At 42.4% G+C, this 144179-nt stretch overlaps 3 protein-coding genes and 1 pseudogene across 4 annotated transcripts; 1 reads left to right on the top strand and 3 right to left on the bottom strand.

Annotated features, from left to right (window-relative positions):
* Nucleotides 1-29537: 29537 nt before the first annotated feature.
* Nucleotides 29538-32517, bottom strand: LOC308150050 (annotated as a pseudogene). The gene is made up of 2 exons: nt 32086-32517; nt 29538-30261 (listed from the first exon to the last, which is right to left on the bottom strand). The product of its transcript is annotated as an uncharacterized misc_RNA (transcript).
* A 14042-nt stretch (nt 32518-46559) lies between these two features.
* LOC308150049 (chromobox protein homolog 3-like) lies at nt 46560-49999 on the bottom strand (the record flags this gene model as incomplete). The annotated part of the gene is made up of 4 exons (XM_080522919.1): nt 46560-46686; nt 49080-49174; nt 49603-49768; nt 49869-49999. The coding sequence occupies 4 exons, from the start codon at nt 49997-49999 to the stop codon at nt 46560-46562; spliced, it is 519 nt and encodes a 172-aa protein (XP_080379045.1).
* A 5156-nt stretch (nt 50000-55155) lies between these two features.
* On the bottom strand, nt 55156-70442 carry LOC308150048 (chromobox protein homolog 3-like; the record flags this gene model as incomplete). Its single annotated transcript, XM_080522918.1, has 4 exons — nt 55156-55282; nt 69482-69576; nt 70004-70169; nt 70270-70442. 4 exons carry the CDS (start codon nt 70440-70442, stop codon nt 55156-55158), a joined length of 561 nt encoding a protein of 186 aa, XP_080379044.1.
* Nucleotides 70443-85951: 15509 nt separating this feature from the next.
* LOC308150047 (pancreatic secretory granule membrane major glycoprotein GP2-like) lies at nt 85952-101256 on the top strand (the record flags this gene model as incomplete). The annotated part of the gene is made up of 10 exons (XM_080522917.1): nt 85952-86071; nt 86160-86400; nt 93678-94487; nt 94603-94689; nt 95209-95405; nt 98762-98913; nt 99063-99308; nt 100263-100422; nt 101007-101082; nt 101237-101256. The coding sequence occupies 10 exons, from the start codon at nt 85952-85954 to the stop codon at nt 101254-101256; spliced, it is 2109 nt and encodes a 702-aa protein (XP_080379043.1).
* Nucleotides 101257-144179: the final 42923 nt, after the last annotated feature.

Genomic DNA, 144179 nt, shown 5'->3' with positions numbered 1-144179 from the left:
CCCCGCTGCTCCACCCATGAAGAACGTAACGGCACCGTGTGGTACCAGGTGGATCCCAGGGAGGGCAGCTGTGGAAACACACCGGAGGTGCGAATAGAAAACACCCCTAACTGCAGAAACCCTCAGTAGAGGCACAAGACATTATAGAGTTATTTTGGGGTGTAGGCCTATTGGTGTAACTCATTTTGTGCCCAAAAAAATAATATATTTTGATGCTTCATTTTGTAGGCAATCAAAGTATTGTTGCTAGGTAAATACCCAATAATACACTTGGCACTCTAGGTGGTGAGTGTTCCAGATGTATTTCTCAGTTAGTGAATTAAAACAAACTGCCTTCAAAGGATGCTTTGATAACTTATGTATATGATTTTAAGATTATAATCATCTTTCTTTTCTCTTTTTTCTCTTTTTCATCCCCCCAGACAAACGGTACCCACGTGATTTATTCCAACAGTTTATTTGTTTACCCCTTCCCTTCAAGAGATGTCTCCTTCTCTGAGCCAGTTAGCTTCCCTTTCTCCTGTGTGTTTCCACTCGATGCCAAGACCAGCCTGGCCATCCAAGCATCGCTACCGTGAGTTAACTCACTGTCACTTCATTGTTAAATCAGTGGGGGGGAAAATGCATTGCTGATAGAAATCTATAAAATGATTGTAGTTTAAAGACCATAATTACATGTATGAGTGGATATGACTAGAGCTTTTTCTTTGCTTGACCCCTGGCAGAAAGGGAGAGGTCATTGGTATTGGCGCCAGGGTTAGAACCTCCATGTCTCTGTACCGCAACGCAAACTACACACAACCTTTCCCAGCGGGCCCAGTCACCCTGCCAGTGGGCAGCACCCTGCATGTGGGCGTGTCTGCAGAGGATACGTTTGAGCAGTTTGTGGTGGTTCTGGAGGACTGCTACGCCACTCACTCCCCCAACCCTGATGACCTAAGTCAAAGTGGGCGGAGCTTAAGTCAAAGTGGGCGGAGCTTGTGTCAAAGTGGGCGGCGCTTGTGTCAAAGTGGGCGGAGCTTATGTCAAAGTGGGCGGAGCTTAAGTCAAAGTGGGCGGAGCTTGTGTCAAAGTGGGCGGAGCTGAAGTCAAAGTGGGCGGAGCTTGTGTCAAAGTGGGCGGAGCTTGTGTCAAAGTGGGCGGAGCTTGTGTCAAAGTGGGCGGAGCTTAAGTCAAAATGGGCGGAGCTTGTGTCAAAGTGGGCGGAGCTTAAGGCAAAATGGGCGGAGCTTGTGTCAAAGTGGGCGGAGCTTGTGTCAAAGTGGGCGGAGCTTAAGTCAAAATGGGCGGAGCTTGTGTCAAAGTGGGCGGAGCTTGTGTCAAAGTGGGCGGAGCTTGTGTCAAAGTGGGCGGAGCTTAAGTCAAAGTGGGCGGAGCTTGTGTCAAAGTGGGCGGAGCTTAAGTCAAAGTGGGCGGAGCTTAAGTCAAAGTGGGCGGAGCTTGTGTCAAAGTGGGCGGAGCTTAAGTCAAAGTGGGCGGAGCTGGTGTCAAAGTTGGCGGAGCTTAACTCAAAGTGGGCGGAGCTTAAGTCAAAGTGGGCGGAGCTTAAGTCAAAGTGGGCGGAGCTTGTGTCAAAGTGGGCGGTGCTTGTGGCAAAGTGGGCGGAGCTTAAGTCAAAGTGGGCGGAGCTTGTGTCAAAGTGGGCGGAGCTTAAGTCAAAGTGGGCGGAGCTTGTGTCAAAGTGGGCGGAGCTTGTGTCAAAGTGGGCGGAGCTTGTGTCAAAGTGGGCGGAGCTTACGTCAAAGTGGGCGGAGCTTAAGTCAAAGTGGGCGGAGCTTGTGTCAAAGTGGGCGGAGCTTGTGTCAAAGTGGGCGGAGCTTAAGTCAAAGTGGGCGGAGCTTGTGTCAAAGTGGGCGGAGCTTAAGTCAAAGAGGGCGGAGCTTGTGTCAAAGTGGGCGGAGCTTGTGTCAAAGTGGGCGGAGCTTAAGTCAAAGTGGGCGGAGCTTGTGTCAAAGTGGGCGGAGCTTGTGTCAAAGTGGGCGGAGCTTGTGTCAAAGTGGGCGGAGCTTGTGTCAAAGTGGGCGGAGCTTAAGTCAAAGTGAACAATAAAAAGAAAAATATGAGTGGGACTGCCCCACTCAGAAAAAAGCTGCTGGGAGAAAAGACTTCCTGAATCTCTCCGTGGAGCGTCTCTGTCAAATAAGGCTTCCACCAAAGGTGCTCTGCTGCTGCTTTATAAAACAATGTAGGGGGTGGGCCTCCCGACTTACTATAAACACAGTCCTCCTCTGAACTCTGACCTCAAGGGCGTCAAGTTCCAAACCAATGGTGGAGGCTGCAGGACCAAGGCTAAGAACCAGGAAACCAGCCTCTGGAATCATCAACCTTCCTCACCCAAGATAAAAAACACTACATTCTTTAGGCAGGAATGCAGAGACATATTTAGCTTGGCAAACCCCAGAGGAGCGGGCCATCAGAGCTGGCAATCTGCCAGAGGTGCTAGTCTAGCGCCGGGCTGGAGGCAGGCTGGGTAACTAGCAGCTGTTTAGACATTATAACACATTAGGGAAATCTATCCATAGATTAGCCTACTACACTGTGTGTACGTGTATACACTTCGATAGACAAAGCGTTTATGAATGTTGTTGATGATTGGCATACATCTTATGCATTAAATGGTTATGAGGTCATAATAATGTAGTCACGCAATACACTGGTCAAGAGATTGCGTCATAATGAAGGGTTACCATGACCCTTTTTACAGCCTACGTCACCAGAAATCTGCGTGGAGTGCGCGCGTATCTGCGATGCAGTAAACTAGTGGTCACCAACCCGTCGATCGCGATCGACTGGTAGATCTTTGAGACTTTCCCTGTAGATCTTTGATTGATAATTTTTTTTTTTTTTTTTTTTAAATAAATACACAAAGAGCCTATGTTTTGCACGCGCCTCTCTCTCTAGCAAACTGTTGTGTCGCAAATGCTGCATGAAAGTGACCAATCAGATAAGAGAATAGTACTGCTTCGTGACTCGCAAAAAAAACATTTGTCAAAATGGTTTTCCAGGATTCTACAACAAAGGTGGATTTCTTCACTCTTTTGCACTTAAAGGAGAAAACGAGGGGTGTGGATATTTACAATGAGTTAAAAAAATATGTTGGTGAAAATGACATACCCATTCATAAACTAGTGGCGATTACTACTGACGGGGCCCCAGCAATGCGCGGTGCGCGCAATGGATTTATTGGACTGTGTCGTAATCAGAGGCGGATTTAGGATTGTAGGAGATCCGGGGCTTAGCCCAGAGGGAGAATTTAATGTGCGCTCGGAGCACGCCGGAAAAATGTGCTCTTTTTTTTTGCCGAAAACTCCATGTTTACTAGCTGTAACATTAACGTTACATCATTCTTTTTCACTTGTTACTCAGTCAACCAGAGTGCAGATATCAAAGACTATCAGCCTGTTATTCACTTTATTTGTACAAGTATTATCCTTTGTTTGATTTCTTACCATGTACCGTAACAGTACCTTGCTATGTTTCATTTTCATTATAACATAACGTTATGTTATGATAGCCAGCTAGCATTAGCAAACCGGAAAAGTAGTGTCAGTGAGTCAGTCACCTTTCTAATAAGATTCACAAACCTGAAACATCATCTATGTCATCACTGCTGGTGATGTCATTGTTGTCAGCTGCTGAAACTGCTGCTGCAACAGTTCTTGGCGCTTGTTTTGTTGAAAACAACTTTGGGATATCCATCCTTACAATTTTGCAAGTCAGGCACTGATTGAGATCACTTCTTCTTCAGGGCAGGGCAGGCTACGCAGTACGCAGGCTAATGTCGCGCAGCTGCTGCCTCTCTGTTGGACTCCGGTACTGCACGTTACTCACAAGAGTTTTTTTGTTTTGTTTTGTTTTGAAAAGTAAAACATTCGGGGCTTTTCAGAAAACATCCGGGGCTTGAGCCCAAGTAGCCACCCCCTAGCGCCGCCCCTGGTCGTAATGACCCTGATTTTCCCTCCTTCGTCAATTATCACTGTGTGATCCATCAGCAGGCCTTGGCTGGTAAGGTGTTGGACTTTTCCCATGTAATGACACTGGTGGTGAAACTAGTCAACTCGATTCGAGCGAAAGCGCTTCAGCACCGCTTATTCAAAGCGTTATTGGACGAGCTCGACGCTGCTTACGGAGACCTGCTTCTCCATGCTGATGTGCGGTGGTTGAGTGCTGTACACATCCACTGTACTATACTGCACAGATAGTCAAATGTCATTTTCACAGATGAAAATAATCAAATCAAAGTACAGGAGCCGCCTTACTGACAGACACCTCACAGACTGTCTCAGACTGGCAGTCAGTAGCTATGAGCCAAACTACAAAGCACTTGTAGACAGTATCCAGTCACAACCATCACACTGACTTGAGTGAGTAACATGACTGTTTCGATGTGAAAAGTAATGCTGCATAAGATGACTGCACTTAGCACTGACTGAGACACAAGTACACATTACAGTTCTACTTTATAAAATGCTATACTTGTAAATATGTTTGTCAATGTTAATAATATGAGAAAGTACACATTAGTTTTACTTTTGTTTTGATGTGAAAAGTGATGCTGCATAAGATGACTGCACTTAGCACTGACTGAGAAAGTACACATTACAGTTCTACTTTATAAAATGCTAATTGTAAATATGTTTGTCAATGTTAATAAGTAAGAATAATAATTAAGTCAGTCAAGTGTCAAAATGTCAAGAATGTCAGCTAACGTTACTATGAACAAAATGATTTTATCATACATTCCTCCATTCCATCATTCCATGCCTTTATTTTTTTGTGTTGTAATGAAATGACATAATCAAACTTTGAATTGAATTTCAGTTATGTACAATTCTTAAAGCAAGACAGCTGCCTGATATGCTTGATACAGTCTTTTTTTTTTTTTGCATCAATTTTAATGTTGGACCAATGCATTGCATCTAATTAAAATACAGGCAAATAAACGTCATTAAGTTTAAAGTACTATCTTGGCTGTCTTTTTCTCTCAACGCTTCAATAGGTAGATCTTGCCTTCACCAAGGCCGAGGTCAGGGATCTTGGGCTTAAAAAGGTTGGTGACCACTGCTGAGTAAACAGAGGGAGCGCGATTTCATCCATTTACACAGAGCTCAACTTTCAATACAATTGCTGCTGCATGGCTGCAGCGTGAACCAAGTCTGAAATGTGAAAACGATGGAATCAAACATATTGACTTATCCCATATAAGTTACACGTCTTAATTTAATTAATAACACCCAGAGCTGGAACTGAATGACAGATTCACTCAAACTATGAGTGACGGACTCAGCGCAGTCTCAAAACAATATGGCCCGTGGCTGCCACGCTTGTTGTGAAGGAAAAGCTCCACTGTAGGCTGGATAGCTACATTATATTACATTGCTTGTCGCTTTTATTGTAACCTGAACAAACTATACAAGCAACAGGATAAATAGCATAACGTTTACTCCCCCTGCCATGCAGGTACAATTGGCGGTGAGGATTCTTCATCGTTTCATGTAACACAGCATGTTTTGATGATGTATCATTCATTTCATTAAAGAAAACACGACATTTTATACCACCATTGGTTTAAAATTGCAATGTACTCTGCCCCCGTGTTACAGTGTGTATTTTACCGTGGGAAGAGTGCACATCTTATCAGACTGCAGCCCGCTGTTGAGACAACACACAGCAAGCAGTCTTCCCCCACAACCTCCTTCAAAACTGTACTTGACTTGAAACGACAGGCCATCCCTTGATCTCCTTGATGCACCATTAAAAACATCCTGTAAAAGTTCTCAAACCCTGAGCTCCACTGTTAATGTTAATGTAACCAGGGACGGCTGGTATCAATGGGGCTAGCAGGGCTAATAGTCCAGTCAATCTGTGGTTTAACCCAGGGGAAATTGCAATAGTAATCATTCAAGTTTTTTTGTGATCCCTAGGGACAACCAAATAACATATTAAAAGTCTTAGTCTTAATATTTATTGGATCAAGGTAAATTCAGGGGTCGAAAATGTGGGTTTTTGTGCCAGGCGCAACACAGACAGTTCATAGGATAAAACATTTAACTAATAGATATCACCATGAAACTTCACCAGTTAATCACTTACATTAAGACTAACATTTTTTGTATTACAAGTTTTCTGAAATATTATGTTTAAATATGCAAATTAGGCATTATCTAATGAAATATGTGCTAATTTGCATAACATTCAAAATCAGAAATCTGAACATTGGATAAAGCCAGGTTAAACATTCTTGTTTCATCTTGTTGTCATATTAGAGTCAAGGTCCTCTATAACATTTTGCCATGTTTTTAGGAGTAAATGTTACATTAAATCAGGCTATGAATGATATATTAACAAACCCCTCTATAGCAGACCTCGGAATGTAGATAGGAATACAACTGGAAAGTTTGGTGTATGTAAGTGCTACTGAAGTGGAGATTTCTGGCTCAGAGTATGAGAAAAAACTATTTTTGAGAAAACGGCCATTACCCCCTTGGGGGTACCCTTAACCCAAAATTATATAGTTTTATTTTATTTTATTTTATAGTTTTATTTTATTTTATTCAAACAAAGTCAATCAAATTAGTTTATAACACATTTATTATCATTGACATTTCTGAACATACAGAAATGTTAATGTTTTTCCATGAAAACCATGTTGCATATCATATACAGATTAAACCCTTAAATGAGAAATGAACCATATAAACCTATAAACCTATTAAAAACAGTTTTTAGACCAAGCTTGAAATATGCCTTTACTGTAGGCCTACATGTAACCTTTTTGAAAAATGCTGGCCTGTACTCTGAATGAGTCGCTTTCTCTAACCAGACACAGAGATTCCCCTTTCCCAACCCCAAAGAGTCTGGATGTTGTATCACAGCCAAGCATGGCATGCGCAAATAAGATGTTGTTGCAAACAACCTGTAACTTGATGATCAATATGGACAACTTCTTCTTTGTTCAGTTTGACTGTGGATTTGGAATCCATGGTGACTGCATGTGCTTTCCTCTTGAAGGTATATTCTGTCACCTTTTTCCCTACCATGTCATTTAAGACCCTTCTACCAACCTCTTTTGAATGGTCCACATTCACCGCATTATGGGCTGTCACACCAGTGATTAGGTGCTGAAGGTGTTCATACCCGGCAAACGGATTTTGTGACTCCAACAATTGAAGTATTTTGATAGTGTCAGCGTTGTCTTGTGCCTGTCTTGATGCAGAAAGGTCCTTGTGCTGTTCACTAGTTTCATAGTTTACCCCTGTCACTTCTTTCATTGCATTGTTGATTTCAGATGTTGCAGGGTTGGAAAGAACCCAGACCAAACGTTGTGTTTCAGACATACTCCTTCCCTGTGTCAGTCCTCCGGTTGTTTTCATACTTCGCATGAGGGCTTGTTCTATTACAAGGTCGGGGGATAGTCCGGCCCAGTATTCGTTTGATCAACGAACAACTTGCAGACCATCTTCCTGAAATCGTTTGTAAACTTGGGGATGTGTGTCTTCTAGTTGGTGCATTTTCTGGAGGTATATGGTCAATGATTTTACATACAAGTTATGTCCGGAGGCAGCCATGAATGGCATCATGTCTGTCAGGGTATCAAGGTGCTGATCCCAATTTCCAGTTCTCTCCGATCCAATGAATGCACGGACTAGGTCGATCATCTCCATGTACTGTAGCCACAGTGCTGCTGCCGGTCATCTACCATGTTTGTCTTCTCTGCCCCCAAACGCTGAGCTATGATCTGGAGTAGTGCACTTGCATTTGTCCCGGTTGCGGTGGCAGCCATAACACTGTCATACAGATCTGAGGCTTCTGCTAGTTCCTCTGGTACTTTGGCATGGTCTGTGGATTCTCCATCTGGCTGATCAGAAACTGTGTCCTCGCTGTCATCAGCAACGGTACCATCTTGAGTCAACTCTGACACATCCTCTGAGTCCACAGCATAGTTTGCTTTGTTTGGGACAGGCAGTTTGACATGAAAAGTTTTCGCTGCCAGTAGGGTGTTCAGTGCTCCATCAACCAGGAAATTACCTCGTATGGCCCTGGCAACTGCTTTTCCTTCGAGCATTTTGGGCACCGTATTTGGTGTGTACACTAGGCCCCCAGACTTCTGTACATATGGAACAATGTTAATGCGTCCGACATCTGTTAGGTCCTTTGCTGTCAACTTGATACGTGGAATGATGGAAGCTTGTTCAATTCTGCGGGTGATGCATACAATAATTCCCATGCCATAGAACGTTCCATGGCCATCAATTGTTCAGATATTATGGTCAGCATTATCAGCAACATATTGCATGAAGTGCCCAGGTGTGAATCCATGTACCTCAAGTTTCTCAGCTACTGCAGCACTTCAGCCAAACCCAAGGTGATACAGACTGTCAACTAGACATTTTGATTTTGAGAAATGTCTAACATCTGTGTTTGAACTACTTACCAATGACAGACTGGGAGTGGTGTTTTCATTGTGTATTTTTATTGAAATTACATCAATGATGCATCAAGTTGTGTTTACAGTGATATATTGTGGGGGACCAATAATATCTTTCACAGAATGGGGGTGGGGCGTGACACATGATAAGGAACATTTGTGACGCAAGCCAGTCTAGGGATAAACTAGTCACAGAAAATTAAAGTGAAACTTATTGTGTCAACAATATTTGGTTTTCTTTTTTTCCCCTCATAACACTCAACTTTACGTTTTAAAGTAACCACTCAATATAGGCCTAATAAAGTTTAACGATCACTAAATACTTATAATGTGTGGATTGACTTCACTGTTCTCCTCTGCCTTAGGCTACTGGTAAGGGAGACTTGACTTGTAAACATAAGGCCAATGCACACGGCGGCGATTTTGTCGCACCGCCGAATTCAATTCCATTGTTTTGAATGAGACAATGCACACGGCGTGCGATGCGATTTTGTCGCACGACAACATTCGATTCTCCATTCACACCCACACACTTCGGTGGTGTGAATTGAGAATCAAATGTTGTCGTGCGACAAAATCGCACGCCGTGTGCATTGGCCTATACTCTCTTTTTTGTTCGTGTTCAAAAGCAAGAACTGTGTGATCATCTAATTATGTGTAGTTATGTGTTTTTAGCATGTTGATGTTCTCTCAGCATGTTGTGATGTTATAAAAATGCAGTTAGATGTTCGTAGCTATGTGCCATTCTTAGCCGCTAGCTGTTAGCAGCGTTTGTTGTGACTTTTCTCCCATTCTGTGTTTGAGGTGTACCAACATTCAAATACTTGTGTCGTCTTCAATTTCTGTCCGATTTCAATGTATGACACATCATTTGAAAGCTTACAATCTGTAGTTTCAGAATATGTAAAAAACGGAGAGTTTATGTAGGCAACTGATTGATGAAAACATTGTCTGGCGTCACATTTGGCAAATAAGTGGGTGTTGGGGTAGTTGTACCCCTAATACAGGTATAAGACTTAAGAATATCCTCTGAAAAAGTGTTTTATTGGAAAGATTGACCCGCAAAACATAGGAAAAGACACCAAATATGTTGGATAGGTATACATAGGCCCTCCAATATTAACACCATTTTACCCAGATGGCGTCACTCTAAAACATTGTTTAACCTCTTTTGACCTTGAAAAAAGTATGATCCAATAAATTAATCAAGTAAGACTTTTAATATATGATGCAGGAGGGTATTAGGAACAATAAAAACTATGAAACATTACTATTGCAATTTCTCCTGGGTTGGGCCTTTTTTTTAGTTAGATTGACTGGACTATAAGCCCCCCTATCCTTTACAATAAAGATGAGAAAGTTATTAAATTAAAGAAATATTAATATATAATAATTGTTCAACATTAGAACTGATTGATTTTGGTGGAACCTAGTGCAGCAACAGCACCGAATAGTCACACAAAAAAACGCAGGATATCTAAATGGGCTGATTTCTTTTTTTACAGCCCAAACTCCTAGAATCATCTTCCAATCATTGTTGTCACATCGTGATTGACAGGTGTCTTGGCACCGCCTTGATTTCCCGTCAACCTTTAGGCTAAATGAGAGAGAGAGAAGTGAAGTGAAGTGAAGCAGCAATGGCGGGTATTAGCATGCTAAACGAGGTGGATTATTTACGTTCTCATCCATTTTCGTTAATGTCTTCGGAGGATAAAATTGGAAGATTGGCAGATCGTCCAAACGATGTTCAAATAACACAAAAGGACAAAGGACAAAACCGTACATTTAGTGTTTCTTGGTTTCAACGAAAGGACTGGCTAACGGCACGTGTGGCTAAGAATTAACTTGTTTGTTTCCCGTGCTTACTTTTTGAAACAAAACGTATATTTCATTGAAGATACATTTACTGATGATAGAATTTGAAGATTTCCTAGTGAGTGCTGTGTCCTGGATTCGTCTGTCCGTCTGCTGGGTCCTTTGGAGTAAGAACCAGAAGTGAAAGACAAAGATTTAATTAATTCTACAGAACCGAGCCGAGCCTGTCCCGTAGCGGTGTCCCGAGGTGTGGACATAACGTTTGTCATGGTTTCGACACAAAGGGAGCGTGGAGCCCCAGTCTGAACCCTGAAGACTGAACGCATCAAAGACACTTGAGGACACAAATCAGGCATCCTACCCTCAACACACACACACACACACACACACACACACACACACACACACACACACACACACACACACACACACACACACACACACACACACACACACACACACACACACACACCTGCAGCCCAGCTACCAGCTACCTTGAGCTACTGTCGTTTTCATAAGAATTAACTTACTTTTTGGGGGTGACACGGCTTGGACCCAGCAAGGTATTGTGGATTTAAAAAAATGTATCTGACAAAATCAAGAAACACGAATGCAGCACAAGTCACATTGGAAACAGTGTAAAGCTGTCAATGTTGGGGAAAGTGAACACTGCCTGTCAACTAGATGACGGCCACCGCATGGCGCATCTTTACAGAGACACAACGAGCAGGTCAAGAAAAACAGCCATTCGCTATCACGGATTGTGGACTGTATTACATTCTGAGGGGCTCCGATGAATCTCCAACTTCAAATAAGGTAGGCCCAAGCACATAGGCTTGTTAAAGGACCAATTGAGTTGGCTATAGGCCCTGGGCCTAATGGAGTTATTAGTCCCCCCACTCAGTATCACCACCTGCCGCCACTGAATGTAACTTTATACTGTTTTAAAACATACTCTGACACGTGCTGGCACGCGTGATCAAAACGTGTTGTGTTACGAAGGTCCAGATGCACATAGGGTGACCAGGTCCCAACAACCCAAATGTGGGACAAGGAGTATGTTTGTGTGGGACAATGTGGGACACCCTCTCAACAGGCCCCGACCGAACTTTAGGTGCCCCTGGTACTACACCCCCCCCCCCCGCCACCCCCCCGGCCGAGTTGAGAGATATGTCTATTTTTTTAAATGCATTTCCATTCTGTTTCCTATTCTGTTTGGTTTATTCAGTAGCATCCAATAGACTATGCAGATAAAAACTTAACAAATAGGTTATATAACAAATATATTTTATTTGAATGTGAACTCACAAAACAGTAACTCTATGGAGCAGAAAGTGAAGTGCAGTATCAATTTAGTATCTTAGTAAAGAAAAGTAAACTAAGGCTAACCAAAGCAGCAGGCATTATTCACTTCAAGTCTTTATAAATGCATCTTCCTAAGCCAAATTCAACTAGTGTATTTCCTGTAAAAGTAGGCACAAAATACAACTACAAAAACTGGCAAAAAAACTAAATGTAATAATAAATAACATAAAACTCCTTTCAGTTGTGTCCATCACAGCAACAGCTGCAGACACAGGCAAGCCCACACAGGCTATCCACTCCGAGCACCATGGAAGGCACCTGGTTGAAATATTTTCTGTTTTGTCCATCACAAATCTCTTTAGTTTTCTCCATCACAGCAACAGCAGGTGGGCCCCCCCACACAGGCTATCTATGCACTCCAGCACCATGGAAAGCACCTGGTGTGAAACAGAAACACAAGAATAGCAGCACCGTATTAAAATCTAACACCACATTGGCCAGCAATATCATACTATATTCAAAAATATCCTACTCTTAGTCTAGCCTATATTCTAAACAGTTTAGTAAGTTTATCTTACCTTAGATGCTCTTCTTGCCGTGGTACTTTTTGTTTGAGCGTGCAGCTTCCAATAAGGCCTTCTCCTTGAGTGCATAGGTATAGAATTCCTTACAACTGTATCCCAAGTTGGTCTTGATTTGAATTTCAGACTTGATAAGCTCCACAGAGCACCGGTTCCGCTGGTCAGTCCACGCTGCCGTCATGAGGGAAAACACTCTCTCTACCGAAGCATTAGTGATGGGGATGCTTAAGAGAAAGGATGCCACAGCAGTCAGATTTGGTGTGTTTGTGCCTTTAAGCAAGGTGGACCACTTCTCCACAACAGGAGCTTCTCTCTCCACTACGTCCTGCTGGCGTGGCAAAATCACACAGTATTCATCATACAGTTCATCCATGTCTAGTTTCCCCCTTATCTGTAGGACCTCCACTGCATCACAGAGATGGGAGAATGTGAACTTGCTCTTCAGAGCCAAGCTTGCAACATTCTTCTGGTAGTTGTTGTCTGTGAAGTCATACCACTTCTCAAGGTAGTTGAGAGCAGCCTGGTAGAACCTGGAAAGATCATGTTTGATTGCTGCTGCCTTTTTGTCTGGAAACTGTTGGAGCATAGCACTGGTCTCCATTCCAAAGAAGGAATCAATCTGTCGTTGTTGGAGCTTTGTCTTGAGAGTAAGCATCATGTCATATAGCTCACAGACGGTCCCGTCCTCTCTCTCCAACAGCAGCACAACTTCATGGAAGATCTTCAGCACATTATTGAGGAAGGACAGGTAGACCTGTAGCTCAAGGGGTATCCCATCACCATCCTCATCATTTTTGAACAGCTGCCACAGTGACTTTGGGCACTGATCCTCTCCCAGTGACAAGAAGTAACTCTTGATAGCTGTCCAGCTGTCATGTAGCCTCTTGACAGCAGGCCACAGACTCAACCATCTTGTGGATACGTGTCTCCGCACAACCTGATATTCTTCTTCCAAAAAAGTGCACACTGCTTTCAATTCTGCTGTACGTTTTGCAGATGATGAAAAGTGACTGAGTGTTTTGTTCACTACAGACTCAATGTCAATGTTCAACCTGTCTCCAGCATGCTTTGCACTGTTGTGCACTATGTGGGCCATACAGTTAGCCTTTATGATGCAACTGTTGTCTGCTTTTAGCTTCTGGAAAACAGAATTGTTTTTCCCATAATTTACACTTGCATTGTCGGCAGTGTATGCTGAAATCATGTCAGATTGCAGGCCCTTTTCTTGTAGCTTGCTTGTAATCTGGCGGTGTATGGCAGCAGCTGACTCATCACTATCCTCATAGAAGTCAAGGATCTTACTTTTCAAACCCAACTCTGGGGTCCAATATCTCAGAGACAGTGGGAAGAGTTTTGTCGTGCCATGATTTGAAGCATCTGAAGCCACCGAAAAAAATGGTGTGTGGGGCTGGGCTATTTTGTAACTTGGAAGTTGTTGAACCACTAGTGGTGTCTTTAATTCTGTCAAACAACTCTCCACAGAGGCAGGGGCAAGCACATCTGTTACTATGGACGCTGCTTTAGTACGACCACATGACATTTTCTTTGCTATCTCAGAGTCTGGAAAAATGGTCGGAGCTAGCTTGTTAACACAGTCAATTGACCGGTATGATTGGGAGTGTTGCACTGTATGGTAAACATTGGTTATTTCTGCTGCTGTTACCTTATCAGAGTGGCCATCATTTTTCGGTTTGAGTAGGAATGTCTCCATAGAGTTGGATGTCTCTTTTTGAGCGACACGTTTCTTGTGAGAATCGCATTCTCTGTGTCTTTTGATGTCGTATTCACCGCCATGTGAAATTGAAAAAGAACTCTTGCAAAGATTGCAAAAAACTCTCTGAGAGTCGCCCTGCACTGGCTTCACCCACGTATAAGTGTTTTCCCAGTCTTTGTTGTAGGTGCATCTTCTTTTCTTGCTGACTGTGGTTTGAGTTTCCTCCATTTTCTAGAACCTGCTGCATTTGACTCGCGTTCGTTGTTGTTTGGGGGGGACTTACTTTCATTGGTTAACCTGGCTGCACTTGACCCCAGCACCTGACGTGTGCTACAGTTTGATTGACAGCAAACACAGCCCTGTGACGATAGCCTTCCCTGCTTTCTCCACAGCCATTGGATAAATCCTTTTTTTTTTTTTTTTGCCCAATAATAATTAAATATGCGGGACATCGTCCCAATTTGCGGGACGCACTAAAAGTCGTGAAAATGCTGTGCAGTCCCGCACAAAGCGGGACATCTGGTCACCCTAGATGCACATCGATTAGTTAGTTTGATTAAGCTCATTTTTAGTAATTAATAATGAATAAGAAATTACTTTGTTCCCGCCCAGCTAGGTTTCCCCCCCCTTTTTTCTCTCTTCGTTTATTGTTTTCTTGCCATTTGCCTAAAACACAAGTTGTGTGTCCAAGTAATGATGCCGTAGTTCAGTTGGCGGCTTTTGATGTATGATGTGTGTGTGTGTGTGTGTGTGTGTGTGTGTGTGTGTGTGTGTGTGTGCGCGCGCGCGCGTGTGCGCGAGGGTCGATATACGTTGAGATGTGAGTGAACTGAAGTTGAATGTTTGGAGACCAGAGCCGGGGTATTATTGAGTTGTGTAAAGTGTGAGTAATAGTGAAAATAGTAACCAACGTTATTATACGTGGTTATTATAAGACATAGTTTGGACTGTCAGCTGCCTTGCGTGCAGCGAAGAGACGGGGAGGCGTTAGCTAGCTACTAGTGATGGCGAGATGAAGCTTCATGAACTGTTGAAGCTTTCCATCCAATTGCGTCACACATGGGCCGAAGCTTCGTGTTGCTTTATTTGCTCTACTGCGCCATCAAGTGGACAATAAATGTATAGCAGGCAGAGTGATAATGACACCGTGGCTTTGGTGTGTGAAGCTTTGAATTGAATAAATGTGCTTGTGTTACTAGGAACAACAACATTTTATTCATTCAGGATATCTGACCTATTTATATATATTAATTTGTATTTATGCTTGTGTACTACGTATATCTAGGTTGTATTAAATGTACAGTTTGTTATTTCTTAACCCCTGTGCCCCTCCCCCAGTTATTTAGCCAAGTGTCCACCTATCTAAATTATATAATATTATTATACATAGAGGTATGCCAGTAGCTTTCCATCTCCCTTTCTAATTAGTTTATAGGTTTAGCAGTCATAATATTTAGTGTAGAGTCAAAATAATTATACAGTCCTTTCAACTTAATAGGCTAGGTGCACGATCTCACTACTTCCTGAAAGGCAACTGGTATGAACATATCCTGTCTCACTCTATTGGTTTAATTGATTAATCAGCTGTGCGGTAAACCGTTGGAACACAGTGCACAGCTGATTAATCAATTAAACCAATAGAGTGAGACAGGATATGTTCATACCAGTTGCCTTTCAGGAAGTAGTGAGATCGTGCACCTGTCCAGATGCACATCGATTAGTTAGTTTGATTAAGCTCATTTTTAGTAATTAATAATGAATAAGAAATTACTTAGTAATTAATAATGAATAAGAAATTGTACTTTGCCCAGCTAGGTTTCCCCCCCTTTTTTCTCTCTTCGTTTATTGTTTTCTTGCCATTTGCCTAAAACACATGTTGTGTGTCCAAGTAATGATGCCGTAGTTCAGTTGGCGGCTTTTGATGTGTGTGTGTGTGTGTGTGTGTGTGTGTGTGTGTGTGTGTGTGCGCGTGCGGGTCGATATACGTTGAGATGTGAGTGAACTGAAGTTGAATGTTTGGAGACCAGAGCCGGGGTATTATTGAGTTGTGTAAAGTGTGAGTAATAGTAAACCGTTGGAACACACAGTGCACAGCTGATTAATCAATTAAACCAATAGAGTGAGACAGGATATGTTCATACCAGTTGCCTTTCAGGAAGTAGTGAGATCGTGCACCTAGCCTATTTAATTTAGTTATTGTAGCGTGAGCCGTTACACGTTGCATGCTGGGGAAATTAGGCAACTAGCGAAGGCGAGCAATGAGGTAACACGTAGGTGACGCGGTCTGGTGTAATGTGCAACCAGAAGGCAATGTCATTTTTCAGTTTTTTTGCATGTGCTTAAACTACAGATTGTAAGCTTTCAAATGATGTGTCATACATTGAAATCGGAGAACAATTTAACACGACAGGCGTATTTGAATGTTGGTACACTGGTGACTACCACCACAGCTACGAACAGCTAGCGGCTAACAAAACACATCGCTACGAACGTCTAAACTGTATTTTAATAACATCACAACATGCAGAGAACATCGACATGCAAAAAACACATAACTACACAACTAGATGAACACACAGTTCTTGCTTTTGAACACGAGCTAAAACGAAACTATGTTGTCAAGTCTAGTGAATCCAATCCACAAATTATAAGTAGGCTATTTAGTGATCGTTAAACTGTTGTTTATTACTTAAAAATGTCAAGTTGGTGTTATGAAAAACGAAAACTAGATATTGTTGACACAATAAAGTTTCGAGCCTTGGATTCAGTGTTTGAATGCATTACTTGAAGTAGGGCTGTTACGATTATTCGACGTCGTCGACGTCACCGACTACGTCAATACGTCGGTTAGCGTAATATGCGTCGGTTAGTCGCAAATAAAAAAAAAGTTTTTTTTTTTTTTTTTTTTTTTTACCTTTATTTTACCAGGCGAGACAATTAAGTGTATGAGTGAAAATGGATAGCTACTAGCTAATGTTACACAAGCAATGTAGCTCACCACAGTTCGTATGTCTTGTCTTCTGGTGTTAGTAACGTTAGCTATGTAGCTGGCTAGCTACGGTAGCCTATTGTCATTGTGGTGCGAGCACCTACTGTACGTTATCTAGCTCGTAGCTCGCATGCTACGTTAGCATCAATTTAGCTAATCATAACATAGCAGCGAGAGTAACGTTAGCTAGCTATGTGTTGTGGTGATGGACAGACTTCTAAATGGCCATGTTGGCATTCAAGTTGGCTAAACATAGCAGTGAGGTGGAGACAAAAAAGTTTTTTTTTTTTTTTTTTTTTTTTACAGTACAAAAATTATCGTTAGACTTATCGATAAATTAGTCGTTAGACTAATCGAATAATCGATAAAATAATCGCTAGATTAATCGTTAGAAAAATAGTCGTTTGGGACAGCACTATGAATGTTTGAATACATTACTTGACAGGGCTCTACGCTAACCTTTTTCACTAGGAGCACATTGTGCTCCTAAATGAAAAATGTTAGGGGCACACAAAGAAATTTAGGAGCACAGTGAAAAATGTAATTATAACACATTTTTATTAGTGATTTTGCCATTTTTGCACCAAAATCACACATTGGCCCATGCCTACAGCCCTACTAGACGCAGAGTTGATGGCATTGTATTATGGTAACTAGCTGTGTCAAGTTCTCCTGGTTAGCAGCATGTTCATTCATTCATCCATGTCATGCCTGTCAGCTAGCAGCTAGCAGCCCAGCCAGGCTTTAGGGCTAGGTCTGTCAGCTAGCAGCCCAGCCAGGCCATGCAGAGGTCTGTCTCCATGCTGCCCACCTCCCTGCTGCTGGGTCAGGCTACATCAGTCACACACGGTGGCCAGACAACTCCACATCTAGGGGTATTAAACTACCCCACATCCAGATGACCAGTCCCCAGCCCCATGCTGCCCGGGGTGGTGACATGTGGAGGTGGCCAGCCCAGCACGGTGCCTCTGCGGCGGCTAGCTGTTAGCACACCACCATCCCCGGGGGTCCCACCTCTCTGCCACACTCAAGTACAACATGTTGCATTTTCATGCCATTAGGCAACTTGCTTCCTAGGGTTTCCTAGGATTAGAGATGCATTTGGACTTCTGGAGTACCTCCACTACTTTCAATGGGTTCTGAAGGTCTGAGAGCTTTCTACTTTCTACCCTGGGTAGTTAACCCTGGTTGTAACCGTGGGTTCAAATCTGGAGTGTGTGGGACCAAATCTGTAGATGTGGTGAGCTAATGAAGCTAATGAAGCTTGAGATGAGAAAAGGGCGCTTGTCTCTTTAAGGCCCAAAAGGGAGTTAGCGATTAGCGATGTTAGCTTAGCGCCAGTTTAACAGAAGTAACTTCACTTTTAACATGACTTCCCGTGGTCGTAGCGGGCTGGCTGACGGCTTAAAATGTGGCCACACGGTTCGCGCAGATTTATTTTTAGAATTAAAAAAAAAAAAAAAAAAAAAAAATCTGTACTCGCACGTGTGCTCGTGAATTTATTTCTCTAGTCGCACAGATGTATTTTTAGTCGCAAATGCGAGTGAAATGGTCGCACTGTAGAGCCCTGCTTGAGAAGTTACAAAGCCACTTTACCTAACTAGTTTGCAGTGTAGCTTTATGTTCATTCCATTCGACGTTCACACAAATGTGGCTGTGTTGTACCATTAGATAGTAGGGATGCTCCGATCTGGATTTTTGGGGCCGATACCGATCACCGATTTTTTTCCTCAAGATCAACCGATACCGATACCGAATTTTTTTTAAATACATAACTGTAGGCCTACTGACTGGATAGCCTACATATTTTTTGCTTTTTAGACAAAAGTTTTGATCCATTAGGCACCAAGCAAACGCAGACCCATTTTTATGGCATAGTAAAAGTCTGGCCTATCACCCAGTTAGGGCCTGAAGCCCAAGTCAGTCGATATGGCTGTATAAAAGACATCATAAACGTGGCCTTCATGGTTTACATACTGTTACGTCCTCCTATGTTTTCTGTTCAGTTATCTGTCTTCCCCAGGGAAAAAAAAAAAAAAAAAAGATCGGTTTTTGCGATCGGCCATTTTTGCCGATCACCGATCGAGTCATTTGGAGTGAAATCGGCCGATTTAAATCGGTGGCCGATAAATCGGAGCATCCCTATTAGATAGTAGGGCTGGGCAAACGCTAAAAATTTCTTTTTCGATAATCGCAAGAATTAACGATCAATTATCGATTAATCAATAAGCTTTTTTTTCATAAAAACAAAAAAACAAAAACTAGGGCAGAAATAACTAACATGTTTTCCTTGGGGAAAAACTTTATTTGTGTTGCTATTGCACACATTCATTCATTCACATTCAAACTAGACACTACAGTCAGATAACAATCCTCAATAAGTAACTCGCCATAGGAGCAGTAAAAAAAACAGTTACTCACAAATAGGAGGATGACTGAAAATGTTAGTGTCCTTAAGAGCGTCCATCTTAACTTAAATTTAAACTCCAGCGAGAGACTGTAGGCGGCAGGCCTACTGGTTCTTGTTCAGAAAGATGATCATGTTAACATGTTCAGGGGTGAGCGACGAACACAATCTGGTGACAGTTAGGCCAGCCGCAGAAAACACTCGCTCCGAGGGCACCGAGGTTGCGGGGATGCAGAGGTAGGTCCGCGCTAATTTGGCCAACCGAGGAAACCTTCTTTCGTTTAATTTCCACCAGTCAGTTGGGTCGCAGTTCAGGCCCGCAGAAGGCTCCCTCAGAAAGGTGCAAACTTCGGTGGACAAACTAATTTCGGTGGACAAACTAATTTCCATTATTATTATAAAAAAAAAATATATATATATATTAACGATTATCGAGCAAAATATTTTGTGATCGACCAAGATCCTTATCGATCAATTGTCGATCATTGATGCCCACCGCTATTAGATAGTCATTCTATTTTCTATTTCTATTATTTCAAAAACAACCGCTTCCTGCCTAATTTTCCCATAATGCATTGCATCGTGCTTGCTGCTTACATCAGAGGCACAAGCTCTATTGATGTTACAACCTTTATAGTGTGTTTGTGTGTTTTCTGTTTGTTTCTTGTGTTTTCTCCCAGGTGATTGTCCTTCCTCCCTGCCTATCACCATGGTGACGGCCTGATTGGGCACACCTGTGCTCAATCCTCAATCGAGGGTGGAGGTGGAGGATAAAAGGCTGCTAGTGGGCCGTTCCACAACTTGAACAGGAAATGATGGAGGGACTGAACAGATGGGGACTGACCAGAGAAGGTTTGGAGTAGGGCTGCACGATTTGGGGGAAAAAATCTAATTGCGATTATTCTGACAGATATTGCGATTGCGATTTAATTTTGTGATTACATTATTTTTAAAGAGGTTTTTGTAAAGTGCGGCCATATCTCCGGCTAGGAAGGTCGTATCAACGTGCAGTTTGTTTGTATGTCTTCAGGGGACTTAGGAGCACAAATTGGCTCCCATCTCTAGCAGCCCCACAGCCCGAGTTACGAGTGAAAGAACTACATGAAACTTACGTTGGGTTGCTTTAAGTCAAGCTTCAGTTTAATTCACAGTGATTCACAGTGATTCACAGTGTAATAGATTTAAAACATGTGATGGGGCATTACTAACCTGACTCTGATGGTTTGTTTCACACAACCATCTAGGAAAGCTTCATTGGAAGCTGTTTGGAAAAGGCTAGGTACTTTAAAAAATACAGGTGATTGGATAAATCTGTCTATCATGGGCAAATTTCAGAGAGCATTACCACATGATACCATCAAACTGTTAACTGCTCTAATTCTAATGCAAGGATGAGAACTTAAAAGATATTAATTGGAACAACACATTTTTTAATGTTTTTTTTAAACAGCTGTGATTTTGTTTCTCTCAACAAGTGTCCACATGTTTTAACAATTCCAATATGAAAATAAATTAAGACCTTTCTACAAACAAGGTTATTCAATTATGGCTCAGGAGCAGTATCTAAATATTGCACATACTGCAATCAAGTTAAATAAAGTGATAATAAAAATGTCCAGTAAAGAATAATAGGTCCTTTCTGTAAACATTGAAATAGACAAAGCAGGAAAGTATACCGTTTGCAGGCAACTCTTCAACTCAAAGTCGTAATGTATGAAGTGCACGGTGAGACTGAGATACGGCTCGGTCGTCCTGCCCGACAGATCGGTTGTTGCATAGTACTCGACATTTTTCAGCTCCGTCTCAAGTATCTTCCTACATTCCGCATACGTTTCCGGGATGGCCACATGACTAAAGTACATGCGGGAGGGAACCGCATATCTTTTATCCAGCGTTTGGATGAGTTTTTTTAAACCCTTCGTTGCTCACAGTGTTAATAGACACCATGTCTTTAGCGAGGTAGTGCGTGATGGAATTGGTTATTTCACGGTGCCTTCGTGAGCCCTTTTCATACGGCGTAACAGACGCAAACGACTCTAAAACACTAGGTTGCTTAACGTTAGACTGGGCTACGGGACTTTCACTTAATTCTCAGTTTCTGACCGTACACTCGTCATAGAGCTGCCTGTGGTACTTTTTCAAGTGCTGATACAGGTTTGCGGTGTTCGATTTAAAATCGATTAATCGTGCAGCCCTAGTTTGGAGGGCGTATTGGAGTGTGGTGGGAGTGGACAGGCCAGGAAGTGTCTGGTCAGATTTCTCAAGAGAACTGGCCTGATAGGGAGACTGTGACGAAATGGACAATGTAGGAATTGGATAAATCCAGAAGATGGCAGTAGTGCAACGCGAAGGATGCAAGCTGCCGTTAAAGCTCTAATCTGTTACTGTGTGTTTGTTGCTAGTTAGAACTAAGCTTCAGCTATAGTGCGCTACTGTGGGTTGCTTGCTAAGTTAGCTTAAGCTTAAACTACTGCTATTGTTTGGTTTAGTGCAGTGGTTCTCAACCTTTTTTGGGCCAGCGCCCCCCTGTCCATTATCCAGGTCTCTTACCCCATCAAAAAAAGTAGGCTTATTTTCTTCCCTGAATATTAATGTTGACTAATATTCTGTGTTATATCACAGAACAACAATAACACAGCAGCGATTTCACACATGTCCGGTGCAGAACAAACAGTAGGCTACAAAACTGTATATTACAACTAACATTGTTTGTTTTTTAAGTGTGCTGGTGTTGCATTTCGCCAAATTGCTGTTTTATGATGCTAATATTTATTCATTTTTGATTGGACTTTGGGGGGGTGGGGGGGGGGGGGTGGTGGTGTCACAATATGGCGGCAAACGCTAGGGGGCTATTATTAAAATATTTTATTTAGTATTCTATGGTATTATTTTCATAAACTGACCACTTAGTTCGAATTTCTCATATCAAAACATAACAAAGTTACAAAGTTCAGAGCTCTGCGCTCTGGGAGCGCTCAGAGATGGGTGCTCTGACTGAAAACACGGTTTTGTCCGAGCGAACTGACCGTTCGTGCATTTACGAACGTACCCGTAATAACACTGCTGACAGCTGATCAATCGCAAGCAGAGTAGTGGTTTCCTATAGCAGGGCTCGACAGTGCGACTGTTTTGGTCGCATTTGCGAGTGAATATATTTCTGTGCGACTTGGAAATACATTCAATCGCACCAGTGCGACTAACTGCTGAACTACTGTCATGCGCAGTCAAACCTATGTGTATAAGCGATGAGGGAATGAAAACAGTGAACAGAAACGCGTGTCGCAGAAATGCTTCACGCGAGTCCTATATGCTTAAAATGCGCATAATGGGTATATGGGATACAGCTCTCATAGTTCGTAGCGCTGTTTTTTGTTAGCCGCTAGCTGCTAGCAGCGGTTGCTTCCGGTTTCATTACAAAGAGGTTAACCCTATATGTGCCTGATGTCTAACATTCAAATGACTCTAACTTCATCTTTTTTCGGATTTCAATGTATGACACATCATTTGAAAGTTTATGATCCGTAGTTCCAATCCACAACACGTCACATTTGAAAGTGTTTCTGTAATTCTTTTACATTTGAAAGTGTTTTGTTTATATATATTTATATTATACAATTTACCAGTCATATTCTGGAATGTGTCTAAATGTTAAAGTTCCATAAGTATAAGCAAAATAAAGTAACAGTTTGTAAATAAATAGTAGCATTTGAAACAAACAAAAAAAACGAACCGTGAACCGTGACCCAAAAACCGAGGTTCATACCGAACCGTGGGCCAACTGAAATTAAGATTCTTACTTCCCCTTTACATTGTGTGAGTCTCCATTTTTATTACGGCCAAGAGCCGGTTATGATCATTTTGATATGTTATGATTATGATAATTTGTTGTCGTTGTTGACGAAAATTGCGCAATTTTCATTGTGCTACTGAAATTCTTGGTGTGCTACTAAATTTTTCAACATGGTAGCACAGTGCTACCTGGGGAAAAGGTAAGCGTCAAGCCCTGCCTATAGCAACAAAAGACGCTGACAGCTGTTCGGAGTGCTTATGTGTTCGTTTCCAGGACATCAGAGGAGCAACATATCACAAAAAAGCGATCGTATATTTTAGTTTGTAAACATTAAGACATCGTAATGCTAACCTCAGAATGGCACTAGGGATAACATCCACAACAACACTTAACAGTAATACATTTATGTAATATACTGTAATGAACCTGCGAGGGGAGGGGACATTCGTAGCTGATTTCTCTAGGTTCGATTATTGGTAAGCGACAGAACTTTCCGGACTGGTTACAATACGATCGTTTTTTTGAGATAGGTTGTTCCTGCTGTGATGTTCTGGTATGGTGGTATGGTATAAGGCAGGGGTGCCCACACTTTTTTTAATCAAGATCTACTTTTCAAGTAGCCAGTCTGCCACGATCTACCAGTCTAGTTTAAACATCGCAAACATACACGCACGTACTACAAACACACACACACACACACAGTTCCCAGCCTGCATAGTACAATACACTTTCTCTCTCTGTCACACAGCCACACAGGAGAAGACCATCACAAACCCTTCCTCTTTGCTATTCTCACTCACACACACCCACACACACACACACACACACACACACACACACACACACACACACACACACAGACACACAGACACACACATAATTGTTTTTATCACATGATGGGGACTCATGACTAGGAGGTGAATGATGGGGACGTTACTTTCTAAATGTTCTAGAGACATGGTTTAAACTGCTAAAAATTGCTTTTGATTTTACAATCATAAAAATCACTTGAAATATCTAGTTTTAATAACTTTTTATTGCAGACCTGACTTTTCATATCCTGGTGGGGTCTTGTCAGACAAACCAGCCTCAGGGGTACCTATGATGTCATCACTATTTGCACAACACTGTTTGGTACTACAAGCTCTACACTAAGCTCTATTACAGGCATCTTGCAATATCTGGAAATACTGGATTACAGGGGTCACACTTCTATTATAACAACACAGAGTTCAGAAGGAAGAACATTCATTCATTAACGACAATGTAATACAAAAAATATACAACTCAACTCTTTAATTAACATAACGAGGGTCGGAAAAAAAAAGTCATACAATTGTATAGGGGTATCCTTAAAAAATAGCATTCTACAAGAAAACAACAGTTATTTTTTGTGTTTTCCCCAAAAAGTGAATTTTTCAGATAGGAAACATAACCGTAACCTTCCTCGGCCCTCGATAACATTAACAGTGCAACGCCACATTAACGTGTCATAGACAGGCGTTGGATAGCTGTTATTCTGTTCTTTACATAGAATTTGACTGCTTCCCAACTTCTTTCTCTCAGTGCCCCTGGAGATAACGCAATACAGTCGACACATTCTCTTTTTCCCGGTACCCGGCCAGATCTGATGCATTCCAACAGCTTTTTTTCTACAGCCTGAATCTCCTCCTGTGTCCACTTTCTTCTCTTGGCATTATCTGGACCAAATAAACATTATTGCTATTAAGTGTCAACATGAGGAAATCTTCTGTCAAAATCAAATAAGCATAAGTTGGTCAGCACCCTGTTTTGAAATGACTGACGTGACATACGTCTGTATGTCCAAATATGTACATGGATACCGGGTGGTACGTCCAAAGTAAGGATGTTTTAGTTTGTAATGACTTAAGAGGTCAGACCTACTTGAAACAGAGGTGGAACACGTCTTGCACTGCCACATTCACACTGCCGTTCACTGCAAAGGGAGGAGAAAAAACGTGTTGGAACATACACTGAATTTATACTACATTACATTACATACACTGCAATTTGAATAGCATGCAGGGTTTTTCCTGGCTCAAAATGAGGCGGAGGTGGTACCAGTGGTGTTTGACATCGGGGGGGCCCATGAAGCAGGGCTGTCTGGGGGTCCTTAAACGACCGTCAAACACTTAATTTCTTGCATTCTGGTGAATTGATATGCACCAATTTGTGCCCTTTCTGCATCAATTTATGGTGGAAATGTCATTGTTTATGTAAAGGAAAACACAATATTCAGGCACCAGATGACCATTCAAAATATAATGCAATATAAGGCTCTCAGGCATTCTGTACTTTCAAATATGTATTCTCCTTGAGCAGTCAACATCAACTATCAGCTATTTCGGTAGCAAAAACGAAAGCTAACTTATTTGCGAAACAGCGCCCCCGCCACCACGTCGGCGCAGTGCCGCAATTGCAGTTAGAAATGACAGAAATACACCGAGTGCAACGTAGAGCTGGAGGCGGCTAGATACGGAGGCGGCCGCCTCATAATTCTCTACGCAGGAAAAACCCTGCATGTTTTTAGATGAAAGGTGCTATAAAAATAAAAATAAAAATTAATTTGATACATAAAATAGAATAATAGAAGAACATTTTTAAAATACTCACAGAGCCTTTGGCACACCCTCTGGCACAAGCAACACATTTGGATCTGTGAAGATATACAATTAATCACATGATTACTTTAAGGGACAATAAGCGGCCACTGATTTCTGGCAGAATTTTTCTTGAATAATTATTTATCATTAACTTAATTATTATCATTACCATACACTTTATACACACTGCACTCACCATATTTCTTCGCTACTGTATTGCACTGTACTGCATTGAACGGTTTTCATTATCAGGATATCTAGTATTTTGTTGTTATTGCTGAAAGGTCTTGCTGAAGCAAGCATTTGTATACTTTCACCAAAATTCCAGAGCATAAAGTTAGCTAGCAGGAACTTATAGCAAACTACACATTGGCTAGTAACTTGCTAGCAGCTAGATAACGTTATCCTAAGCCTAGCATCACTTTACCATGCCGTTAGCACGTGGCACGTTCTTTTCTTATGTCTGTCTTACATGTAACGATGAATTGAAAATCAAGGACCCCAATTGAAATAAGCCAGTGGCTTTCTTGGGTTTTTATCCTTTTAGTTGACCTTGTATGTAATATGTACTTTCATGTACCTACTTCTGCAAACCTTCTAATAAAGTTTTCAATCAATCAATCAAGCCTCCTCTGGCTAACATTAGTAGTTAGCTAACTAGCAGCCGGAATAGCTAACTAACGTTACACATTGGCTATTCTAGCAACTGGAATTACCCAGAACAACTGACGATGCAGCTAACAGTGACAATGTTTTCACATTAAGACCCTTGTTAACCCTGTAACTAGTCAATACAGTATTACTCCATTTAGTTTATCCTAGCCTGCAGCTACAACATCATATTTTTGTACAAATACAAACCTACCTACCTCCTCTCATCGAAGTTCTTATGATATCCTCGATATTGAAAGATGAACCTGTAAACAATGTTTCATTAAAACAGATATCACATCGACATGCTACTTACAATATGGCGCTCCTTCTCTTTGCTCCTTCTCCTTGCTTGCTCCAAGTGGTGGTGTGAAATTGCGCGCTGCATGTGCCTCAATATGCACCTGCGAGGTGAATTCAAGGTCCCAGTGGGCAGTGCGTGCGCCCACATGACATTGGGGGAGGGGCAAACTATCTAAATTAATATTATGTTCTATCATCATGATCATTATTTGTTGATTACACATCTACCGAGATTATAATAATCAAGCTACATTTAAACATGTTTAAAGGAGAACCTTAAACAATTCATGTAGTATCATTTAAATTATTATTTGGAGATTGAACAGACTGCCAGTTCCCTTATTTTCAGTGTGCGACTTTTGTGGCCATAGGTTACATGCAAATTAAACCTGGTCAACTTTATCAAAAGATACTGATATATGGAGATCTTTCTTGGTCAGGTGGCCGGAAATGATATATTGATAACTCAGAGAGAAGGTTGAATCGTAATCATTGTATTAGGCAGATCTGGGTTGCATTCTCTTGTACAGATGTTTCCAAGGCAGCATGCTCTGTTAAGTCCAAGCTTCAAGCATGGCTACGACATAGGAGATGTCGAGCTTGGCTGCGACTAGGGGTGGGACGATTAGAAAATGTCATGTCACGATTATCGTGGGCAAAATAATCGCGATCCACGATATTATCGCGAGAATGAAAAAAAAAAAAAAAAAAACTTTTTTTAGAATGCCAATAAAACACACTGTAATCACTTTAACTTAGATTTTGTTGTATTTTTATTGAATCATGTTAATAACATTAACATCATTTTAAAAACATCTTGACAAAAATAAAAATCTTTAATAAAATCTTAAATAAGGTAATGATAAATTATAAGGTATCACTGCATAAATAAAGGAAAAAAATACTGTCAAACAAAACTTGAACACTGACACTTTTCTGTCATCAAACTGAGTGCTAGCCTTGTGGCTTAGAGACGTGAAAGCTTCAAGATAGGTTAAAGTGCAAAAATGTCAACATGTTCACTTTTTCTGCCTTTAGCTGTGCTCGGAGAGGTGTGAGTATGTGCCCACTGGCACTAAACACTCTCTCTGAAGGAACACTAGTTGCAGGTATGCATAGAAGCCTGCGTGCAACCCTGGAAAGGTGAGGCAATGGACACGGGGCCGATGCAGCCATGGTGAGAAGGCTAGCATACGTTAGTGACTGACTGACAAGGCTGACTTGACAGTCACGTTACCCATGCAGGCTGAACAATCGCGCGAGACAAATTTCTGTGAGGATATTCGCGCGCGGCTCATGTGAGAAATCTCAATTATATTACCATTTATTTATAACATACGATTATTACATCCTCCCTCTCGCCAGTTTGGGGCAACATAGACTTCTCCCCTGGTGCCACGGATAGGGGTTTCAAGCGGTGGGACAGCAAAGGGATGGTTACTATCGGACATTTATATGATACGGAAATACTACTTTCATTTGACCAATTATGTAAGAAATATGACCTACCACGAAATGAGTTTTTCAGATACCTTCAGATACGAAGTTTTTTAAATAGCCAAAAAGACACTGGCCTCTGTCACCAACCCTCTCCGCTGGAGGAGATAGTCTCTGCTGGAAAGACGAGAGGCATTCTGGGGCTTGGGTATAGAGCACTTTCGAAATATGATAAAGGCAAACCTGCATTTACGCCCAAAGACTGGAATAATGACCTGAACATTAATACTGATGCAGCAACTTGGTCACTAATATGGCAATCGGCAAACGACATCTCAATCTGTAATAGGACGAAGGAAACGCAATTTAGACTACTACAACGTTTGCAGATTACTCCCCAACTTAGACATAAAATGGATCATAACAAATCGGAAATGTGTACAAAGTGTATTACCGAGGTTGGGAGCTTTGTTCATTGTGTTTGGACTTGTAGATATATAGATGATTACTGGAAAGGTATAGTGGATAAAATTCATCTAATTCTAGATGTTACATTGGATAAGGACCCCATGTGTCTATTGTTTGGGTTGCCAGACAAACAACTTAAAAGTATGCATTCCAAAAGACTTCTGTGTATCCTCACTTTTTGTGCAAGGAAAAATGTACTGCATAACAAAGTGCAAAACTAGTTTTCTACTATTAATGGGACAATAACCTCCCCCACGGATACTAGTTGTTGTTGTTATGTCCTGTTGTGTACATGTCTCTTTGAAACTCAATACAAAAATTAACAACAACAACAAAAAACACACATAGGTCACATACATTAATACATACAATAAAAACAGACAGATCAAATCATGATACAGGTGATGGTACTCCTGCTGGGCATTGCTGCCTGACGCACCTCCAACAGTGCCTTTAGAACAGGTGTGCTGTGACACCTCACTGAACACCTATGTGGGCCTAACTGGGTCATCAGCTGGGGACCACCAGTCAGACAAAGCAGTGTTTATAAAATGTAGTGCCTATTTAAAAAGTCCAGTCATTTAAAAAAAAAAAAAAAAAAAAAAACGATTATGACGATTATTCAACTAATTAAAATTCTCCACGATAAAGTTATCGCGGGTGTTTTTATCGCGATTAACGATAAACACGATAATCGTCCCATCCCTAGCTGCGACATAAGGGATGCCGAGCTTGGCTACGGCTGGTGCCGAGCCAAGTACTGATGTTTGTTACAGCTTATATACCGTTCTCAGAGAGGGAATAGCTTTACCTCATAACTTACAATACTGACATTAGTTCCCATACATGGTTCTATCCTGTGTTCATGCTGTTCTACCCTGTTGACCACTGGGTAAGGCTCCTATTCTGGGAATCTGGGACATTGGGGTGGTGGGGACATTGGGTGGGGTGGTGCTGGACACCTAAACTCCAGTGTGTTCATTTCCTGTTCTATTAAAAAGGTTCAGTCTCTGTTCCTCTCCTCCTCAGCGGTAACACAGGTAGCTGATGATGAGCTTGGGGATGTCCAGTTGACCTATGACCTCCACGGCTCTGGTACCCAGCATCCTTCTCAGCGCCACTCTGCTCAGGTGCTGCAGACTCAGGGGGTTACTCTCATAGTGCAGTAGACAGCGGGCTGACGGGGACCCTGGCAGGGCCAGGTCGCTGGGCCTCCTCTCCTGCTGGTCTCTGGCGTACACGTTGGCCCCGAACTCCACCAGCATCCTGATCATGTCCACGCTCTGGGCCCCGGCTGCATGGTGCAGGGGGGGTCACGTGCAGCCTGGCTGCATTCACCAGCGCACCTGCGTCCAGCAGCACCTTGACAAAGCTGGTGTGTTGGCGGGAGCAGGCGACGTGCAGGGGGGTGCCGTAGTACATGTCATAGGCCTCCAGACTGGCCCCCCGAGACACCATCAGCCTCACACACGCACTGTTACCCTTCATGCAGGCCTCGTGCAGGGCGGAGGCTGTGCAGGAGGTGAGGGTGGGGTTGACCGCGGCCCCGTGGTCCAGCAGCAGGGTCACACACTCCAGGCTGCCCGCAGAGCAGGCCTCACACAGGGCCGTGCCCCCGTACACGTTACGGCTGTCCACCTGAGCCCCTGCCTCCAGCAGCAGTCTAACACAGTGCGTCTGGCCCCTGCCGCAGGCCTCGTGCAGGGGGGTGACAGAGTCCACCCCCACCATGTTGACCGAGTCCCCCCCCTGGATCGAGGCCCCCCCCAACAGCCACGCGCATCATTCGACTGATGCTCACGAGACGTTGCTAAGGGACGTGTATGTATTCAATGTACAGGATATATAATTAGGCAATTCTGCTTGAGCTCTTAAATCTGCGTGCTACTCCATAGTTCGTTAAGCCGGAAGTCCTTTAGTCTTGTGTTTTGAGTCACTTTAAGTTAATTGTTTCACTGTTCATTACTTGGCTAGCTACCTAACTTGCTATATAGTCTTTATTAATACTTATCCGCTCTCTCCTTTTTATAGGGAGTAGTTTTCAGTTTAAGTGTTTCACAGAAACAGCCCTGCTACCCCCTCACCATACCCCCCCAGGCCCCAGAGGGCCCAGACCCAGCCCTGCTACCCCCTCACCATACCCCCCCCAGGCCCCAGACCCAGCCGTGCTACCCCCTCCATACCCCCCCCAGGCCCCAGAGGCCCCAGACCCAGCCGTGCTACCCCCTCCATACCCCCCCCAGGCCCCAGACCCAGCCCTGCTACCCCCTCCATACCCCCCCCAGGCCCCAGACCCAGCCCTGCTACCCCCTCCATACCCCCCCCCCCCCAGGCCCCAGACCCAGCCCTGTAGGGGGAGCTCTGGTCCAGCCCCCTCCCTCTCCAACCACGCCTGAGAACCTCCCTGCCACGGGGAGACACCTCGCCTCTCCTCTCAGTCTCTCCTTCAGTTCTTTCAGAAAGCCTTAAAAGAGCCATGTGTGATGTTTATGGTACAGACCAGCAGGTGGCAGTCAAGGGTCAATTTTGTTACTTCAACATACAGTGCCCTCCACAATTATTGGCACCAATCTTTTCTTGGTAAAGATGAGAAAAATGGGTTCCTTTTTCTCCTTGTTCCTTGTTCCTTTTGGTGAATCAGCTTAAGCGCTCTCGGTTTTTATTCTACAGAATTAGGATATTTATCTAATTGTTGCCATTACAAAGTTCAAATAAATCCACCAAAAGTTGGTAATTTACATTAGAACATTAACATGAATATTATGCTGTTGTCAATAAAGACGTTATCGAAGCGTATCAACTTGTGGTTATGGACGTATTCTACTGTGTGCGTAAATTCAATGTGGTACATAGACCAGTAGACGATTTCGAGTTCGTAATAATAAATACATTTAAAAAAAAAAAAAAAAATACTTTACCCATAATCTACCCTAATCTTGTTTTATTTATATTCTCCCGTTGCCTCTGGTTCTTGTCCCCCCCGGTTTATCATATTGTTACTCACCATGTCCTCTAGATTCTATATGGGGTTGTAACAAGTGGGGGCTCATCTGGGATGGGTGGACAAAGGAGTCGTGTTTGTTAGGATAAATTACGTTTATTGGTTAAAGGATTTTGTTAGTGTTGACCTTGTCTCCGGTGGCTATCGTGGTGAGTATTGCTGTCTGGATGTCCGTGGTCTAGCCTTCAATAAGCATTGTGCAACTTCCTCTGTCAGATTAGGTGGGTGTCCAGCTAGACTGTATCAGTTTTTCCTTCGGGCACCCTGTTATTATTTTGCCTTTGTTATTTTCGGAGCGAATCCTGGGTGGGGATAGAGTTCCCTGTTGGGGGCAGGCGTTTCAGGGTCTTCGGGCCACTGAAGTTTAGCCTTTAAAGTCGCCTCGTGCCCGGCAAACTCCAGAAGACAGGTAGTAATAGTTTTGGGCTAGGTAGGACAGGGGAAGTTGTTTTCGGAAGGCTGGGCTTGTGTTTACATGTCATGTGTGTGGTATCCGGCATCAATGGTCATCTCGTTGCTACCGGTGGATAAGGTCAGGAAGTGAATGAATGAATTGTGATAACTAAGCGGACCTCAGTGTGGAGAAGAAGACGCTCAAAGGTCTCGTCATTTTCCTGACACAGCTGTCTGAACAATCTGGTATTCAGGGCGTGGGCTTTTATTTTGTTTATTGCCTTGACTGTAACATTGAGAGACTCATGGAGAGGTGGACTTTTAGATTTGGCCACAAGGTTGTGGCGGTGCAAGACACAGTGGACTGTGAGGACATGCGGGACCTGCTCCTTCAGCAGAGCAGTGAAGCCACGGTACCTGCCAACCATGGACGGGGCACCGTCAGTGGCACATGCAAGGATGTTCTTGATTGGGATTGACTTCTCCTGTAGATATGCATCCAGTGCATTAAAAATGGTCTGGCCCTTGGTGTCTGTTTCCAGATATTTGGAAAATAAAAATTCCTCAGCCATCTCCTGACTGTTGGAGGCACTATAGCGGACATAGGCCATCAACAGAGCATTATTGTCAGCAGTGGTTGTCTCATCCAGCTGAAGACTGAATGGAGTTTCCCGCAGGATGGCACACAGCCTCTGTATCGGCGCCCATCTCATCAACCCTGCGTGCTACGGTGTCATTGCTGAGTGGGATGGATTTCAGCACCTGTGTGGGATCACGCTCCATCACAGTAGATATTACCTCTTTGATGGCAGGGAGTACCAACTTCTCTCCAATTGTGAACGGCTGCCCACATTTGGCTATCAGCAGGGAGATATTATAGGATGCTATTAGCCCGCTGTCAGTCTGGGTGGTCTTCCTAGCGAAGAGACTGCTGATGGTGCTCCTACCATGTTTCTCTTTGAGGGCCTGGAAGAATGGACGCTGCTTATCTGCCTTGTCCGGGTGTATCTTGTTAAGGTGCTCCTTTAGACGTGAGGGTTTCATTGCCTCATTGGAAAATACTTGTTCACACAGTAAACACATTGGGAGTTGGTCATTGGTAGGAGACGGTATGAAGCCATAGCTAAGATACTCAATAGAGTACTGTCTGCATTTGACCTTTTTCGCGGCCATTTTGATGATATAATATGATTTTAGTTGTTTTATAATGCTATGCTGGGAGCGCTCAGAAATGGGTGCTCTGACTGAAAAGACAGTTTGTCCAACTGACCGTGCGTGCATTTACGAACGTACCAGTAATAACACTGCTGACAGCTGACCAATCGCAAGCAGAGTAGTGCTTATGCGTTCGTTTCCAGGACATCACAAGAGATCACTAAAAAGCGATCGTATATTTTTGTTTGTAAACGTTAAGACGAACACATCGCAATGCTAACCTCAGAATGGCACTAGGGATAACTTCCACAACAGCACTTAATAGTAATACATTTATGTAATATACTGTGATGAACGTGGGGAGGGGACATTCGTAGCTGATTGCTCGGTTATATTCTTGGTAAACGACAGGGCCCTTTCCCGACTGGGTCATTACAATATTATCGCTTTTTTGTGATAGGTTGCTCCTGCTGTGATGTTCTGGTATCTTGGTATGGTATTAGCACTCATTTTAACTAAATTAAATAAGCTGTATTGAAAGGAAGCGAACGCATAAGCGCAGAGGGTAGTGTGCATAATATGCGGGGAGTGAGTATTTGTCTGCGTCACAGAGCCCGGCCAAGTTCAGAGCACTGCGCTCTGGGAGCGCTCAGAGACGGGTGTTCTGACTGAAAAGACGGTTTGTCCGAGCGAACATTTACGAACGTAATAACATTGCTGACAGCTGTTTTTCATGAGAAAAATACTTTATGCGTCACCGCCCCCCAAGAACACCTCAACGCCCCCCCTTAAAAAATATTTGCTCCAGCGCCCCCCGATGTTGTCTGAACGCCCCCGTTGAGAAACGATGATATAACCTGTATAACCCATGTTTGGTGCTGAATTCAGTCTATTGAGTTCTATACGTTTACCTCAGCCTGACACATCTCCTCTGTGCTCTGTCAATCTGATTCTGCAATTAATGGGAATTGTGTGATATTCTGTGCATTTATTTCACCTGTATAGTTATTAGAAGTATAGCTATAACTCAGGCTGTCTACCTGGCCAAATGTGATCACATAGGCCTACTGTGGAACTATTTAGTGGGGAAATCTGCATGGTAACGGTGATGTAGGCCTACTTACTGTCAAACTAGTTTCTGCATGCCGATGAACAACATATGGTTTTAAAAAATCCAAATGTGTTAAGATCCAGGACTGCCTTGGAGTTGGATTTTTGTCTCCACTCCCACTTGGCTTTGGCTTCAATAGTTTGCCATACTGGGTGCGAAGAGAAGCTGCTCTCATTTGCACCTCATTGGCTGAAATAAAATAAACAGCTAACGTTAGCTAGCTACTACTTAAAAAAACATTAGCCTACTAAACAGATCAAGAAAGACGGCTAACGTTAGCTGCTGTCTATTGATTTAATTTCATGTATTTCATGTTTCAATGTATGTCAATGTTGACTAGCTGTGCGTGGTTCACGTGAATCTAGCTAGCCAAAGGAAGTCATTGAGACCAACAGAGATTGCAATCAAAACTCAACGTACCAGGTAGCTCAAGGGCAGATGAAATCTCTTTCCAACTGTTCTCCCTCATCCCTCTGTCATGATAGGAAGCGGAGGAGACGTCAAACAGACACCCGTGTTCCCTCCAAAGCTCTACCAATCTTTCTTCCAGTGGCTGGGACCACTGAACACGAGCAGTAGGGTTTCTTTGTGATGATTTTGAGCGGATGTATGTGCAGAATCGTGTCGTAGGACCAGCCACACTTCACGAGCCACGACGAAAATTTCTGACCTGCCAGAAATTTGTCGGCAGGTCGTAGCCTCGTCTTTAGAACGTAGGAGCAATTAGTCGTTGATCGCTGACTCTCTCACACCGTGCGACTTACGACGTCCCGATTTGGCCTTAAGACGCTAGGATGTCTCTACGACTACGCAACGTAGTCTGCGACAACAAATTCGTGGCGAAATCGTGGACAAATCGCACAGTCTATGCCCGGCTTAACAGTGGGATGTATACACCCTCATCCTCTAGAGTTTTAATGTCCTTTAAAAGAGGCTCAAATACTTTTTCATAACCATACTCTTTTCTATCGCCACGCTTCACTAGCAGCGCCAGGTAAATAGATGACAAAGACGAGTGGGACCCAGGTGGTAGGTTACCAAGTATCCAATAAACTGCACAAAGATCGTGTTTCTTCCTAGACGTGCCTAGAGGGTTACATGTCTCAAAATCATCCACATAAAGGCATAGTGATATTCTTAACTCGTCATTGTTTAAAAAGCTGTTGTTTTGAAAAAGAAAACCGTCTTGAGGGGCCTTATATTCATACAACGGATCACAGTGTTTCCTCCACTGTTGGCAGGGTATACTTTTCCCTAAGATGGTGCCACAAGCTCCATCTTACTAATAGCAGGTCTCCCCAGCAATGCAGTGTGCAGGTGTCGAGTGACATACACATCCTCCCACACCTCTTTCTCTCCTCTCCTCAGCAACAGCCCGGCGACGCCCACAACATCTAGTGGCCTCCTCCCAGGTCCCATCAGTGGCTTAGTTGACTTCCGGAGGGTAGGTGGATCCTTGTCTCTGTAGATCTCTTGAAAAACAGTGTGAGGCATCACTGTAACATCAGCACCGGTGTCTATTTTGAATGGCACACGTCTGTCATCGATGTTTATGTTGACCATCCACGGCTCACTGACTTACACACACGCTTGTAATGCCCCATCTTCCCACATGAATGACATTTCACCTCATTAGCAGGGCAATCGCGCTGTGAATGGGACAGAGAGCTGCCGCATTTATGGCACTGGACATTTTTCCCCTTTGAGTATTGGGCACTGTGTGGCTTGGCTGGGTAGCTGTTAGCCTGTTGAGGTTTGTTTTTAGCATATGTCTTGCTACTGCTCTTAAACACTCTGTCTACACATTTAGCATCACTTGCCTCTGTCCTGGTGTCCCCTCGCAGAGAAGATTGCTGTCTTTTCACCTCTTCACTCTGCCTCGCCATGTTTATTGCCTTTTCCAGGGTCAAGTCCGGGTCCAGCTGCATGCGTTCGGACTAGGGCTGCACGATTTGGGGAAAAAATCGAATTGCGATTATTTGGACAGATATCGCGATTGCGATTAATTTGCGATTATTTATTTTTTAAATAGCAAAAAAAAAAAAAAAAAAAAAAAAAGGGAGTTCTTGTAAAGTGTGGCCATATCTCCGGCTAGGAAGGTCGTATCAACGTGCAGTTTGTTTGTACGTCTTCAGGGGACTTAGAGGCTCCCTCCTCTAGCACCCCCACAGCCCGAGCTACGAGTGAAAGAACTAAACTTACATTGGGTTGCTTTAAAGTTGGGTTGCTTTAAAATCAAGCTTCAGATTAAAACATGTGATGGAGCATTACTTTTTTTTTTTTCCAAGTATTTTTATTCAAAAGTTACACAGTACAATATGATTAAACATTTTACATTTTTTTTTTTTTTTACCATACATTTCTGCCCACCCCCCCACCCCCCCCACCCAACCCCGAACATTTCCTGCAGGGCCCTAAAGTTACATTGGCATAGTAATAACATAAAAAAAAGGAAAAAGAAAATAGATTAAAATAAAAGTTCACATTAGACAATGATAATGTTGTTGTATCACAGCTGCAACCAGGTAACTACCAAGACAGTACATATAGGATCTACAGAGACATAGACAGGTCATCGCAACATTACATGGACCAACACTAGAGAAGTGACATGTCAGAAGCCTGCATCCCTTAGGTTGGAACTTCAGGGAGAGTCTTAAGACCATCAAAATATGCCAACACAGAGCCCCATGTAGAATAAAATTTGCTTGTGGAACCTCTAATTGTGTATTTAATTTTTTCTAATTTAAGATATAGCATTAGGTCTCTCAGCCATGCTGAAACTGTGGGCGGTTTCGGTGATTTCCAATCAAGCAGTATTCTCCTCCGAGCCAATAGGGAAGCAAAAGACACGCTATTCTTTTGGATGTTAGTCAGTCGGTCGTTCTCTGAGACCCCGAAGATGGCAGTCAGGGCATTTGGTCGTACATCAATACCCAGTGCCTCGGACATAATTTTAAAGAAATTTGACCAATATCCAGTCAGTTGAGGACAGGTCCAAAACATATGGGTAAGGTCTGCTGGGGCATTGTGACACCGATCACAAATATCGTTAAGCTCAGGGAATATTTTGGATAGTCTGTGTTTACTGAAATGGACACGATGAAGAACTTTAAATTGTATAAGTCCAAGTCGGGCACAAGAGGTGCTCCTATTCACCCTGTCTAATGCATTGTTCCATGTTTCATCTGCTATTTGTTGACCAAGTTCTTCCTCCCAGCTTGTTCTAATCTTATGAATTGACTCTCCTTTAAGGGACATTATGATGTCGTAGAGTCTCGATATATGACCTTTTTGACTGGTGGGAGTATCGAGGATTGTGTCAAGTACAGATAATGGAGGCATGTTAGGGAAGGACGGGCATTGACTTTGGATGAAATGACGGATCTGGAAATAGCGAAAGAGGTTCGAGTTAGGTAGATGGAATTTATTTGAGAGGTCACGAAAGTTTGCAAATATGCCATCTATGTATAGGTCTCCAAATTTTACAAGGCCCACCTGTCGCCAAAGAGAAAAAGTTACATCTTGCGTTGCTGGAATAAAGAGGTGGTTGTGACATATTGGACTCTGGATTGAAAAGCTTTGAAGTTTGAAATGTGCTCTAAACTGGGACCATATTCGGAGAGTAGAGACAACAACTGCACTGTTGGTGTATTTAGAGGGAGATAATGGCATCTTAGATGTGACCAGGGCGTGAAGAGAGGACGAGGAACAAGACTTTGCCTCCATCAGGCACCAGCCCGCATTTGAAGAGTGAGTCCAGTGGACGACTTTCTGTATGTTAGCGGCCCAATAGTAGAAAAGAAGGTTTGGAAGGGCTAGGCCCCCCACCTGTCTATGCCTTTGAAGTATTTCTTTGCGGACCCTCGGAGATTTACCACCCCAAATAAAATATGATATAAGCCTGTCTATAGAATTAAAGAAGGATTTTGGAAGAAACACGGGTAGACATTGGAATAAATATAAGAATCTGGGTAGGGCATTCATTTTGACCGAATTTACTCTGCCTGCCAAGGACAAGTGGAGAGCATCCCATCTCTGAAGGTCAGATTTAAGTTTGTTTACGAGAGGTTCGAAATTATGTTTGTAGAGGCCTGTGAAGTCCCGGGTAATATTAACTCCTAAGTATTTAAAACCAACTTTGGATGTTTGAAAGGGCAAGCTGCTCTGGGGGATCTGAAGCGCCAAGGCGTTTAACAGGAAGCATTCGCTTTTAGAGAAGTTCAGCTTATATCCAGAGAAGAGGCCAAAACTGGAGAGTAGCTTCGTGATGTCAGGCATACATGACACAGGGTCGGACATATATAATAACAGGTCATCCGCATATAAAGATAGCTTGTGTTCCGAGCCCCATCTCTGTATCCCATGCATAAAGGCTGCAGATTTGAGTGCTATTGAGAGGGGTTCAAGTGCCAAGACAAACAACAAAGGGCTCAACGGACAACCTTGCCGTGTTCCCCTTGACAAGGGAAAGTACTGAGAGCGGGTCCCATTTGTGACCACCGATGCCCTAGGGGAGGAGTAAAGCAACTTAATCCAGGAGATATATTTGGGCCCAAAACCAAATCTTTGTAAAACTTCAAACAAATATGTCCACTCGACCCTGTCGAATGCCTTCTCAGCATCCAGTGAGACAACTACTTCTGGTATAGTATCAGACGCAGGGGAGTGTATCACGCCTTAGAGACGACGAATATTCGAATAGGAGTGGCGGCCTTTGATAAAACCAGATTGGTCTGTCGATATTATATCAGGTAGGATGGGGTCTAATCGGGTAGCCAGAGCCTTCGCTAGTATCTTGGCATCCACATTTAAAAGTGAGATAGGCCTGTAGGAACCACAGTTAGAAGCAACCTTTCCTGGTTTAAGCAGAAGTGTAATAGATGCCTCTGTAAGTGTTTGTGGTAAGGTTCCTCTGTCCATGGAGTCCTTAAACATGTCTAGAAGCAAAGGGGCCAATTTAGTGGTGAATTTTTTGTAAAATTCGATTGGATAGCCATCCGGGCCTGGAGCTTTCCCACTCTGCATTCCCCTAATTGATTCAATTATTTCCTGCATTTCCACGGGTCTATCTGAAATTTCTTTCTGAGAGCGATTCATTTGGGGAATATTTAATTTATCAAAAAACTTCAGCATAGGTGAACTGTCAGAAGGTGTTTCAGAGGTATATAACTTTGAGTAAAAAGTTTTGAAAGTGTCATTAATTGCAGTTGGATTAACTATGTGTTCGTTTGAAGTATTTATAATCTCTGATATATATTGAGTGGCAGACCTGCATTTGAGTTGATGGGCCAGAAGTCGTCCTGCCTTTTCTCCATGTTCGAATACTAAACCTCGTGAACGAAGTAATAGTCTCTCAGCCTGATCAGTAGCAGACAAATTATACTGTGTTTGAAGACCCAGTCTTTCTTTGTATATCTCTGGTGAAGGGGATATAAAATATTGTCTGTCCAGTTCAGATATGGAGTTCAGGAGGTTAATCTGTTCATTTTGTTTTGCCTTCTTTAACTGGGCCGAGTATGCTATGATCTCACCTCTAATGACAGCTTTTAGTGTTTCCCATAATAAAGATGGGGATGTTGAATCATTTTTGTTTGTTTCAAGAAAATTGTCAATTGTCACAGAGATTGTCGAACAGAAATATTTGTCTGCAAGTAAGGCTGTATTTAATCTCCATGGTGGCCGTTCTCTTCGGTTAAGAGAGAAGGAGAGATCCATCAAGACAGGAGAGTGATCGGATTCAACTATGGTTGAATATTTAATTTTCCCTATTGAGGGGAGAAGTGATTTGTCTATAAAAAAATAATCGATCCTGGAGTATGTGTGGTGTACATGAGAGAAGAATGAAAACTCTTTGCTTTGAGGAAAGCTGTATCGCCAGGGGTCCACACATCCTATCTGGGATATAAAAGTGTTCAAAGCTGCAGCCATTTTTGAAGGGGACCTAGATTTAGGGTGAGACCTGTCTAAGCTTGGGTTGATGGCACAGTTAAAGTCACCTCCCAGGATTAATGTTTGTGACTGCACATTAGGCATGGACGAAATAAGCCTTTTGATAAAATGTTCATCATCCCAATTTGGAGCATATACATTTGCAAGCAAAACTCGTGTGTGAAAGAGGGAGCCAGAAACCATAATAAATCGACCTTGTGGATCAGAAATGATATCTGTTGGAGTGAATTGTATTTTTTTGTTAATTAAGATTGCTACTCCTCTCGCCTTAGCACTAAAATTAGAATGGAATACTTGCCCCACCCAAGATTTCCTAAGTCTATTGTGATCCTTGACTACCAGGTGTGTTTCTTGCAAAAAAGCTATATCAATTTTATGATGCTTAAGATGGTTAAAAATTCTAGTTCTTTTAACTGGTCCATTAAGGCCTTTTACATTCCAGGAAGCAAAGCTCACTGGTGATCCAATATCCGTCACTGTGCTATTTGGTATATTAGCCATTTAGCATATTTGGTACCGTATACAGGACTTGGAAGGATATAGGCTGTATACCGCATTGAAGGTAAAAGTGCAAAAAATTATGAGAAATAATAAACGTTAACCAATGATAACCCCATAGGACCCTGCACCCCCTACCCATTGAACTAAATCCCGATGACCCCCCTCCCACCCCCACCCCTCCCATCCCGAAAAACACCCATGTTCCTATGCTCGCCTTCTGAACACTGACGAGCTGCAGGACCTTAAACTTCTCTTGTCTCTCCCGGTAGGACATCCTACCTACAAAAACCTACAAAAACCTCCCTCTTCTAAGAGGTTCCCGACATAAGTATATCAATTGAAACATGTAGGCTAGTAACGTATATGAAGTGTAACAATACACAGCAATTAAACACACAGTTTAACCTAAACAAAGCATAAACATATTTGTATTATTAACATGACCAACTTGGCAAAGGGCATTGTTAACTATGGTAAACATAAGACCGTGGGCAATAGAACAAAAAACAAATCGAATCACATCACCGTACTCCTCCGTGTGTGCTTTGCTGCCCTCTGGTGTTGAGCAGCCGAACGTCAGCACAAAGTCTGCAATTCGACTCCCCCGTGTCTGCTATGCTGCCCTCTGGTGTTGAGCAGCTGAACGTCAGTACAAAGTTTGTAATTCGACTCCTCCGTGTATATGCTATGCTGCCCTCTGGTGTTGCGCAGCAGTTTGTAACAACAGTTCTTGACATTAAACTTTAAACTAGTCTTCTCCAGCTGTTGCAGTGTTGATGCGGCGATCATAGAACTCTTTAGCCTCTTCGGGTGTCTGGAATTCGAATGTTTTGTTCTGAAAGGTGACGCGGAGTCTGGCCGGGTGGAGCAGACTGAACTGAATCTTCTTGTGATAAAGAGCTGATTTGATGTCGTTAAATGCTGCTCGTTTCTTGGAAAGGGCTGCGCTCAAGTCAGGGTAACATCTGATGGTTCTGTCGTGGTAGCGCAATTCGTGCTGCCTGGCCCAACGCAGCGCGCGTTCCTTCTCCTGATAGCGAAGGAAACACACCACGAACGGCCGTGGCGGAGCACCCTCCCTGGGTTTGGGACGGAGGGAGCGGTGCGCTCTCTCCAGCTCCGGTGGTTTCTCAAATACTTCCCTTCCCATAACCTCCACCAACATCTCAGATATGAATTGGATCGGGTCCTGGCCGTGTTCGCTGCCCTCAGGTATGTTAACAATGCGTAGATTAACCCGGCGAGATCTATTCTCAAGGTCTTCAATTTTATCCATAAGGGACGTGTTGGCTGTTTGTAGTGTCTCCACTATTTTCTCCGTGGCATTGACCCGTTCGAAGTTTTCACCTGTTATGGCTTCCATCGAGACCAAGCGGCTTTGGAATGAGTTAACAGTGGTTCGCAGGGAATCGACAGAGTCTTGTAATGGTTTCACAGAGTCTCTGATCAGAGTGGACATATCTTCATAAAGGCTGGCACGTTGTTTTGCCAATTCCGAAATTAACTTCGTCATAGAGAGCGTGTCTTCATTGTCCTCCTCCGCCTGGCTAGCATTGGTTGTAGATGCAGCAGCCATTGTTGCTAGTTTGCTGCTCAGAGATCTAGTTTTTGTCGCTGTATCTGGTTGTTTTCCTTTACAAATCGGCATTTCTTGTTTGAAACTGAACTATATCTTTATGCCCACAATTCGGGAGTGCTTCGTAATAGATTAGCTACAAGTACAAGTTAGAATAGAAGTGAATTGTCGGGAGCTCCTCTTTCCACCGTCTTCCTTCTACATAGCCAAACCGGAAGCCGTGATGGAGCATTACTAACCTGACTCAGGTGGTTTGTTTCACACAACCATCTAGGAAAGCTTAATTGGAAGCTGTTTGGAAAAGGGCAGGTACTTTCAAAAAATACTTGGCAGGTGATTGGATGAATCTGTCTATCACCTATTTTCAGAGAGCATTACCACATGATACCATCAAACTATTAACTGCTCTAATTCTAATGCAAGGATGAGAACTTAAAAGATATGAATTGTATATCTCATCTAGACAGGTGGCTACTTTCTAAGATGATCCAGCTATTAAAATGATCATTTGGGGATACACTGTGACTATAACTGAAAGGACCACATCTAGATGACTCGGTCAACAGTCGAACTGATGAATGATAGAATGGTGGTCTCTGACTATGGAGCACAGACACACGTCACCTTGACTTAGGAATCTGTGACATACTTCAGCCCAAGGCTAGGCTAGGCTAACCTCTGCGTCTTTAAAGCCGGCTGGTATGAACGAATGGTATGAGGTTATGCATACAGGACACATTCATGTTTGACAACAGAACAGTTAACTTCCATGTATCCATAAGCCTGCTATACTATATAAACACCAACCCGCAGGTTGCTGAGACTGTCAACTCTGTGTCTGTACTTTAACGCCGGGTTAGCATGAGTAGCTAAGCTAAGCTACCGTCTCGAAGACTACAAGTTAGCTAAGCTAAGTTTAAGGCTGGACTAACAGCACCGACATGCACTTGGCTGGTACAGTTAGTATAGTGAAATTGTACACTTACCTGTCGCAATTATAACATACTAACGTTTATCATACGTCCAGTAAGCCAAGTGGTGTCTAATTGTCTCCGTTACGTTAGCCCAAAGTCTCATAATAATTGGACTGACTGTCGTGACACAACCTATGCCTGCGTTCGTAAATTCGCTCTGAGAGCGCCGGGTTCAAAGTCATAAAGAGACCAAGTAATTTGATTGGACAAGAGGCATTCCATGAGTGCTGATCAAATTTCCAAAAGAGGTTTTAATCTCAATGTGACTTCCTGGTCAAATAAAGGTTTTAAAAAAAAAAAAAAAAAAATCGCAGGCAAATCGCAGGCTTTGCGATTAGCTAATCGCATCATTTCAAAACGCGATTTCGATTTAAAATCGATTAATCGTGCAGCCCTAGTTCGGACAGCCGCTTATCCATCAGTCCAACGACAAGCCTGTCACGAATCAGCTCGTCATGTAGCACTCCATATGTACAATGCTCCGCCAGCGCATATAGTGTCGTCACAAATGAGTCCACCGTCTCGCATTCTCCCTGCTTGCGCATGTTAAATTTGGCACGCTCGTAGATAACGTTCTTCTTGACTACGAAGAAACCCTGTAATCCATCGCGCACCCCTTGGTAAGTACGTCTTAGAGCATCAGTCAGATTTAGTCCACGTAAAATATCATCCGCCTAATCTCCCATACAATATATTAGCGTGTTGACTTGATTCTCTTCAGTGCTAACCGTCAGGTTACTTGCCAGACGAAATCTTTCAAACCTGCGTATCCATTTGGCCCACTCTTGCGGCTTTGAAAAGTCGAAGGACTCCGGAGGCTGGATGCTGAACGTAGCACTTGAAACTGGCGCCGCTCTCTGGACTGCAGCTGCTCCCGCGTTAGCATTATCAACCATCTTTTCTTCCTCCCTTCTCACCGTCACGAGCTCAAATGACACTGTCGGCCGACCTAACTCTTAACACTCACTTACAGGACTGCTGACACCATGTCGTGTTATTCTATTACAAATACGCGTGAGTCCTTCTGTATTTAAATGTAAGTGTCTTTATTGTAACTCGCTCCGTGAGCTCTGTCAATACCAGTCTCTCCCTGTCTTGTTGTCCCCCGCCCACCTGACCTGATGTCACAACGGTGGCCTGTACAGAATTACAATAATACCACATAATGGACTAACTAGCCAAGCTATGGGTGGCTAGCGACACCGTGTGCAAATACAATACCAATTGGTATTATTAAAGGGGAGGAATAATCAACAAGAAAAGCATTTCCGAACTTTTTTTGAGGGGTTTATATACAGAGAGAGAGAGAGAGAGAGAGAGAGAGAGAAGAGAGAGAGAGAGAGAGAAGAGAGAGAGAGAGAGAGAGAGAGAGAGAGAGAGAGAGAGAGAGAGAGAGAGAGAGAGAGAGAGAGAGAGAGAGAGAGAGAGAGAGAGAGAGAGAGAGAGAGAGAGAGAGAGAGAGAGAGAGAGAGAGAGAGAGAGAGAGAGAGAGAGAGAGAGAGAGAGAGAGAGAGAGAGAGAGAGAGAGAGAGGAGAGAGAGAGAGAGAGAGAGAGAGAGAGAGAGAGAGAGAGAGAGAGAGAGAGAGAGAGAGAGAGAGAGCACTAGCCAAGAGGATGTTGAAGTAGATTTATTTTAACCATCTGAAAGCATTATTAAAAACACTTATTTCCAATGCTAATGTCTATACTTGTTTTGTATTTGAGGGTATATTCATGCATTCAGACACTTGGACCCGATGGATCCAGATGTTTTTTTAGTGCCTTTGTTATTTAGTTATGACAGCAGGTGTGATCACTCAACTTGGAGAAAACAGGACACTTCGCATGAAGTCATTTCAGAATTTTTGGGCACCCTGAGACAATAACATACTCAATAACATACGTACAGTGCCTTCGGAAAGTATTCAGACCACTTCACTTTTTCCACATTTTGTTGTTATAGACATCACCTGGTATGACTAAATGACTCCTATGCAAATCAGACACTATAAAAGCAAAAATATGAATTCCAAAAATACCTGAACTATTATCCTTGCATTAAGATGGACTCAATTCAACTTAGAGATATTTGTTGATCGTCATAGCGAAGGGTCTGAACACTTATGTACATGAGGTATTTCTGTATTTTAAAACATGTTTTCACTGTGTCCTTCTGGGGTATTGTGTGTGGATTGATGGCAAATAATTGTTTAATTCAATCCATTTTAAATTGACTCTATAACACAACAAAATGTGTAAAAAGTGAAGGCGTCTGCATACTTTCCAAAGGCACGGCATATAACATACTTTGATTTAAATATTACTTTGCAAGAATCCTTTGGTAATATACCTAAAGCCCCTAGAAGACATGTAGTTACTACAAAATTAGCTAAGGAATTTCTAAAAGGACATTTTGGTGCTTAATGGAATAAGAAGCTAAGTGCCCCATTTACTCCCATTCCATCTCTGAATTGAGCGATCACCCTTCACTAGATACAGCTAAATAAAAGGTAAGCACTCAAATCTGGGGTCAGTCATCAACATGGGAGATGCATATAAAACAAATGTCAAGCCAAATAGTGACCCTTTCCTTTGATGGTAAAATACCGTAAAATCAAAAGGTGACATTCCGTACTTTTGCTAAAACCTAAATTGCTAGAGTAGGCCATGATCAGACCAAAATGTACTTTTTAGAGGAACTTTCCAAAGACAAACAGAGGGCACTTTATTATGTCATGCTCCTTTCCTGACATGGGACTCCTGAGCCAACAGGTAATCCACTTGTTGACTGTTGGCACTGATCAGCAGAAAGTCTTCCTTCATATGAAAGGTGGCAAAAGAAGCGTTGCAGTATGTAGTCACCAATGTAACTAGAGAGGTCAGGGTCCATGTCACTTTCATAGTGAAAACACACAAGAGACCAGACAGAGAGGGTAAAATGAAGCATATAAACCTTTATTTTAAACATATTTTAGTCCGGAGGCAGGAACAGGGCCACGGGGACATTTGTCAGGTGGGGTGTGTCACTAACCCGGCTCAGAGTAAGTGACAAAATAGGGAGACAAGTCGAGGGTAAAGGTAAATTATTCTTTTATTAACAACTAAAGACTATAAATAATGAAGAAATGTGATGTGATAGTCAGTTTATCAGTTGTGTAGGGTGTGGGTGAGTGATCTGTAATGTGGAATGTTGTAAGGTGTAAACTAAAGAACAAAAGGTTTGCCACTAACAAAGGAGTAAAACAAAGGATATCCTGTATGGAGAGAGAGAGAGAGAGACTGATCCCCCACGCACACCCTAAATAGGCACAGGTGTGCTACATCAGCCAATCAGGCCTCCTCTCCCCACTGCCATCCTGCAACACAATCAGACCAAGACAGCAGGGAGGAGACCGTAACAGGTGCTACTGTGACTCATCCTCAGGACAGGGGAACCAGGTGAGCCTCTCCTCATAGAAGGCTATGACCACCTGAGGACAGCGAGTGTTTGCCTCACGGGCCGGAACCAGATCAGCCTCGTCTGAGCTCTTCCTGTAGAGCAGAGGGAGAAAAAGAATAGCTCAGGACTCATACTAATTATAGACCTTTAGTAGCAAGTTTGATAAACTTCCATCATGTCAGTCATGCTCTCATTTCCATGGCAACCCAAACCTTACAAACTAGCAAGGACAGAAGCGTATTTATTTAAGACATTTCTGAAAATGTCCCTAATAAAAAGGCAGATTCACATAAGTGTAAACAAAAGTTGGAAGTGCATTATGAAAAGTACGGTAGTAAGGAGGACTTCAAAAGGCAGGGATGTATTATAGACCTTTTCTTTATAACAAGTAGGGGTGTAACGGATCACCTAACTCACGGATCGGATCGTGTCACGGATTTTGAGTCACGGATCGGATCATTTTTCGGATCAACACAAAACATATATTTTTTTTAATAAAAACAACATTTTCCTTGAATTCTGTAAAAACACCACTTTTAATGTGTGAAACAAAAAAACAACATTCAAGATGTCAAAACTGATATATATATATCACATATATATATAACATCTATATATAACAACATATATATAACATCACTGCTGCAAAGTAACAGAGTACTTTTTTTGTGTGTTTACACAATCACCCAGGCTGCTTAGCGGGTGATATGACGTGATATAATTGGGACAGAGATGAGTGAATGAATGTTGTTGTCAACTCAGTACACATGCAGAGAGTGAGAATAAAGCGCACATGATTGTTTTTCTACCGGTTACATTTGAATGAATGAATGGTCTTTATTGTCATTGCTACAGTACAGGTACCAAACAACGAAATTTAGGAGGGGTGGCTCCCCTGGTGTTAGGAAAGAAAAAAAAACGATTTTGCTATTGATCCGCGGTACACATGCGTTCCGAACCGTGGAGGGCGATCCGAACGGATCACGGATTATCCGTGATCCGTTACACCCCTAATAACAAGCACAACCATTTTCCATGTCGCATTTTCCCCCTTCGATGGCATGAAGCTATAGCTATGGCACTTCTTGAACCAAAACACGCAATCTAATCCGAACAGTTGTTATTATGCCATATTATTGATGGGTTATATCATGTAGCTGACTAATAACATGGACAGCGGCTGTTTCTCCAGCGTTCCTGTCATATCGGATTTTAGAACTCCATAAAAATAAATCTGCGCTCTGTGTCTAATGTTATCTATCTGACGTTACATGTTTTGTGCATGATAGTGGTGCATTTTAACATTTCATGTCGCATTTCCCCCCTTTGATGGCATATGACGCTATTGCACTTATTAAACTAAAACTGCGCTCCGTGTCTACTAACGTTATCTACCTAATGTTACATATTTTACGGCTGATTTGGGCATGATAGTCATGCATTTTGACATATTTCCATGTCGTATTTCCCCCCTTTGATGGCATATGACACCCGAATTTAACTTAAGCCACGAAGTTGTTGCACGGTTGTCCTATATCAGTGCAGACTGGCACGGTAGGAGCACAGTTGATAGCCTACAGAGCACTGTTATTCTGTCATGGTCTGATAATGAAGCATTGTTATTTGTTATTTGATGACTTGATTTGACGTGTTTGATCGATTGATAGTGTAAAACTTAAATTGTGAATGAATCACTAACGTCAATGTTTTTCTATGACACTACTGATGACCCATCAGGGTCTTGAAGGGTTGTCCCATTTAATTGGGAAAGATTTCAACCACTACCTACGCCTTGTGGCTCTGTTCAGAGGCCTTGGCTCCAAAGTGAGCAGCACTCCAAAACGAGCCGTAGGGAAGGGAATCGGGAATGGGCCTTAAAAGCCGTCCTAAAACCCCCTAGCAGCCATAACTCTCCCCTGACCCCCATCTAAGACCCTTTTTCAGTTAGGGAAAAACCCAGCAGAAAGTCAAAATGTTTTATTATCAAACTTACACCTGGTTTTATCAACCCACCACCATCTGCCAATGTTATTTTACTAAATTAATCAAATCAATCAATAAGAATAACCGGTTACATTTCTAGTCAACGGTTAATCTAAATGGTAAATGGACTGACTTAAAGCGCCTTATTCCATAGCGCTTTACAATGGCCTCTCATTCACCCATTCATACACCAATGGTGGCAAGCTACCATGCAAGGTGCTGACCTGCTCATTGGGAGCAATTTGGGGTTCAGTGTCTTGCCCATGACACCTCGACATGTAGCCAGCCGGGGTTCGAACCAACGATCTGCCGACCTTGCGATCATTAGACGTAATCTAATAACTGTTAATCATGAACACCCCCAATTTCAAGTATTGCCATGTAGAGTTGGGTTCCAAACAAAGTTGGGTTCCAAAGTGACTACAAAAAGCAATACGAGTGAACGTGTGATTTGAGTGGGGACAACAAGTACGAGGTCGGCATTTGTGCATGTGAGACTCACCATTTCATCAGGAACCTCAGTTCACCACTGCCGTCTGTTGCGCCGATGATCCTCTCTGGGTCAAGGTTCCTGGCAAAGCCCCGTGGCTTTTCACTCTGAAACAGACAACACAATAAATAAATTACCATTTACCACAACACAGATCAGCTCTCTGGGAACCTGCATACTTTACCTTTTTATGTGAACTGTAAGTAGGCTACACCTTGTGCAAACCAGGTCACATGAACCAGCAATGGCTCATAACGCAGGATCCCCATCTCCCGTTTGTGTAGCAGGATACTAGACTGTTGCAGGGCCTTACACCCAATTAATGTACCCCCCCCCCCCCCCCCCGCCCTCAGGGTGGACACCGAGACCCCATTTAAACCTTGCATTAAAACATTGTGTATCCAGATACTGTCCATATTGTGATTGTGTCTACATGAAAGGACAGGTGTAAATGGAAAAGGCTATCTAAGTGGGTACAATCATTGCATGCACATACACTTGATAACCTCAGCTGCAGATCAGTCAGCACACCCACCGTATCCTTCTTCTTCTTGGCTTTGTTGTCCTCAGTCTCTGGCTCCTCAGTGGAGGACTTCCTTTTGTTATCAGGCTTCTCCACTACATTCTTCTGGGATTCAAGGAACGCTGAAATCAGCTCCGGACAGTCAAGGTTTTCCGCAGGCTCCCATGTGTTATCCGTCCTGAAATATATTTTTAAAAAAAGATCACCAAGCCAATAATTCACATTTAATTCTACAAACATAGCCCCATACCAGGGAAGCACTTCCAGGTTGTACTCACTCTGGAAATCCTTTCCATTTCAGAAAGTATTCAACCTTCCCATTGACGATACGTCGGTCCATTATCTTCTCTACAACAAACTCCTCCAAAGGTGGCTCCTGCTTCATGTCCTTCTTCCCCTTTTCCGTCATGTAGCACTCCATATGTACAATGCTCCGCCAGCGCATATAGTGTCGTCACAAATGAGTCCACCGTCTCGCATTCTCCCTGCTTGCGCATGTTAAATTTGGCACGCTCGTAGATAACGTTCTTCTTGACTACGAAGAAACCCTGTAATCCATCGCGCACCCCTTGGTAAGTACGTCTTAGAGCATCAGTCAGATTTAGTCCACGTAAAATATCATCCGCCTCATCTCCCATACAATATATTAGCGTGTTGACTTGATTCTCTTCAGTGCTAACCGTCAGGTTACTTGCCAGACGAAATCTTTCAAACCTGCGTATCCATTTGGCCCACTCTTGCGGCTTTGAAAAGTCGAAGGACTCCGGAGGCTGGATGCTGAACGTAGCACTTGAAACTGGCGCCGCTCTCTGGACTGCAGCTGCTCCCGCGTTAGCATTATCAACCATCTTTTCTTCCTCCCTTCTCACCGTCACGAGCTCAAATGACACTGTTGGCCGACCTAACTCTTAACACTCACTTACAGGACTGCTGACACCATGTCGTGTTATTCTATTACAAATACGCGTGAGTCCTTCTGTATTTAAATGTAAGTGTCTTTATTGTAACTTGCTCCGTGAGCTCTGTCAATACCAGTCTCTCCCTGTCTTGTTGTCCCCCGCCCACCTGACCTGGTGGTGCAGATCAGTCAGCACACCCACCGTATCCTTCTTCTTCTTGGCTTTGTTGTCCTCAGTCTCTGGCTCCTCAGTGGAGGACTTCCTTTTGTTATCAGGCTTCTCCACTACATTCTTCTGGGATTCAAGGAACGCTGAAATCAGCTCCGGACAGTCAAGGTTTTCCGCAGGCTCCCATGTGTTATCCGTCCTGAAATATATTTTTAAAAAAAGATCACCAAGCCAATAATTCACATTTAATTCTACAAACATAGCCCCATACCAGGGAAGCACTTCCAGGTTGTACTCACTCTGGAAATCCTTTCCATTTCAGAAAGTATTCAACCTTCCCATTGACGATACGTCGGTCCATTATCTTCTCTACAACAAACTCCTCCAAAGGTGGCTCCTGCTTCATGTCCTTCTTCCCCTTTTCCGTCATGTAGCACTCCATATGTACAATGCTCCGCCAGCGCATATAGTGTCGTCACAAATGAGTCCACCGTCTCGCATTCTCCCTGCTTGCGCATGTTAAATTTGGCACGCTCGTAGATAACGTTCTTCTTGACTACGAAGAAACCCTGTAATCCATCGCGCACCCCTTGGTAAGTACGTCTTAGAGCATCAGTCAGATTTAGTCCACGTAAAATATCATCCGCCTCATCTCCCATACAATATATTAGCGTGTTGACTTGATTCTCTTCAGTGCTAACCGTCAGGTTACTTGCCAGACGAAATCTTTCAAACCTGCGTATCCATTTGGCCCACTCTTGCGGCTTTGAAAAGTCGAAGGACTCCGGAGGCTGGATGCTGAACGTAGCACTTGAAACTGGCGCCGCTCTCTGGACTGCAGCTGCTCCCGCGTTAGCATTATCAACCATCTTTTCTTCCTCCCTTCTCACCGTCACGAGCTCAAATGACACTGTCGGCCGACCTAACTCTTAACACTCACTTACAGGACTGCTGACACCATGTCGTGTTATTCTATTACAAATACGCGTGAGTCCTTCTGTATTTAAATGTAAGTGTCTTTATTGTAACTTGCTCCGTGAGCTCTGTCAATACCAGTCTCTCCCTGTCTTGTTGTCCCCCGCCCACCTGACCTGGTGGTGCAGATCAGTCAGCACACCCACCGTATCCTTCTTCTTCTTGGCTTTGTTGTCCTCAGTCTCTGGCTCCTCAGTGGAGGACTTCCTTTTGTTATCAGGCTTCTCCACTACATTCTTCTGGGATTCAAGGAACGCTGAAATCAGCTCCGGACAGTCAAGGTTTTCCGCAGGCTCCCATGTGTTATCCGTCCTGAAATATATTTTTAAAAAAAGATCACCAAGCCAATAATTCACATTTAATTCTACAAACATAGCCCCATACCAGGGAAGCACTTCCAGGTTGTACTCACTCTGGAAATCCTTTCCATTTCAGAAAGTATTCAACCTTCCCATTGACGATACGTCGGTCCATTATCTTCTCTACAACAAACTCCTCCAAAGGTGGCTCCTGCTTCATGTCCTTCTTCCCCTTTTCCGTCATGTAGCACTCCATATGTACAATGCTCCGCCAGCGCATATAGTGTCGTCACAAATGAGTCCACCGTCTCGCATTCTCCCTGCTTGCGCATGTTAAATTTGGCACGCTCGTAGATAACGTTCTTCTTGACTACGAAGAAACCCTGTAATCCATCGCGCACCCCTTGGTAAGTACGTCTTAGAGCATCAGTCAGATTTAGTCCACGTAAAATATCATCCGCCTCATCTCCCATACAATATATTAGCGTGTTGACTTGATTCTCTTCAGTGCTAACCGTCAGGTTACTTGCCAGACGAAATCTTTCAAACCTGCGTATCCATTTGGCCCACTCTTGCGGCTTTGAAAAGTCGAAGGACTCCGGAGGCTGGATGCTGAACGTAGCACTTGAAACTGGCGCCGCTCTCTGGACTGCAGCTGCTCCCGCGTTAGCATTATCAACCATCTTTTCTTCCTCCCTTCTCACCGTCACGAGCTCAAATGACACTGTCGGCCGACCTAACTCTTAACACTCACTTACAGGACTGCTGACACCATGTCGTGTTATTCTATTACAAATACGCGTGAGTCCTTCTGTATTTAAATGTAAGTGTCTTTATTGTAACTTGCTCCGTGAGCTCTGTCAATACCAGTCTCTCCCTGTCTTGTTGTCCCCCGCCCACCTGACCTGGTGGTGCAGATCAGTCAGCACACCCACCGTATCCTTCTTCTTCTTGGCTTTGTTGTCCTCAGTCTCTGGCTCCTCAGTGGAGGACTTCCTTTTGTTATCAGGCTTCTCCACTACATTCTTCTGGGATTCAAGGAACGCTGAAATCAGCTCCGGACAGTCAAGGTTTTCCGCAGGCTCCCATGTGTTATCCGTCCTGAAATATATTTTTAAAAAAAGATCACCAAGCCAATAATTCACATTTAATTCTACAAACATAGCCCCATACCAGGGAAGCACTTCCAGGTTGTACTCACTCTGGAAATCCTTTCCATTTCAGAAAGTATTCAACCTTCCCATTGACGATACGTCGGTCCATTATCTTCTCTACAACAAACTCCTCCAAAGGTGGCTCCTGCTTCATGTCCTTCTTCCCCTTTTCCGTCATGTAGCACTCCATATGTACAATGCTCCGCCAGCGCATATAGTGTCGTCACAAATGAGTCCACCGTCTCGCATTCTCCCTGCTTGCGCATGTTAAATTTGGCACGCTCGTAGATAACGTTCTTCTTGACTGAAGTAGATTTATTTTAACCATCTGAAAGCATTATTAAAAACACTTATTTCCAATGCTAATGTCTATACTTGTTTTGTATTTGAGGGTATATTCATGCATTCAGACACTTGGACCCGATGGATCCAGATGTTTTTTTAGTGCCTTTGTTATTTAGTTATGACAGCAGGTGTGATCACTCAACTTGGAGAAAACAGGACACTTCGCATGAAGTCATTTCAGAATTTTTGGGCACCCTGAGACAATAACATACTCAATAACATACGTACAGTGCCTTCGGAAAGTATTCAGACCACTTCACTTTTTCCACATTTTGTTGTTATAGACATCACCTGGTATGACTAAATGACTCCTATGCAAATCAGACACTATAAAAGCAAAAATATGAATTCCAAAAATACCTGAACTATTATCCTTGCATTAAGATGGACTCAATTCAACTTAGAGATATTTGTTGATCGTCATAGCGAAGGGTCTGAACACTTATGTACATGAGGTATTTCTGTATTTTAAAACATGTTTTCACTGTGTCCTTCTGGGGTATTGTGTGTGGATTGATGGCAAATAATTGTTTAATTCAATCCATTTTAAATTGACTCTATAACACAACAAAATGTGTAAAAAGTGAAGGCGTCTGCATACTTTCCAAAGGCACGGCATATAACATACTTTGATTTAAATATTACTTTGCAAGAATCCTTTGGTAATATACCTAAAGCCCCTAGAAGACATGTAGTTACTACAAAATTAGCTAAGGAATTTCTAAAAGGACATTTTGGTGCTTAATGGAATAAGAAGCTAAGTGCCCCATTTACTCCCATTCCATCTCTGAATTGAGCGATCACCCTTCACTAGATACAGCTAAATAAAAGGTAAGCACTCAAATCTGGGGTCAGTCATCAACATGGGAGATGCATATAAAACAAATGTCAAGCCAAATAGTGACCCTTTCCTTTGATGGTAAAATACCGTAAAATCAAAAGGTGACATTCCGTACTTTTGCTAAAACCTAAATTGCTAGAGTAGGCCATGATCAGACCAAAATATACTTTTTAGAGGAACTTTCCAAAGACAAACAGAGGGCACTTTATTATGTCATGCTCCTTTCCTGACATGGGACTCCTGAGCCAACAGGTAATCCACTTGTTGACTGTTGGCACTGATCAGCAGAAAGTCTTCCTTCATATGAAAGGTGGCAAAAGAAGCGTTGCAGTATGTAGTCACCAATGTAACTAGAGAGGTCAGGGTCCATGTCACTTTCATAGTGAAAACACACAAGAGACCAGACAGAGAGGGTAAAATGAAGCATATAAACCTTTATTTTAAACATATTTTAGTCCGGAGGCAGGAACAGGGCCACGGGGACATTTGTCAGGTGGGGTGTGTCACTAACCCGGCTCAGAGTAAGTGACAAAATAGGGAGACAAGTCGAGGGTAAAGGTAAATTATTCTTTTATTAACAACTAAAGACTATAAATAATAAAGAAATGTGATGTGATAGTAAGTTTATCAGTTGTGTAGGGTGTGGGTGAGTGATCTGTAATGTGGAATGTTGTAAGGTGTAAACTAAAGAACAAAAGGTTTGCCACTAACAAAGGAGTAAAACAAAGGATATCCTGTATGGAGAGAGAGAGAGAGAGACTGATCCCCCACGCACACCCTAAATAGGCACAGGTGTGCTACATCAGCCAATCAGGCCTCCTCTCCCCACTGCCATCCTGCAACACAATCAGACCAAGACAGCAGGGAGGAGACCGTAACAGGTGCTACTGTGACTCATCCTCAGGACAGGGGAACCAGGTGAGCCTCTCCTCATAGAAGGCTATGACCACCTGAGGACAGCGAGTGTTTGCCTCACGGGCCGGAACCAGATCAGCCTCGTCTGAGCTCTTCCTGTAGAGCAGAGGGAGAAAAAGAATAGCTCAGGACTCATACTAATTATAGACCTTTAGTAGCAAGTTTGATAAACTTCCATCATGTCAGTCATGCTCTCATTTCCATGGCAACCCAAACCTTACAAACTAGCAAGGACAGAAGCGTATTTATTTAAGACATTTCTGAAAATGTCCCTAATAAAAAGGCAGATTCACATAAGTGTAAACAAAAGTTGGAAGTGCATTATGAAAAGTACGGTAGTAAGGAGGACTTCAAAAGGCAGGGATGTATTATAGACCTTTTCTTTATAACAAGCACAACCATTTTTCCATGTCGCATTTCCCCCCTTCGATGGCATGAAGCTATAGCTATGGCACTTCTTGAACCAAAACACGCAATCTAATCCGAACAGTTGTTATTATGCCATATTATTGATGGGTTATATCATGTAGCTGACTAATAACATGGACAGCGGCTGTTTCTCCAGCGTTCCTGTCATATCGGATTTTAGAACTCCATAAAAATAAATCTGCGCTCTGTGTCTAATGTTATCTATCTGACGTTACATGTTTTGTGCATGATAGTGGTGCATTTTAACATTTCATGTCGCATTTCCCCCCTTTGATGGCATATGACGCTATTGCACTTATTAAACTAAAACTGCGCTCCGTGTCTACTAACGTTATCTACCTAATGTTACATATTTTACGGCTGATTTGGGCATGATAGTCATGCATTTTGACATATTTCCATGTCGTATTTCCCCCCTTTGATGGTGTCGTATATTTTCACATATAACACACATAACACGGATATATAGCTTTATAAAGGGTTGACCTCTCTTGAGGGCCTACAAGGGCATTTAGGCCCTTCCTCTGAGACAAGGAGGTTTGGCGACAGATGGTCAGACACGCACACGCACGCGCCCACACATAGGCACACACAAAGGGTAAAGACCAATCGATCAGCTCCTTACTAGGGCAGAGGCCGAGGAGGAAGGATCACGATTGGCCAAGAAGCATTGAACATACTGTGATGTGGTTGGCTCAAATGTGAGCTGGGACCGGTATAAAACCTGAAGGGACAGCAAGGATCACTCTCTTTTGTTCCTCGGACCCCGACCTGACTGTTTGTGTGTAACCTGATCCTGTGTAAACCTGGTGACCCGATCCTGTCTTTTTTGAATAAATAGTCTTAACTTTGTTCAGGACCTTTTCATCATTTTTCATCACACCAAACAAAGAAAATATTCTACATATGTGGCGAGCCTTATGGGAGATGAAAAATAGCCATTCGAATTACTGTCATTTTTTACATCTCTTCAATTCAGCATAGAGGTAAGTCTTCTGCTGAATACCCCTCCCTTGTTGGATTTTCGCCAGGACAAGGCGGAGCTGTGCAAAATTGACTGTGTATATCAGATGAGCTATATTCGAAAGAATCTTGATGTGTTGAAGTATATGATTGGGTAGGGGTTAGACAAAGAGCCGGGTTGTGAAGCCTGTATTTGTAAATACGTTTTAATTGTACGATACTTTATCGTGTGTGTGGTATAACAGGAAGACGTACTGTTATAGGGTCCTTTGTGAAGGCCTTGCCGACAGAAAATTAACCTGAGACGTTGGGTTGATGGGTTGGCAATATTAAGTATTTTGTGAATATAAGTGTGTTGGATCAGAACAGAGTCTGATAAATTGTGTTATTGTATGGAATCTGAATTCCTAGTTTGAAAGAGCATAGTCCGTGTTTGTGAGCAGGAAATAGCTCTATTCTAAGATACACATTGTTCATTTACTTGAGAACACGGAGAAAAAACGTGGAGAGCATGAGCATTGGAGAATATTAGAATGAGATTACATTTGTAAGTAAGAGCAGTATTTGAAGCAGATTAAGAAATCAATTCTTCAGAACTGTAGTAGCATTGTCCTTTGTCCTTTGTCAGCGAGCAGAAACACGCGCGCAGACACGTGGACACACAGGGCCTTTAGAAATCTCTGTGAAGAGACTGTAGAAAGCATACACATTGTATGAGTATTTGAATAAGATTTAGCTCGGTAACTAATAGTTAAATTGCATTGAAAGATAATCTTGAAATTGCTGTGTCGTGGAAAATAACATTATTGTGGAAAGCAATGTTATGTTGTAAAGATTAATCTAAGAGTCCACAGCGGTTTTCTTCAGAGGCGGTAAGTAAGACAAAGGATTGTTAAATTGCCTTCTCCCCCCTTTGTCCTCCATTTTTTCAAATACACACGCGCACAATAGGCTATAGTATCGTACATGCAGCAGAAAGCCCTTGTAGACAAAAGGGAAGCTGAGTTTGATTGATTTCATTACTCATCTCTTAAAGATAAAGATAAATCCATACACATAGATTGTTTGTTAAAAGTAAAAGATAGATTGTGAGTTTTAGGTAAGATTAAAAGATAGAGTCGTTCTGTGAGATAGAGCTGTTGGCTGCCGGCGCCATCTGCTGGCCAAAACACGATAAGACATTGTCCGTTGCTTGCCGCCATCTAGTGGACGGAACACGATAAGACATTTTCGGTTGCTTGCTGCCCTCTGGTGGACAAAAACACGACGGGACATTTTGGAACACTGGTCCTCAGTGCATCCATCTGATATGATCCATCTGAGGTCGATGAAATAGTCCTATACAATAATAAATGGATGGTTGTAAATGATTGTAATATTACATTACTTCAATTAATTTAATTAATTACAAATTGATTGAAATAATTATTCAGATCATTTCATTTTCTGTTTTCACAAAACTTTGATCAATTGGGTTGTAATAGTCCAATGATAACGTTTTCTTTCACAGGTTTACATCAATGAAGTGTCAATGACTAAGTCTAATTAATTATGCATTCCTTTCAAATAACAAGTCGATTTCTTTACAGATTGTAATGAATAATTAATCATTTTATTCCTTCCAAATAACAAGTCGATTTCTTTACAGGTTGTAATTAATATTCGTGTTTTACATCTTTTTATTTCAAGTTAAGTTCTTTTTCACAGTTTTTGATTAAAGAATAGCAGAACAGTTTCTATCTGAGGATTGATCAATCAAGGGGTTGTGGATCAGAAAGACTTAGAGCGTGACCTGCCTTTGTAATTTGATAATTGTGTTGAACAGCCTTTGTAGTTTAATAATTAAGTTGACCTGAACTATAATTAGTATTGATTGAGCAATTAAGTGACACACATTCATACACAATAAGGGAAAAACATTTAGATTAAAACACACACACATAGATTACATTTAAGTCAATAATACACAATACCACTGAAACAATCCGTTGTTCTGAAGTTGTAGTGTTCTGTGTAGACAGTTGACACAGTTAAAAGTCGGACTAGCATCTGTTTAGCAGATACGGCAACAGAAGGTGGGTTGTAAGAAAAGTACACCTTATAGCATACTTTCAGCATATTGAGCAGTATAAATCAATCAGCTTAACATGGGAGCCGCATCCACTAAAATTGTAACGGCTGTTACCACAGCTAGTGGAATATTGGCAACTTTATCCCCTGTGGCTATAGTGGAAAAAATGAATCCTCTTGTTAAAGAAATTAGCAAAATGTCAACGAAATGGAATATTCGTTGGGCAGACATTGAACAACCATGGCCAGAAGAGGGCACCTTTGACTTACAATTAATTGCAACATTGGAGATACTTATCAATGTACACAAGGCAAATCAGAAAGGGAAAAATAGGTCAGAGAAACGCAAGTTAGAATTAGACATCTTAGACCTCTTTAAGGTAGAGGGGCAGAAAGTAGCATTAGCTTGGAATGAGAAAACAGCTCACATGGATCCAGAAAAAAGAGATGAATTGGCCAAAGCAATGGAAGGGAAAGTGAACATTCCATTCTCACACACAGCTCCAATCTCCAGTCCTCCTCCCTATGCCAAGAGACTGGAGGACAATTCTCAGCGGATCTACCCTCAGGTCCCTGTCCTAAGTACGAACGGAGCCTTCACTATCCAAGATGAGGATGAAAATGTACTAGAGAGGGGAAGAGCGAAAGTGACCGTGGACTTCGAACCAGAGAACAGGTCAGGTGCCAAACAGAAGAAGAAGAAGGAGCCGAGGGGAAAAGGGGACGACAGGAGGGACAAGACGGATGACAGTGAAGATGGCAGTGGAGGTGATAGCGAAGATTCAAGTGATGACAGCAATGCACAAGGAGGCTACAGTGCTCAGATGAGAAAACTAATAGCCAGGGCCGAAAAGCAGGGAGGGAAAATGCGCTATAAGAAGGGAAAAGAAGAAAATAGTTCTGAAGATGAGCAGAAGTCTCTGAAGGTAGGGAAGAGAAAAGAGAGCTTAAAGCAAAAGAAGAAGAAGCTGCAGGAAGAGAGGGAGGAAGAGGAGGAAGAAAGGAGGGCAAGAAAACTCCATGCGAGAATCCTAAGAGAGGAAGAAGACTACAGACAACAGATGCAGGACCTAGAAGTAGAGAGAGAAACGCATCGTCAATCTCGAGCGACATCATCACATACATCCCGGTTGAACTCCCCAAGGTCCGGAGCGACACCAAGGCGGGACGTAAAAACGGAGCCACTAGTAAGCGATTATGACCTAAGGCCCTCTGCGGGGAACAGGGGGAGGGCACCGGAAGAAGAGGCAATTCAGGGGAACTTCCCGGTGCTGATTCGAGGTAACCAGATGGAATATCGTCCTTGGAATCATACAGATCTGTCAGAAGTGATAGAAAAACTCCCAGTCCTGGAAGATGGTGGCCACCCCTGGACGACGCAAGTCGACGTGAGATTGACAGGAACGCACGCTGCGATGGGAGACCTGAAAAGACTCTTAGCTACCATTACAGGATTGGACACCATGCAGGAAATATTGATGAAGGCAGGACTTCATAGATATATCGATACATCCGTTTATGACCCAGAGCTCTTCGCAGCAAACAGAGGCAAGCTGTGGAAGGCAATCAGAGAAACATACCCTACTCACATTCACCCAGACAATGTCATTGTGAAGCCACTGGGGGGAGATGAAAATCCCAGGGGTTTTGTTGCCCGTGTGCACTCTCAATGGAGAAGTGTGACAGGGAAGGATGCCGAAGATAACCCGTTAGAAAAAGCCATAATCAGGGAAAAGATTCAACAAGGTCTCCCTACCCCAGTTAAGAACAAGTTAGCAGAAGTGGTGGGGCTACGACACATGAGCAAGGCTGTTTATATAGACAACATAGCACACCAAGTAGAATTATTTAGAAAGAAGATTCAGACACAGAAGGCACAAGACGAAGACTCACTCAGAAAACTAACTCAAGTGCAATTGACTGAAGGCAAGAAAACCAGAGAGAGAGTGCAGACTATAGCCCTACAGGTCCCATCTCAGCCACAGCAACTGCAAATTGTCCCTCCCCAGTCATACCCACAGGGGCCACAAGGGGGGTATCCATACCCACAGGGGCCACCAGGGGTGCAAGTGGTTCCATACCAGCCATACAACCAGCCTGGCCAAGGACCACCACAAGAGGGATGGACCGCAGCAGGGAGGAAGATGCTAGGACCATGTTTCCAATGCGGCCAGTATGGACACTTAAAACGTACCTGCTTTAAGAAGAACCAGGGGGGCGCAGGGGGGAAACAAAAAGGAGGATATAGGCCCCCTGCTACACCGGCTCCAGGAGTGGTGAACCCCTACGGAGGCCCAGCAGCAGGGCTATAGGGGTGCCCAGAAGATCCGAGAGGGGGGTGCCAGCTGGTGGTGACAAACAGGCCTGAAGATGAACCTACAATATGGGTGTCGGTCAACCAACGTCCATTAGAATTGATGGTGGACAGTGGAGCAGCCTACACCTGTCTGAAGCCTGAAGACGCCACGCACCTTCCTATGTCTGGGAAATATGTGAAGACAATCGGATTCGAGGGAATTAAACAGCTGATCCCTACCACTGAGCTTGTAAGCTTAGAGTACAAAGGACAGAGAGCAGATCTGTCAATACTTGTATCAGAACACACGCCAATAGGGCTACTAGGGAGAGATGCACTATGCCAATTGAATTGTACAGTGAAATGCACACCTGACGGCTGTCAGGTGACAGTGCCACAAGAGAACAGACAGCTGTCTGTCATGATGGACAACAACGCATCTATGGTATATTGGGTGGGAGGGCTTAGCCCAGACCTAATGGAACCAGCAAGGATGTGGGACAATTATATCCTGGCACACATGTCAGAGGCCAGAAGGCCTACTGATCCATTGCATTGTACACTCCAGTATTTTAGAGAAGTTGCAGATGCAACCCCAGATGAGTGGCTGAAGCATCAGCCAAAACAGGTACAGCTTAGTACAAGTTGTATAATCCTAGGCCCTCAGGGAGTGGCTATGAAGATAAACAGTGACACTTATCTAGATCAGGAGCATAAGATTGAGGGTAGCATGCCTCATGTGACACTTATGATATCTGAACACTATAAACAGAAGCATTTAGGGGCAATGATGGCAGACTCAGAAAAAGCCAGATTTGTAACGACAAAAGAAAACCCTGCTATCTGGAGGAGCATTGATGGACAGTTCACAAAACTGATGATCTCTGCTCAAGGAATAGGACATCCGCAGACTGTGAAGCTAATGAACCAGCTAATCCTTCCTGTACAAGCTGAAAGAGACCTCAGAGAAGAAATGATGCAGAATGTGCCAGCCGACCTGTGGGCAAAGAACAGTACAGACATTGGATTTGTGAAATCAGCTCGTCCATTGAGAGTTGAACTCGTACCAGGTGCAGAACCCCCTTGGAAAAATCAATACCCATTGAAACAAGAAGCAATTGATGGAATTGAGCCACAGATCAAAGGACTGTTAGAGGCAGGAGTCCTGAAGATAACTCAATATCCGTTAAGCAATACACCTCTTCTGCCAGTGACGAAACCTGATGGTTCATATCGTCTGGTACATGACCTACGGACTGTGAATGAGGTAGTTGTCAGCTATCCAGCTGAAGTTCCTGATCCTCATGTGCTGTTGACTCAGATTCCATCTACAGCCAAAGTGTTTACAGTGATTGATTTATGCGGGGCTTTCTTTTCTATACCTCTTAGTGTAGAAAGTCAAGGGTTATTTGGGTTTACCTACAAAGGTCAGCATTATCAATATACCAGAATGCCACAGGGGTACAAACACAGTCCTCATGTTTTTAATCAGGTCTTGAAGGAGGACTTAGACGGGTTAGAGCAGATGATAAGTAGTACTGCCATTCAGTACATGGATGACATACTCCTTTGTGCCCCAGATGAAGAAACATGTCACAGGGATTCCGTTAAACTGTTAAAGGTTTTGGCGGAGAAGGGACACAAGGTGTCTAAAAAGAAGCTACAGTATTGTCAGGAAAAGGTAACTTACTTAGGACAATCCATTACACAGGGACATCGCAGTGTCACTAATGAACATTTGGAAGCTATTCAGAAGGCTCCAAAACCACGAACGGTTAGGGAAATGATGATGTTTTTGGGCATTACTGGGTATAGTTCAGCATGGGTGGAGGATTACACTAGACTAGTCGCTCCATTGAGGGGGATGATTAAGGAAACAGGTAGTGATAACCTCCAATGTTGCATTACTTGGACAAGGGAAGCTGATTTGGCGTTTGAGACAATTAAACACAAATTGCAAGAAGCGCCAGCTTTAGCGCTTCCAGATTATTCCAAAGAATTTGGATTGTATGTTTCTTCTTCAGCCGAGGGGAAGTATGCCTGCGCTGTTCTTACGCAACCAACAGGCATTGGACCTAGTCCACAGCCCATAGCCTATTATTCTGTCGCATATTCAGAGGTAGAAATGGGTTTCGCGCCATGCTACAGAGCAATGGCCGGGGCATATCTTATGTACGAGAAGGCAACAACCTTAACAATGGGGTACCCAATTACCATTCTCTGCCACCACAGTCTAAGGAACCTCTTGAATCAAGGCAAGTACACTTTGACGATGCCTAGGATTAGGGATTATTACAGGATGTTGGAAAGGGAAGATGTAACATTACTAAGATGTAACACACTTAACCCAGCAGAGACCTTGCCAACCCCAGAAGATGGGGAACCACACGATTGTGTGAAGGAAGCTACGAGGTACTCTAAGCTTAGAGCAGATCTACTAGCTTTGCCTTTAAAGGAAGCTGACGTTGAGTATTGGACTGATGGATCTTGTTACCGGGTAGGAGAAAATTTACGTGCTGGGTATGCCATAGTCCGATCCCAAAATTCGGAGTTCATTGTGGAACAAGCCGAGGCTGTTCCTCAGCCTTGTTCAGCTCAGTTGGCTGAATTGATTGCCCTCACAGAAGCATGCAACTTGGGAACCGGACGAAGAGTGACAGTGTACACCGACTCTGCCTATGCCCACAATGTGTGTCATTTACATGGAGCTGTATGGAAGGGACGGGGTTTTAAGAAAACTGATGGTTCGCCTATTCAGCACCACGCTCAAATCATGAAGCTGTTACAAGCCATGATGAAACCAAGGGAATTAGCCATAGTGAAGTGTGCCGCACACAGATCTGACTCATCACATGTCACACAAGGTAACAGGGCTGCAGATGATGCAGCCAAAGCTATTACAGGAGCAGACAAAGCAGGTAAAGTTCTGCTGATCACACATGAAGCACAGTTACAGGGTATGGTCACGCTTGAGGATTTGTTGATGTTACAGAGTGAGGCAAATGCGCTAGACAAAAACCTATGGTTAACAAGGGGAGCTAGTCAGGATGACACAGGTCTATGGAGAAATCATGAGGGACTGGTTGTGGCACCCCCAGATTTATTAGGCATGCTGATACAGGAAGCCCATGGATTAGCACATGTGTCCAGGGGGGAGGTAAGACGCAAGATCACCAAGGAATATGGTTTTTGGGCTCCATATTTGTTGGAACAAATAGACCATATCCTTGGTCAATGTGTGGTCTGTTTGAAAAACAATATCAGACCTGGAATACCAGTGGGAACTGGGCATATCCCTACCCCAAACGGGCCAATGAAACATTTGGTGATTGACTATGTGGACATGGTTCGTCCTGTGGCAGGATACAGGTACATGCTAGTTGTAGTAGACAGGTTCAGCAGATGGGTAGAAGCTTGCCCCACTCGAAGAAAGGATGCTCAGTCTGTAGCAAAGTTCCTATGCAGGGAATTCATACCTAGGTTTGGAATTCCAGATAGGATAGCGTCAGACAATGGTAAGGAATTTGTGGATAAGACGGTAAAGCTTATACTACAAAAGTTGGGAATCAAGCAGAGATTTGGGTGTATTTACTCACCTCAAAGCCAGGGGATGGTAGAGAGGATGAACGGGGTCCTTAAGAACCGTCTTTCTAAGGTCTGTAAGCATACAGGTCTTAATTGGGTGGAAGGACTCCCTCTTGCATTGATGGCCTGTCGTTCCAGTGAGATTCGAGGGCTGCACTTGACTCCCCATGAACTGGCTATGGGGAGAATAATGACAGCTCCCTGTGCACGAACCAGTGGGAAAGGGCCAAGTTTGGCTCTCTTGGAGAGTGACATGAAAGCCTATGTACAGTACATGACTAACCGGCAAAAGAGTATCTCTTCTTATGTGCTCCACAAACAGGAACGTGAAGAGGAGGTGAACGCACAGGAGAGGAAGGACGCGTTGCAACCGGGTGACAAAGTATACGTGAAGGTCTACAGACGGAAGTGGCATGAGGCTCGACGGGAAGGACCATACGAGGTCGTTCGGTGCACTGGGACTGCCATCCAAATCAAGGGGTCCCCCACCTGGTATCACGTTCATCACTGCATCAAGGCACCCAATGAGGACGATGAGGGAGAGCCTCAGCAGGATGGTGAGGAGACCCCTGGGGACGAGGAAGTCCACAGCTTGGACATCCAGGCTGACGAAGATGTTGGTGAGTATCTGCGCCGTGATGCAGATGATGCCGGGGGCCTCGTCCCAGACCCTGTCCAGCCCAGAGATGAGTGGGCCAATGGAGATCGTGAAGGATCCAGTGACTGCGACACCCCTCTTGGGGGTTCTACCAAGCCTGGTGTTGCCCCTGTTGTCACCCCTTCCGACCCTGACAATGCTCCAGACGGAGATGTCAGCAACCCGGGCGGCTGCCCGGACCAAGGTACCATTGAGAGACACAGACCTGTCAGTGATACACCCCAACCAGACAGACCCCGTAATACACCAAGGCCAATTAGGAGGAAACTCAAGCCATGCCGTTTCAGAGACTAATATACCCCTTAGTGTTCCTACCCCATTGACTTCCTTGGACAATGCTACACTTCACTCACACACTGTTATGCCTGGACGTCAGAGAAGAATGATCACATTAGGTAGAGCTTTTATTTGCCCACATTCATGTTGTACTGTTGATGATTGTTTGATCTATGCCTCGACTGAAGCGGCTGAGTGGTATTTACTGGATGCCAGATATATTACACTTACACAGCAGTTAATGTCAACACTTGTGACATTAACTAATGCTGACAATGAGGTGAACTCGTATTGGTGTGCTAGACGTAATATCGGTGAACAGGTGTTTGACAAATCCAACAATTTCAAGGACAAAGTTTGTAGTAACATTCCTGACTTTCCACACCACTTTTTGTTGGACTGTAGGGAATTTGTGCATGAATATGTTCACGATGAGTTACCAGGAAAGGTTAAAAATGTTGATGATTATTTGTTGTATGATTCTAATCAACTGGGGACACGGTCCCACCCTAATTCTGCCACTAGTATCATGAAAGATTTTGCTTCAAAAATGAATTATTCTGATTGCTGGATTTGTCAACAGGTCCCTGTAAGTGAGTCTGCTCCTATGTTTTTCCCCATACCGTTAACTAAAGCAGAATGGCTTCATTATAATTGGCAGGGTTTAGCCCCATTTGTTTTACAGGGCAAGAACCAGAGCTCTTCTTGTCAGCCCAGCACGATTCTGGTTCCTTTAAATTCTTCCTATGCAGGTGTGGATATTGGTGTGTTGGAACGTCTGACAGCAGCAGTTAACAAACACCATAGGCCTAGCGGTGTGGGGAAGGTTATTATTGATAGGCTTACACATTTGTCACAACCAACAGGTCCGAAGAAGATATATATTATCCAAGCTATGTTCGTTCAACTGAATGGTACTGCATTGAGTCCTCATCTGTCATGTTCTGGGAGTGTGACTTCTACACGGTGGAGAGGTTCAGTTGTTATTTCTGGATTGAAATGTAAAGTTGTTGATTGTGCTATGGTGCCTCAAATGAAATTACATGATACCAATACTACCAGACGGCAGAAAGGCACCACGCAGCTTAAAGTCATGCCTCTCGTAAATATTACAACCTGTATTGACATTCAATCTCGGCCCAAGGGCAGCGCGGTTTGTCAGCTAGGGGCCGCGTCTTGTATAGGTGGTGTCATTTTCTCGTATCCTGGTAAGGAGCTTCAACTCCCGGAGGGTGTGTTTCTTGTGTGTGATAATGATGCATTCTCTAAGCTTCCTGCTTCGAGTGAGGGTGTTTGTTATTTGGCTCATCTGATACCTTTGATTAGGAAAGTTACTCGGGAGGAGATGTCTGTACTTCACAAACAAGCAACCCATCGTAGTCGTAGGGCGTTATCTACCGCTCAGAAGTTTTTTGGCCTAATATTCCCAAGTTATGGTGTCTACAACTCTCAGACTGAATTAAGTGCCCTATCATCCGTTCTTGAAAAACACATTAATGCTTCGGATGCTGTAGTATCTGCCCTGGCTACTGAATTGACTGAAACTAAGAATGTAGCTTTCCAAAATAGAATGGCTTTGGACATTATTTTGGCCAGTCAGGGTGGTACTTGTGCTTTGATAGGCGGTGAATGCTGCAGTTATATTTCGGATTCTGGTAACGCTTTGTATGATTTTCATGAATCTAACAAGAAGGGTGTAGAGGATTTACATAAAGAACACGGTTGGAATATGTTAGATTTCTTTGATTCTGCTTTTTCAGGTATTGGTAATATGATCAGGTCCGTCGCTATTATTTTTGTTGTCATTATCATCTGTATTATGTTACTTGGTATTTTAATCAAATGTTGTGGAAAGTGTATTTCTGATGTTCCTATTAATGCTTTAATGTTGACCAACATAGCTGATGAGCAAAAGCTGGATTCTGTTTTGCTTTCTGATTTTGTTTCCTCCTTTGATGATTTGTTTATTAAGTGATGTTTTGTGATTATTTGCTTCGGTTACTGTTTGTTTCTTTCTATATCATGTGATTGATGTCAGTTGAGAAGTGATGTGGTGGTTATGCAAAGATAGGAAAGAGGTTCTGTTCCTAGCGCAACGAAGAAAAAGCTCTTGACTAGGAAAGGATATCAATCTGAGACAGCGGTAAAGGCTGTTCTCCAACTGGGTTCACGTGCTAGTAACCTCTGTCCCTGGCGCTTCAAGGACAAAGAAAACATCGGTCGTTGGAAGTTTCTATATTGATTTGTGCATGATGGACTGTATTTAGTTTAATTGTGATTGTTATTTTCAAGATTCTTTTTATTATTGGTTGGTTTCTATTTTTTGCATGATATCTTTGGGTTCTTAATACTGGTCCTGGGTTGGTCTGTGTTATTGTGCTTCTTGTGTTAGGTGTTGATATGGTTTTTCTGTCTGTTGTTGTTATTTTTTATTTTTTATTTTCTTAGTTGCGATATGTGAGGTTTGTGTTTTTGTTTTGTTTTATGTGATCATTTAGTTTCGGAACACCCTCTGGGTGGTCCGAGGGGGGATGTGTCGTATATTTTCACATATAACACACATAACACGGATATATAGCTTTATAAAGGGTTGACCTCTCTTGAGGGCCTACAAGGGCATTTAGGCCCTTCCTCTGAGACAAGGAGGTTTGGCGACAGATGGTCAGACACGCACGCGCCCACACATAGGCACACACAAAGGGTAAAGACCAATCGATCAGCTCCTTACTAGGGCAGAGGCCGAGGAGGAAGGATCACGATTGGCCAAGAAGCATTGAACATACTGTGATGTGGTTGGCTCAAATGTGAGCTGGGACCGGTATAAAACCTGAAGGGACAGCAAGGATCACTCTCTTTTGTTCCTCGGACCCCGACCTGACTGTTTGTGTGTAACCTGATCCTGTGTAAACCTGGTGACCCGATCCTGTCTTTTTTGAATAAATAGTCTTAACTTTGTTCAGGACCTTTTCATCATTTTTCATCACACCAAACAAAGAAAATATTCTACAATGGCATATGACACCCGAATTTAACTTAAGCCACGAAGTTGTTGCACGGTTGTCCTATATCAGTGCAGACTGGCACGGTAGGAGCACAGTTGATAGCCTACAGAGCACTGTTATTCTGTCATGGTCTGATAATGAAGCATTGTTATTTGTTATTTGATGACTTGATTTGACGTGTTTGATCGATTGATAGTGTAAAACTTAAATTGTGAATGAATCACTAACGTCAATGTTTTTCTATGACACTACTTATGACCCATCAGGGTCTTGAAGGGTTGTCCCATTTAATTGGGAAAGATTTCAACCACTACCTACGCCTTGTGGCTCTGTTCAGAGGCCTTGGCTCCAAAGTGAGCAGCACTCCAAAACGAGCCGTAGGGAAGGGAATCGGGAATGGGCCTTAAAAGCCGTCCTAAAACCCCCTAGCAGCCATAACTCTCCCCTGACCCCCATCTAAGACCCTTTTTCAGTTAGGGAAAAACCCAGCAGAAAGTCAAAATGTTTTATTATCAAACTTACACCTCTGGTTTTATCAACCCACCACCATCTGCCAATGTTATTTTACTAAATTAATCAAATCAATCAATAAGAATAACTGGTTACATTTCTAGTCAACGGTTAATCTAAATGGTAAATGGACTGACTTAAAGCGCCTTATTCCATAGCGCTTTACAATGGCCTCTCATTCACCCATTCATACACCAATGGTGGCAAGCTACCATGCAAGGTGCTGACCTGCTCATTGGGAGCAATTTGGGGTTCAGTGTCTTGCCCATGACACCTCGACATGTAGCCAGCCGGGGTTCGAACCAACGATCTGCCGACCTTGCGATCATTAGACGTAATCTAATAACTGTTAATCATGAACACCCCCAATTTCAAGTATTGCCATGTAGAGTTGGGTTCCAAACAAAGTTGGGTTCCAAAGTGACTACAAAAAGCAATACGAGTGAACGTGTGATTTGAGTGGGGACAACAAGTACGAGGTCGGCATTTGTGCATGTGAGACTCACCATTTCATCAGGAACCTCAGTTCACCACTGCCGTCTGTTGCGCCGATGATCCTCTCTGGGTCAAGGTTCCTGGCAAAGCCCCGTGGCTTTTCACTCTGAAACAGACAACACAATAAATAAATTACCATTTACCACAACACAGATCAGCTCTCTGGGAACCTGCATACTTTACCTTTTTATGTGAACTGTAAGTAGGCTACACCTTGTGCAAACCAGGTCACATGAACCAGCAATGGCTCATAACGCAGGATCCCCATCTCCCGTTTGTGTAGCAGGATACTAGACTGTTGCAGGGCCTTACACCCAATTAATGTACCCCCCCCCCCCCCCCCGCCCTCAGGGTGGACACCGAGACCCCATTTAAACCTTGCATTAAAACATTGTGTATCCAGATACTGTCCATATTGTGATTGTGTCTACATGAAAGGACAGGTGTAAATGGAAAAGGCTATCTAAGTGGGTACAATCATTGCATGCACATACACTTGATAACCTCAGCTGCAGATCAGTCAGCACACCCACCGTATCCTTCTTCTTCTTGGCTTTGTTGTCCTCAGTCTCTGGCTCCTCAGTGGAGGACTTCCTTTTGTTATCAGGCTTCTCCACTACATTCTTCTGGGATTCAAGGAACGCTGAAATCAGCTCCGGACAGTCAAGGTTTTCCGCAGGCTCCCATGTGTTATCCGTCCTGAAATATATTTTAAAAAAAAGATCACCAAGCCAATAATTCACATTTAATTCTACAAACATAGCCCCATACCAGGGAAGCACTTCCAGGTTGTACTCACTCTGGAAATCCTTTCCATTTCAGAAAGTATTCAACCTTCCCATTGACGATACGTCGGTCCATTATCTTCTCTACAACAAACTCCTCCAAAGGTGGCTCCTGCTTCATGTCCTTCTTCCCCTTTCCATTCCCCGTCTTATCCATGTTAGGCTGCAAAGCAAGAGGGGATTTCATATTTTGAAAGAGATGTTCATGTACTTCTACTATGTAATATGTTTGTGGTTGCGAATAGTAACCATTGCACTCTGCTCTGAGGTGTTTGTATAAGGTGTATATGTGATACACTCATGTTCTAATGCTCTAAAATACATACCGTATTCCTTTCACCCTATATGTGTTTTTCTTGTATTTCTTATATATACACTTCTTGGATTTTTTTTTTTACCACGAACGGGCAAGGAACCATGTATGGTAACTTCACTGACCTTGATTTTGACAATGAAAAATAATATTAAAAAATAAATAAATAATGTATGTCTTCTTATGTCCCCCAATAACACTCTAGGGTTGAAATGTAGAATGTCAAAGTATTTCAATGAGTGCCCTATAAAGGGTTAACAGAGTATATACAGGAATCTTGAGGTTAATTTGAAAGTGACAGTTGGATCTAAGTGACAGTTGGATCTAAGTGACAGTTGGATCTAAGTGACAGTTGGATCTAAGTGACAGTTGACACTAGAACAGCCGTGTCTATGTTACCTACTCAGGGTATATACAGGAATCTTGAGGTTAATTTCAATACCTTTCTAAGACTTTTTAAAGACCGTGTCAATATTTTTCCAGACCTCACTGCCACTAGGGGGAGCTGTAACCGTTGACATCAGTGACACCTTTAACTTAACAGTTTTAGTTTGCAATAGACTAGACCACTATCATACAACACAATGTCCGGTTCATCTTTGTTTTTTTAATAAAACTAATAAATTCACGAACTTTTACTAAATGTTTTTAGGACTCAAACTCTTTGGACAGAGTCTAATTCAGAAAAATACCTACAGAATTCAAGACCTCATAAAATCGTGATAAGACTTTTTAATACTTATTAAGGGTCTTGATTTTCCCAAAATTGATTTATCAACTTTTAATACTTTTCAAGACACTTTTCTAGCCGGGTCTTTTGCAGCTAGCTAGCTAGCTCGTTAGCTCAACACGTCACACTGTCCTGCCTGGCTCTGTTCATCTTTGCATTATTATCAAACCGATTCACCAAACTGCCCTAAACCTCACGTAACATTAGCACGTCGAACGAATCGTCATTATTGGCTGTAAATATTGAAATATTGAAAACGAAAAGCCGGTTCATTCTCTACAGGCTGTTCTCACATGTGAGAGCAGGCGAGTCGGTGGTTTGCGTGGTCCCTGTGAGGGCAGCGGGGAAACGCTGTGGAGGAAGTCACGAGCGGTGGGGTTAAACTGGAGGGGGAACCGAGCGAAACTGCCTTAAACCGTCCGTCTGTCGTTTTTATTTTATTTTTATCTCGCCTCAAACTACGCTTTTTCTCCACTGTCTTCTTTCATTAGTTTGATGCGACTTTGAGTCTGGCACATCAAAAACCTAATCACCATTATGGCCTCTGACTAACAATTCAAAATAGGCGAGTCAATATATGGTTTAACCCCAAAAAAATTGATACAAAAGGTTTTTCAATGGATTCTGGTAGTATTGGGCGTGCTAAATAACATACTAAAAGTCGACCAAAATCGACCCCTCCGAAAGCCCATTTCCAAGATGGCGTCCCAGATGGCGCCGGGGCGATTAAAATGGCTATATCTCAAATTAAGAAAATGGTGCAAAGGATTTCTCAACTGATTCTGGTACCTCTGGGCATGCTCACTAACATACTAAAAATCTAGGAAAATACACCTTCCAGAAAGGCTTAATTTTCAAGATGGCGTCCAAAATTGCGGCCGGCCAAGCTTAAAATGGCTATATATATGTCAATAGAAAAATTATATAAATGATTTTGTCATTTGATTCTGGTACCCCAAGTACCCCTAGACATACTTAGGAACATACTAAAGTTTTAGGGAAATACACCTTCCGAAGAGGCTTAATTTTCAAAATGGTGTCCAAAATACCATAGTGGTGTGTCGGGTAGTGGTGGTCTAGTGGATAGTGTGTTGGACTTCCGATCGGAAGGTTGTGAGTTCAAATCCCGCCTGAAACCACTCCACTACTAGTGTGCCCTTGAGTAAGGCACTTAGCCCTCAGTTACTCCAGGGGGACTGTCCCTGTAATTCGTAATTGTAAGTCGCTTTGGATAAAAGCGTCTGCTAAATGGCAAAAATTAAAAATTAAAAAATTAAAATGACGACTGGGAGCTTAGAATGCCTGTATCTCAAATGGGAAAAAAATTCTAAAGGATTTATAAACGGATTCTGGCACCTCTATACATTAATAACGAGCAAAATATCTAGCTAAATATATCTGCTAGGAATGCATCATTTGCATCATCAAAATGGCTGCCTGTAGCTTATTTTGGCTAAAATTAAAATTGGTTATTATATTCAACCTAGAAAGCTGGCTTTGGTGTTGAACACAAAATAAATGACCCACTTATTGTGGTCTTTAGGCCTACTCATCATCATCTTCAGGATCCTCTGGGAGAAACTTGTTATGTGGATTGTCACATTCATGAAGTTGACATGGTCCACAGACAGTAGTACAAGGTAGTCCATATTTTCTGCATGAGCAGCGAAGTGTCTTGCAGGCAGTGGTACAGTTACAATGAATGACCTTCAAGAGACTGTCTGGAGCAGCATTCATTGTTGACATGAGTGGGACAAATCTATTGTCCTGCAGGTTCCAGCCCCAGTCTAGAGCATCTATACCAGGGGTCACCAACTACATTTGTCCAAGGGCCAGAATTTTTCAAAGCATACACTGTGGGGGCCGGACTTATATTTATTTAGGCATAATTAGCATATTATTGTTTAATATTTTCACTTTCTTTCAAAATGTATGTTATTAATGGCTTATTATCAGTGTTAACAGACTCCTGACACCTATACTGCAGCCAGCCACCAGGGGGCGATGAAGATATTTTGGCTTCACTTTGTTATTACACATTGTAATCATTTTCAGTTATTAATCATGCAAAATGTCACTCTCAAACAACCTGAAGTGTAAAATTCATGTGGAAAACTGCAGCTTTAATGAGGAATGGACTGACAAGTACGCATTCATCTTGCCAACATTTAGTAAAGCAAAACCTGTATGCCTCATCTGCACTGAAACGGTAGCTGTTGAAAAACGATACAATCTTCGCCGTTACAATGATACAAGGCATGCAGCTTTCAGAGAATCATACCTTGAGAAGTCATACCCTGAGACCCGTCACAGAAAAATTGCAAGCTTAAAAGCTGGATATGGACACAGTGGAATTATTAGCAGAACGTTATCTGAACGAGAGGGCAACTGGTGCATCTCTCCGGGCTGTCTGGGTTCTACAATCATAACAAGCCATTTACCTCATTAATGTTTTGACTGAGAAGTTAGTTGTTATTTAAGTCACTATAATGTGCATGTGAAAAATGTAGGCTATAACACGAAATGTTAAACAAGAGCATGTGGAGAAAAAAAAACACGAAATGTTAAATGAGATCTATGAGTGTCCCCTCATTCTTGCATGCGAATAGGCGCTACGTCTGCCGCATTCCATTTAAAAGACGGGAATTAGTTTCAGCTTTGCTACTGCTATTTAGATGCAAGGTTGCAGCTTTGTGAATGAGTTAGGTCTGAATCCTCCTGCATTGGAAGAACTATATATGCTATGGCCGCGTTCGTAAATTCGCTCTGAGAGAGTCAGAGCGTCCACGTGACTGCCTCTAGTCCAATCAAATTACTTGGTTCCATGACAACGTTGAATCCAGTGTGCGCATCGACGAATTTACGAACGCGCCCTATATGTTCTAAACGGTATTTCCGTCCTCATATTTTCTGAATTCATTAATATTTTAAAAAACATAAATATTCCACGGGCCCGATGGGAAGCTTTGGTGGGCCGCATTCGGCCCGCGGGCCGCCTGTTGGTGACCCATGATCTATACCATCATCTGTTCCCATCCAGACCATGACCTGGTAGTATGCTCTACGACAGTGGAATTTGGTAGCAGATTCAGTTGGTGGTAGACGTTCAGGCGTTACCGTTGATGAAGCTGAGACAACCTTCTTGCTGAAAATGTTATATCTCATTTTTGCAAGCGAATCTGTGCACTTTCCACCAAAAAAGACAGCCATTGCTTGGCACCCAAGGTCATCGATCACATCTGTTGTCTGGTTTGGTACAGTGAATGCATTGGCACAAGCCTGAAGGACAGGATCCCCTTTTACAAGTTTTTGGAATGCTGTCTTTTTGCCAACTCCGAAGATCCGGGAAATTGTGTCACAGCCAGTCACAGCATGGATGAACAGCAACTGAGAACACACATCCTGTCCGAGTACTTCTTTCAAATGGTTTATGGCGTACACTTTAAAACTGCCATCAGCTTTCGACTTGTCTGATCTGAAATAAAGGCCCTTGCTATCTCTCTGTGCATAGTAAAGAAGTAAGACGAGGAGATCAGTATCTTCTCCAATCAGCGTCGTGGTGTGAAGAAGAGATGATCCCACTGCGGCCCTTACTATGTCTACATCAGCATCTCCAAGTGAATTGACCACAGTGCAATCCCGTTCTTTCAGTTCATCACTTATCATGTGGATCAGTTTCTGTTTATTCATTTATTTATTTTTTAAAGACAACAAAAAATAAAAAGATAAAGAATAAAGAATAGAGAGAAAATACAGAAAAAGAAGAGAGAAATTATAAGGATAGAGATAGAAAAGTAAGAGATAAAAGGAGGGGGGTGGGAAGGGTGGGATCGGTGAGGGGGGGGGGGTTCTTCCTACTCATTCATTCGGTCCATTTACTCCAGTTCATAGTGAATTGCTCTTCACGGTTTCCCACTTTATAAGTAATTCTTTCCATTTCTTTTATCTCTTCAACAGTTTTTTTCCAATTATTAACAGATGGTGGGTTTAAGTCCAACCATTTACGTGTAATTTGCTTTAAAGCTGCAATACGTAATATAGTGTACAAATATTTATCTCCCTCCCTGTGTATATCTAATGGAATAAGACCGAGTATAATATTGACTGGATGTATAGGATTTTGTAAGGTAAATATATGTATAAAGGCATGTATAAAAAATGTGTGTGTGATTGGCTTCTTGTTCCGTACATTTCCTCCAGCATTCTGCATTGCCTGTTGGCCTATATTTTGACAACATTTTCGGTGTTAGGAAGATCTTCATATTTATTTTCCAAGCAAATTCTTTCCAGAATTTTGATTGTGTTGTCTTAAATATTCTTTTGCATGCTTCTTTCCAATCTTCTTCCGTAATTGTTATTGCTAATTCGTTTTCCCATTTTTCTTTAGTGTTATCTTCTTGTATCTTGATTTCTTGCATGATTTTGTAAAGTTTTGAGATTTTTGTCTTTTCGCTGTTTCTATTTTTGCTCAGATATTCCATCAGTATATGTGATCTTTGTTCCTGTCTCCTCTGTTGTGTTATAAGGTAGCTTCTAATTTGTAAGTACTTAAAGAAATGGCTATTACTTATATTAAATGTATTAACTAAGGTTTCAAATGAGTCTATCATGTCATTTGTAACCATCTGTGAGTACACCTGTAGTCCCTTCCTAGCCCATTCTTCTAATATGTTGTCTGTTTTATTAGGTAAAAAGTCTGGATCACTGGCTATCTCTCTCAAATAAATACATTTGTCATCACATTTATACAGTGGCGGGCGGTGCATTTCACACCTAGGCCTTCAGTGATGTCCGACACATTCCTACCTGAATTATTCTACCTCTTAATACCATCGTTATGACGCCATGGCTCTAGAAACTAGACAGAAACACAGTATAACCGGGCGTTGCATCACCTTAACATAGTCAGACAAGTACAACAGAGTTATATTAATATTTCCGAAGCATTTTTAATCAATAAATCCGCATTTACAATGAAGAGTGTTAAACTAACATCTTTAAGATCGCTACATTACCCACGTCTGTCGTCTCGTCCACCATAATAGCGACAAAGGGTGCCTTTTTAATCTCCATTTTGATCTCTTCTCCCATCACTTCAGGAATAGCAAAAATCAGGTCGTTTTGTATTTTGCCTGACGTCCCAGTAAACACTTTGTTTGTGGACTATCTAATGCAGGAGGTTGTCATGATCATACTGTGGTCTGTGGACTCACGTATGGAAGTAATAGAAAAAATACAATTTCTTAAAGTATAAGTTACACATTTTTATGGGATGATATAACTTTATAGCTTTGTAACTACAACCATTGGACAGTGCGGCATGCGAGTGCGCTGACCCTGAGCAGACCGCCGACCATATAATCACCATCTGCCCCTTACTGTATATAGACCACCCTCGGAAGCCAGCCTCTTCGACTTAGAACCAGAGATGCGGACATGGCTACACGACACCGAGTTGGACCTCTGACGTTACACGAAAGAAGAAGAAGAAGGAGGCCAGAGTCCACCATCTATCTACTGTATCTCACTTTCAAAATATCAAATGATCTATCTATCACACAATCAAACTATCTATCTCGTAAAAAGTGAGAACTAATATTTCCTAAAAGACACTTGAAGTTTTTGACGCACGTATTAGCTAAACCAGCCTGTAAACCTGGTCGCTACCAGGTTTGTTCTGAAGGATTGGTTGCATAGCAACCAAGCAGCAAATTATTTGAGCCACATTGATGGAACGGAACGCGAGCTGAAATTAGCGCTTGGATCTGATTTAAACCCGGATCGGATTTAATCAGCCTTGTAGGAACACCCTCCCGGGGCCCACTCACGACGACTATCACGATGACTGCCAATGGCCCCTGGCCTGAGCTAGATTACTCTTCTTGCTAGAACTGGTAAATTGATGATCCACTTGCTTAGTCAAGTGTATTGATTATAAGTCGCTTTGGAATAAGGCGTCTGCTAAATGCCACAAATTGAAATGTGAAATGTAAAATATTGATACATGTTTTTCTGCATCTTCAGCGTCTCAGATAGAGGCAGTATTACATTGAGCCCATATGTCCAAGTGTTTAATTCTGGCCTGGTCAGCTGGTTGAAAGCCCAACGATTGACAGTCGTCTGCAAGATGGATCTTTATTCTTTCCCATTTGACACCCAGAGCTGCAACATCACCTTTATGTCATCCCACGCAGGTACTCCATGCATGCGTGCACACACAGACAAACACACGGTTTTTGTCTCCTCTTATGAAGTAGTACATCTTGGTAAAATAGAATGTGTGATATAGACCTTCTTTCATCTTTTCAGTGGGATCAATGAAGTTGACTTTTTACGACACTCCTATTGCCTTCTTTAAGAAGCTCATGATTACCCAGGGGGAATGGGATCTCCGGGCCATGAATCCGACCCTTAACATTCAGGAATACAATAGCAAAGGATCTTATGAACAGCTTGTATATGTGGTAAATCTACATGCAAATTAGATCATGCATATCTTTTTCTTGTGATATCATAATGATAAGGAACTTCTTTTTAATGTATTGGTATTTCACTGCATTCCTCCACTTTCCTCAAAACCATCCAGATCACCATTGAGAGGAGACCTCTATTATACATGATGAACCTCCTGATGCCACTCGGCTTTTTCATTGTCCTGGACTTGGCCTCCTACTTCATCAGTGAGGCCAGGGGTGAAAAACTTGGCTTTAAAGTGACCCTCCTCCTGTCCATCTCTGTCTTACTGCTGATTCTGAATGACATTCTGCCCTCCACGGCAGACCGCCTCCCTGTGATAGGTGAGTGGTTACAAACAGGTTTGACATGTATCAACATTACCATTAAACACTGACAACAGGGATTGGATTAAGACCCTGTGACATACCAGCGTCATGTCCAGGGGATGTACTGGTACATCAAGCCGCCTCAGGCTACGGAAATCTAAATGTACTGAAAGGCCTAAGGGCCATTAGGCTGGAGAACCATGGTTCTCTAGGCTTACTTACTTACTGACAACAGGAGAGTGTTGAAACAGCAACAATGTCATTTGTACCTCTCCTTTAGGTGTTTATTGCTTTGGGATCTTCACCCTTGTGGGCCTCAGCGTCCTAGAGACCATACTGGTGGGCTTCCTGATTGATATGGACAGCTGGGTTGATAAGGATGACAAGGATGCCAAGACCTTTGCTAAGGCCTGTGAGGAGACTCCGGAAGAAGCCAGCTGCAAAAGAGGTGAGACCTAAATGATGACATCACGTTGATTCTAGGAGGGGAGGAAAGGGGACGGTCCATGGGGTTTAATCTCCTCTCTTACTTGTGTCTCAGAGTCTGAGGGAGATGCGGAGAGCAGCCTGGAGAAGGTTGAGGCCACACCAAAGAAGAAGGACCTTAAAGGGGAGTTGCTGAGCGATGTCCGCCTGTTGCAGCTGATGCTAGAGGAAGTCCAGACTGTACGTCAGGAATGGTTCTCTGCTGACGTCGAGCGTGGCAAGAAGAAGCCTGGCTACTGGGGGAGAGTGGCCTTATGGATCGACTCAGTGTACTTCTGCCTCTATCTCATCAGCACTACTGTTTTTCTGGCAGTAATGGTACAGAAGTGGCTTCAGTAATTATGTACATAATATATGGGTATGTGTACATCATATATGTAGACCATTGTTTTACAATAGATAGTGTCACTCCTTCCACAATGATCATGTGTACATTATCACCTGTATTTCCTCAAATTCAAACTCATATATGGCCGTTAATATAAAACGACCGAATAACAAAGTTAGATGACGCATGTGTAACGTTACGTTAGCAGTGGTGCAGACAGACTACTAACAGAAACTACTAACAGAAACACAAAATGCATGTTGATAATCCTACTATATCATACTTGGTGGGTGGCGACAAAAAGTAAACAGGACTTACGGCGAAAATAGGCCAATGATCTTGAATATTTGGATCTGAATCCATATTGACTGTCTGTAATGTGTGTTTTTCCAAAAATGTGTCCAGTCTGTTGTTGAAGAGTTTTTCTAATATTTGGGATAATTGTGGAAGTAAAGAGACAGGTCTGTAGTTTGTGATGTGGTGTTTGCTCCCAGTTTTATACAGAGGGATGACATAAGCTATTTTCATTTGATCTGGAAATAAACTGGTTTGGAACGATAAGTTACAGATGTATGTTAATGGTTTAGAAATTCCCCCAATAACATTTTTCACTACTGTCATATCAATGTCATTAAAGTCAGTAGACTTTTTGTTCTTACATTTTTTTTTACAATACCCAATATGTGACACGTTCTAATGTTTTGGTCCTCATGTCGGTATCCGATGTAATGATCCGACTTTTCTTTCGGAAAATGTGAATACATTTCCGTGTTGTTGAAAATCACATCGCTAGTCAACTAACACAGCTTGTTTTGTGAGCCTGCTAATAATGTAAAGTAGTGTTGTAGTTAACTAGGTAGCAGTGGGGATTACTCACCTAATCCATTGCCTTGCAGTATTTTGGCTTGACTAGCGAGTTTGTGTTGTGATTCTCAACAATGTTGAAATGTAGTTCTGTGTTTCAAAAGAAAAGTCCGAACATTTTGATTGGTTGCCGACATGTGGACCAATTGATCAGACTGTGTCACATATTTCTTTCTCATCCACTGCTGTGAGAAACATTGAGTTGGCATTTCTCTCCACTAATTTATCTAGATTTTCTCTAGCTGTCCCAGGATCAGGGATTTTTCCTGCTAGGTCAGGTCCAACATTTACAAAGAATTGGTTGAAGTTGTTAGCCACGTCCTCCATTATAGTTTCCCTTATCCTTATCAATACTTGGGATAACTATTTTGTCTAGAGCCATTTCTTATAATACTGTTCATTATACTCCATATTCCTTTGATATTGTTTTTTTTATCATCTAATATTTTCTTATAATATTCTTTCATGTCCTTATAATATGAGTTAACTTATTTTTATATTTTTTGTATTTCTCTTCTGCCTCTTTAGTTGTCTGCCTTATGAAATCTCAGTAAAGTGTATTTCTTTTTACATGCATTTTGTAGTCCCTTGGTCCCATGGACAATTTGTATATTTTAGTTTTCTACTATATGTTTTTATTGGGCAGTGTTTATCATATAATGACCTAAATATTCTTATGAAGGTATTGTATGCACTGTCAATGTCTTTTTCTCTGTATATTATATCCCAGTTCTGTGATATATAACAATTTTTTGGGTGTGTTGATGGATTCCTCTGACCTCACTCGTCTGTATTCTGTTTGCTTGTCTGTCTTATTGAACCTGTAATTACTATCATAGACTGTAAAAACTGGCAGGTGGTCACTGATATCATTTATTAGTAATCCGCTTACTGTGTTGTTTTCAATGTCATTGGTGAATATATTATCAATTAGAGTGGCACAATGGGAAGTCATTCTGCTGGGTCTGGTCATTTTTGGCAATCGACTCATACTGTACATTGTATTGATGAATTCATCTGTCTTTTTATTTTTATTAGGATTTAACATGTCAATATTGAAATCTTCAATATATGAAAACAACCCTGCAATCTAGCAGGCTAAAGTGGTATTCCAACAATGCAAAAAGAAATTGTGGAAATTAAATAACCAGAATTCTCAGGGCTTCCGTGATGTTGGTCTCTCATGTCCAAAACAATGACTGATAGTGAGTTATTGCCACTGCCTCCAAAGCTTTGTACTCTGGCCTTGAAGGGCTTGCTGTCTGTTGTCTCAGGACTAATAAAGCCAGTTTAAAACACGAGTGTGTGCAAGCAATGTCAACACGTATCATCAAACAAGGCTTTGTAAAGCTTCAATAGATGCTCATAATTAGAATAGCACCAGAACGTTCTCCATGTCTGTCCATTTGAAAGCAACCACAGAGTCCAGTTCATTTAATGTGAATTTCTCAATAAATCTTTGTTGAAACAGGGACATGAAAGCATTGAAAATACATGATAGTATCCACCAACATAAACCACAGACTCACTGATTCAAGATAACATGACAAATTGCTACCATCCTTAACTCTTGGTTGTTGACAGACCCTGTCGAGCTGTCAACTTAATCCAATGTATACTGTAGGTCCACACTGGCCTCTAACTCAATAGGTTAAGATGTAGAGCTCTTATGTACAAAGCCAAAACTGCAAATGAAACCGTTCATCAAACTTTTCCCCAGACAGAACCAATGAACAAAGTCATTTGGCCTTTTGAGTGGGTGTCATATGAACACGTGATGTATTTTCACATAAATAAAACACAACACCCCTCTGACTAGGACACTGCTCTGCTGGATGTGGATGTACAGCACAACAACATACTCAGGGATGTGCGCTCTGTGGCCTCTGTACTGTCTGGTTCTGATGGGTGAGTTTAAGAGACGTTGAATTGTATTTGTATGATGATTAAGGAACACTGTTTGAAGCCTGACGACTCATGTCAACTCCGGTTAACATATCTGCCTAGGCTTGATCTCAGCAAGCTAACACGGTCTTGATTTACGCGGACAATGTGGGGTTTCATTGCTGGTTGGTCTGTCAGTTACATCGGTGCTGTTACATGGGCTGCTGCAGGGAGCAGGGGGTGAGGTGTAGTGATGTTGATATCATTATTATTACTAGTTGGTTAAGTAATTATTACTCTTATGCTTGTATTATTGTATTATTGTATAATTCACCTTGCCTGAGATCTGAGGACTTGTAAGATCCCAGTGGTTGGGAGGTCAATACTTAATTGTCTTTACTACTCGTCTTTTATACAACTATAGTAATATCAGCATTATGAATCAAATTCTCTGCATTAATCTAATATAGAGCCCATTCCCCTTAGCAGGCGGCGTCTCTAGTACTAAGGACTGTTCCTATCAAAGTCTGATGGATCACCTGCATCTGTCAAAAGAAAACACAACTCTCACAAGAATGCGGCCTGTGTGGAACTGGACTACACCCACAGAGGTTAATCTGAATACATATCTGTATGGTATATTGGATGTGGTAAGTGTTCTTGGGTCCCTGTTTAAATCCCTCTTCTTTTCTCAGTCCAGTCCTGTTCTACCAGTGAAGTAGTCAGTAAAAGCACAAGGTACAGTAAAAGCATTTTGCCAAAGGCCTACAGTTTGTTTAAGTAATTTAAAATGTTCAGTGTTCTGTAAAAGGTGAAGTAAATCCATAGTATTTGCCACCACATACACACCAGTACTCTCACTGTAAAATCATTCATGCCTGCAGGATGAGAAGTCCCAAACCTTCACCTGCCATTCCTGGACCTCAATAGTAAGTATGATTACTGATCCTCTGATTGGGCAGTAGAGATGATATTGATATCATTCAATTTCCTTCATAACAGTCTATGAATGTCCTCTCATATCACCCGTTATTAGATTCGTCAATATATCTGACATCATCATAAATTGTAGTTGGTGTATTGGATATGTGCATATTTACTACTGTCAGTCCTGATCTGTCATTGCTTTCATATGACACCTTACACTGATGCCCAACAACACAATTGTGCAATGAACTGCTGTGTTCTTTGGCTTTTTGAGAGAAACACAAATACATTGATTGGTTTTGTTATTAAATTTGTCTATGAATTTCAAAAGAAGTATTGCTAAGTATGGTATATCTAAAGATGTTTTTTTTATGTGTCTGTGCACAGATGTTGAAGAACAAGTTCATATTTTGGCAACCAAAGGAATTTTGTGGAATCCAGCAAATATATGTCCCAAGAGAGATGCTCTGGTTACCTGATATAGTCATCCTAGAGGAGTAAGTAACACTCTCAGTACAAAATGATAAAGTTAGCATTTGGACAAAACCATAGAAAATTAGAGGGTCTCTACGTAGTAGTACGCAGTACACAGTACAAAAGTTCTAGTTAGCACCGGAAAATGGTACTTCAATTGTCCCTTTATTGGCCCCCTTTGAAGAACCCTTTGGATTCCATGTTAAACCCTTTCCACAGAAGGTTCTAAATGGAACCCAAAAAGGTTCTTCAAAGGGTACCCTCCAAAGGGTACAACAGGGACAAATTAAGAACCCTTTTTATCAAGGAGAGTAGGTCTAATACTCAGATATTGATACATGTTTTTCTATATCTTCAGCGTTTCAGATAGAGGCAGTATTACATTGAGCCCATATGTCCAAGTGTTTAATTCTGGCCTGGTATACTGGTTGCAAGCCCAACGATTGACAGTCGTCTGCCAGATGGACCTTTATTCTTTCCCATTTGACACCCAGAGCTGCAACAGTCAACCCTGCACACAGGTACTCCACACATGCGTGCACACACACACACACACACACACACACACACACACACTAAGGGTACAAAAAGCAACGCTGTCTCCATATTGAGAGGCTACCGATAATAGCAGATATGGAGCAATACCTTGCTAACTGTTTAGCCTTTCTCTTGGAGATGTGGGCCATCTGAAGGCCCCTAACCACCAGCTTGTGAACATGACCCAGGCTGCTAAAAATGAAAACTAAAAGATGACATTTGTAGCCTAGTTGTGAGATGTTCAGCTTGTGCTGCTGATATTTCAGCAACTTGGTTAAAAAGGCTTCCTCCAGGCTGTGGTCGAAGGTACAGCCAACCTCTAGAATTAACACCTCTCTACTACTCTCATTAACCACTACAACATCAGGGGTGTTGGCTGAGATGTTATTGAACACTGAATCATTATCACACAGGCCAAACATGCTGGGCTTAACAGTACAGTGCTTGTACAGTGATGCAGAGGACCCAAAAGTAGAGCCGATATCTTTCGATATCAAGTCCACAATTCTGTCGTGCCTACATATATGTAAAGCCCTTTGTAAGCATGGCAACCATTTAGGATTTGCGACATGGTTTCGGTGATCTGCACATGGCCATGGTGTATACAGTGAGGGCTATGACTGTCAGGAAGCCAGATGGAAAGATTCAGCTTAGTTGGTAAAACCTGCAGTCTAGCTTTTAGAGTGAAGATGATAATACTCTCATAGAGAGCTACACTCTTAAACACTGCATGTGAGACGGAGTGGTCAGCAGCAGGGAGACAGGCAAGCTTCCCTTGTAATTTCAGCTCAGTCCAGTGTTGACGTTGACATTGCTGCTGTGCCGACATGAGATGACCACGGGCGTTGGTAGGTGGGAGTTCATGCTCTGTTCCACAGGTGTTGATGGTTGCCCTCACAGATACGTTAGGGTCAGAGATGATCTCATCAGAGACATACACAGTCTCTGAGTTTGGCCCAACCCACTCCAGGGCCACGTTGGACCAGCTGCATAGGTCATTCAAGTCCGGCCAGTCAGACCACACCCCGAATCCTGGGGAGCGACTGTCCAGCTTCCCACTGGGTTTCTCCTGTAGCCCAGGAAGCTTGGGTCCGACCCCCGCGCCAGGGGGACCTTGCGCCTCTGCAGGTCCAGGAACAGAGAGGCTCTGGCCTGCTCTCTGACGTGCTGGTCGTCACTGTTCAGGATGTTGAGAAGATGGCTGAGCCTTGTGGCAATGTAAGTCCATTCAAAGTTGGGAACACCCAGCGCACCCTCCTGCTTGGTGTGAAATAAGATATCCTGTGTGGTACGGGTGTTTAGTTCAGTCCATTGTCTCACCATGCGTACAGTCTTATTATTCATTTCACAAAGAAACTTGCGAGGAATATGTACATTAGGGAACAAGTGCTGAACCTTAACCAGTGCCATCTGTCTGACTGCTTCTAGTTTCATGATGAGTGGCAGGGCCGATGCATTAATTAAATGTAAACTGGTGGAATAATCAGAGATAATTTCATCGACTTGCTGTTTCCATTCACCTGCCACATTAAATGATGTCCCAGATAAGTATATGTCTCATGATGTGAATAGACTCTCAGTGGCTTGTTATTAACTGTAAACATGGGAATGGTGTCTGGTTTAGCCTGATACCAGCGGTTTCCCCGGCTCCACCTGCACATTTTGGAATCTTTGATCTCTAATCCAGACCACTCCAAAAAGGAGTCAGTTCTGGAGAGCATGGTGTTAATGACATCCTCCTGCCTGGAGGCTATTACTACGTCGTCTGCATACCCCTGGATGTGGTTAGGGGAAATTATATTTAGGGGAGCACAACTACAAAGTCACTTAACCACTGGTTGATAGCGAGTACAAAGTTTACTGCACTCCGTGGACAGCCTGTCTTTATACCAACTTGGAGTGGGATTGAGTTTGTGAGCTGTTTGCCACAAATCACTTGCATGTAAGAACCAGAGTATACATCTCTAACAATGTCAATAAAAACCTGGGGTAGATGTATTTCCTTGAGGGCTTTCCCCATGACATTATGTGCTAGAGTTCCAAATGCATCATGAAAATCCAGAAAAACTAAAAATCATCAATACCTGTTCATTCATGCCTTGCCTGTTAATGTAGGCCTTTTGCTTAGGAGAAAGGATGTTTTCATTTACTAGCCAAGGCAAAACACGGGCAAGAATGCATTTCATAAACACTTTGTAGACACACACACACACACAAACACACACACAATTCTGTCTTCATGCTTTACACTAGCAGGGTTTTTGTATCCTCTTTGAAGTACATCTTGGTAAAATAGAATATGTGATATAGATCTTCTATCATCTTTTCAGCGGCAGCATTGAAGTTGAATTATTTCTACACTCCTGATACCATGAGCCATTTCTCTAAGAAGAACATGATTAGCAAGGGGGAATGGAATTTCCTGGGCATGAATGCGACCATTAACATTAAGAACTACACTTTGTACACTATGGACCAAATGGTATATGAGGTAAATCTACATGCAAATTAGATCATGCATATATATTGTGATATCATAATTATAAGGAACTTCTTTTTAATGTATTGGTATTTCACAGCATTTCTCCACTTTCCTCAAAACCATCCAGATCACCATTGAGAGGAGACCACTATTATACATGATGAACCTCCTGATACCACTCTGCTTTTTCATTGTCCTGGACTTGGCCTCCTACTTCATCAGTGAGGCCAGGGGTGAAAAACTTGGTTTTAAAGTGACCCTCCTCCTGTCCATCTCCGTCTTACTGCTGATTCTGAATGACATTCTGCCCTCCACGGCAGACCGCCTCCCTGTGATAGGTGAGTGGTTACAAACAGGTTTGACATGTATCAACATTACCATTAAGAGGTGATAACCACTAATAAGCTGCCAAATCAAAAGGTCTATCATATCAAAACATAATCTAGGGATATAGGAATTTAAAAATCACATCTAGAATTTGCCCACCCAGATGGTAATGAAATGTTCAATTTTGGGGTTTGGCCCAAGGACTATGGGTGATGACCCCGGAACATACCTGTCAACCCTCCCGTTTTTCCCGGGATTCTCCCGTATTTTACCTTTATTTCCCGCTGTGCTCCCGTTTAAATATTTTCCCAAAAATCTCCCGTATTTTTAACCTATAATATAATATAATTTAACACTTAATTGTTGGACGTTGTCACATGCGCACAATCGTTATATCCATGTCGGAGTTTACTTGTTTCCTCTCGTTTCTTGGGCTGCGTTCGTAACTTTGCTCTGAGAGCACCGGAACGCACACTAGGTGCAACGTCATAAAGGGACCACGTAATTTGATTGGATAAGAGGCATTCCATGAGTGGTGATCAGATTTCCAGAGCGTGTTTACGAACGCAGCCTCGGTTATCTCCGTTTTGAAATTATCGCTGGTAGCATTGCGCCGCTCTTTTCCCATTGACATCATGGTGTCAAGTAATGTATAAATAAATGTGCTGAATTGATATGCCCTTTTGTGTTTTCATGTATATATGCAGGGATGTTGAAAGTATTTTACTTTCAACCAGGTATCTGATTCTGATCACCTATAGTCACTTACTTAATCATAGGAACTAGTTAACCCAATTCTTGTTGCACTGAAGCAGGTGGTTGATTGACTGTGTCCCCTTGTCTAACGCCCTGTCCACACCTATACGTTTTTTTGATAAACGTGGATTTTTATATTCGTTTTGGGGGGTTCGTCCAGACGCAAACAAGTTTTTGCCCTCTGAAAACGAAGATGTTTAAAAACGCCTGCCAGAGTGAAGATGTTTAAAAATGCTGTATATTCGCCGTATATTTTTGACGTGTGGACGAGATAGACGGAGCTTTTTGTATTCGTCACGTCATCATGCCCGTAGATTTCTATGATCATGCGCACTGCAGCTGTTTGCTGTTCCCTCCAACGTCATATCCTAGCACCAGTAACTACTATGTTTACAACAGGCAACGGTGGTCGAGGCTACACAAGCGAGGAAAATTGATGTGAACAACGGGGAGATATCCTCGCTGACCCCCCTCGTAACAGCTATGGTTGTGATGCAGTGGCGGACTGGCCATCGGGCAAGCCTGGCAAATGCCAGGAGGGCCGCGAGACTCTGGGCCGCTCAGAATGTATTATATAAAAAATAAATGAATAACATATTTGTAATTTTGTCTCTGGTGATTTTCATTGAAAATAACTTATTTCAGCAGACCGAGGCCCAAAACATTTTATATCGGCCCGGGCCGTCCGTGAATTTTCGCATGATCAACTCGTTGCTACGCAAAGCTAGATAACTCGAGTAGAAGAAGAATAGAATATAAGAACGAAATCTGTTTGCGAAGCAAGCAGGTGCCAGCAACACTCCTCAACTAGCACTAGGACTAACATTGAACTTGTGGTAGAGAGAGACGACGAGGGAGAGAATGATTGACAGGGTTGTAGAGAAAAACAAACTACTTATTTTTCTGCTTTGGTGAAGCTAAATGTAATATGCACTGTGGCTGGTGTATTGTTTAGGCTCATAGGCCTACATGTGATGGTTCATGTAACTGTAGCTTTTTTTTGCTAAAGTTGTTGTATTCCGTGTCAGAGCAGCTTCATTTAGCTACACCGAGTCTATATTAACGTAAGCTATTAGGCTTAACTGGACCTCAAGGTCCTTTTGGCTAAGATAGATGCCACAGTTCAGGTTAAGTCAGTCACTGTGGATTGTTGTCGGCACTCTGAATTCATCAGCGATTGTAGTGTGTGTCAGTTGCGTGTGTTATGTGTTCCAAATGTCTACATTGGATTCTAGTCAGTCTGGTTATCTCAAGCTTGTTAACAATCCGTATTGCGTGTTGGGTTTGGAAATAGGGCTGTTGTGTCGCAAATGCCAGGGCTGTTTTTTGATCCCAGTCCGCCCCTGTTGTGATGTCATGGAAAATGTATTCTCTACCATTCAAATGGAAAGGTATATAATGTCAGAGAAACTCAGAGTTTGTTAGTTCACTTCACCAGATCACACAGGTACGTTTGTTACCATGTAACATGTCTATTGATACTAATGATTGTTGTATTATTGTCAATGTTAACTACTGCTTCTATGGCATGCTGACCACACATAGTACGTACACAATTAAGAATTTTTTTGAAGGTTTATGTCTTTCATGAGAAACTAAATTGCCATACATTGAATATTTTGTGTGTTTTATTGACAGGTTTCACACATAGTTCATCACAGTCTACTGGCACAGAAATATGGGGCACATGTTGATGACATCAGGGATCCTACTGCTAATGCTTTTACCTGCCATCTCAGCAGATAGCTCAGGTGAGGTTGGATGGCAAGCATGCACTACATAGGTTGATCTCTGTTAAAGGGACAATCTGGGATTTTTTCTGCTGTTAAATAGTCATTTAAATTCATCATACTGGAAGAACATTATTTATACTGCCTAATGATCTGAGCACAACTGTTTTACCTTATTGTAACCCAAAGTATTACGCTGTTTAACCTCATTGTTTGTAAACATTGTCTTTGTAAACTAACAATGTGTAACTTTTAAATGTTAATTGTAATATCATGGAATATTGGTCCTTACGTCCAGTGCTCTGTCTATACATTAGAGAGTGACCATGTTTTGATAACGTTATACCAAAACAAATTGTATTGCACCTTTAAACCTTAATTTGTAGGGCTGTTCCCGACTAAAACAAATCTTGGTCGATTGACATGCGTCAGTTTTTTTTATTATTATTAATTGATCAGTCAAAATGTGTAATCTTGCAGTTGTAAGCAAAATAAAAGTAAAAGTAAATTGTGACATGGTTGTTATGTCCGCCCTATTTGGGGCTGTTAATGGAGACACGTTTTTCATGCCTGACACAGAAGAGCTAATGCCTTGTCTAATGGTTTCTAATTTGTTGTTAAAAAAGGATGCAAACTCATTGCATTTACTAGTCGAGTGAAATTCCTGGGCAGTGGGTGTTGGGGGATTTGTTAGTCTGTCATTATTGATATTATTGTTTATGATCTTAGAGAAAAATGATTGTCTGCTGCTTCTTATTTCTAAGTTATAGTTTTTAAGATTGTGTTTATAGATATCATAGTGGAACTGAAGGTTTGTTTTTCTCCATCTACGACATTCTCTTTTTTGGGTCTTTTACGGATGGGGCAGTTCTCCAGGGGGCCGTTCCACTAAAGTGGATTAGTATATCGGCGATTGAAATAAATCAGGCGATCAGGCAACTCGGGATTGGAATTCAAGCCTCAGGTGATTCCTCGAACGAGGATCAGGCTTGTGTCATCAGTGTTCACAGAACACCGGCTTACAAATCCTCGATATGGGCGCGTGCACGCAGACATAAAGAGCCCCGAAGAGTCGATCTGTCGAAATGAAGATACTCCACTCTGCAGGGGTCCTACATTTGCGCAGCATTCCGAATTATTGATCTTTATGAAGACGGAAAAATAAGATGTAAAATAGTGCAATACTGCCGCAATTAACAAGGCGAGGGAAATGGTTTGGCAAGAAATTGCTGACCGATTAAAAGGTCATACTAGCCCCAGTTATTGTTATATGTTCATATTTTAATAAATTAATATTTACTACTGTGGTGATATCAGCAGCAGGCTACAAGCCGTCATATCGTCACAATGGCCTAGTGGTATCGACCGCTGCCATAGTATTTAATCATCATTTTAAATCGATGGTTCAAATCCCTCTTCAGACGCACTTTTTACTGCATTTCGTTGTCTGAATCTAATCTAAAATCTCATCTAAAAAAGTATGTAGGCTATAAAATTATGGTGCAGGCTAATTTACAAGAACTGACACGATTACAATGGTGTTTGAAGCCTTTGCATGAAGGTTTCGGTTAAATGTAAAAAAAAAAAAAAAAACTAAAATCAAGTCGCGAACTCTCAACCTTCGGAACTCTAGCTGGTTGCCTTAACCACTGCGCCAGCCTGACCACTGTGACAAAAGCAATGCAAGTTAATAAAGATACCTATTTATTTTATTTTATTTTTTACACTTTTTAATTTATTTATCTATCGATCTATCTATCACACTTTCAAAATATCAAGTTATCTATCACACAATCAAACTATCTATCGATCGATCACACTTTCAAAATATCAAATTATCTATCTATCACACAGTCAAACTATCTATCAATCTATCTCGTGTGAAGTGGGAACTAATATTTCCTAAAAGACACTTGAGGAACTGTCGTTCGGGATGTAGTTTCCGCCTGTGAGCCTTTTTTGACGCACGCATTACCTTAGCCAGCCTGTAAGTCTGCTCGGGACCAGGCTAATTATATTTGACTCAGAAGGATAGGTTGCATAGCAACCAAGCAGCGAATTATTTGAGCCACATTGATGGAACCGACCGCAAGCTTATTTAAACCTGGATCAGAGTTAATCGCTTGGATCAGAGTTAATCTGGAATAGTGGAACGGCCCCCAGGGAGCTGCATTTGGACCTCATGGGTGCAATACCATCCATTGTTTTTGTGATTTTTAAGTTGAAATCGTGTAGAAGGTCATTTACTGAGGTTGAAATATAAGTTATGTGGGGGGCTTGAGAACAGTGCATTGGTGTTTTTATTTTTATGTCGTTTGGAAATAGTTTCAGACATAGTTTGAATAACAGGTTAAAATAGATACGTCAAAGAATATGCAAAACACAATATAACAGTTGTTTCTACTAACTAAACAGCCTGAGCCCTATTCATTTGGGAGGTTTGGGTTAAAGGGCCTTTCAACTTAAAATACAACCTGACATGATTTGTCCCCCAGACCGTTCTTAAGTACATATTTGGTTTACTTAGGTAAATACTATAGTTTGATTGGTCAGTATGGTTATAGTGCCCCATTTGTTCTGAAAATAATTGAAGTTTTGAAAATGCTATAATTCAATTCACAGTTCTCCAATGTCTCCAAGGTGTAATAGATCTTTATATTGCAATTTACCTTTTTAAATTATTATTAGAAACCAAGCCCTGAAATTCAGGGTGTAAAAGTATTGCAAGAAAGAGGTTTGTTCTCATGGCACATGTGCTGATTGCTTTTTGGTGGCAGATCAACTACCTTGTAGTTCATGGATGCAACAGAATTTTCTAAAACACAAAATCCTCATCATTGGCCCAAACTCCCTCACCTGTTCCACCCAGACATTCTCACTTAACATCGCTGGCTTCACTGTTCACCGTAACCCCCTCCAACCATGTCCGCAACCTTGGTATCATCCTTGACCCCACCCTCTCGTTCCTTCCCCATGCCAACCAGGTGACTAAATCTGCATTTTTCCACCTCAGGAACATTGCCCGCATCCGACCCTCCCTGTCCTTTTCCACTGCTGAAACACTCATCCACGCCCTCATAACTTCCCGACTCGACTACTGCAACAGCATCCTCTACGGTTTACCTAATAACATCCTAAACAAACTCCATTACGTCCAGAACTCTGCTGCCCGTCTGCTCACCTCCACTCGTCGCCGTAACCACATCACCCCTGTCCTCCAAAACCTACACTGGCTCCCGGTCAAATACAGGATCCAATTAAAAATCCTACTCACCACTTACAAAGCCATCAACAATCTGGCCCCCTCCTACCTCGTCCCCCTCCACACCCCCTCCCGTTGCCTCAGGTTTGCCGACCAAACCACCCTCAAGACCACCAGGACCAAGCTCCGGACCGCCCGTACCCGAATCGCAACAGAGTTTAGACGAAACTGTTGTATATTAAGTTACTTGTTGGATACTAAAATGAAGAATATAATTCTGAGTAGTTTAAGACTATTTATTGAAACAAACTACAGGTACAAAAATGTTGAGCTGGATTCTGGTCTGGTCGTAGGAGAGAGAGAGAGAGAGAGAGAGAGAGAGAGAGAGAGAGAGAGAGAGAGAGAGAGAGAGAGAGAGAGAGAGAGAGAGAGAGAGAGAGAGAGAGAGAGAGAGAGAGAGAGAGAGAGAGAGAGAGAGAGAGAGAGAGAGAGAGAGAGAGAGAGAGAGAGAGAGAGAGAGAGAGAGAGAGAGAGAGAGAGAGAGAGAGAGAGAGAGAGAGAGAGAGAGGAGCTGCGTGGTCAAGAGGAGAGAGAAGAGAACCCCCCTTGGGCCCACTCCTTTATTTATAAACAATAGTATGCAAATACAGTTGTAAACAATGGCCTATCACCTTCACTGTATAGATGCTTGAGGTGTGAAAAGTAAGAGACCCCAATATGATGTCACCTGGCCTAAAGTCAGGGGGCAGGTCACAGATCACAGGAGCCATTTTATAACAGTCACTTCAGGTTCCATTTTGTAAATGGCCACAGAACAAAGGGTAATAAAATATCTTGCCCTAGCCCTACAGTCAGGAGACATTCCTTCATAACATACATACAGTCCATGTCTGTGTTTTAAGTAAAATATACTACAAAACCACGCCCATTTCCGCATATGACGTACACGATGCGTGAGGGAGATGTTGATGCTGGATCACAGTTAGGGTTAGGGCTAGGATTAAGGTTAGGGTTAGGGTTAGGAAAATGTATTCTAGCTATGGTTAGGGTTAGGGTTAGGACCGAGAGCTGCGGAGTCCATAGCAACGCAGCGGGCAACGCGCACGTCATGCGGAAGTGGGCGTGGTTTCGTCTAAACTCCATTGCGATTCGGGTAGTCGCCTCCGGACCTGGGGTGATGGGGCCTTTTCAGCCTCAACTCCGTCCCTCTGGAACGCCCTCCCCAACCACATCAGATAGGCCAACACCCTGCCAACATTTAAACAGGCCCTCAAAACCCACCTCTTCAAGCTTGCCTTCACCAGTTAACCGTCTCCCATTCCCAGGTGTCTCCAGCACTATACCTTAATTAGGCCCCTATACTTTCTTTTATTTCTTTTATTTAATTTTTTATTACTAGGCCTACTCGATCTTTTCATTTTGTGAAAAGCGCTATGTAAGTCTAATGTATTATTATTATTATTATTATTATTATTATTATTATTATTATTATTATTATTATTATTATTGTGGTCAGGAACCTTATTTGAGAAACACTGATCTGGTTGCAATGCAGTTGTTTTGATTCAAGAATAATTGACGTTAGTTGTTGGCTCCACAGGTATTGTTGTTACCAGTTGTGAGGCTTGTCACCTCCATGCCACCTGTCTTGCCTCTCCTCTGGACAATGAGGTAGAAAGTGTACCTTCCTCACCCCCATCGGTCACCTGCACCTGTAAAGATGGTTTCTCTGGCGATGGTCTGTCATGCTACAACCGGTCAGCCTGCGAACGCGGTTCCTGCTGTCGCCAAGGTTACCGCTGGTCCTCTGCGGAGGGCAGCGTGGATGTTGACGAGTGTTCCCTCCCCGATCAGCCCTGTGCCCCCCCTCAGGTCTGCGAAAACACGCCTGGATCCTTCAACTGCCTGGTACCCCAAAAGGGCAGAACCCGGCGCTCCAACAGCCCAAACTCTGACTCTTCTGTACGGTTCGGCTGTGGGAACACTCAGTGTCCTGCTGGCCAAGACTGCCTCAGTGTCAGCGGCACCCTGCGTTGCGTCGACCCCTGCCAACACTACACCGCGCTGGATGACGCCTGGCGCGCCACCGACTTTGGAGCAGGCAGCCCTCTTGAATGCGACCGTCCCGGTGATTGGCAGGGTTGGTATCGCCTCTTCATCGGCAATGCCAGCGTGCAAATGCCAGAGAGATGCATTGACGCTTATATGTGCGGCACGAACGATCCTCTGTGGTTGCCAACACCTCATCCAGTACCTTCGGATGGGATAGTGAGGCAGCGAGTTTGCGCGAGCTGGAATAATCAATGCTGTCATTCTGAATCTAATCCCATCTATGTCAAAGCCTGCCCAGGAAACCACTTTGTCTACAAGTTTGTAAGCCCGGCCAACTGTGCTATTGCGTACTGCGCAGGTAAGGCGTATGTCTCAATGTTGTATTTTTACACAGTTAAGCAATACAATAATGTTAATTATTAATGTTAATTAATGCAATTCTCTCCTTTAATGCCTTGCTTGTGCTCCATTAGATGTCAACACAGCTGTGTGTGGCACATGCAGAGTTGGTGAGACCTGTGTGAGCGAGGATAAGGTCAATTGGAGGTGTGAAAAGTATGGTGAGAACTCTAAAAACACCTTTGTTTGAAGTTGATCATTTATGCAGAATAATAATCGAAATGCCTATTTCATTTAATTATGATGAATTTATATTCGTATTTGGATTATTAGCTGGTGCCCAGGTCAGACTGGCCAATGGCAATAACTACTGCTCTGGGAGAGTAGAAGTATTTTACAACAGCCAGTATATTCATCTCTCAGGCACTAGTTTCCCAGTGTCAAATGTAGCTTTTGAAATGGGAGGTGTAAACATTTGTTTAGGAGCAGTATTTGCTATTTGTAGGTATGTGATGAGGATGGGGGTGGGGTCATGCTTTACCAATATTGATGAACATCCAAAACAGAGAGAGATTTTGTGATTTGAAATATCAAAACTATAACTAACATCTTCATTTCCCCATAACCCTTTATTCCTTCTCATCCTCTCTCTCTCTCTCTCTCTCTCTCTCTCTCTCTCTCTCTCTCTCTCTCTCTCTCTCTCTCTCTCTCTCTCTCTCACTCTCCTTCAATCATGCCAGTCTTCCCAGACCCAGAGTTGGTGTGTGGGCGGAGCCTCCTACAGGTGGGTCTCAACTGGGCTCACCTGGAGGACGGAGGTCTGAACGCCTCCTCTGGTCACCTGGCCGACCCCCGCTGCTCCACCCATGAAGAACGTAACGGCACCGTGTGGTACCAGGTGGATCGCAGGGAGGGCAGCTGTGGAAACACACCGGAGGTGCGAATAGAAAACACCCCTATCTGCAGAAACCCTCAGTAGAGGCACAAGACATTATAGAGTTATTTTGGGGTGTAGGCCTATTGGTGTAACTCATTTTGTGCCCAAAAAAACAATATATTTTGATGCTTCATTTTGTAGGCAATCAAAGTATTGTTGCTAGGTAAATACGGTACCCAATAATCAGTGTTGCCACAGTTACTTTGAAAAAGTATTCTGATTACTGATTACTGATTACTCCTTTAAAAAGTAATCTAGTTACTTTACTGATTACTTGATTTAAAAAGTAACTAAGTTAGATTACTAGTTACTTTTTTAGTTACTATTGGCAGCTGCCTAGGCACCCGACCCCCCCCCCCCCCCCCCGCAACATAAAAATGAAAACTGGTTTTGCCAAAACTCACTTTATTTTAACAGTAACTTAAATTACATAATTAAACTTTAAACAATAACTTAAAACAACAAAATAAAGAGTCTTTCTTTGCCTCACCCAACATAAATACTTGTTTTTAAACAATAAAATAAATATAATCTTTATTTAACACAGTAACTAGCAAGGAGTGGTTTCACAAAACCTAAAACCTACCCTGACCATTCAGATATGATCCTAATATAATCCTAATCCTAAACTGGGTGAGTCTGAGTTTATCAATGAAGAGTGAACTCAGCTGTCAAGACTGGAAGGAGGCCATGAACACGCTATGGAGGCCATGAACACGCTATGGAGGCCATGAACACGCTATGGAGGCCATGAACACACTATGAGTGAAACAGTGGAAAGGGGCGAGTAAACCAGTGGTTGTATCTCATTAACAGAAGCTTCTCAAACCTCTTGTCAGAAAGTCTGTTCCTTCTAGGCGTGAGCACCAAACCTCCCAGACTAAAGAGCCGCTCTACAGGAGCGCTAGATGGGGTTGGAGTGTTATACTTCAAGAAAATGTTCTTAATGTTTGGATACTGATTCAGAATCTGAAGCTCATGCCCTGACCTCAAGTAGTCCATGACTTCCTTTTCTGCCGAGTAGGTCTCCTCTGGCTCCGCCTCAAAAGCAAAAAAGTCCATCTCGCCTTGGTTGGCAGTCGTGGTGGGTACACTGGCAGGGCTCTGTGCTGCAGGAGCAGTTTTGCGACATTCTGCTGTGAGAAGCTCCTTTACTTGCTCCCTCCTACCTTCATCTCTCAGCCATCGGAGTTTGAATTTTGGACAACTAGCAGCTGCGAGAAGGGCATCTTTGTTGTCCAGCACACTGGCAAAACGAGTCTGGATAGCCTGAAAGATATAATTTGATATGTTTATTATTATCTAGTTGTAGCCTATAAGGTCTATTATTTATACCTTTATTTACTAATTATGTATGCAATTAGTTTGTGCAACTGACAACCTACATACTGCAGTATGGTGTGACTCTGCTCCATGTTCATGAATAGTGCAATGAAAATGTATTTATTTATCTTTAAGATGGAACAACATAGCATACCTGCACTATGGCATCTGGAAGGCCTGCAGTCATCTTGGATAGGGTGTCTTTCACAGCAAGGGTCTTCTGCATCAGGACTTCAAGTGTGGGCAGTAAAGTCCCATACGGACAGTCACCTTGTAGGATATCCAGTGCTATAGTTAGAGGCTTCATGACGGTACAGTACTCATGCAGGTACTGGTACTCCTGGTCTTTGAAGCACTTCACTCCCAGCTTGTTGCACAGAGTAGTCAGCTCATTCATGGGGATTTCTGCGATTCTCTTTATGGCTTCGTAAAAGGAATTCCACCTTGTGGATGTCGGTACCAGGAGCTTTCTTTTGTTAACCTCCTCCACCGTTTCTGACGCAACGGTAGATCGGCTTGCTTTCGTCCAGAGAGCTGTGCATTTTGCTGTGCTGCTCCTATACACAGCCTTGCTCTCTGGTTTGGAAGTGATGTACTTCTCCACATCACTTGTAGAAATAAGGTTGAGGGTATGTGAAGCACACCTTTGGTGCGGGGGAAGAATCAGCTGGCCATCACTATCATCCTCAGCTGATAGGATTTCTGACACATCTAAAAAAGTGACATCATCCGTGGCCTCCTCCACCGTCTCATCATCGGACTCTGTGACAGCAGGCTGATAGACTTGAAATGCCTTGACAAAGTTAGATCCATTATCTGTCACTGTTGCTACTACTTTGTTGATTAGTCCATATGAAGAGTGAATGTTTTCGATTTCTGCACCAATAACATCATACGTGTGTCTACCGCGGATTCTCCTACACGCCAATGCAGCCTTGTTGCGGTCTAATGTGGATCTACTAATCCAGTGGAGCGTTACTCCCATATAGCTCCTATTGTTAGCTGTCCAAATGTCCGCTGTAGTTGACACATAGTCGACCTCGTTCAGCGCAGCCTTCAGATGTTTTTCCATCTCTGCATACTCCTTCTCCAAGTACGAAGAAAAAGATGTTCTGTGAGGTAGCTCGGCATTGGTAGTAGTGGGGATCTTGTTAATGATGGCACGGAAAGAGGGCGAGTCAACTGTGTTTATGGGCAGCATTTCCTCTACAACATACCGCCCGACCAATTTATTCAACTCTCCCACACTTACAGGTTGTGATTTTGTAGGCCTACTGAAGTCCAGCTTTTGTTGCTTGAGCGGTGTGGGACCTCCCGCAGAAGTCGAGGCCGCGGTCTCTGGGACTTTCTCCGCGAGCTTGACTGTGCTGTGCAGAGATTCCAAATGTTTCTTTAAATTTGATGTTGTGGTTTTACCACAGGACAATATTTTCTTTCCAGCACAGAGTGTACAACGAACATTTATGTTCTTGTCATCCTTTGCTGACACAAACTCAAAATAATCCCTATATTTCCAGCTATTTAACGCATATCTCTGTTCTCGCTCCATTATACGCTTCTGTTTACACTGTGCAATCAGCGTGGTGATACACGTGAGCGATTCTGCTGCACCTCGTGTTGAAAACGTGATCACTGACGTCACTCCCCAAGACGCGAGAAAAGCAATAAATGTTTGTTTACTATCGAACATTACAAAGAAATACTGCATTTAGCCTAAGTTATGAGGTAGTAACGCAATAGTAACGCACAGTCACTCGAATAAGTAACTTTAATCAGATTACTGATTTGGAAATAGTATCGCGATAGAATACTCGTTACTGGGAAAAGTAATCAGATTAGAGTATCGCGATACTTAGTATCGCGTTACCGGCATCACTGCCAATAATACACTTGGCACTCTAGGTGGTGAGTGTTCCAGATGTATTTGTCAGTTAGTGAATTAAAACAAACTGCCTTCAAAGGATGCTTTGATAACTTATTTATATGATCTTAAGATTATAATCATCTTTCTTTTCTCTTTTTCATCCCCCCAGACAAACGGTACCCACGTGATTTATTCCAACAGTTTATTTGTTTACCCCTTCCCTTCAAGAGATGTCTCCTTCTCTGAGCCAGTTAGCTTCCCTTTCTCCTGTGTGTTTCCACTCGATGCCAAGACCAGCCTGGCCATCCAAGCATCGCTACCGTGAGTTAACTCACTGTCACTTCATTGTTAAATCAGTGGGGGGGAAAATGCATTGCTGATAGAAATCTATAAAATGATTGTAGTTTAGACCATAATTACATGTATGAGTTGATATGACTAGAGCTTTTTCTATGCTTGACCCCTGGCAGAAAGGGAGAGGTTGGAGTCATTGGTATTGGCGCCAGGGTTAGAACCTCCATGTCTCTGTACCGCAACGCAAACTACACACAACCTTTCCCAGCGGGCCCAGTCACCCTGCCAGTGGGCAGCACCCTGCATGTGGGCGTGTCTGCAGAGGATACGTTTGAGCAGTTTGTGGTGGTTCTGGAGGACTGCTACGCCACTCACTCCCCCAACCCTGATGACCTCATGCGGTACTCCTTGATTCAGAACAGGTCAGTGGCGTGGGTAATGTTACAGAATGGAATCCACAGAAAGGTTTATGGGTAATGAGATAAAGTAGAAAGGTTTTCGAATAAACCACCTTTGTGAAGTCACTTTAAAAGGAAAACATCTACATTTTGTCTCTGAAATAAATCTACAAATGTGTTTTACTGTATGAAGCAAATGTTGTAGTTAACAAGACTGTTTTACTTTAATCAATATAACCAGCTAGCTTGCTAGACACTTGACTGTCACTCAAAAATGTGTGTTAGCATCATTATAATTATAATGTAGCATTATAATAGCAGAACCATTTTGTTTATTATTCTCAATAGGGGAATTGGTTTTACAGCAAATTCTAACACAAATACATACCAATATATACATACCAATACAATGTTTACAATACAAGTCTCTTACAGGTTGGTCTATGGCCAGATGTATTGGACTATGTCTCTATGTGTTCTTGAGGATATTGGCCACAATAATGCTTAAATCATCATACAGTATCTCCATTGCTCCACTTTAAGAAATCATCTTAAATAAATCATCTGTTTTCATGTTTTAAATCTAGCTAGAAGATGTTTTCTGTTTGCCCCAACTTGTTAAATAGAGGGTGCTCTAGTCTACTATACTATCTGGCTAACCCATGTTCCACCCTAGTGGTAATTCTTTCCAACTGTAACCCCAAACCCCTCCCCAAGTCCAAATAGGGAGGTAGGTCAATGGTAGAAACACACAGAGGCAAAGTCTGGGGCTTTCTCTATGCACCTGGATTTTCACTCCAGTGGAAACACACCATTAAAGTGTTAATAAAATAAAAATGTTTAACAAAATTGGAAATTCAAAAATAATTGTATGAGAAAGGAATATTGACTTGGAATGAAAATGACAGTTTTTCAGACAGAATGAGATCCAGGTATATTTGAATCTCTCACCTTTTTTCTCCATGCATCCCCTCCTAGGTGTCCTAGTGACGGTCGTCAGGTGAGGGTGGATGAGAGTGGTTCATCCCTCCAGGCACATTTCTCTGCTCTGCTGTTCCTGTTCCAGGGGAACTACCAGGACGTCTTCCTGCACTGCAGCCTGAGCCTGTGTGACCAGAGGAGCTCCTCCTGCTCTCCAGTGAGTCCTGCACTCCACCTCCTCAGTCTCTCTGACTCTCTCTGGTCTCTCTGACTCTCTCTGGTCTCTCTGACTCACTCTGACTCTCTGACTCTCTCTGGTCTCTCTGACTCTCTCTGGTCTCTCTGGTCTCTCTGGTCTCTCTGACTCTCTCTGGTCTCTCTGGTCTCTCTGACTCTCTCTGGTCTCTCTGGTCTCTCTGACTCTCTCTGGTCTCTCTGACTCACTCTGGTCTCTCTGACTCTCTCTGGTCTCTCTGACTCACTCTGGTCTCTCTGACTCTCTCTGGTCTCTCTGACTCTCTCTGGTCTCTCTGGTCTCTCTGGTCTCTCTGACTCTCTCTGGTTTCTCTGACTCTCTCTGGTCTCTCTGACTCTCTCTGGTCTCTCTGACTCTCTCTGGTCTCTCTGGTCTCTCTGACTCTCTCTGGTCTCTCTGACTCTCTCTGGTCTCTCTGACTCTCTCTGGTCTCTCCAACTCTGGCCTCATTGACTCATTCTGCTGTCTGACTAGTTTATCTGACTCCCTCTGGTCTCTGACTCTCTCTGGTCTCTGGTCTCTGACACCCTCTGGTCTCTCCTCAGAGCTGTCCTAGAAGACTATCCCGTTCCATCTCCACCTCTGTCCCCCAAGAGTCACTTACTATTGGACCGATCTCTTGTGAGTATACTTTTCATCCATGCTGTATAGTCGTGCGTATACTGTATATGAATCAGACTAGACATACCTATGGACACACACACACACACACACACACACACACACACACACTCACCTAATAGGTGACATCCTGTTTGTTCTGTTTGTCTTTTAGGGATCAATGGACCAGTGTGACCAGACCCATAGAACATCAGAATCAGAATCAGAATTTATTTTATTCCATCCAATGTACGAGAGTAAAATTCTTAGGCTCAGGTTCTTTGACATTGGCATTGCAGCAGAATACAAAATCAACAATAGAATAATAGAATAATAGAATAAAGTAAAATAAGTAAGGTAATTCATAAAAAATATATAAAACAGACCAGTCATACAGTAGAACAGTAGTGCAAAATGCTGTGCAGGTTACAATGAGATGAAATGCAATATCATACAGTATGCAATATAGTACAGATATAATACAGTACAGAAATTAAAGTAGTAGTCAGGTAGTTCAAGTAATCAGGTAGTCATAATATATATAATTGTTGCAGTGGGGATGGTTTGGGGTAGACAGTCTTTTACTTTCTTCCAGTGCATTCCTGCTGATTGGGAGCCTGATTGCTTGAGGGAAATAGCTGTTCAACATTCTCTGGGTTAGGTACCGTTTCGGCGACGGCAGTAGTTTGAACAGATTTCTGATTTGGGTGGCTGGGGTCTTTGATAATCCTGAGGGCCTTTCTGACACACCGGTCGCTGTTGGTGTCCTGGATGGAGGGAAGCTCACAACCACTGATCTTCTCAGCTGTCCCAACTACCCTTTGCAGCGCTTGTTTAACATGCATTTGGTGTGTATTTGATTAAGATATTGATGATTATGATGATGGTAATAATAATAATAATAATAATAATAATAACCTTTATTTGTATGGTACTTTTCCTGCAACGTTGATTGATGATTGTAATGATGAGTTCTGATATTGAAGTATAAAATCCAAGTGGGTGTGCAATAAAGTTGATGCTCAATGGGAAGTTGAATCAAGACAATTTATTCAGACTAACTTGGGATGTTGGGCAAGTCACGACCTCCTAATCTCAGGGCGACACTCTAAGCGCAAGGCCACTGAGCTGGTATACTTCCACATATATGCTTCCTGGTACTTGGCTTTTATTTTTGTGAATAGAATAGAATAGTATAGTATAGTATAGGATGGAATGTATATTCATTTAGAGTGGATGCTTTATAGTACAGTATTAGCATCGTATGTTGCAACCTATAGGCCCCTCAATCCAACCCTTAATGCTGAGTGCCAAGCAGGGAGGCGTCGGTACCATTTTTATAGTCTGGTACGACTCGGCCGGGGATCAAACTCACAACCTCCCAATTTCAGTGCGGACACTCTAGTTTAGTTTAGTTTAGTTTAGTTTATTAGTTTATTATATCGAGGACAATCCAAATACATGAACCATATAAAATACAGTAAAAAAGGCAGCTTTAGCCTAGTCGGCTAATTTTCAGCTGAAGTCCCCGGCCAGTTGCAACATGGCATCCTGAAAAGTAACGTCATTAGTTAAAATAAAACATTTAAATATTCTAAGAACACGTGGCTGAGACAAGGTACCCCAACATCACACTTGACAAAAAACACACGTAAGCAAGCTGAGGTGGTTGAAGGGGCTACAACAAACACCACATACACACTTATGGGGGCAGCGACATTTCAAGCACATAGAAGCCACAGGACAATTACAGGCCACACAACATTAAGCACTTACAAACAGCAATACATTAAACAAAACAAAACATACAAAAAAAGGCATTATGGGGAGGCAGCACAGAGAGGGATTAATGAGGAGTTAAAGTATAGTTCTGTGTCAGCCAGGCTTTCATGTGTGTTGTGAAGGTGGAGTAAGTATGTAAGTATGTATGTCTTTGAGTTGGTTGGGTAGTGAGTTCCAGTTTTCTATTGCTATCACTGAGAAGGATTGCTTACTGAAGGTGCTTTTCCTGAATGGAACTATAAGGTCGCCACGAGAGGTGCTTCTGGTGGGCCGTAAGCTGTGGTCACGCTGGTTTATGAAAGAGTTAAGCGGGGGAGGAGCTTTGTTATGCAGAATTTTATGGATGAGACAGATGTTTTTGTATTTGATGGTGTCTTCCCAGCTAAGGTATTTACATTTGTCTAGGATGGTACAGTAGTGTGTGCTGTTGGGCTTCTGGTCCATGACCTTAAGGGTCCGCTTGTATAGGGTGGCTAATGGCTTTAGGGAAGTGCTGTATGCATGGCCCCAGCTTGTCAAACAATATGTGAGGTGCGACATAATTGATGCGTCCATATATAGTCTGGCAGCACTCATGGTCAGTGAGCTTCTGATGTACCTGAAGTTTGCCAGGCCAAACTTCACCCTACCAGACACTTTCTTGATGTGCTCTTTGAAAGTCAGGTTTGAATCAATGATGATCCCTAAATATTTGAACGACGGAACTATACTAATGTTTTGCCCTGAAATGGTTATGTTTGCCGTGGTCATATTGTGTTGTTTGGAGAAGAACATTCCTACAGTTTTATTAATGTTGAGCTGGAGGCAAGAGCTGTTGAGCCATTTGGTGACCTTTTCCATAGCAGAGCTAAGTTTGGCAGCTGCCAGGTGTTTGTTCTTGTCATGCACATATAAAACAGTGTCATCAGCATACATTTGTACATGCACTTCTGGGCAGACAGATGGTAGGTCGTTGATATATAGGCTAAACAAGAGTGGGCCAAGTATGGAGCCTTGTGGTACCCCGGTGCAAGACATGATGGTAGGTGAGCGCTGATTGTTTATCTGGACTAGCTGATTTCTGTCACTGAGATATGAGTCCAACCATTTAAGGGCTGATGGCAAGAAGTTAAAGGCAGACAGCTTGGTGATAAGGACCTGGTGATTGACTGTGTCGAAGGCTTTGCGGAGATCTAAAAACACAGCACCTACAACACCTCCTCTATCAACCATACCTTTGACCTTTTCTAGGAAGTAGCAGTTGGCCGTTTCTTTAGAGTGTAGGGTCCTAAAGCCAAACTGCATTGGATGAAGGGGAAATGGGCTATTGCTTAAAAAGTGAACGAGCTGCTCTGTAACCCACTTCTCAGTGACCTTGGAGATAATGGGTAAAATACTGATTGGCCTATAGTTACCAACATCCTGGGGGTCACCTGACTTGAAGATGGGAGAAACAATAGCTGTTTTCCAGGTACTAGGGACTGTTTCCTCAAGTATTGATTGGTTGATAATTTGTGTAATGGGGTGGACTAGGTGTTCTTTCAGAGATTTCAGCATTGTAGTGTCCATTCCATAGATATCCTTCGCTGTTGAGAGTTTGAGAGATGAAATTATGACTTGGGTTTTGTGTGCCGAGATGGGCTGAATGCTGAAAGAGGGCTTGGTTTCATCAAGTTCAACATTATTGTTGGTTATTTGAGGAAAATTCTGTGCGATCTCTTTTACAGAGTCAATGAAATATGTGTTAAAAGCTACAGCTATTTGGGCTGGATCTTGTGTTAAGTTGTCATTCAGTTTCAGCTGTATCTGTTTCCTAGGCCTGTGGTTGGTTCCCATGACATTTTGGATTTGTTCCCAGATCCGTTTGGTGTTTCCCTTTGCCTCTTTGATGATAGTAATGAAGAAATTAGCTTTAGCCTTTCTGATCATTTTGGTAACCTTGTTCCGGAGGGAGGTAAACCTATGCCTGTCACTGACTAGCTGTGGCTTATTCTCCAAAGCTCTCTTCAAAGCAAAGTCTCTTTCTTTTATCAGGTTAACTATCTCGGTGTTGAACCAGGGAAGGGAGTTGGTTTTTTTCTTTCCTTTCACTTTTTGAGTAAATGTGTTGACTAGACTTTGTAGTTTGATTGCTAGTGTCTTGGACTCTACCTCTACGCTGTTCCCAGTGAGGATGTTATTCCAACCAATCTGTTGCACTGCTCTTTCAAAGTTATCCATTTCCTTGTGGGGGATCCTTAATTGCTCAACTGGATTAAATGGATGTTTAAAAGGATTCTTAGTCAATTTTCTGGACAGTAGTGTCAGGTTATGATCAGAAAGACCAGTAATGAAATTATATGTCTTGACTACTCTTTCAGGCTTGTTGCTGAAGATCAGGTCTATCTGTGTCTGGGAGGATGCAGTTATTCTAGTTGGGCCATCTAGAAGTTGTTTAAACTCCAGACCGTCTGTGAGCTGCTTAAGGGGTTTCCTAATTGACTTGTCTAGCCAGTTACAATTCAGGTCACCAAGTACAATCACTTCTGTTTTTGAGTCACACTCTTGAAGTAGCTTTTTGAATGTAATGTAAAAATCCTTGCTAGCAGAAGGTGGGCGATAAACAACAATGAGCACAAAAGACATTTCTCGGGAAAGCTGTACATTCAGACCGATGCATTCTAAGTCATGTTCGAAAGACCAGTTTATTAGTTGACAGTTGAAATGGTCTTTGATATAAATCATGACACCACCATGTCTGTCAGCCAATCGGTCTAGTCTAAACGTGTTGTACCCAGGGACCAGTGGAGGCTCCTCCATAGAGGTGGAGGAGGCCTGGCCTCCCCAATAATTTGAGAGAAGAGAGAGAGATTTTAAAAAGCAATAATTATATTTTTTATTTTTTATTTTTTATTTATTTAACAAAAAAAATATTTAAAATTGTTTTATATTAATATTATTTATTAATATTATTTCCGTTTTGTTCATAAATATTTTCCATGGCTAAAACCCAATATTGCAATTGTAAAGCACCTACAGGCCAGAATCCCTATCCGTTTCTATTGAAGGAGGCCAGGCCTCCTGTCGAAAAGTCCAGGCCTCCTGTTGGAAAGTGGTTTCTCATAGAAGTCAATGTAATGCAATTTTTTTCATGGCAATATGTGATTGGCCCATCACTGAAAATGGGTGGGAACAGGAGGCCTCTCCTCCGTCGTAGTACCTTTTTTCCGCCACACGCGTGTATGAGTGCTGTTCTGCAGGATAAATATTAGAAATGAGTCCAGGGCTGAATGATTGACATTTTGTCAGGCAAAATGGATGTGAGAGAGGTACATGCAACAGGTGCTTGTGGTGGTGGCATGGGTCCGAATCCAGTGGGAGAGTAGGATGGAGTTCAACCTAGATGCAATGTGTTTCTCAGCAGATGAAGCCAGCTGGAACCAGTACTGTCCTCACAACATTTAAACAAATAAATATTTATATTATATTGAATAAAACTACATTTGATAAAGAAACTGTTACGTATCTTTTTTATATGCTAAACGTGATTAAATTGATGATTACATGTTGAAGCTGTAAAAGAAGAAGAATGAAAAATGTAGGCAATTTTTTTTTTTTTAACCACATAATTATCAAATTCCTGCCTTTGACACATGTTCACTGGGCATTTATATTACATCCAAATGTCATTTCTCAACTTAATTATCAGGCAGGCTCATAGACTTACAGCAATGTCATTTCTTCAGGCAGGCACATAGGCTAAGCTCTGCACAATGAATTCCATCAATCAGAACTTTCTGATTGTAGCTTACACTCCAAATAGTATGCCTTTGGCCAGCACAAAGACAGATAAGAAGAACAGGGAACATTCCATTGCGAGTGAAGCGAGCAAGCGGAAAAAAATTGGCCTCCTCAATTCTGGAAGTCACCAGCCTCCACTGCCAGGGACATTTAATACAGCGGATGGAGAGTTACAATGTAACCAAGTCTCACTTAGGCCTAGGAAGTCCAAGTTAGAGTTAGTAAGAAGATGGTGTATTTGCTCAGCCTTTGGGGAAAGGCTGCGGATGTTAATGTGACCTCCTAAAATACCACTCGGTTTGTGTCGCGGGTCCCAGATCAGTAAAGACTAAAGAGTGATTAACAGTTTTTAGTTTCAGTTTGCGGTGTTTTTTCAAAGCCAGGTTACGGTATTTTTTCAGGATTGGGTCAGTCGTGTATTGCGCGGATTTACCAGCTTCCTTGTTGTTTGGACGATTGAAGTAGTTCGAGTCATGGACTGGGTGAATAGTCGTTCCCTCGGTGGTGACCAGCCGGCCACCGACGCCTCCCTCGCCCAGTGCAGCGGTTCTCCGTGGCCGAGGCCGCCGTTCACTGACAGCAGTGGATCCCAGCCGGTGACGCGCGTTCAGCCGACCATCCTGGGAGACATCATTGGTGTTGCGCTCCAATTCACTTCTCCGTTCCCCGAGATCAATGGATGAGTCCCCGAGTTGATGTCGCTCCTCCGGTCCATCCACACCAATCAGACAGGAGAGGGGCGGCGCTAGGGGGTGGCTACTGGGGCTCAAGCCCCGGATGTTTTCTGAAAAGCCCTGAATGTTTTACTTAAAAAATTTTTTTTTAAAAAAAATTAAAAAAAACAACTCTCGTGAGTAACGTGCAGTACCGGAGTCCAACAGAGAGGCAGCAGCTGCGCGACATTAGCCTGCATACTGCGTAGCCTACCCTGCCCTGAAGAAGAAGTGATCTCAATCAGTGCCTGACTTGCAAAATTGTAAGGATGGATATCCGAAAGTTGTTTTCAACAAAACAAGCGCCAAGAACTGTTGCAGCAGCCGTATCAGCAGCTGACAACAATGACATCACCAGCAGTGATGACATAGATGATGTTTCAGGTTTGTGAATCTTATTAGAAAGGTGACTGACTCACTGACACTACTTTTCCGGTTTGCTAATGCTAGCTGGCTATCATAACATAACGTTATGTTATAATGAAAATGAAACATAGCAAGGTACTGTTACGGTACATGGTAAGAAATCAAACAAAGGATAATACTTATACAAATAAAGTGAATAACAGGCTGATAGTCTTTGATATCTGCACTCTGGTTGACTGAGTAACAAGTGAAAAAGAATGATGTAACGTTAATGTTACAGCTAGTAAACATGGAGTAACCACATTAAGTATGCCCAAGTTATGGTAGTATGTATGTATACAGAACATGACTCAAATCTATCCTAAGATGTAACGCTAACTAACTAAGTTTGTTTAATGTCCCAGGGGGGATTTGATTTCACAGTACTATACACAGGCCAACAATACATGTAATATATCGTCATATAACACAGGACAAGACTCTAAATACAATATAAGTGGTGAGCACAGAGTCTGCCCTGATATACATACTGTAACATAACTAGCCTCAGCCCATCAATTATGTAATTCTATACAAATATAAATGATGGTGACTGACAGGGGGAGCTACGTGTGCTGACCTCCCTCTGTGCCCAGACCACCACAATTAGTTTGCTTCATTAAAGGGTGTGAATGTATATGTGTTCTCCAGTGCCTTTTGTCCGCTTTAAGGTGGTGGTAAGTTGAAGGTTGAAGGCAAAATTTTCTGGCGCGCTCCGCGCGCACATTAGATCCTCCCTCTGGGCTAAGCCCCGGATCTCCTACGATCCTAAATCCGCCCCTCGATTGGCATCAGATTAGGTTGGTGCATACATTCCAGGGGAGGCTGGTTCATTAGGGGCAATTGGACAATGCCCCACCAAAGGGAGAAGAGAGAGATTTTTTTTCTATGACTTCTAGACAGTGTTGCTTCTGAATATCATAGTCCAATCAGCTAGTGTTCTGTGGAGTATATCATAGTCCAATCAGCGAGTGTTCTGTGGAGTATGTTCCAATCAGCTTCAAGTCCCGCCCCTTTCAGGGCAACTTTCAGTCTACTCGAAATTGCACTAGGCTGTTCTCGTAGACTTGCATGTAAAATCTATTTTGGTAACTTCAGGCCATTCGGTCATTTGTCTATGGGTTTTGGGACATGCACAAAGAATCGTACGTGCTTACGTCATGTCATACGGCCGGCGTCACGTTCGTTCACCTGCTTCACCATGGCTAGTAATGTTCTGAACAACTCGGTTGAATCTTTAAAAGAAACACCGTTCAGCCGTCGTAGCAACCAGGAGAAATTAACAGTAAAGGAATTAGGACCACCCAGACCAAATTTAATTATAAAGCAAGTTTATAAGGCAGGGAAAATTGGAAAATCGTATAACCGAGGATTTACGAGGGGTTGGTATGAGAAGAAAACATGGCTAGCGGGATGTGAAGTAACAAATGCGTTGTTCTGCTTTCCACTACCGGACTTTGTAAACAAATTGAACAAATGGATTAGAAGGAGGCATCTTTTGTTCCCAACTTGATATTGCAACTGGACCTATTACCGAAGTCAAACTTGTGTAAGTAAGTGAATCATCTGTCCTTCAGTCATGATAGGAAAACCAAATCGATGCTGGGAGAAGGAATGGCAGACTGTATTCTGATTGTATCTTCTATGCTCTTTGTATGTTTCTATGCTCTTTGTATGTTTCTATGCTCTTTGTATGTGTCTTGGTGTGGGAGAAACGTAGGACCACGTTGGAAACAAGTGTTTCGGTACACGTTGACGTGTAGAAACTGTAGAGAGAAAATTGTAGAAATTGTAGAGAAAACTGGGGGGGTAGAGGTGATGAAGAGGTCTGTAGAGGTGGGTAGAGGGGATGAAGAGGTCTGTAGAGGAGGGTAGAGGTGATGAAGAGGTCTGTACAGGGGGGGTAGAGGTGATGAAGAGGTCTGTACAGGGGGGTAGAGGTGATGAAGAGGTCTGTACAGGGGGGGTAGAGGTGATGAAGAGGTCTGTACAGGGGGGTAGAGGTGATGAAGAGGTCTGTACAGGGGGGGTAGAGGGGATGAAGAGGTCTGTACAGAGGGGTAGAGGGGATGAAGAGGTCTGTACAGGGGGGTAGAGGGGATGAAGAGGTCTGTACAGGGGGGTAGAGGGTATGAAGAGGTCTGTACAGGGGGGTAGAGGGGATGAAGAGGTCTGTACAGGGGGGTAGAGGGGATGGAGAGGTCTGTAGAGGAGGGTAGAGGGGATGGAGAGGTCTGTAGAGGAGGGTAGAGGGGATGGAGAGGTCTGTACAGGGGGGGTAGAGGGGATGAAGAGGTCTGTACAGGGGGGTAGAGGGGATAAAGAGGTATGTAGAGGAGGGTAGAGGGGATGAAGAGGTCTGTAGAGGAGGGTAGAGGGGATGAAGAGGTCTGTACAGGGGGTAGAGGGGATGGAGAGGTCTGTACAGGGGGTAGAGGGGATGGAGAGGTCTGTACAGGGGGGTAGAGGGGATGGAGAGGTCTGTACAGGGGGTAGAGGGGATGGAGAGGTCTGTACAGGGGGTAGAGGGATGAAGAGGTCTGTACAGGGGGGTAGAGGGGATGGAGAGGTCTGTAGAGGTGGGTAGAGGGGATGGAGAGGTCTGTAGAGGGGATGAAGAGGTCTGTCGAGGTGGGTAGAGGGGATGAAGAGGTCTGTACAGGGGGGTAGAGGGGATGAAGAGGTCTGTACAGGGGGGTAGAGGGGATGGCGAGGTCTGTACAGGGGGGTAGAGCTATTCTCATGCTAAAATTGACTGTAAATCCAGATTTTAAAGTTGATATTCTTCCCCGTGGAGCATGCCCCCATAACCTGTGCCCCACCCAAACATTTTAGCACCAGCCGCCACTGATACATTCAAGAATTTTCGAATCTCTGTTGTGATCACATACCTGAGAGGCAGAATTGTTGCATTTGATGTCTCCATTGCTGGCGTCGGTAATCGGTCCAGGACAGGGATGCACATCTCCACTCAAAAGTAAGTAGATTGTGATGATAATAAGATTGTCGCTTTGACGTTTGTGTTGGGCAGTGCTGCTGCGTTTGATTTGCTCGTGGCCTGCGGTGTTGACAAACGCTTGCAGCAAAACATGTTTGCCGAATCCAAAATGTTTTGTCGTCAGTGCATTTAGTTGCATAAAGTTGCCGTTATAGGCTAGCTTTGTAATCGAATGTGGCCGGGTGTCTAAAAAGTTAAAAAAACCGAAAGTTAAAAGTGCGAGGAGTGCTCCCCGCACACCTGTGCTACCTGCTTCAGCCATGTTACCCAGTAGTATCTAGCTGCGTCCTTGCAGCAGAGGGCCGAAAGGAATGTGAGGACAGAATGGAATGTGGGGCCGAATGGAATGTGCCTTTCAGGACGGAAAGCGCCACCCAGTGATACATTTGAGTATTGCAGCGGAGAACAGTTTCCAGTAGTGATAAATTGGAGTATTGCAGTGGAGAACAGTTTCCAGTAGTGTGCTATACAAATACAATTTATTACTATTATTATTATTATATTATTAAAGTGTGCTATACACTTTAACCATTTATTATTATTATTATTATATTATCATTGAGACAAAGTTACTAAAGTACATGGTTACAATAGCAGATGCTAGGAGTTCTATGGTACCTTGGTTATGATTTCAGCAGAAAAATACTGTACAATACTGTACATAATGGGATCCCTGAAGGGAAATTAATGCGTTACAGCAGCTCACTTAAGAAACAACAAAATAAATAAGTGGCAGGGGAACTCCTAACACTAGCATTATGATGCTTTTCAGTGGTCTAGTTTTTACCCTCTCTTAAAAGAGGATCTAGTTTTCAGTCTTTCTAGAAACACAAGCCACATGTTAGACCATTCCCGTGGTTACACAGTAAACCCCTAGCAGACGAAAGAACCCAGAGCATTTTATGGAACTCACCTAAGATCTTATGCATTTCCTCATGGCCAATCATGCGTGGGAAACACCTAGACGGAAAACACCCAACAACTGGCATTCTCCTTTATATACTATGTCCTTCATGAACGATTGATGCTCTCTCATGGCTGAACATTCAATACACACAATCAGTGAAAGTTTTTGTAAACCACCAAGACATGAAATGCTAAGTCTATTTCACGTGTGACATAATGCTTACTCCTCCCAAAAAATCGCCAATACCTACTGTTTACAAGAGGGAATCCAGTTGGATTCTGTTGAGTTTATCATTGAACCATTGAGTTTAACATTCCGATTTGTAGAACTGACTGATGAAGTGAGTCAAATGATGATCTCTAGCATTTATGAATGTTACATCTGTGATTTATGCAATACTTAACATGAAGCCTGAAAGACTCAGCATAGATTGTGTATTAGTTATACATAATTGTGACACCAACCACATGTACTTGATTCCCTCATAACCTAGGGTTAGATGGCAAAGTGTTAACACACAATTGTTACCTATGAGGAACTACAAACAGAACATATACACACAGTCAAACCAAGAAATGGAACACGGATGGTGTTCCAAGTGCTATCCAGTTACCCCTAAACGCTGACCTTTCCTCAGTACCAAATCTTAACTCAGTAATGCAATACTGACGGCATCCTCTCGTGTTCCCAGTAGACTTCATATCAATAGGGTTTAGCTTTGTCAACAATACAGGGCAGTTCTACAAACAAGCCAGAGGATATACATACTGTATATGTGACTGCTCCTGGTGTTTCTGGACACCTCTCGGAAATGAGAAAGACGTCAAATTCGTCTTTAACGTTTTTTTTTTTTTTCGTTTTTTTAGCTAACATTCAACTCGAAGATGTGAAGTACCCACTCGTTATTTTTCCGAACAGTTTTACGTTCATTAAATAAGTGTAATCTATAACACAATGACTTCGTTTCTTGTTGTTTGATGGGGATTCATTATCTTTGATGGGGATTTTCTGTGCTTAGTGATTTCCGGTGTACCAGCTTTCAAATACTCATGTCGTCTTCAATTTGTTTCCGATTTCAATGTATGATGCATCATTTGAAAGCTTACAATCTGTAGTTTAAGCACATGTAAAAAACAGAAAAATGATTTCGCCTACAGGTAGCCCTTTTCATTGGGCTGTGTCACATATGAGTAAATTAACTATACTTCATAAAATGTATTTTTCTTTTCTTTTTGCTCACACAATATATTAACAATATAAAACTCATAAGTAGTCACTGCAGCCGTTATCACAAGCTGTGCTCTTCTGTGTTCACTTACTTTTCCCAAAACTGACTTGTAATCTAAGTTGCCTAAACCAGATTGTCTACTTTTAAAAGGTCAGAGGACGGAACAGGTTTATTTGTTTATTTCTTTTATTGACAATCCGTGGCAGCTAGGAAGGAGGTAGGGTTGAATAGATAGAGGGATGGATGGAGGGCGGACGAGGGCCCTGGAGGAACAGCTGGGGGACGGCCGTGGTGCTCAGGTATTGACAGGCCTGCTGTCATTATCAGCTGGACTCCTTCCCCTGCAGGAGAGAGAGAGAGAGAGAGAGAGAGAGAGAGAGAGAGAGACAGAGAGAAGTTGACAAGACCCTGGCCTGTACCGACGTTAACGGATCCTAACGCACCTGGACTGGTTCATTAAGATTGTGCTCCAGAGTCTGGAGGGGGTCAGGTTTATGTGACTGTGAGGACCAACCGTTTCTCTCTGTCTTACCAGCTGTAGAACGAGGTGGAGGAATGGCTCAACATGTGTGTGTTATGGGGTACTACCCGGGGGGACCAAAGAGGCGGCACAGAGCGAGAATCCGTTAGCCCGTGGGCGTGTTTATTCACAGGATTTAGGGAGGGGGTATGCGGGAGAATGTGTGGTGTGCTGATAGTCTTGGAGTATGGGATATGTCATATGTGGATACCTATGTGTAATGCGTAGTCAAGACTATGTGTGTGGTCTACCGTGGGTGCGGGGTGACGTAGGCGGGCAGGGTGTTGTCAGTATGTGCGTGCGCCTGGCAACAGTACAGTCCGAGAGTCCAAAAGGGGATGTCCAAGGGAGGAGGCGAGGGTGGTACCGGGAGATCCGTCCAAGGGTGTCCAGGGGTTCGGGGGTGGCTCGAGGGGTTCTGAGGGTCCGTGGAGACGGGGCAGGGATCCGCGGGAATGCGAGAGCCGGGGCCGGGGAGACGCGAGGGAGGGTCCGTGGGAATCTTGGGAGAGAACACAAACGGGGTAAGGCAGGGTTTGGAAAGAAGGCAGGTTACTAGAAAAACACAAGGAGCAAGATAGTACCGTGAACATAAGGCTACGATCTGGCGATGAACTGCAGGTCTGGCAGGACCTCACTCTTTTCAGATTTCTCCTTGACCCACGCACCCGCTACCATTTTTACCACAGCAAAGCCGGCACCAAAAACCAACCCAAAAAATACCTTTCAATATCTTCCCTTTTGCTTCATTTCTTTGGCAATCTTCCGGTCAAATTCCTCCCTTTCACTGACATAAAAATCACAACTTTGTTGACAGAAACGTTGTCAACAGTAAAAAATAAAAAATAAAGAGTACATCAATAACAATAATCATACATAATTCTTAAGGTATTATGTAACAGTAAATAGGGCGATAAGAGTTCAGGGCATTCTGTAACAAAAAAAAAAAAGTACTCTCACCTCTGATGTAAACATGGACCATCAAGGAAGAGCTGTTCAGCCTGCCGCAATGTCAAATTTTTGAGGAGGGCAAGGCCATGAATGATAGCCTACCAAAAAAAAGTAAGTAATTTAATTTTTACGATTTTTTATATCTGATCCAGTCTACCAATACAAAACACAAAGCCATTATATGGGTCCATACACAATGGCACTATTGCAGGCAACCTCTTTATATGTTTTGAAAGTGCAGGACCAGCAATGATTATCCCTACCTCCGGAAACAGAACATCCAGGATGAACTTCACTTCATCCGTGAATTGCACCAGACATGGTGTTCTGTGTAATATTTCTCCAAGATGGCCGAAGAGGGTTTCCTGGTGTTCTTCGGTGCAGAGGTAGACAGGCACCTTAGGGGACTTCTTTAGAAAGTACTTCGCCTTCCCATTGAGTACATCCTGACAACAATTTTGTGGAAATTGGATCAGTGCATTGTGTGGTGGTTATGTGAATCAAAACAGGCATGAAATGTCACTTACATTCATACATTCATTCAAAAGATACAGTACAAGAAATGAGTCATAGTTAAATGATGTAAGTTGATCCTATTCCTAAAGACCCTAGGTGAAGCTTTACTTTGAGATCAAATATGAACATTTTGCAAAATACCAACAAATGCTGTTCAGCCGCCTGTGATTGGACAATGAGGTCCACCAGTCTCTTCTCCTCTGCAGAGTGGTCAATGGCTGCCTAGACATGGGCTGGAAGTTTTGTCGTGCTGGCCCTCCCGCTTGGGACTCTGTAGACCGGGTTATGGTTACCCTTAAGCAACCCTCTGGCCTCATTGGTCCAAAAGGCAAACATCTGGCCATACCTTTCAAACAACAAAATTAATTTTAAGTATTGGATAGCAAAAGGCTATGGCCTTGATGCCTGGGTGGACGAGGGTCCCTGATTGGACACGCCTAGAGGGTCGTGGCTTACCTGCATTCCTGTGAAGTTCAACATGGACTCCATGTTCTTCCCGTTGAAAATGTTCACCTGTCAAAGACAAAATATCCCACTCAGTTCCCTTACGCCCAAGCTTACACACAAAAAAAAAAAGAATGCAAATAACAGAAATCAAAAGGAGGTGAAAGGGTTCATATGAAATGCCATACAGGACTGTGCAAACATCATCTCCACGAGCAACATCAATAGACTAGTCTTACCCTCCAGCACATTAGGTCTGTCTAATGATACAGTAGCAGAGTTAGGTCTGTCTAATGATACAGTAGTAGAGTTAGGTCTGTCTAATGATACAGTAGCAGAGTTGGGTCTGTCTAATGATACAGTAGCAGAGTTAGGTCTGTCTAATGATACAGTAGCAGAGTTAGGTCTGTCTAATGATACAGTAGTAGAGTTAGGTCTGTCTAATGATACAGTAGCAGAGTTAGGTCTGTCTAATGATACAGTAGTAGAGTTAGGTCTGTCTAATGATACAGTAGCAGAGTTAGGTCTGTCTAATGATACAGTAGCAGAGTTAGGTCTGTCTAATGATACAGTAGTAGAGTTAGGTCTGTCTAATGATACAGTAGCAGAGTTAGGTCTGTCTAATGATACAGTAGTAGAGTTAGGTCTGTCTAATGATACAGTAGTAGAGTTAGGTCTGTCTAATGATACAGTAGCAGAGTTAGGTCTGTCTAATGATACAGTAGCAGAGTTAGGTCTGTCTAATGATACAGTAGCAGAGTTAGGTCTGTCTAATGATACAGTAGTAGAGTTAGGTCTGTCTAATGATACAGTAGCAGAGTTAGGTCTGTCTAATGATACAGTAGCAGAGTTAGGTCTGTCTAATGATACAGTAGCAGAGTTAGGTCTGTCTAATGATACAGTAGTAGAGTTAGGTCTGTCTAATGATACAGTAGCAGAGTTAGGTCTGTCTAATGATACAGTAGCAGAGTTAGGTCTGTCTAATGATACAGTAGCAGAGTTAGGTCTGTCTAATGATACAGTAGCAGAGTTAGGTCTGTCTAATGATACAGTAGCAGGTCTGTCTGTCTGACGCCATCTTGCTACCTCCGTTAGCACCGCGCTAGCTCAGTCATGGCCTTGTACACGATAGAATAGCCATTACACTCGACAATGTGGACATTAAACATGATATTATGGACCTTATACACGATATTATGAACATTATAAACGATATTAAAGTCATTTATACCTTTCAGAGGCTGTTCTATCTTTCTTTGTTTGCACCCGCGACGCCATCTTGCTAACCTCCGTATGTGCTTTCTGTCGTAATAAACTGTAACACACGACTGTTAAACATATACGTAGCATGTTAGGGTTAGTTTCTACTTACTCTGTAGTGAGCCATGGCAGTAATCTAAATCTGAATCTCTCGGTAGATAATAACTGACTGATGTCTTCAAACGTTCACCAAGACAATTTCCCTGACAGCAATCAACACACAGGCTCGCTCGTGCTAAGCGCATGCGCAGATAGCAATCAACACACAGGCACATTCCATTCCGTCCTCACATTCCATTCGGCCCCACATTCCTTTTGGCCCCACATTCCGCCTGCAGCTGGACCCTTCTCATGTTACCCGCAAGGCCACTGAGCTGGTCAATGTGGAATGTAGTGTGGTGCAAGAGTTCAGTGGTCCATATTGAAGGGCAACTTCCTGATGGCTCCCAGTTGGGGCGACAAGGACATGATTCTTTCTGTGTAGCAATTTTCTTATGTATACCTGCATGCCTTTGGTATGTCGTAGAGTAACGCAAGGAAACTGTGAAAAGAGACATTATTGCTAGAGGTAAATTCTAAAATAGACTTTTCTAAAATAGACTGGACAGATTTGCTGGTACCCCTTAGAAAATATTATAAATAATTGGATTATAGTGATATTCCAAAATAACTGTTTTCTTTAATTGGTATAACACGTCTTCAATCTTATAATCAGTCATTCAGCCTATTTAAATGGAGAAAAGTAGTCACTCTGCTGTTTGGTGTCATCGTGTGCACCACACTGAATATGGACCAGAGAAACCAAAGGAGAGAGTTGTCTGAGGAGATCAGAAAGACAATTATAGACCAGAATGTAAAAGGTAACGGCTATAAGACCATCTCCAAGCAGCTGGATGTTCCTGTGACTACAGTTGCAAGTATTATTAAAAAGACAGCAGTTTGCTCAGGAAGAGTGGGCCAAACTACCTGTTGACAGGTGCAGGAGTCTCATTGAGAGCTACAGAAATCGCTTGATTGCAGTGATTGCCTCTAAACGTTGTGCAACAACATATTCGGTTACTGGTCCCATCATTTTTGTCCATGCATTTTCATTTGTTTTATTATTTAAAATATTCAGTTGAATCAAAAAATCAAAAGCAAAGTCAGATTTCTAGTAAATATCGAATAAACAATGATGGATGCCAATTACTTTTGTGAGTTTTCAAGTTATTTCAGAGAAAATTGTGGGTTCTTATTTTTTAGTCAAAGAAAATAAAAAATAAAAAAATTTGGCGACTGCTCTAAAAAGACTGTATGAACAATCTATGACATGTGTCTTACAATCACACAATAGTAATAAAAAGCTTAGCATAGTAGTGTGTTTGTTTTGCTCACTGGTTGGATCAAATGTCCAGGTCAAGTTACTTTCCTATTGTTAGCTATGAGGAAGGAATTAGCACTAGGAGAGTTTCCAGTAATGTTGTCACTCCCCCAGAGTGACAACATTACTGGAAACTCAACTATACCAGTTTGTATAGTTGAGTTTCTATACAGCAAAATATAAACTATACAGCAAGGAATGTGGTGGAGCTAATCCCTGAGAGCCTAAAAAAGTAGTGGTAAAAAAGTTTAACAGACTGTGTGACTTTGATGGTGGAGGGCCTTGTGTTGGACCTCTCAAACTGTAGTCTGCAGTCAGTGTTCCCCAATGTTTTTGTGGCACTTCTAATTTTTCTAACTTTGCCAGTGACAACCTGCCAGGGTGAGAGGACATTCTCCATTTTAGGCAGAATAAAAAATGAGTTGCTTAGTAGCATGTGCCAAACACATCTCAGCTCATAGTCACTTATGTCAATAGAGTCCGACCTTGTCAGACATGTAGATCTGCCCAGCTAGCGTAGCTGGCTCTCCTGGACAAGCCGAATAGCTTCTACGTCCGCTTTGAGAATACCAACACCAACCTACCTGAGAGGGCACACGCCACAGGCAGCACAGCCATCGCTCTGGTCATCACTGAAGCAGACGTGCGCAAGTTGTTCAGGTGCATCAACATCCGCAAAGCGGCCGAGCCACACAGCATCCCAGGCCAGGTGATCAAAGCGTGCGTGGCAGGGTTTCCGTTAGAAAAATTTGCCGTCGGACATCGTGTCCGGGAAGAATTCGATTTACCGGACAAACGTGATATATTCCGGTCATCATATTAAAATATAATAAAAAAAAAAAAAAAAAATCATATTTTTTTTTCTCCAAATCTAATATAGCTGTTTGTCGCGGTGATTACTGTTGTGTAGCGGCCTATATATGCCATTTAATGTCTATTTCTCATCCGATACGATTAGATGCGAGCTATATAATATATAATAATATAACATGATTTGACGCATGCGCGCTATGCCATGCGTCAAATCCAGCGCTGAACGGGTCCAGCGCTGAACGGGCGCCTCACTGGGAACTGAACAGACAGCATCGATCAATGAACGGACTCCACATTACGTTAACTGAAGTTTGTTAAATTGTTTGGGATTAATGTGAGTTTTCTATTTTCTCTTTACAGTTTTACCCTTTTTTTTTAAAATCAATAAAACAACGTCATTTCTATAAGTCTCGCTGGTTGGGAAGGCATTTCGTTTAGCTCGGGAGTATGACAATGGGAAGAACATAACTGTTTATTGAGAAACAATTGATAGGCAGTCTGGGATACGTATATAAAGAAATACCACAATGTCTAGATGTATAAAATTTTATTGAACAGTAACAGTGCAAGCATGTAGGCTACGGGGAACAGGGATTTTGGTCAGTAGGTCCTTTGTACAGAGGGCGTTTCTCTCCGACAACGCGTTCCCAGGTACCATGGAAGTCATAGGTAGTCCAGCACACTGACAGAGAGACAGACAGACAGACAGACAGACAGACAGACAGACAGTCAGCTTACTTCTACCCTTTTGAGTGGAATTACTCCTTTAATTAGCTGTTAGCCATCTCAAAGCCCCCTGAGCTGCTCGTCAACACTGAGAATAGACCACATTATAGAAACCAAAACACCGTTTTTTAAATCCACAGGGAATAACCGAGAGTGTAAGGAAAGGCACACCCAGCGCTGTCAGTGGTGGGGAGACTTGAAGTGGCTTTGCTTGATTTCCATCACAGATTCAAGGATTGAAACACTGATGAAAATAGGGAGTAATAGTGATGGGATTATTTTAGATTATTTTAGATTAGATTAGATTAGATTAGGTGAGATTCAACTTTATTGTCATTGCAGAGTACAAGTACCAGACAACAAAATGCAGTTTAGCATCTAACCAGAAGTGCAAATAGTGATATAAAAACAAACACTTAACTTTCGGGGAAACTGCTAAAATAAAATAAATTAAATAAATTAAAAAAGAAAGCGACTATTAGCACCGCCGAATGACAACAAACGTATGAGTAATGAGTAAAACAATGTCACTTTTATAGTATGTTGTTTAACTTGCCGTTCGGTCGCCATGGCTCTGGTGTGTGTAGCAGCTTCAGCTAGCTGGCTGGAAACTTCTAGGGGTGCGTTCGTAAACACGCTCTGAGAGCGCCGGAGCGCACGCTGGCTTCGATGTCACAGAGCGACCGAGTCGTTCGATTGGACGAGAGGCGTTCCGCGAGTGCTGATCGGATTTCCAGAGCGTGTTTACGAACGCACCCAGCCAGCTTTAGCGAATTGTATTCAAAGGGAATTATTTTCACCGGACAATATGTCCGACGACTTTTCAATTTGTCGGACTTCACCAAATTTTACCGGACAAAGACCGGTAATTGCCGGTTAACGGAAACCCAGGTGCGTGGTGCAGCTGGCTGGTGTGTTCACAGACATATTCATCCTCTCCCTCTCCACAGGGATAGTCCCCTCCTGCTTCAAGTCATCCACCATTGTCCCTGTGCCGAAAAAGAACAAGGTATCATGCCTAAAGAACGAGGTATCATGCCTAAAGAACGAGGTATCATGCCTAAAGAACAAGGTATCATGCCTAAAGAACGAGGTATCATGCCTAAAGAACGAGGTATCATGCCTAAAGAACGAGGTATCATGCCTAAAGAACGAGGTATCATGCCTAAATGACTGGCGCTCTGTTGCTCTCATTCCCACCGTGAGCAAATGCGTTGAGAGGCATGTCAAGGCCTATCTGCAGCATGCTACCACCCACCATGGACCCTCACCAATCTGCAGGCAAAACAGATCCACCGACGACGCCATTGCCACAGCACTCCACTCCACCCTCACCCACCTGGACGAGAGGAACTCCTATGTGAGGATGCTGTTATAGACGACAGTTCAGCATTCAACACCATTGAAATAGATGTGAGTGTAAAACTGAGCAAACATATTAATGTCAAAGTAAAACATTATTTTTAGAAATGTTTACTATCCATTTATCCAACATTCTATCCATCCAACCAACCAACCAAACCATCTATAACTTTATCCACTGCCATAATACGACTATCACTTTCTTCCCAACTCCCCAGCAGATCTCTCTATGGAAACATCTTTAAACCTTTGCAAGCCCACAAAGTGTCTTCTGGAACTGCTTTATCTAGTCGTTAATAGTGTTGCACCATTCTAACACAATATAATCGTATGGATCAAATGTCCAGATCAAGTTACTTTGACAACTGTAATCAAGGAACTACGGTTGTGATGTCACATGGCAAATTTATGAACACTGATTGGGAGGTATATAATGTCAGTGAAACTCAGAGTTTGTTAGTTCACTTCACCAGATCACACAGGTACGTTTGTTACCATGTAACATGTCTATTGATACTAATGATTGTTGTATTATTGTCAATGTTAACTACTGCTTCTAAGAATTGCTGACCACACATATACCTACACAATTAATATAATTTTTTTGAAGGTTTATGTCTTTCATGAGAAGCTCAATTGCCATACATTGAAAGTTTTTTTGGGTGTTTTATTGACAGGTTTCACACATAGTTCATCACAGTCTACTGGCACAGAATTATGGGGCACATGTCGATGACATCGGGGATCCTACTGCTAATGCTTTTACCTGCCATCTCAGCAGATAGCTCAGGTGAGGTTGGATGACAAGCATGCTGTTGTTGCCTGTACTAGATAAGGTCATCTTTGTTAAAGGCACAATCTGGGATTTTTTCTGCTGTTAAATGGTCATTTAAATTCATCATGGATAAAAGGACGCTGATAGAAGTGGTAGTGTTTAATCATAACTGCTGTGGCAGAGTGACTGAAAGCGTTTTCAGCGTTTCGTTTTCACTCTTTGAATGATTAAGCTGATCAGTCTCAGCTGACCTTAGGGGCCTTGCTGGAGTAGAGGGTGGGAGGAGATCTGATATGTATTTTGGTCCAAGACCATTTTGTGATTTGTATGCAATTAAGAGTGCTTACAGAGTGCTTGAGAGACTGGTAGCCAGTGGAGGGATCTCAGGATTGGTGTAATGTGTTCAAACTTCTTAGTTTTTGTTAGGACCCTAGCAGCGGCGTTTTGGATGAGCTGCCATTAACGAACAGCTCTTAAATTGGCCTGTTAGTAGACCATTACAATAATCAAGTCTACCCGAAACAAATGCATGGATTTTTTTCACGGTCTTGTTTTGACATGAAACCTCTCATTCTTGTTATGTTTTTAAGGTGATAGTAGGCTGATTTGGTTATCGAGTTTATGTGGTTGTTGAAGGTTATATCAGAGTCTAGAATTACACCAAGATTTCTGACCTGTTTTTTAGTTTGAGAGAGAATCAAGTTTTGCACTGACTTTCGATCTTTTGTCAGGTGCACCGAACAGGGGCGTGCCACAAAATTCTGGGCCCTATACATTAACAATCTCTGTGGGCCCCCTTCCTCTTTTGATCCATGACTCTCATGCATATTTTGATATACAAAACATATATAAAAACACTAGCGCCTGGCTGGTGGAGTGAGATGGAGCCGGGAGGATTTTTAGTTACCGTTGTGTGGATAAAATCACAAAAATGACAAAACGTGTTTCATATTAAATATTCAGGGGGAAAAGGCGGGTTCTTTAAGCCAGGTATGGCGAGTGCCATAAATTGCCATACCAAAACGATGCCTATCGAGACACAGAGAGCGAGCCACAGACTTTTAATGAATAGATTGAAGAGCCACACACAGACAGGTAAAGTCAAAGAGCTGCACGTGGGCGGCTAGCGAGCCTTGGGTTGGCCACCCCTGGACTAAACCATTTTGCGCCAAGAGGGGTCCCACAGATCTTCCAATATTTCGGGAGAACTGTGGCACAAAGTTAATTCTCTCAATTGATGTAATCAACAAACTTAGATAAGTTATGACACTAATTCATTCGAAATAAAGAATATTACAAACAAAACAAAACTTTAATTCCAGGATTTTCAAAGGCCCTCTCCCTGCTGGGGCCCTGGGTAGTCAGGTCCACTTTTACCCCAAATAGTGCGCCCCTGGCACAGAATACAATTATCTCAGTTTTGTCCTTGTTTAGTTGGAGGAAGTTTTATGTCATCCAGGCGTTTATTTGCTCAATGCAATTACAGAGATTGTCGATGGGACTATAGTCGTTCGGTGAGAGGGCTGTAGTTTTGAGTGTCATCTGCATAGTTGTGGTAGGCAATTTTCTTCTTTTTGGGGGGAAAAAGAAAGGGAAGTCTTGATTATTTGTATTAGTTCGCCTGCCATGCAGCTAAATGGTAGTCGATGGTGTTAAATTGGTGTTAAATTGTGACATGGTTGTTATGTCAGCCCTATTTGTGGCTGAGGACAAGTTTTTCATGCCTGACACAGAAGAGCTAATGCCTTGTCTAATGGTTTCTAATTTGTTGTTAAAAAAGGATGCAAACTCATTGCATTTACTAGTCGAGTGAAATTCCTGGGCAGTGGGTGTTGGGGGATTTGTTAGTCTGTCATTATTGATATTATTGTTGATCTTAGAGAACAATTATTGTCTGGCGCTTCTTATTTCTAAGTTATAGTTTTGAAGATTCTCTTTTTAGATATCATAGTGGAACTGAAGGTTTGTTTTTCTCCATCTATGCTCTGCTTTACGACTTTCTCTTTTTGGGGTCTTTACGGATGGGGCCGTTCTCCAGGGAGCTTTTTTGCTTACTTGAGATGCATTTGGACCTTATAGGTGCAATACCATCAATTGTTTTTGTGATTTTTAAGTTGAAATCGTGTAGATGTAGAAGGTCATTTACTGAGGTTGAAAGTTGTGTGGGGGACTAGGGAAAAGGCATCTATGAACAGAGCATTGGTGTTTTCATTTATGTCATTTGGAAATAGTTTCAGACATAGTTTGAATAACAGGTAAAATAGATACGTCAAAGAATATGCAAAACACAATATAACAATTGTTTCTACTAACTAAATGGGAGGTTTGGCTTAAAGGGCCTTTCAACTTAAAATACAAGCTTACATGATTTGTCCCCCAGACAATTTTAAGTACATATTTGGCTTACTTAGGTAAATACTGTAGTAGCTATAGTTTGATTGTTCAGTATCGTTTTCATTTGTTCTGAAAATAATTGACGTTTTGAAAATGCTATAATTCAATTCACAGTTCTCCAATGTCTAAGGTGTAATAGATCTTTATATATTACAATTTACATTTTTTATTATTATTATTATTATTATTATTATAAACCACCCCTGAGATTCAAGGTGTACATTTCTGTAAAAGTATTGCAAGAAAGAGGTTTGTTCTCAAGGCACATGTGCTGATTGCTTTTTGGTGGCAGATCAACTACCTTGTGGTCAGGAACCTTATTTGAGAAACACTGATCTGGTTGCAATTATCCTGCTACTGCATATTTTCCGTTGTTTTGATTCAAGAATAATTGACGTTAGTTGTTGGCTCCACAGGTATTGTTGTTACCAGTTGTGAGGCTTGTCACCTCCATGCCACCTGTCTTGCCTCTCCTCTGGACAATGAGGTAGAAAGTGTACCTTCCTCACCCCCATCGGTCACCTGCACCTGTAAAGATGGTTTCTCTGGCGATGGTCTGTCATGCTACAACCGGTCAGCCTGCGAACGCGGTTCCTGCTGTCGCCAAGGTTACCGCTGGTCCTCTGCGGGGGGCTGCGTGGATGTTGACGAGTGTTCCCTCCCCGATCAGCCCTGTGCCCCCCCTCAGGTCTGCGAAAACACGCCTGGATCCTTCAACTGCCTGGTACCCCAAAAGGGCAGAACCCAGCGCTCCAACAGCCCAAACTCTGACTCTCGTTCTGTGCAGTTCGGCTGTGTGAACACTCAGTGTCCTGCTGGCCAAGACTGCCTCAGTGTCAGCGGCACCCTGCGATGCGTCGACCCCTGCCAAGTGCCAACACTACACCGCGCTGGATGACGCCTGGCGCGCCACCGACTTTAGAGACGAGGGCCTCAGATGCGACGACCCCGGTAATTGGCAGGGCTGGTATCGCCTCTTCATCGGCAATGCCAGCGTGCAAATGCCAGAGAGATGCATTGACCCTTATATGTGCGGCACGCATATTCCTCTGTGGTTGACAGCACCCCATCCATTGTCTTCGGATGGGATAGTGAGTCGGCAAGTTTGCGGCAGCTGGACTAGTGGATGCTGTACGTTCCAATCTAATCCTATCCATGTCAAAGCCTGCCCAGGAAACCACTTTGTCTACAAGATTGTAAGCCCGACGGGCTGTAATTTTGCGTACTGTGCAGGTAAGGCGTATATCTCAATGTTTTATTATTACACTGTTAAGCAAAATAATAATGTTAATTATTAATGTTAATTAATGCAATTCTCTCCTTTAATGCCTTGCTTGTGCTCCGTTAGATGTCAACACAGCTGTGTGTGGCACATGCAGAGATGGTGAGACCTGTGTGAGCGAGGATAAGGTCAATTGGAGGTGTGAAAAGCAGGGTGAGAACTCTAAAAACACCTTTGTTTGAAGTTGATAATTTATGCAGAATAATAATCGAAATGCCTATTTCATTTAATTATGATGAATTTATATTCGTATTTGGATTATTAGCTGGTGCCCAGGTCAGACTGGCCAATGGCAATAACTACTGCTCTGGGAGAGTAGAAGTATTTTACAACAGCCAGTATATTCATCTCTCAGGCACTAGTTTCCCAGTGTCAAATGTAGCTTTTGAAATGGGAGGTGTAAACATTTGTTTAGGAGCAGTATTTGCTATTTGTAGGTATGTGATGAGGATGGGGGTGGGGTCATGCTTTACCAATATTGATGAACATCCAAAACAGAGAGAGATTTTGTGATTTGAAATATCAAAACTATAACTAACATCTTCATTTCCCCATAACCCTTTATCCTCTCTCTCTCTCTCTCTCTCTCTCTCTCTCTCTCTCTCTCTCTCTCTCTCTCTCTCTCTCTCTCTCTCTCTCTCTCTCTCTCTCTCTCTCTCTCTCTTGCCAGTCTTCCCAGACCCAGAGTTGGTGTGTGGGCGGAGCCTCCTACAGGTGGGTCTCAACAGGGCTCACCTGGAGGACGGAGGTCTGAACGCCTCCTCTGGTCACCTGGCTGACCCCCGCTGCTCCACCCATGAAGAACGTAACGGCACCGTGTGGTACCAGGTGGATCGCAGGGAGGGCAGCTGTGGAAACACACCGGAGGTGCGAATAGAAAACACCCCTATCTGCAGAAACACCCAGTAGAGGCACAAGACATTATAGAGTTATTTTGGGGTGTAGGCCTATTGGTGTAACTCATTTTGTGCCCAAAAAAATAATATATTTTGATGCTTCATTTTGTAGGCAATCAAAGTATTGTTGCTAGGTAAATACCCAATAATACACTTGGCACTCTAGGTGGTGAGTGTTCCAGATGTATTTGTCAGTTAGTGAATTAAAACAAACTGCCTTCAAAGGATGCTTTGATAACTTATTTATCATCTTTCTTTTCTCTTTTTTCTCTTTTTCATCCCCCCAGATAAACGGTACCCACGTGATTTATTCCAACAGTTTATTTGTTTACCCCTTCCCTTCAAGAGATGTCTCCTTCTCTGAGCCAGTTAGCTTCCCTTTCTCCTGTGTGTTTCCACTCGATGCCAAGACCAGCCTGGCCATCCAAGCATCGCTACCGTGAGTTAACTCACTGTCACTTCATTGTTAAATCAGTGGGGGGGAAAATGCATTGCTGATAGAAATCTATAAAATGATTGTAGTTTAGACCATAATTACATGTATGAGTTGATATGACGAGCTTTTTCTATGCTTGACCCCTGGCAGAAAGGGAGAGGTTGGAGTCATTGGTATTGGCGCCAGGGTTAGAACCTCCATGTCTCTGTACCGCAACGCAAACTACACACAACCTTTCCCAGCGGGCCCAGTCACCCTGCCAGTGGGCAGCACCCTGCATGTGGGCGTGTCTGCAGAGGATACGTTTGAGCAGTTTGTGGTGGTTCTGGAGGACTGCTACGCCACTCACTCCCCCAACCCTGATGACCTCATGCGGTACTCCTTGATTCAGAACAGGTCAGTGGCGTGGGTAATGTTACAGAATGAAATCCACAGAAAGGTTTATGGGTAATGAGATAAAGTAGAAAGGTTTTCGAATAAACCACCTTTGTGAAGTCACTTTAAAAGGAAAACATCTACATTTTGTCTCTGAAATAAATCTACAAATGTGTTTTACTGTATGAAGCAAATGTTGTAGTTAACAAGACTGTTTTACTTTAATCAATATAACCAGCTAGCTTGCTAGACACTTGACTGTCACTCAAAAATGTGTGTTAGCATCATTATAATTATAATGTAGCATTATAATAGCAGAACCATTTTGTTTATTATTCTCAATAGGGGAATTGGTTTTACAGCAAATTCTAACACAAATACATACCAATATATACATACCAATACAATGTTTACAATACAAGTCTCTTACAGGTTGGTCTATGGCCAGATGTATTGGACTATGTGAATCTTTATGTGTTCTTGAGGATATTGGCCACAATAATGCTTAAATCATCATACAGTATCTCCATTGCTCCAAATCATCTTAAATAAATCATCTGTTTTCATGTTTTAAATCTAGCTAGAAGATGTTTTCTGTTTGCCCCAACTTGTTAGAGGGTGCTCTAGTCTACTATACTATCTGGCCAACCCATGTTCCACCCTAGTGGTAATTCTTTCCAACTGTAACCCCAAACCCCTCCCCAAGTCCAAATAGGGAGATAGGTCAATGGTAGAAACACACAGAGCAAAGTTTGGGGCTTTCTCTATGCACCTGGATTTTCACTCCAGTGGAAACACACCATTAAAGTGTTAATAAAATAAAAATGTTTAACAAAATTGGAAATTCAAGAATAATTGTATGAGAAAGGAATATTGACTTGGAATGAAAATGACAGTTTTTCAGACAGAAATAGATCCAAGTATATTAGAATCTCTCACCTTTTTTCTCCATGCAACCCCTCCTAGGTGTCCTAGTGACGGTCGTCAGGTGAGGGTGGATGAGAGTGGTTCATCCCTCCAGGCACATTTCTCTGCTCTGCTGTTCCTGTTCCAGGGGAACTACCAGGACGTCTTCCTGCACTGCAGTCTGAGCCTGTGTGACCAGAGGAGCTCCTCCTGCTCTCCAGTGAGTCCTGCACTCCACCTCCTCAGTCTCTCTGACTCTCTCTGGTCTCTCTGACTCTCTCTGGTCTCTCTGACTCTCTGACTCTCTCTGGTCTCTCTGACTCTCTCTGGTCTCTTTGACTCTCTCTGGTCTCTCTGACTCTCTCTGGTCTCTCTCTGGTCTCTCTGGTCTCTCTGACTCTCTCTGGTCTCTCTGGTCTCTCTGACTCTCTCTGGTCTCTCTGACTCTCTCTGGTCTCTCCAACTCTGGCCTCATTGACTCATTCTGCTGTCTGACTAGTTTATCTGACTCCCTCTGGTCTCTGACTCTCTCTGGTCTCTGGTCTCTGGTCTCTGACACCCTCTGGTCTCTCCTCATTATTGTCCTAGAAGTTCCATCTCCACCTCTGTCCCCCAAGAGTCACTTACTATTGGACCGATCTCTTGTGAGTATACTTTTCATCCATGCTGTATAGTCGTGCGTATACTGTATATGAATCAGACTAGACATACCTATGGACACACACACACACACACACACACACACACACACACACACACACACACACACACCCACACTCACCTAATAGGTGACATCCTGTTTGTTCTGTTTGTCGTCTAGGGATCAATGGACCAGTGTGACCAGACCCATAGAACATCAGAATCAGAATCAGAATTTATTTTATTCCATCCAATGTACGAGAGTAAAATTCTTAGGCTCAGGTTCTTTGACATTGGCATTGCAGCAGAATACAAAATCAACAATAGAATAATAGAATAATAGAATAAAGTAAAATAAGTAAGGTAATTCATAAAAAAAATTATAACAGACCAGTCATACAGTAGAACAGTAGTGCAAAATGCTGTGCAGGTTACAATGAGATGAAATGCAATATCATACAGTATGCAATATAGTACAGATATAATACAGTACAGAAATTAAAGTAGTAGTCAGGTAGTTCAAGTAATCAGGTAGTCATAATATATATTATTGTTGCAGTGGGGATGGTTTGGGGTAGACAGTCTTTTACTTTCTTCCAGTGCATTCCCCCTGATTGGGAGCCTGATTGCTTGAGGGAAATACCTGTTCAACATTCTCTGGGTTAGGTACCGTTTCGGCGACGGCAGTAGTTTGAACAGATTTCTGATTTGGGTGGCTGGGGTCTTTGATAATCCTGAGGGCCTTTCTGACACACCGGTCGCTGTTGGTGTCCTGGATGGAGGGAAGCTCACAACCACTGATCTTCTCAGCTGTCCCAACTACCCTTTGCAGCGCTTGTTTAACATGCATTTGGTGTGTACACTAGCACATTGTTGCAACATTTGATTATGATGATGATGATGATGATGATAATCATGATGATAATAATAATAACCTTTATCTGTATAGCACTTTTCCTGCAACGTTGATTGATGATTGTAATGATGAGTTCTGATATTGAAGTATAAAATCCAAGTGGGTGTGGAATAAAGTTGATGCTCAATGGGAAGTTGAATCACAACAATTTATTCAGACTAACTTGGGATGTTGGGCAAGTCACGACCTCCCAATCTCAGGGCGACACTCTAACCGCAAGGCCACTGAGCTGGTATACTTCCACATATATGCTTCCTGGTACTTGGCTTTTATTTTTGTGAATAGAATAGTATAGTATAGTATAGTATAGTATAGAATATATATTCATTTAGAGTGGATACTTTATAGTATAGTATTAGCATCGTATGTTGCAACCTACAGGCCAAGTTGATTCATAATCAGTAGATATCACAATCACATTACAAACCTACATTGCATTTATGGACTTTATGCCCTGTGTGAGTTATCTTTTATTAAATACGCCCGGTGTGGCTGAACTGCTCCCTGTAGTCAGGGTCTACTGAACTGCTCCCTGTAGTCAGGGTCTACTGAACTGCTCCCTGTAGTCAGGGTCTACTGAACTGCTCCCTGTAGTCAGGGTCGTTCTCTACCTTGGTTGTGCTTAGCATTCCTGGTCCTACGTCGTGGTCACTACAGTGTGTGTGTGTGTGTGTGTGTGTGTGTGTGTGTGTGTGTGTGTGTGTGTGTGTGTAAATAGACAAACATGTTCTATATGACTCCCCATCATTGTTCCAGACCAGTCCTTCTTCCTTCTTCCTTGTTATTTCGTTATGAAAAGTAATCTCATACTGATGGAATGTGAAAACTCCCATAGTATAATAATAATAAGGATTTTCCAGAAGACTCCAAAGTGTTATTAATATATAACTTAACAATTAATACATAATAACAATTACCTTAAAGGGGCAACCCTGTAATTGGTACATAAATTTTTGGACTTTTAAATTAATTTATATATATCCACCACAGGAGCCAATGGCTACTAAGGTCGTCTACAGAAAGCTGAATCTTAAAAAATAATAATAAATGTATTGCTCCATGAAAGTCTACTACATGTGCTGCTGTATACTGTATCATCTTGTACACTGACAGGTATTGGCTCAGAGTCAAGTTGTCCATATCTATTCTCAACTCTGCACAAGTACTGTCCGCTGTCCTTAGATGTAACACTAGTGATGATGTAACTCTGCCCTGATCCAATTGGAGAGAGCTGTTCCGGATTGTCGTTTTTCTTGTACCAGGTGTATTTGTCCGTTGGTGGGTTGGCATATTTCGTCAACGGACAGACGGACGGGTGCGAGTGGACTTTTTCATTGACGGGTGTTTCATCAACGGTGGTATCAGAGATTTTGATTGACGGGTGGTAAGCTTGCGCTAAATCGACGGCAAAAGTGTGGCCGGGCCCCCCCCAGCGGTTGTTGCCCTAAGCAACCACATAGACTGCTTATGCCAGTGGGCTGGCGTCACTACTGCAGGTGAGAGTCACTGAACTGCCCTCCTCTAGTTCACCAGAGGGACTGACTGACACTGAAGTAATTTAGCGCCATCTGGTGGAGAGAATAAGAATCAGAATCCGATCAGAATCAGAATTGCTTTTAATACATCTAATACATCTAGTACCCAGAGTAGGGTTAGGCTCAGGCTTAGGTTCAGGTACTTCGACATTGGCATTGCTGCAGAATACAAAATCAACAATAATAGAATAAAGTAAAATAAGTAAGGTAATACTTTTTTAACAAGTAGAATAAGGTAATAAAGTGATAAAGTGATGGTAGTTGTACTACAGCGGGATCAGTTTTACTGCAGTAGAACTGTAGTGCAAAACACTTTGCGTGTTACAAAGAGATGAAATGCAATATCATACAGTATGCAATAATATAGTTCAGATATAATAAAGTACAGGAAGTTCAAGTAGTAGTCAGGTAGTGCAGAATGCTGTGCAGGTTGCAATGAGATGATTAAGCAATATCACACCAGAGGGAGTGCTGTTATACTGAATATCAGCACGGCTGTGATTCGGTTGTAGGTACGAGGCCGCTGTACTAAAACATGCATTTCCAACACTTATCAATGGACGCACAACACTTCAAAGTATACACAAGAAAAGCTTGACCTCACAGGTGAGCAGCCTGTTACGTGCCACGTCCTGTTGTGTTGTGTTTCTTTAGTATTTCCCTCTGTATCTCCTCCTCTCACCCATCCAATGCAGGTGTCCGTCCAACCATTGGCCTGTCGTCATGTCCATCGTCATTTGCGCACCTGTTCCGGACCAATCAGCCGTTCGTCCGCCTGGTTTAAAAAGCCCGCCTGTCCTCTGTTCGGGAGCCATAGTTTTCGTTGTTCCTTATTTGAAAGTCCTGTGGTTGTGTTTGTTTGGCTCATAGTTTAATCTACACTCGGTATAGTGTTTTTGTTGTACGTTTCTACGCACAAGCCCAGAGGGGATAGGTAAGATGAGCAACCCATGAGTCTTTATTTCAACACGTAGAAACCTTGCTGTTATACATTAGGTTAGGAACGGATGCCAACCTTTTCCTATAGGCTATCTTAGAGCTGGGGTGGTTAGGTAGTCAGGGCTTTTCTGTCGTTTATTATTTTGGCATCGTTCAGCGTCCCCTTGGTTACCTTGTGACGTGTTTTTGTAATTTAATACATTCTTACATTTTTTGTTACGCCTTTGTAGCGTTTTTCTGTTTGAGACCGCACCCACACCTCGCAGCATCGCTGAAATATGTTAGACTCTAGTTCCCTCGACTAAAGGGTCGTAACACAGCCCGTGACCTCTCCTTTTACACACGCACACACGCACACGAATGCACGCACACACGCACGCACGCGCGCACAATCTGAGTTGGACTTTATGCCCTGTGTGAGTTATGTTTTATTAGATAATTAAATACTTCATAAGGCTACACAGTAAAACGAGCCCTATATCGGACAGTAAATCACGGAATAGTAACGAATAGTAAGAAAATCATGTAAGATCATCGGCACCCCTCTCCCATCAGTTGAATCATTATATCTCAAACGCACTACAAATAGAGCAAATAAAATTATCCCAACAATCATCGGCACCCCTCTCCCACCCTGCTCACACCTGTTTCAACTGTTGCCCTCTGGACGGCGCTACAGATCCCTGGCCACCAAAACATCCCGTTTCAAAAATAGTTTTTTCCCCTCTGCCATAAGGACTCTCAACACCTGACTCACTGCAATAACCCTGCCAGATGTACTGCACTTTATAAGTTGTAAATACTTACTATGTTTTTGTCTTGTGTGTACATTGTGATAGTCATGTGCAATGTGTGTATGTTTGATGTAATTGACACTGCTGTATTGAGCTTTTCCACCTGTACCGACAACAAATTCCACCGACCTTGGTCGTGTGGTCATTCATTAAACGATTCATTAATTCATATCGGCATAACCTGAAAGGCGCTCAACAAAAAAGAAGCCACTGCTCCAAAACCACCATAAAATAGCCAGATGCACATAGGCACAAAGATCTTACTTTTTGGAGGAATGTACTCTGGTCTGATGAAACAAACATGTAGCTGTTTGGCCATAATGACCATCGTTATGTTTGGAGGAAAAAGGGGGAGGCTTGCAAGCCCAAGAATATCGTGTGAAGCACTGGGGTGGCAGCATCATGTTGTGGGTTTGCTTTGCTGCAAGAGGGACTGGTGCCCTTCACAAAATAGGTGACAAATAGATGACACACACACACACACACACAGGTGACACACACACACACACACACACACACACACACACACACAGGTGACACACACACACACACAGACCAGCTTTTGTTCCAGACCAGTCCTTCTTCCTTCTTCCTTGTTATTTTGTTCATATTTCATTACCGATGGAATGTGAAAACTATCAATAACACAAGTTTTGTCACCTGCCAAGAATGCTGTGAGTTTGTTTTGGCCCAAGCCTCACATGGTATAAAAGGATTTTCCAGATGACAGTTGTGTTAACTTTCTATTCTATATGTCCATATGCCAATGGAACTCTGGATCATGGCCTACATGAGTCAGCATCATGTTGTGGGGTTGCTTTGCTGCAGGAGGGACTGGTGCACTTCACAAAATAGATGACAAATAGATGACACACACCGGTCACACACACACAGGTGACACACACACAGGTGACACACACACACACACACACACAGACCAGCTTTTGTTCCAGACCAGTCCTTCTTCCTTCTTCCTTGTTATTTCGTTACGAAAAGTAATCTCATATTTCATTACTGATGGAATGTGAAAACTATCAATAACACAAGTTGTCATCTGCCAAGAATGCTGTGAGTTTGTTTTGGGCAAAGCCTCACATGGTACAAAAGGATTGCAGCTCGCATCAGATTCAAGACCCTGGTGCTTGCATACCAGGCAGCTAAAGGGACAGCCCCTGCCTAGTGCCTACCTGAAGGAAATGGTCAGCCCCCAAACTCCAGCCCGTTCACTCCGCTCCTCCACCTCGGCTGGCCGACTGACCCCACCACCTCTCCACCAACACGGCAGCTATGCTGCCCGATCACGTCTCTTCACAACACTGGCTCCCCGCTGGTAGAATGAGCTTCCCACGGCTGTCAGAACTGCAGAGTCACTACCCATCTTCCTTCGTAGACTGAAGACCCATCTCTTCAGGTTACACCTTAACTGCTCCTCCTGAAACATCTACTGCCCCCCAGCACTGCGTCTCCTGAAGACACCCGCTTTCCCCTCTACTGTGTCCCCTAAAAACTTCTATTGCCCCCTGTACTGTTTCTCTGTTTCTCCAGTGTCTATATATAAAAAATAAAAAGTAAAAAATAAAAAGCCTAGGTTTAGAAGAAGGTGATAGAAGAAGATTTTTCCTTCTATCAATGGCCCCGGGCCTGAGCTGGACTACTCTTCCTGCTACGACTGGTGGATTGATGATTCACTTGCTTAGTCAAATGTATTGTTTGTAAGTCACTTTGGAATAAGGGGTCTGCTAAATGCCAAAAATGTAAATGTAAATGATTGCTATCTATTCTATGTGCCAATGCCATTCCACTCTACTCTACCTATGATGTATTACACCTACTCTACCTATGATGTATTACACCTACTCTACTCTACCTATGATGTAATACACCTACTCTACTCTACCTATGATGTATTACACCTACTCTACTCTACCTATGATGTATTACACCTACTCTACTCTACCTATGATGTATTACACCTCCTCTACTCTACCTATGATGTATTACACCTCCTCTACTCTACCTATGATGTAATACACCTACTCTACTCTACCTATGATGTAATACACCTACTCTACTCTACCTATGATGTATTACACCTACTCTACTCTACCTATGATGTATTACACCTACTCTACTCTACCTATGATGTATTACACCGACTCTACTCTACCTATGATGTATTACACCTACTCTACTCTACCTATGATGTATTACACCTACTCTACTCTACCTATGATGTATTACACCTACTCTACTCTACCTATGATGTATTACACCTACTCTACTCTACCTATGATGTATTACACCTACTCTACTCTACCAATGATGTATTACACCTACTCTACTCTACCTATGATGTGTTACACCTCCTCTACTCTACCTATGATGTATTACACCTACTCTACTCTACCTATGATGCATTACACCTACTCTACTCTACCTATGATGTATTACACCTACTCTACTCTACCTATGATGTAATACACCTCCTCTACTCTACCTATGATGTATTACACCTCCTCTACTCTACCTATGATGTATTACACCTCCTCTACTCTACCTATGATGTAATACACCTCCTCTACTCTACCTATGATGTAATACACCTACTCTACTCTACCTATGATGTATTACACCTACTCTACTCTTTATTGTCATTGCACAGAGTACAAGTACTGAGACAACAAAATGTAGTTTGGCAGCAGGGCAAATAAAGGCATAGTGCAAAACACATGATAATGTAGATAGTGCAAGGTATTACAGTGAGTATAAATAAATGAATATAAGAGTGAATATCCATGAGATGAATATCAATATGATATGTAAAGTTATGATATGATGTGTTCAGTATGATATGTACAGAACAAGGCAATAGGTCATGAGGTAGGCTATGTAACATATGCAAGATGTATAATTAACGACTATGTGTAAATATTCACCAGATACCTTATAATGTCAACGTAAAACATGATTTTTAGAAATTAATTTATCTAACATTCTATCCATCCAACCAACCAAACCATCTCTAACTTTATCCACTGCCATAATAAGACTATCACGTCTTTCTTGTGTGTTTTGCTTCCTGGGTGGATTAAATGTCCAGGTCAAGTTACTTTATAGTTGTCAATCAAGGATCTACGGTTGTGATGTCACATGGCAAGTTTATGAACTTAATTTGAACTTCCATTCAAATGGAAAGGTATATAATGTCAGTGAAACTCAGAGTTTGTTAGTTCACTTCACCAGATCACACAGGTACGTTTGTTACCATGTAACATGTCTATTGATACTAATGATTGTTGTATTATTGTCAATGTTAACTACTGCTACTAAGAATTGCTGACCACACATATACCTACACAATTAATATAATTTTTTTGAAGGTTTATGTCTTTCATGAGAAGCTCAATTGCCATACATTGAACGTTTTTGTTGTGTTTTATTGACAGGTTTCACACATAGTTCATCACAGTCTACTGGCACAGAATTATGGGGCACACGTTGATGACATCGGGGATCCTACTGCTAATGCTTTTACCTGCCATCTCAGCAGATAGCTCAGGTGAGGTTGGATGACAAGCATGCTGTTGTTGCCTGTACTAGATAAGGTCATCTTTGTTAAAGGCACAATCTGGGATTTTTTCTGCTGTTAAATGGTCATTTAAATTCATCATGGATAAAAGGACGCTGATAGAAGTGTTAGTGTTTAATCATAACTGCTGTGGCAGAGTGACTGAAAGCGTTTTCAGCGTTTCGTTTTCACTCTTTGAATGATTAAGCTGATCAGTCTCAGCTGACCTTAGGGGCCTTGCTGGAGTAGAGGGTGGGAGGAGATCTGATATGTATTTTGGTCCAAGACCATTTTGTGATTTGTATGCAATTAAGAGTGCTTTGAATTACATTGTCTGAGAGACTGGTAACCAGTGGAGGGATCTCAGGATTGGTGTAATGTGTTCAAACTTCTTAGTTTTTGTTAGGACCCTAGCAGCGGCGTTTTGGATGAGCTGCCATTTACGAACAGCTCTTAAATTGGCCTGTTAGTAGACCATTACAATAATCAAGTCTACCCGAAACAAATGCATGGATTTTTTTCACGGAATTGTTTTGACATGAAACCTCTCATTCTTGTTAAACGATGAATTGAAAATCAAGGACCCCAATTGAAATAAGCCAGTGGCTTTCTTGGGTTTTTATCCTTTTAGTTGACCTTGTATGTAATATGTACTCTCATGTACCTACTTCTGCAAATCTTCTAATAAAGTTTTCAATCAATCAATCAATGTTATGTTTTTAAGGTGATAGTAGGCTGATTTGGTTATCGAGTTTATGTGGTTGTTGAAGGTTATATCAGATTCAGAGTCTAGAATTACACCAAGATTTCTGACCTGTTTTTTAGTTCAAGAGAGAGAATCAAGTTTTGCACTGACTTTCGATCTTTTGTCAGGTGCACCGAATAGGGGCGTGCCACAAAATTCTGGGCCCTATACATTAACAATCTCTGTGGGCCCCCTTCCTCTTTTGATCCATGACTCTCATGCATATTTTGATATATAAAAAAATATAAAAACACTAGCGCCTGGCTGGTGGAGTGAGATGGAGCCGGGAGGATTTTTAGTTACCGTTGTGTGGATAAAATCACAAAAATGACAAAACGTGTTTCATATTAAATATTCAGGGGGAAAAGGCGGGTTTTTTAAGCCAGGTATGGCGAGTGCCATAAATTGCCATACCAAAACGATGCCTATCGAGACACAGAGAGCGAGCCACAGACTTTTAATGAATAGATTGAAGAGCCACACACACAGACAGGTAAAGTCAAAGAGCCGCACGTGGGCGGCTAGTGAGCCTTGGGTTGGCCACCCCTGGACTAAACCATTTTGCGCCAAGAGGGGTCCCACAGATCTTCCAATATTTCGGGAGAACTGTAGCACAAAGTTAATTCTCTCAATTGATGTAATCAACAAACTTAAATAAGTTATGACACTAATTCATTCGAAATAAAGAACATTACAAACAAAACAAAACTTTAATTCCAGGATTTTCAAAGGCCCTCTCCCTGCTGGGGCCCTGGGTAGTCAGGTCCACTTTTTACCCCAACTAGTGCGCCCCTGGCACCGAATACAATTATCTCAGTTTTGTCCTTGTTTAGTTGGAGGAAGTTTTGTGTCATCCAGGCGTTTATTTGCTCAATGCAATTACAGAGATTGTCGATGGGACTATAGTCGTTCGGTGAGAGGGCTGTAGTTTTGAGTGTCATCTGCATAGTTGTGGTAGGCAATGTTCTTCTTTTTGGGGGGAAAAAGAAAGGGAAGTGTTGATTATTTGTGTTAGTTCGCCTGCCATGCAGCTAAATACGTTTTTTTTTAAAGCTTGTTGGCAGGACATCAAGGGCACAGGTGGCTGGTTTAAGACGTGACACGATTTTGTCTAGAGTCTTGTAGTCGATGGTGTTAAATTGTGACATGGTTGTTATGTCAGCCCTACTTGTGGCTGAGGACAAGTTTTTCATGCTTGACACAGAAGAGCTAATGCCTTGTCTAATGGTTTCTAATTTGTTGTTAAAAAAGGATGCAAACTCATTGCATTTACTAGTCGAGGGAAATTCCTGGGCAGTGGGTGTTGGGGGATTTGTTAGTCTGTCATTATTGATATTATTGTTGATCTTACAGAACAATTATTGTCTGGCGCTTCTTATTTCTAAGTTATAGTTTTGAAGATTCTCTTTTTAGATATCATAGTGGAACTGAAGGTTTGTTTTTCTCCATCTATGCTCTGCTTTACGACTTTCTCTTTTTGGGGTCTTTACGGATGGGGCCGTTCTCCAGGGAGCTTTTTTGCTTACTTGAGATGCATTTGGACCTTATAGGTGCAATACCATCAATTGTTTTTGTGATTTTTAAGTTGAAATCGTGTAGATGTAGAAGGTCATTTACTGAGGTTGAAAGTTGTGTGGGGGACTAGGGAAAAGGCATCTATGAACAGAGCATTGGTGTTTTCATTTATATCATTTGGAAATAGTTTCAGACATAGTTTGAATAACAGGTCAAATAGATACGTCAAAGAATATGCAAAACACAATATAACAATTGTTTCTACTAACTAAATGGGAGGTTTGGCTTAAAGGGCCTTTCAACTTAAAATACAAGCTTACATGATTTGTCCCCCAGACCATTTTAAGTACATATTTGGCTTACTTAGGTAAATACTGTAGTAGCTATAGTTTGATTGTTCAGTATCGTTTTCATTTGTTCTGAAAATAATTGACGTTTTGAAAATGCTATAATTCAATTCACAGTTCTCCAATGTCTAAGGTGTAATAGATCTTTATATATTACAATTTACATTTTTTTAAATTATTATTATTATTAGAAACCACCCCTGAAATTCAAGGGCACAGGTGGCTGGTTTAAGACGTGACACGATTTTGTCTAGAGTCTTGTAGTCGATGGTGTTAAATTGTGACATGGTTGTTATGTCAGCCCTACTTGTGGCTGAGGACAAGTTTTTCATGCTTGACACAGAAGAGCGAATGCCTTGTCTAATGGTTTCTAATTTGTTGTTAAAAAAGGATGCAAACTCATTGCATTTACTAGTCGAGTGAAATTCCTGGGCAGTGGGTGTTGGGGGATTTGTTAGTCTGTCATTATTGATATTATTGTTGATCTTAGAGAACAATTATTGTCTGGCGCTTCTTATTTCTAAGTTATAGTTTTGAAGATTCTCTTTTTAGATATCATAGTGGAACTGAAGGTTTGTTTTTCTCCATCTATGCTCTGCTTTACGACTTTCTCTTTTTGGGGTCTTTACGGATGGGGCCGTTCTCCAGGGAGCTTTTTTGCTTACTTGAGATGCATTTGGACCTTATAGGTGCAATACCATCAATTGTTTTTGTGATTTTTAAGTTGAAATCGTGTAGATGTAGAAGGTCATTTACTGAGGTTGAAAGTTGTGTGGGGGACTAGGGAAAAGGCATCTATGAACAGAGCATTGGTGTTTTCATTTATGTCATTTCGAAATAGTTTCAGACATAGTTTGAATAACAGGTAAAATAGATACGTCAAAGAATATGCAAAACACAATATAACAATTGTTTCTACTAACTAAATGGGAGGTTTGGCTTAAAGGGCCTTTCAACTTAAAATACAAGCTTACATGATTTGTCCCCCAGACCATTTTAAGTACATATTTGGCTTACTTAGGTAAATACTGTAGTAGCTATAGTTTGATTGTTCAGTATCGTTTTCATTTGTTCTGAAAATAATTGACGTTTTGAAAATGCTATAATTCAATTCACAGTTCTCCAATGTCTAAGGTGTAATAGATCTTTATATATTACAATTTACATTTTGTATTATTATTATTATTATTATTATTAGAAACCACCCCTGAAATTCAAGGGCACAGGTGGCTGGTTTAAGACGTGACACGATTTTGTCTAGAGTATTGTAGTCGATGGTGTTAAATTGTGACATGGTTGTTATGTCAGCCCTACTTGTGGCTGAGGACAAGTTTTTCATGCTTGACACAGAAGAGCGAATGCCTTGTCTAATGGTTTCTAATTTGTTGTTAAAAAAGGATGCAAACTCATTGCATTTACTAGTCGAGTGAAATTCCTGGGCAGTGGGTGTTGGGGGATTTGTTAGTCTGTCATTATTGATATTATTGTTGATCTTAGAGAACAATTATTGTCTGGCGCTTCTTATTTCTAAGTTATAGTTTTGAAGATTCTCTTTTTAGATATCATAGTGGAACTGAAGGTTTGTTTTTCTCCATCTATGCTCTGCTTTACGACTTTCTCTTTTTGGGGTCTTTACGGATGGGGCCGTTCTCCAGGGAGCTTTTTTGCTTACTTGAGATGCATTTGGACCTTATAGGTGCAATACCATCAATTGTTTTTATGATTTTTAAGTTGAAATCGTGTAGATGTAGAAGGTCATTTACTGAGGTTGAAAGTTGTGTGGGGGACTAGGGAAAAGGCATCTATGAACAGAGCATTGGTGTTTTCATTTATGTCATTTGGAAATAGTTTCAGACATAGTTTGAATAACAGGTAAAATAGATACGTCAAAGAATATGCAAAACACAATATAACAATTGTTTCTACTAACTAAATGGGAGGTTTGGCTTAAAGGGCCTTTCAACTTAAAATACAAGCTTACATGGTCTTTTCAACCTCGCGTCTACAATATAAACCAATATAAACCAGCTATATTACGGCTATATTTTCTACTTATCTTAAATGCATGAAAACCGTTATTAAACCCCTCTAAACTGTCAGAATACGTCCCAGACGTCATGTAGTATGAGATTCCATGTAGTCTAGCATAGTTATTCATGCGGAAGTGGTGGTTTAAATTGCGTCTATACGTCGCTGTCCTTTAACCCAGATAAATGCGGTCTGTGTCTAAACCTGTTTTAGTCTAGCAGCACGTTGAGTTTAAATGAATACCCTAAACGCCTGTAGATTGTCAAAATATGTACCAGACCGTCATTTAGTCTGAGATTCCATGTAGTCTAGCATAGTTATCCTAGCAGAAGTGGTGGTTTAAATTGCGTCTATACGTCGCTGTCCTTTAACCCAGATAAATGCGGTCTGTGTCTAAACCTGTTTTAGTCTAGCAGCACGTTGAATTTAAATTAATACCCTAAACGCCTGTAGATTGGCAAAATATGTACCAGACCGTCATTTAGTCTGAGATTCCATGTAGTCTAGCATAGTTATTCATGCAGAAGAGGTGGTTTAAATTGCGTCTATACATCGCTGTCCTTTAACCCAGCTAAATGCGGTCTGTGTCTAAACATATTTTCTACTGTCGTATATTTTTACACATTAATAGCCTTCTTATATAACGTATATCTTACACATATATTCACGTATATTTTACACATATTACACGTATATTTTTATTACTTCATATATACTTTATTAATACTTTATTATTTCATTACAAATGACGCGGGGAGATTTTCAATTGTCGCACATGCGCAGACACACACACACGCACATGCACGCCCCCGAGGGTCTAGGCCAATCAGAGGCCTAGAAGGAAGGATCATGATTGGCCAAGAACATACTGTGATGTGATTGGCTGAGGGCCGCTATAAAACCTGGAGCTCAGTCTGGAGCTCTGTCTGTCTTCTGTCTACCTCCCCCCACGTTGTGACTGTTTTGTGTGCCTGTAATCTGAGGACCCGATCTTTTTTGAATAAATACTCTTTAACTTTGGCCAGGAGTTTTTACCTCTTCTTTGATCACTGAAACAGAGAAAATATTCGACACTACTTATCTTAAATGCATTAAAATTCAGTAGGCTATAACAGGTCAAAACAACTAGACCAATACAAAACTAAAGAACAACCAAAAAAACATATTTTCCCCCAAAATAAAATGTGACAACAATCAATTTCATTAATGGGAGACCCTAATAAAATCATATCCTCAAATAATATCTTAAGAAAGCCTTCTTATCTTTGTTGGTTTATTATGTTTAGTTGAGTGTCTGTTTCAAATATTTTGTCCAACAATAGCCTACTGACTTTACTGAATAAGGCTGTGCCTGTCATGACACATATTGGTCATGAAGTGTTGCCAATGTAATGAATACAATATTGTTAATTTCAATGTTTGTAATTGGTCACTTTCAATTTATAAGAGTGTCATATATATATACCGGTAGATACATTGAAATCGTAAAATTAAATTAAATAAATGTCCCTCCTGTCATATGACGTCGAGTAAACATGACAAGTGCTTTGCAGCTTCACGGTTCACCCAATGAACAACCTGCATCATCTAATCAAATCAAAATGCCGCTTGGAGCCATGCGTTATGCAACACGATTGGCTGTTTCATATGGAAGTCCCACCCATTTCAGATGTTCTGTCTATTTCATTGGTTGTTCGGCGAGACGTTTAAATTCAAAAATCGACCGGTCGAGTTGAGCAGAGAGACAAGGGCAGACAGTTTGAAGAAGTGAAGTGCGCAAGGAGTTGGTTACCTGGTTACCGAAAGAGAAATAATTATATAGACTCGACAGTTGAATTTCAGGTAGGTGGTGAAAATGTGATTATCCAGCGCTGACTATCTACCTACGTGGTAGACTAACTGTTTATAGCAAGCGCTCGTTTGTTAGATACGTTTTTGTGCAACTGACTTGTGTTTATGTTCTCCGCACACGCTAGACAACGCAGAACGGGCCCCAGGCAGAACGGGAGTGCTGGCTACAGAAAGAATAACCCAACCTAAATGTTGTCTCCCTAACTGTTAATAAATACTATTATGTAATGTTTCTATTTCATTGTTAATATTTAATATTTAATGTTCTTATTTCCTTATTTATATTTCGTATTTACTATTTCCCTAAATAAATACATGTTCCTATTCATATTTCCTTGTCATAATTTACTTATTACTCATGAAAATTGTATTTGTCTACTTATACTAAGTGTTTAAACGTCTAGGCTATAACAAAGCTAAATTGATGTGAAATTGGAAATTGAAACGTCTGTTTAAACTGCATTTCAACAGCTATATATAGTCTGCCGTTGAAATGCCTATAGAAACAGTCGTTTCAATTTCACTTCCATTTGGCTTTGTTTTAGCCTAGACGTTTAAACACCGGTGTTTCAATGTCTAGGTTATAATTAAGCTAAATTTAGGCTAAATTGGAAATTGAAACAACGTCTATGTTTAGACGTTGAAATGCCGTTGAAACATAGAAAGGGAAACAACGCCTATGTTTCAACGGCATTTCAACATCTAAACATAGACGTTTTTTAAATATCCAAAATGGCCGATATTTAGCCTCGATTTGGCCTAGACGTCTACGGGCCATTTAGACGTTGTTTAGACGTCTAATCAACGTAAAATTGCTCACTGGGTTATTTTCCGTTGTTTTGATTCAAGAATAATTGACGTTAGTTGTTGGCTCCACAGGTATTGTTGTTACCAGTTGTGAGGCTTGTCACCTCCATGCCACCTGTCTTGCCTCTCTTCTGGACAATGAGGTAGAAAGTGTACCTTCCTCACCCCCATCGGTCACCTGCACCTGTAAAGATGGTTTCTCTGGCGATGGTCTGTCATGCTACAACCGGTCAGCCTGCGAACGCGGTTCCTGCTGTCGCCAAGGTTACCGCTGGTCCTCTGCGGGGGGCTGCGTGGATGTTGACGAGTGTTCCCTCCCCGATCAGCCCTGTGCCCCCCCTCAGGTCTGCGAAAACACGCCTGGATCCTTCAACTGCCTGGTACCCCAAAAGGGCAGAACCCGGCGCTCCAACAGCCCAAACTCTGACTCCCGTTCTGTGCAGTTCGGCTGTGTGAACAACACTCAGTGTCCTGCTGGCCAAGACTGCCTCAATGTCAGCGGCACCCTGCGATGCGTCGACCCCTGCCAACACTACACCGCGCTGGATGACGCCTGGCGCGCCACCGACTTTAGAGACGACAGCCTCAGATGCGACAAACCCGGTGATTGGCAGGGTTGGTATCGC

Source organism: Nansenia antarctica, assembly GCF_963989245.1.
Source record: "Nansenia antarctica genome assembly, chromosome: 2".
In the NCBI taxonomy this organism is placed as follows: Eukaryota; Metazoa; Chordata; class Actinopteri; order Argentiniformes; family Microstomatidae; genus Nansenia; species Nansenia antarctica.
This window is presented reverse-complemented; position numbering and strand designations above follow the sequence as displayed.